This window comes from Salmo trutta, chromosome 11 (genome assembly GCF_901001165.1).
Source record: "Salmo trutta chromosome 11, fSalTru1.1, whole genome shotgun sequence".
Taxonomy (NCBI): Eukaryota; Metazoa; Chordata; class Actinopteri; order Salmoniformes; family Salmonidae; genus Salmo; species Salmo trutta.
Genome location: NC_042967.1, coordinates 11,700,296 through 11,844,474, shown reverse-complemented (window position 1 = coordinate 11,844,474; position 144,179 = coordinate 11,700,296). Strand labels below are relative to the sequence as shown.

At 44.3% G+C, this 144,179-nt stretch overlaps 3 protein-coding genes across 3 annotated transcripts in view; all 3 read right to left on the bottom strand.

Annotated features, from left to right (window-relative positions):
- The window catches only part of LOC115202215 (F-box/WD repeat-containing protein 7), a gene marked incomplete in the record, with an annotated part of 98,143 nt that extends 94,160 nt beyond the window's left edge, over positions 1–3,983 (bottom strand). Inside the window, 1 exon segment of the mRNA XM_029766199.1 lies at positions 3,560–3,983. Coding sequence (XP_029622059.1) covers positions 3,560–3,799 — 240 coding nt within the window.
- A 21,862-nt stretch (positions 3,984–25,845) lies between these two features.
- Positions 25,846–100,841, bottom strand: LOC115202216 (F-box/WD repeat-containing protein 7-like). Its single transcript, XM_029766200.1, has 4 exons — positions 100,440–100,841; positions 58,911–58,989; positions 26,761–27,492; positions 25,846–26,556 (listed from the first exon to the last, which is right to left on the bottom strand). The coding sequence occupies exons 3-4, from the start codon at positions 27,421–27,423 to the stop codon at positions 26,551–26,553; spliced, it is 669 nt and encodes a 222-aa protein (XP_029622060.1). The 5' UTR covers positions 27,424–27,492; positions 58,911–58,989; positions 100,440–100,841; the 3' UTR covers positions 25,846–26,550.
- Positions 100,842–104,973: 4,132 nt separating this feature from the next.
- On the bottom strand, positions 104,974–114,901 carry tmem154 (transmembrane protein 154). Its single transcript, XM_029766198.1, has 9 exons — positions 114,641–114,901; positions 112,829–112,900; positions 112,625–112,690; positions 112,451–112,510; positions 112,049–112,207; positions 111,567–111,624; positions 108,960–109,036; positions 108,382–108,428; positions 104,974–105,945 (listed from the first exon to the last, which is right to left on the bottom strand). Exons 1-8 carry the CDS (start codon positions 114,759–114,761, stop codon positions 108,394–108,396), a joined length of 648 nt encoding a protein of 215 aa, XP_029622058.1. The 5' UTR covers positions 114,762–114,901; the 3' UTR covers positions 104,974–105,945; positions 108,382–108,393.
- Positions 114,902–144,179: the final 29,278 nt, after the last annotated feature.

The following is a 144,179-nucleotide window of genomic DNA, read 5'->3' as shown; positions in this document are numbered from 1 at the left end:
GAGCGAGAGGGGGAGAGAGAGAGAGCGAGAGAGCGAGAGGGGGAGAGCGAGAGAGCGAGAGGGGGAGAGAGAGAGAGCGAGAGGGGGGAGAGAGAGAGAGCGAGAGGGGGAGAGAGAGAGCGAGAGGGGGGAGAGAGAGAGCGAGAGGGGGAGAGAGAGAGCGAGCGAGAGGGGGGAGAGAGAGCGAGCGAGAGGGGGGAGAGAGAGCGAGAGGGGGGAGAGAGAGCGAGAGGGGGGGAGAGAGAGCGAGAGGGGGGAGAGAGAGCGAGAAGGGGGGAGAGAGAGCGAGAGGGGAGAGAGAGAGCGAGAGGGGAGAGAGAGAGGCGAGAGGGGGAGAGAGAGAGAGAGCGAGAGGGGGAGAGAGAGAGAGCGAGAGGGGGGAGAGAGAGAGCGAGAGAGAGGGGGGAGAGAGAGAGAGGGGGCAGGGCGCGAGCGAGCGAGAGGGCAGGGGGGGAGAGCGCGAGCGAGGGGGGAGAGCGCGAGCGAGGGGGGAGAGCGCGAGCGAGAGGGGGAGAGCGCGAGCGAGAGCGCGAGCGAGAGGGGGGGAGAGCGCGAGCGAGAGGGGGGGAGAGCGCGAGCGAGAGGGGGGGAGAGCGCGAGCAAGAGGGGGGGGAGAGAGCGAGCGAGAGGGGGGGAGAGAGCGAGCGAGAGGGGGGGAGAGAGCGAGCGAGAGGGGGGGAGAGAGCGAGCGAGAGGGGGGGAGAGAGCGAGCGAGAGGGGGGGAGAGAGCGAGCGAGAGGGGGGGGAAGAGAGCGAGCGAGAGGGGGGGGAGAGAGCGAGGCGAGAGGGGGGGAGAGAGAGCGAGAGGGGGGGGAGAGAGCGAGCGAGAGGGGGGGAGAGAGCGAGCGAGAGGGGGGGAGAGAGCGAGCGAGAGGGGGAGAGAGAGCGAGCGAGAGGGGGGGAGAGAGCGAGCCAGAGGGGGGGAGAGCGAGCGAGAGGGGGGGGGGAGAGAGCGAGAGGGGGGAGGAGAGCGAGCCAGAGGGGGGAGAGCGAGCCAGAGGGGGGGAGAGAGCGAGGCGAGGAGAGGGGGGGAGAGCGAGCCAGAGGGGGGAGAGCGAGCCAGAGGGGGGGAGAGCGAGCCAGAGGGGGGGAGAGCGAGCCAGAGGGGGGGGGGAGAGAGCGAGCGAGAGGGGGGGGAGAGCGAGCCAGAGGGGGGGGAGGCGAGCCAGAGGGGGGGGAGAGCGAGCCAGAGGGGGGAGAGCGAGCCAGAGGGGGGGAGAGCGAGCCAGAGGGGGGGGAGAGCGAGCCAGAGGGGGGGAGAGCGAGCCAGAGGGGGGGAGAGCGAGCGAGAGGGCTGCAGGCTCCTCAGTCACTGTTTTAGCTGTGTCCTCTCTCCATCCTTCACTCTGTCCCTCAACTCCCTCTGTGAAAGCTGCAGAAGTGGAGGTGTAAAGAGGACAATTTTATTCTCTCAATCTTTCATGTCCTCTCCCATCCTTCCCTCAGCAACCCCTATAAAAAGAGCCCTTCGTCTAAGCTCCAAGGCATTTTACTAGGATGTAGCCAACACCCAAACATTGAGGTGCCAGTCTAATTTGACAAGGAAATACCAATGCTGTTAGCTATAGTCAATTCAATTCCCCGAGTGATGAAGTTTTTTTAAGGGTTCACATCAGTACAATGTCACAAAAGTGCAAATTTCCCATCAAGGGCTGCCAACATTTCCCATGTCACAGACAGGGGTACAAAAGCTGTGGTAGGTCTGATTCCTTACAGGGGAACAACTATAAAAGAGGTAGTGTGGGCCGCAATTCAATTTGGCAGGATATCAGCTCAACATGGCAGTCAAAGCCTTGGTCAGACTTTCACAAGTGTGCACCTTCTCCACTTGTTGCCGCAGTGCGCCACAACACACACACACACACACACACACACACACACACACACACACACACACACACACACACACACACACACACACACACACACACACACACACACACATATATATATATATATAGAAATAAAAAGCAAGTACGTGCAAGGATGCTGGACTGGTACGAGCGTGGCGTAAGCGGTGCATAAAGAGACCGGGTTCCCAAAATGGAAGCCGGTTTAGCGGCAGGATATGCTTGCCTAAACACGGCAAAAGTCATTTTCCTACGCCCATTTTTCCCCCGAAACATTACAACGGCTTAATTTAGGTTGCTAAGCATAAGGAGTAAAGCCGCAGGCCAGTTGTCGAGGTGTAACGTTCCATCGCGTGCCGTATCATTGAACTGTCCTGGCCGTCACTTACTTAACCCCCCTCCCATCTAGCAGCACCTCTCCCATTAATCGGATGACATCACCGAAACACGTCAGCAATAAAAGACTTCTGAAGGGAGAGGACATCCAGAGCCTTTGTCTTTTATGCACTTGTCCCTATAAAACGTTCAACTTTACGTTCTTGAAACATCGACAACCGATATTTCCTTGGACTACAGAAGCTGCCAGGTGTTTATCCCTGCGATCAATACGTTTGGTCGCCGTCTCCTAAACATAATCTATAAATAGAGAGATACCATGCAGCCTTTTTAAGGTCACACGTAGGAGTCCTGAACGGCGCTTTGGGCGAGGCTGCCCGAGCACATGACCGCGTCAACAAGTGCATTGTTGCGCCCAGCAGTCTACCCAGGACACACGGTAGCATAAACCCGGATTTTAGAGAGACACTGAATATTTAAACACAAATAAATTGGTTGAAAGCTATTTTTGCTGAAGTGGGCACATGATTAAGGATTGGGTAGTGTGTATTTGTTAGCATTACACAACATGGTACAATGTAATTGTGACAAAACCCTTAGTAAAAGTCCTCGGGAATAGGGTATTCTACCAAACCGACAAGCTATTGCGCTCATTCACGTGTTGGCAATATAGTTTTCATATTATGAAACGCTTTGACAAGAATAAAACCTGTCACTGCTTTTACAGTCAAGGACAAGCGCCAACAAATACTATCGCTGTTATCTTTCCATCTTGATTCAATGAAACAAGACTAGACACAACAGTACATGGTAACAAATGACTGTTTGTTGACTGAAGTGGGAAGAGATGTAGTAGGTGGGGCGGGTTATTCCTAACCAGATACAGTGTTTATATCCACGTTGAGAAGGCTTGTGCGTCAAGAGGTCAGAACTATTTTTGAGACAGCCTCCACTGTGCTTCACTTTGACAAAATACAACACAGGGAAGAAACAAGACTCTTGTTGAACATTTCAAAAAACAAAAGAAAAGTCACCAGAGCAGAAACAAAAAGACAAAAAACAAACAACTGTCAGAGGGAGACAAAAACTGTCACCTTGATTAACTACAAACACAACAAACTGACAAGGTGCAACTCAACAGAAGAGAGGAAACGGGGAAGAGATCTTGACGCTAATACAGAATCACAGTTGCACTAGTTCGCAGACAGTTTTGCTTTTGTCAGTCCCGTCTCACAGATGAGCCAGCAGGGTGCGGAGTGACCCCTTGACATTTTATGTGGGTGACAGGCGAGATTCCTCGCTCATGTCTGTAAGCATCTGGCCAACCCCAACCCCCCTTAACACACCTTGGGCCCAAGCCTGGCAGCACTCACCCGTCTGCGACAGAAGGGCAGCCCCTGAGTGATGATGTTGATGCTGAAGATCCGGAGCACTTTCTGCGGGGGCAGTGGAGGCTCCTTAGCCACCTTGACCACCACCTTTGGGTCTGCCACTATGTCCAGGGCCTGGCTCTCCGGTGTTGCCAGGGGGGCCTTCTCTTTCCCAGAGGCCTTGGGCATCTTCTTTCGGGATCCGGAAGATGCGAAAAGGGGTATGGGGCAATGCCTCAGCATTGCAAGAACACGGGCTAGTAGGTCATATCCCAGAGGGGGAATCAGGGGCGGGTCGGCTCAGGGAGCAGGTTGTCGTACAAAGTCGCCGGGGGGAATTCCACTCTTCTCTCCGGAGCTCTTGAAAACACTAATACAACCCTCACGGTGCGCTGTTGATGCTGGTCTGTCCACTCCGAGCTCGCTCCCCAGCTCATCGGCCCTCTTTAAAATATCCCAGGGCGTGATGTCACCGCTGCGGTCCCTGCCAGGCAGAGCAGCTGTCTGCCATGCCTCAGGATAGGCCACTCCCCCTCGGAACGACGAGTCACTGTGGAATCCGGCTCCCTGACCCCCTGGGGAGGAATGAGTTCCACCGGTCGTCCAAAACTGCTGTTATAAGGAAGTTCAATGGGGTGACATGTGCAATCCCCCTAGACCAGCCCCCCCCGTCCTGTCTGCTCCTCCCTGATTTACCACTGTAATCAGCTGCTTTCATATGGTCTCTTAACGCAGTGGATCCCAAACTGTGTTTTTTAGGAACTCAGTTGGGCTTTCAACTTGCTCTTGAAAGCTGCGATCGTAGAACGCACAAGGTGACATTTCTAAATGGGGTAGTGCATCAGTAGTTCCTCTTGTCATGTCAGTCACTGCATACCTTAGAGAACTATTTACAATTTGTCAGAAATGTCCAGACAGTCCGTGTCAGGTAACTTTTTTTTGGGGGGGGGCATAATGTTACAGTATCGCAGTGGGACATGACACCTGTCATAAACAGTGCCAGTTCATGCCAACTCAAGTCAAGCAGATCAATACTGTTAGCACATAGCATATTTAGGCTAAGTGGTATGTACATCGAACAGCAGGTCAAGTGATTGTTCCTCACACTCAGAATTACTTAGGCCCATGTTTATGAATGCCTGATGCCGTCGACGACATCAAATCTAAAGTAAGGATTAACAGAAACTCGAACTCTTCAGTGCTGCCGGCCAGGGAGTTACGGCATCATAGTAACCTTGACTATGATGATGAAGCGGATGAAGGATATTTAGGGCTGCCGTTCACACAGCAAATCAAATGTATTTATAAAGCCCTTCTTACATCAGCTGATATCTCAAAGTGCTGTACAGAATCCCAGCCTAGAACCCCAAACAATGCAGGTGTAGAAGCACGGTGGCTCGGGAAGACTCCCTAAAGGCCAGAACCTAGGAAGAAACCTAGAGCAGACAGATGTTGGAATGTGTGTCACTTCATCAAGGCTTTATTTGTCCTGGAGTCAGGGTGGATAGGCTTTAGGCCTACAGTAGATGCTCTGACCAAGGCATAACTGCGGAAACGTTACCCTGTCCGGCAGAAAATAAAAAAGGTGAAATGGGGGGGGGGGGGGGGGGTCTTTTTGTCAAATTTTTTAAATTAACTTTTTGGAGTGCCGCCGTTTCCCAACGTTTCTTGAACTTGGGATTTCATTTGAAGGTCTAAATCTCCCTTAGAAGAGCAGGAGAAGTTCTCCAACTTTTTTAATTGCCTCCACTTCTTCTTCTTCTGGGACGATGTTGTCCACAGAATATGCTGCTGCATGCCGGCTAGGACATTTCTCAATATAGTGTGTCAACCTATTGGGAATAGACTCCATTACCATACCCACATAGGTCACACATCTCAGCACGTGGACCTTCCTCAAATTCTAATCAAAAAGGCTGTAGAAAGAAGGCTGTAGAAATAAATAATTGCTATGGGAAAATTCAACTACAGAAGAAGAAACAGGTCTGGATCAGTGGGGATTACAGTCTTCACAACTTGGCAGAACTGACTGACAACAAAGAATGCTGACTCCCCCCTACGCTGCCCTTCCCTTATCAATAAAGATGTCATGAAAAACAAAGCCCTAGTCCTCTTGAACCGAGAGGCCTCTTCATTTTGTGTTGCTTCTGGTTGTTGGCAGGCAACTGAATAATTCAGAAATACAAAAGAACTCCCCGGTGTATGACTGTGATTCTAGTCTGAATGCGGAGCGGGCAGCATTTGTACCTTGTCCCACTGAGGTTTAGTGTAAACAGTCAAGAGTGCAGACACATGGATACAAGCAAGGCAGGCCCATTGGTGATAAAGGTGACCAGAGAGACACCAGCAAAACTGCTCGTTTCCTAACACATCCTGAATAGGCTACAGCAAATGTATCTCTCATGTCTATATTCCGGCTACGGGAGCTTTTTGGCTAATCTCCAACTACCAAACTATGTGCCATGGGCCCACTGCTGAGGCTTATGTCTGTTAACATGATAGGCCCAAGGTAAATGGTAGGAATGTCAGCCATGAGGGATTTAACCTTGGGTCCTGGGGAATTCAAGCCCAAAGCCTTCGGTTTGAGGGAATCTCTTATCCTGAATGCCATACAGTTTTATATAGCCTCCAGAGGGATGATGACTTCAAGGCCTTGAGGAGATTTAGAGGTCAGGGTTTAAGGTAGAACGGGGGATGGGGGATCACCTGAGTGGTACTATAAAAAGGTTCATGGTTGTGGTTACAGTTAAAGCGGACGCCAATATGCCAACTCCGATGGACTATATTAGCCTATAGGATCAACCTATGGTCTGATCTTCTTAATGACAATATGCTAGGTTTACCTGCATGGTGGTAACTCATCCTCAGGAAACAAAGCAATTGACTTGCTCAAGCAATGAGCGCACACACACACACACACACACACACACACACACACACACACACACACACACACACACACACACACACGAGCACACACTCTCACACACACAGCAGAGCTATTCCAGAACACACTTCACTCCTGTAGTCTATACCGCGACCGTGCAACCGTTTCCCTTCGGGGTCCCTGGGGTTGCATTCTGTGAGGAGAAGGCTCCGAAACGCTGATGTGTCAAAGGTCAAGCCTTTTTGGACCTCGAGTTACTCAGCACACTTTCAAATGTTTCTGACTATGACAGCCAATGCTGCTAGGACTAGTACCTATATTACTGAAACTGAAACTCCAAGAACAAGTCGAAATATGGCTAAAAACTGAGGCAACATATTGGAGGATTTTAACCTATGACTTAAAGATGGAATCCGCAGTAGGGGGAAACGGTGCCACTGGCCGTCCCACCCTCGTTGTCGTTTTTGTCGGCGAGCTGAGAAGCGTGGCGCAGCACGGTCAATTGCAGTACATATTGTATCCTTCTATAGCACATGTAAGGATGTTCAGGGAGGGGGAAAAGAGGGTGCTGTATGCAGTAACTTTTTTTTTAAGCATGCTTGCAAATCCGTTAAAATATGAAACAAATACGGTATATCAGATTATTCAGAAACAGGAAACTGTTTACGCGTAACCGTAGCAACACATTCCCTTATTCACACATCTGTAAGGCTCTGACAGCCAAATCAGACAAAGCATAACAAACAAGGCTCTTCTGGCCTGGGCTTGTATGGTGACTGGGCATGATGGATCGCTGGGAAGGCTTAGCTCACACCGGACCACACAGACCGTTTCCTCGCTGTTTACATTATAACACACTTGCAGTCACACCTCCCTCGCAACAGTGAGTGATTAGCCGTACCAATCTATACAACACATGCTAGAACACAAAGTTGATGAATGAGTAATCACACACACACACACACACACACACACACACACACACAAGCACTTCGCTACACTCGCAATAACATCTGCTTACCATGTGGATGCGACCAATAAAATTAGACTTGATTTGATTTTGAATGAGTAGTCCAGCCCCTTGAACAGCGACAGCCTGCCACTGTGTACAAGTGCGGGTTGAGGTTCCTTCCTGTTTACATTAGCATCTCCGTGGGCATAAACACCAGCCGACAGCCAGCGATTACGGTCGCAGAAGCTGTTACCCTATAACAATAGCATTGAAGATACAGGCAAACATTAAAATGACTTTCACATGGATCGGACGCCGGAGTAAAGAGAAAGGGAGATACCTAGTCATTTGGTATAACTGAACGCATTCAACTAAGAACATTCTACACAGTATTTGAAAAAGAGTTTGTCCTAGAGAAAATAAGAGCCACATAGAATTAAGAAAAACACTTCTGGTTGGTGTTTGATTAGTTCCTAAGAACAGCTGTCATTTAAATTAGACACTGTTGGGACATAGGGCTGTGTTCAGCTCTGCAGAGGCACAGGTCCATTTCCATATCCTAATTGCTAGACATTGTATTGCTTCAAAATCTGAAAACGTCCATGGAGGTAAGTCAAAAAGCCAACAGCTATTTAGCAGAATGAAGACGAGTGGCAGTGCTTCCTGTTGCACTACTGGCCTGGGAGCAGCAGCGTGTCAATTCTGTCAAGAGCGGTTTAAACCTGCCTCCAGTCTTTCCAATAGGAAACCAGACCTTCTCACCCACATTCAGTACACACACACACACACACACACACACTAAAAGCGCAACAGAAAGCTCATTTGAGAGAAGAATAACTAGCTGAAGAACATAAAAATTGCAAGCAGCCATTAATCTTTAATGTCTAGGGCTGCTTGTGTGAGAAATAGTCCTTAAAAACACATTTCTCCAAGGACAAACAAATGACAAATTGGCTTGGTCCGGGCACACATAGGCGTGTGTGTGTGTGTATATATGCACGCTTATCTCATAATCCTGAATGGCCATAATGTACAATGGAAAGTTAGGATGTGTGATCAAAAAATGCGGTGCCCAACGCCCTATGCTCAACGAGGCGGGCGCCCCCAAAATAAGGGCACTGTGGCTTTGCCACTGGGGCCTAATAATTTCCCCAATGCTCACTCCCGACGCAAAGAGGCCTGGGGCCAGACAGTTGTCAGAGACATTCCAACCTAATCCTGGGTGGCGAATGTGGCGCTCGTCAGCCAAGCCGGGTGGCGAGCAACAGAGGCTCTGCAGCTACAGGGGTGAGGCAGGCGACAGGGGAAATGCCAAAGACAATTTGCATAGAGATGGAAATGGGTGAGGGAGGAAGGGACGAGAGGACGTGGGTCCGTGGAGGCAGTGTGTTCATTGAGCCAAATGTTTATCCGTGTTACCCAGTGATCCCAACTGTTTGGCTCCACTCTCTCTCTCTCGACATGTCGTGTCTGGAGTGTGTCTACGAGCTGACACAACTACATAGGGTTGAGAGGTATGGCCCAGAGTACGAGGTGTGTGTGTGTTTTCCGCCAATTTAATGAGTACCTTTGCATTCACCGCACAGTGTTTGAGATGAGGTCGTTTAAAAGCTGGGATTGAGTTCATGCTTCCTCTTTAATGAAGAGGTTGTCAGTGAAATAAACAAATCTACTGCAGGGCTAGACCAGACAGCAGAATTCATCCCAGCGCTCATCAAGTCCTCAGCCGTTGACCCTCATCGTATCCACAGAGCCGACCTCTCCCAGTACCTCCAACCCCCAGCATTGTGCACCAGTGTGGCTCTGTCTCTCAAGAGGCTCTGACGCGACCCCAGAGGAGCAGACAGAGTGGGCCTACACACACACACGGCTGAATGAGGCTGTCCAGTGACAGTGGGTAGCAGATGTGAAATAGCTGTGTTTGAAGCCAGGGATGCTGCTCTGGCAGCACAGCTGCAGCAGACAGTGTGAGCCTATGGAACTCCACAGCCAGAGCACTGCCTCCCTCTGGTGGACATTGTTGAAACTGCACCCGGATTCTGAGCAGTTCTCTCTGCTGTGTTTTATTCAGGCTACATTAAAATCCAAGTTTATTTGTGGCATACACAGATTAGCAGATGTTAAAACAGACGTTCAAGCAGGTGCAGTGAAATGCTTCTGTTCTTTTTCTGAGCTGCCAGTGAGCGTGTAATACCATCTCAGAGAGATTTCAGCACAGGAAGCTTGATCCTCAGTCACTCTTTCCCTGAGACACCCTCTAAAGGGGAGTCTTGTGGGGTTTGGATGAAATAGACTGGCACTAGGGTGGAATCATGAGAGTCGCATAGCAACAGCTACCAGGGTCAGGATTTTTATTAAAACATCCAACCAGTGTGGGAGGGAGGTTGACATGGAGCAGGCTGCCTGTCACCTACAGACCACACAGCCATCAGCAGCCAGGGCCGTTGTCATGGAGACCTGGTGCCATAGCCAATCATCCCTCCCTCCCACACCACAGTAGGGGTCCAGATACAGTGGTGTGCATCACACGAGCCAGGTCCAGTGATTCAAGTCTGGTCCGTGACGTGCTAAAATTCAACCGCCGTTATTATTGGACGTTGTAGCTAGCTCACAATGCCCTCTGACGATGGGTTCAATTAACGTGAAGCGGCAGGAGGTTGTCTGCCATCTCCATGTATCCAGGCAGGCCAGGTTTCCATGAGAACTAGCGTAAGATTGCGTCGGCGAGGGCAGAGGCGCCAGCAGCAAGAGAGTTGGACGGGAGTTCAGCTGCATTTGCCTTGGCGTGGGCGGACGGGTGCACGTGACCTTTTGCGGCTCAGCTCTGCCAGGTCTCTCCCATCTCTGACGGGCAGCCGGTGTGTGGGAAAACACCACCTACACTACGACAGGCTGGCTCTCAGAGTTAATTACACATAACAGGTGGGATAGAGGGAGAGGGAGGACAAAGCGGAACCACCTCCATCGCAGAAGTCAGGCAGACCTGAGTTTACAGAGCTGTTCAGGGGTACACTTACTTATTTCCTGTATCGCCATATGCATATCCCTTGACATTTACCCATATGATTGGATGCAAAAATGTACTTCAGCTCACACGCTCGCAGACGTCTGTTTGCAAGCAGGCAGACCTCTGAGTAAGCGCGTGGGCTGAAGTGTCCAAAATTTGCAAGTACAGACAGGCAGAGTGTTCCTGTGGCCTGGGCCAATAAAGCAGTCAGTGTGGCGGCCGGACAGGCCTTAGCGGTGGCAGGACAGGCCTTAGCGGCGGCAGGACAGGCCTTAGCGGCGGCAGGACAGGCCTTAGCGGCGGCCGGACAGGCCGACAGACTAATGTCTCTCCCAAGGTCAAAGAGGAAAGCTATGGCTGAGCTGCGGCAGAGTGCAGCCCTGTCCTGGAGATGGCAGACCATTTCCAACCGGTCTCCACAGAGCATAACATGGAGCCCACTGAGTCTCCTGTAATGAGGTGGCCCAAAGAGACACATGCCAGGAAAGGAGAGCGGGATGGAAAGAGAGAGAAAAGGGCCTGTTTTGTTCAGACTTCATAAGTCCCCTAGTTTTACAAAAGCACAGTAGCAAAGCACAGATAGATAAGGTAGATAAGAGCATACTGTGGAACTAGTCAATGTCACTACTGCTACACTACCAACACAAAGCTGAGGCTATGGAACCCTGACCTGTTCACCGAACATGCTACCTTGTCCCGGACCTGCTGTTTCCCACTCCCTCTCCAACTCTCTCAAAGTCTGAATGCTCAGCTATGAAAAGCCAACTGACGTTTACTCCTGAGGTACCCGATGACATCAAAAGTTAAAACAGTGATTTTCATACCCTCCCTACCCTGTGAAAGAGAAGCATTTTTATAGGCCCTTTCTTCTTTTTAACCACCCGTCATAGAAATGCTCTGTTTTCACATAATGTAGACACTGGTTTGGTGCTGGAGATAACAAACCTGAGGTTGAAAAGTGGCTAATTAATTGCTCTTTAAGCGATGTAATGTTCTGAGAGTACCTGAACACCCCTGTGGAGGCTGTGTTGGCCCTGTTACCTGGCAACCTGTTGGGGAGAACTAGGAGAGATAAAAGGGAGGAAGAGATGGAGGGTTGGGTGATTGAGAATGACTCGATGCAATGATGCCATCTATCTAGGGCTAGCACTTTTAGCTGGGTATCCAGGCCTCTGTAGCCTGAGGCGAAACACACACGACGACCCAGGAGCCATCTTGTTCCTATCCATAGCTTAGGACTGATGGACAAGGCAATCAGCATTGACATTCTCCTCAGGCCTGGCTAGAGCTGGCCTGCTTTTTTAGATCAAACCAACAGGAAAAGCATTAGTATTTAGCCTAACAAGGTTCCAGTTCACCCCAAAAACGTAATTTACTGGCAAAAATACATCCATAAACGAGCATTTGAACACAGAGCTCCATTGCATACAGAATAAGAGAGATTAAAATGGAGTGAGCATTTAGCTTCCATGAGGCATTGACTGTTCATTAACTCTCCAGAGAGTAGGCTGAATTATGGGTGAACTCCAAAGACCGACAACCAGTGTACATCACACTAGCCGTCGACTAGTAAGCCAAATAATATTGGTCTGGATTTAACTAACTTTCAACTCCAAAGTAGAACTGTCTGAAACGTTTTTCATGCTCTTATTTTCAGACTTAGCCTAAAGCTACAAACAAGGTTTCTATGGACTGCAGTTGAACAGCCCCCTCCATTTAAAACACTTCAGAGTGATTTCTCATTAATGAGACACACAAATTTAATTTTCTAAAGTTTGAAGGTTGAGGTAGAAACTTCTAATGAATTAGACCCATTGAGTTTATTAAACACTGAAAATGGGAGCCCAAAAACAAATCCAAGTTTTTCCTCTGAGCCTCTATTCCTAGCAGGCTTGGATCAACAAGCTGGCATTCCTGAGACAGCTGGGACGGTTCCCTGCTGGGTGTGTGGATGCTTTTGAGTAGGCTACATTACCGTCCGTAGAATCAGTAGAGTAGGCGTGTGGAGGCTATTTTGTTTGAAGGACGCGTGTGCAGAGCTCCAACCAGGCGACGCAGAGCTCCAGCGTGACAGCAAAACAACAACCTTGGCTGCGTAGCCTTGAAGCCAGCAGGGGCCCGGCTCAGGAGAATAGCAGTGCATCGTCTCCAGTAAAAGGGCATAGTTAATTAGGCCGGTATCAAATATTCAAACACCATGTCTGTGATGTGCCTGCTCCGGGCTCGGGACGGCACAGTACAACCAACCGATGGGGCAGCGGGAGGGGGGACAACTCTGCTGGTCTCAGCCCACACTGGCCTCCCCTCACCTGGGGAGCAGACAGGAATATGACCCAGCACCCCTCCAGAGAACCAGGGTGCAACTATAAAGAAAAGCTATGGGGAGTGATTCACTGTCGGATGTTCCGATTGATTGAAGCCACCAGACTTGATTTATATGATCAGTGCAAGTGGGCTTTATTTTGAGTCATGGTTAAGAGGATGGAGGAAGTTTGAGTAGGTTTCTACAGGAAGTCCAAACGGTAGCCTAGCAACACAGTAAACATTGATTGTTTTTTACGCAACGTCTCAATGTTATGAAATGTATAAATTCTCTTCGCAATAACTTTTCATTATCGAGGCTTTTAAGCCACTTAAACGATCAAACGACTCGAATCCATCCGGACTCTTAATTCTTCTGCTAACGCGAGTGTTGCTTATCAGAACTTGTGAGCCCTTCTTTTTCATCCGCAGCAGAACCAACAAAACACTTGAGTAATCCATGAGGAAAGAGAAAGAGACAGATGCCTTTAAGTGTTTGCATAGCAGGTAGCATAGCTACTCACACTGCAGAACAGATGTCAGTCACAGTGTGGTGGAGCAGCAGGGTTACATCAACAGCGTTGCTTCCTCTGCTGCACACAGAGTTCCTCCATTGATTTATAGGGGAAATCTCTCTCCTCTGTCGCACCGGAGACTCACAGAGAGAGACTAGCATAGCAGGGGCCACAACCAGATTTCTGCCACGCGGTAAGGCAACACTCAAGTGTTGTATCATGTCTCGGGTTGTATCATGGGTGGACATGGCTGCCTGTGTTATTGAATGTGCTGTACGACCAGATTTCTGTGCCGAAAGGCAATACTCGCAACCGTTAAGGCCTGTTTGTTGATATTAGCAGAGTAGGCATGGCCGTGTTATTGACCATGATCCAGAAAAGTGCCGTAAAGTAATACTGAATTGTTACAGCCTGTTATGCTTTTCTGTTTTGTGTTATTGGCTGTGTTATATTGGCCTTGATCCAAAATGCCTTTAATCCCATAGAGCCAGGGTCAATGACTCAATGGTCCAGTCACACAGTAGTGGTGCCATGTCACAGACATGAACTCCTGCCTCCCATTTGGTCCTGCTCTAGTCCTCATCTGGGTCCTGCAGCACAGACCATGCTTTAACGGACATCTGCCCTGCTCTGCCCCATGGACTGACTGGCAGAAAAAAAACACTTGTTTTCATTCAAAAACCCATCTAGCAACAACACTAAGAGTAGACTAACAACCCGAGCTGGCAGTGTTGATCATGTCAGGGTTGTGCTTTAATTCAAAGAGGACAAGCTTGCTTTAAGATTCACCAGAGCAGAGCACCACATCAAGAGACACTTGGGTAGTTGTTTGATGATCAAACTCCAATTCACTTTATTCCCCAAACAGTCATCTGGAATTCCTTCAGTTGAATTTTTAAGAGGTTTCTTTTAACTGTCAAGCTGAATTTTTTAAAAAGCAGCAGGTTGGTTATTTACGAGGAAGAAAGGATACACTTCTCTGTTGACAAACTCTGAGGGGTTAGAGTGTTAACTGCTTCTAACAAAAATCCCCTGAACAATAATCAAGCAAGTGAGATCATTTCTTGTTATAAATATATTTGTCTTTAAAAAAACAGCGCTCATTAGTCGGTAATTAAGAACACAGCGTCATGTAAACAAACATTGTTAGACTTAGTAGGTTGATGGAATCCTATGGGCATTCCTTCTTACGCAATCTGTTAATTACTGAAATGGTTTACCCGCTTCAATTTCAATAGGATTCTAACTGTGGGATAATAAATACAGTTAAAGTGTGTATCTAGAAAGCTTAGTGGAAAACTAGTCTCCCATTAAGCCTCTCATTAGGTCTAGCAAGTAAATAACAGGCTTCGGGTTCGAGAGGATAATTCGTACAATGTACCTTTAACAAGTCTAAGTAAATCGTTATATTGAGTCTAGACTGAAAATCACAACTTAATTTGATGAAGATTCACACCATGTGGCTTGCGGTACAGTGAGGTCATACATTTAGTATTAGCATGTGATTCCAGCACCATGCTCTTACAAACTGAGTGACACAGGACCACATATCAGTAGTAAAGGATATAACATTGCTCTCAGACAAGGCCCAAATCCCCGTCATTTGCATGAAGAAAATAAGGAAATATAGGGGGTGGAGATTAGGGTACCTTGTGAGAATTTGACGGTGAGTGGGTAACCCACCTCTAGTATCCGTTCTATTGGCCGCCGTGCAATCCCTGGAGAATAAACTGGATGAGCGCGGTTGAGACTATCCTACCAACAGGATTTTCAAAACTGTAATATCTTGTTTCACCGAGTCGTGGCTGAACGACAACACAGATAATATACAGTTGGCTGGGTTTTCCGTGCATCGGCAGGACAGAACAGCTACGTCCGGTAAGACGAGGGGTGGGGACCTTTGTCTATTTGTCAATAACACCTGGTGTGCAATGTTTAAAATTAAGGTAGTCTCGAGGTATTGCTCGCCTGAGACTGAGTACCTCATGATAAGATGTAGACCACACTAAGAGAGTTCTCACCTATATTTTTTTGTAGCCGTCTATTTACCACCATAAACTGATGCTGGCACTAAGACCGCACTCAACGAGCTGTATAAGGCCATGAGCAAACAAGAAAATGCTCATCCAGAAGCGATCCTAGTGGCCAGGGACTTTAATGCAGGCCAACTTAAATCCGTTTTACCTCCTTTCTTCCAGCATGTCACGTGCAACAAGAGGTAAAAAAATAAAACTCCAGACCACCTTCACTCCACACACAGAGATGGGTACAAAGCTCTCCCTCGTTCTCCATTTGGAAAATCTGACCATAATTCTATCCTCCTGATTCCTGCTTACAAGCAAAAACAAGAAAAAGGAAGAAAAAAAATGACTCGCTCAATAAGGAAGTGGTCAGATGACGCGGATGCTACGCTAAAGGACTGTTTTACTAGCACAGACTGGAATATGTTCCGGGATTCATCCAATGGCATTGAGGAGTATACCACATCAGTCACCGGCTTCATCAATAAGTGCACTGATGACGTCGTCCACAGTGACCGTACGTACATATCCCAACCAGAAGCCATGGATTACAGGCAACATCCGCACCGAGCTAAAGACTAGAGCTGCCGCTTTCAAGGTGCGGGACACTAATCCGGACCCTTATAAGAAGTCCCGCTATGCCCGAACCATCAAACAGGCAAAGCATCAATACAGGACTAAGATCAAATCGTACTACACCGGCTCTGACACTCATCGGATGTGGCGGGGCTTGCAAACTATTACGGACTACAAAGTGAAACCCAGCAGCCCAGTGACGCGAGCCTGCCAGACAGGCTGAATGCCTTTTATAATCGCTACGAGGCAAGCAACACTGAAGCATGCATGAGAGCACCAGCTGTTCTGGAGGAATGTGTGATGATGCTCTTCATAGCCGATGTGAGCAAGACATTTAAACAGGTCAACATTCACAAAGCCGCGGGGCCAGACGGATTAACAGGACGTGTACTCAGAGCATGTGCAGAGCATCTGGCACGTGTCTTCAGTGACATTTTCAACCTCTCCCTGATCGAGTCCGTAATACCTACATGTTTCAAGCAGACCACCATAGTCCCTGTGCCCAAGAAAGCAAAAGTAACCTGCCTAAATGACTACCACCCCGTAGCTTTGAAAGGCTGGTCATGGCTCACATCAACACCATCCCGGAAACCGTAGACCCACTCCAATTCGCATACCACCCCAACAGAACCACAGATGACGCCATCTCAATACTGCCCTTTCCCACCAAAAGGAATACCTATGACACAGCCTATAGGGAGGAGGTCGGAGACCTGGCAGTGTGGTGCAAGGACAACAACCTCTCCCTCAACGTGAGCAAGACAAAGGAGATGATTGTGGACTACAGGAAAAGGAGGGCCGAACATCCCTTGATTCACATCGATGGGAATGTAGTGGAGCGGGTCGAGAGTTTCAAGTTCCTTGGTGTCCACATCAACAACCTATCATGGTCCAAACACACCAAGACAGTCGTGAAGAGGGCACGACAAAACCTTTTCCCCCTCAGGAGACTGAAAAGATTTGGCATGGGTCCTCAGATCATCAAAAAGTTATACAGCTGCACCATTGAGAGCATCCTGACCGGTTGCATCACCACCTGGAATGGCAACTGCTCGTTATCTGACCGTAAGGCGCTACATAGGGTAGTGCCTACAGCCCAGTACATCACTGGGGCAAAGCTTCCTGCCATCCAGGACCTATATACATGGCAGTGTCAGAGGAAGGCCCCAAAAAATTGTCCAAGACTCCAGTTGCCCAAGTCATAGACTGTTCTCTCTGCTACTGCACAGCAAGCAGTACAGGATGGCCAAGTCTAGGTCCAAAGGATCCTTCACAGCTTCTAACACCAATCCATAAATCTGCTGAACAATTCATCAAATGGCCACCCAGACTATTTGCATGGACACCACCATCCCTTCGTTTTTACACTGCTGCTACTTGCTGTTTATTATTTATGCATAGTCACTTTACCTCAACTAATTTGTACCCCCGCACCAGTACCCCCTCATTACTCATTACACCATACCCTCATTATTGTCATTTTATTGTGAAACTTTTGGGGGGGTTTATTTAGTAAATATTGTTGGTTAAGGGCTTGTAAGTAAGCATTCCACGGTAAGGAAAGGTCTATATGTTGTATTCAACGCATGTGACAAATAAAACGTGATTTGAAACATGGACATGTCCTGTTTTATTTTATTATAAATTGAACCTTTATTTAACTAGGCAAGTCAGTTAAGAAACTCTTATTTACAATGACAGCCTACCGGGGAACAGTGGGTTAACTGCCTTGTTCGGGGGCAGAACGACAGATTTTTACCTCGTCAACTCGGAATTAGATCCAGCAACCTTTCTGTTACTGGCCCAACGCTCTAACCACTAGGTTACCTGCCGCCTCTATTCATCAAAGGGGCGCTGTACCTAGTACCTACCCTACTTGCATTAACTCAGTGTCCAGATGCCATCTGGGTTGACCCCTGGCTGTCAGACAGGCGTATAAAAAGGCCTCCCTCCCCCAGAAGGGCCTTGGCCTTGTCTGCACCTGGGGCATTGTCTGGAGAGGATCCAGGTCCAAAAATGGGACTGAACAATGCTAGTGGCATGTGTGGTGAGACACACACACACAGTAGCGGTCTATGTGATGTCTGTACATAAGCCTACACACCTCATCCACATAGAAATGAAGACATTTACAAGCCAGGCAGCAAGGCCGACGCAGCCTGGACCCCTCCGAAGTCCCAGGCTGGCCCCCTCCCTCTCTAGGCCAGAACACAGAGGTGTGTCATTGAGATCACCAACAGTGGGTTCCAATTGTTCACATGTTCAAAAGGCCAGTAGCATCCCCCCTCCAATTGTCCCCTTGATTAGGGCAGTTAAAGGGTACACACACACACTGGCAGGCAGACAGTTACAAGGCAGCTCAGTCACCATGGAAGCCTAATCTCCTGTTCTGTCTAATCCACCACCCCAGATGGTTTATGGGGGATTTATTGTCAGGTCTAATGGGGAATCCCAGAGGAGGGAAGTGCATATGCATATTCCACATAAACCATCTGTGGTGTTGAGACTATAAAGGTTTAGAAAACAAAATACCAAGGAGGATAGTTTTATGATATCATAAGCTATCTACCACAGGCTGACCGATGCTAGATTATGTTAAGGCTATTGCAATGAACTAACCTTGTCCTTTATATATACACACACACATTAGACAAACTGCACGACAGCAGCCAAACAGACAGCAGCCATATCTAAACTCTACACATCCAATACGGCATTCAAGAATCATCACGTTGTAATACTGTTTGAAAGCATGCCTCTTTAATTGCTTGAAATAGAAAGGTATCTGTTGTAGAGAATACAATAGAAGCTGATCAGAGCGCTACAGCAGGTTAGTTACAGGTTTAGTTAGAGGTCATTTGAAGAGGTCGTCAGTGGTGTAGAGATCGTTAATGCACAGCATGTGAGTAGTCATGGATCGGAGGTTAAATCCCAGAGTTCACTGTACCTTGTGGGAAACATGACCCCACTGACTTCCACTGGGAGTGGGAGAGTGCTTTCTGTCTCTGACTGTGTGTGTGTGTGTGTGTGTGTGTGTGTGTGTGTGTGTGTGTGTGTGTGTGTGTGTGTGTGGTGTTCAGCAGCAGAGGAACTTGGCAGGCAGTCAGGTTGAGAGTGATGGAGAGTAAGGGGAGGAAGAGAGGGTCTAATTCAGGAGCCTCTCCTAACCCAGGCTCTGTAGTTCAGAGAGCCACAAGCCCCCCATCTGTCCCCTTCTCAAGACATGCCAGGCAGAACAGCTTACTGACACATTCCTCCACACAGGCAGCAGCCTACTCAGACTTTAACACAGGGCTGTTTCTACATACCAGCCCCGTGTTGGTTCCAGCACTTCCACACCTCTCACGGTGTTTACTATATCACACATACGTCCATCCCACCGTGATTCAAAACACTCGTATTCCAATAGCAACGCCCATAAAGCCTAAAGATGCACTGCAATCAAGGCTGTTTCTACATTCAGGCCTGATGTTGGTAGCAACACTTGAACCTCTCACAGTTTGTCATCTCTGCTCAATCACATACACCATTGACCACCACACCACGATTGGAAACACTGGCTATATTAGTATAGCATATGACATAGCATAGCCTATTTAGTCCACACACCGCTAACACGCACATATGCTTGTTTAAAAGCACTTCTCCTATCCCTTGAATATAGGATATTTGACCCTGTTCAGTTCCTCCTCATTACAAACAGACTGAGTCTCCAGCTGGGAAAACATATCTCAGACACACTCCAAAAGGACTGAATAGACTGCTGGGGGGGGAAGGGGGACTTGATCACCAGAGGCACTAAGAGATATTGCCAGTCTAAAATACCCAGCTGGTTGTCATGAATTCTGAACAAGAGCGCTCGGTCAGAGAACTCCAAAAGCTTATTTTCTATATTAAATATTTAATTTCTCTAGCTGTTTGGCTTCTGGAGATTTAAATTCTGATTGCATATTGTCGATAATGAAAGAGCATTCTTGTTATCCTGCTAAGCCATACTTCAGGATCTGCATGCCAAGGACACCTCAACAAACAGTGAGCCAGAGAAAGACACTCGTTTTAACACTTTACACACCGCTATAAAAACACTGGTAATATCAACTACCGTAGCTTTAGACTCATATCGTAACTCCTGAATACATATTGGAACTAAGAATCTAAGTTTAATCCATGATTAACTCTTTCTTGGTACTAAAACCCAGCGATTCTCAACTGGTGGGAGGTTGAGTGTGTCGCGGGTGTCTGAGTAAAAACATAAATACAGTCTGAACTGAAACGACTTAAACCAGGTATTAGGTGTGTAGAAATTATAATGAACTTTCATTTAATTATTTAATCGTTTAACAATTTTTCTTCAATCATAATATTTTTAATATAGAACTATTAGCAGCGCTATGTTGGTTGATTTTGTGGTCTCAAGCCAGTGAGTTAATTAACGTTCTTCATCAAGAATATGGGCACCATTTAATTACTGACAATGAAAGAGGTGGGAAGGTTGTTCCCTCGTCATATAACTGCTACATTTACTACTAATATAGAATTCAAAATATTATCCAGATTGTATTTTGGTGATTATTTTTCACGATGCTACTATTGGGTCGCGACTGAGACAACCTTGTGCAATTTGGGTTCCGAGGCAAAACCAGTTGAGAACCACTGCTATAAACTGTTGTCTATGATTAGATATAGGACTATGCCTGCGGGGGCAGAGCTAATCTAGATAACCAGGACGTCGTCCGACATCTACTATGTCCATTATCACAGCCTAGGCTCTTGTACAGTAACTTTTTATCTAACCTTTATTTAACTGATTGCTGGTGTTGCTGGCCATTTGGCGCTAACGTGGTGAGAACCAGAGAGGGACGTGACTTTGTTTCTGTCACGGCACGACCCCAGAGGTCAATAGGTCATGGCCGGTCGTGGGTCCGTGGGAATTCTGGGTCTTTGCGTTCAGTCTCCTTGCGTCACTCACCCATGAAGAGATCTCTTTTCTTTCAAAACAATAACTAAGGAGGATGGAGGGAGAGAGCATGTGGTGGGTTGAGCTTAGCCCTGACCAGAGCCTCTGGGCTGGCCACTATGGGGGAATTCAGAGCTTCTGGGCTGGCCACTATGGGGGAATTCAGAGCTTCTGGGCTGGCCACTATGGGGGAATTCAGAGCTTCTGGGCTGGCCACTATGGGGGAATTCAGAGCTTCTGGGCTGGCCACTATGGGGGAATTCAGAGCAGATGTGCTGTTCTCCAGTTATATTTCTCCCAACCTCCCTCTTCATAAAGATGGACTGTCTAAAAATATGTTGGCGTTTACGCGTTCTAAGAAAGTGCTCTCCAACTGTAATGCATAACAACGAGAAATAACAAATACTCTGTAAGAGATGAAACTGAATCAAGGTCAATTACAGAGCAATCTGAATCACCTGCTGGAGGTTGGCTTTCCTCTAGGTCCGACAGCAGTTGAATTTCTACTTGCACATCATCATCTGCACATCCATCACTTCAGTGGTAATTTGCTAAATTGTAATTGCTTCGCTACTATGGCCTATTTATTGCCTTACCTCCTTACTCCATTTGCACACACTGTATATAGATTTTTCTATTGTGTTATCGACTGTACTTTTGTTTATCCTATGTGTTGTTTGTGTTGCACTGCTTTGCTTTATCTTGGCCAGGTCGCAGTTGTAAATGAGAACTTGTTCTCAACTGGCCTACCTGGTTAAATAAAGGTGAAATAAAAAATACTAAATAAATAAACTTGTGTCTTGTCGCAAAGTCAGCAACACCAGACAGTCCGACACACACTAACCAAATTGAAAACGCTTGACACTTACGGAGATAATTGCATGAGAAGAGAACAGAGGATTAAGAGACTGTAGCCGTTAGCGGTCCCATGAGGCCGCCACATTAACAACTCCACACATGCTCACCAGTAGCAGCACCACCTTCATGGTGCGATTCCCCATTGCAGGAGGAAGACAACGGGTCAGGCTGGACTGGAGAATGAGGAGCAGTCAGTCACTGTTACTGAAAAGCTCAAGGAGACAGACGGGCCACTTCCCTGTTGTTGACAAGTGTTACTGTCACAGCTCCCCCGCTTGTGGCGCGCTCGGATGTGAATGGAATCGCATTCACTGCTCCAGTAGCTCTCCCTCCCTCCCTCTCCATCTCTCCAAGGTGTTTGACTGCTACAGCTCGATCACGCTCACAGGAGAGAAGGGGGTGGGTTGGTATGGCAAAAAAACATGTGGCACATTTCATGCCGCCCGGCGGCTGCACAACACGTGTGAAAGGTGAACAGAGCCACATGGCTCGGCACAAAGAGACACATTCCAGAACCGCCTGAAGGGACGCACCACGCGGCCGAGCCCAAGTTACCTCCCATGTTATGTAGAACAAACATGCCTCTCTTAACCTGTTGGGGCTAGGGGGCAGTATTTGCACGGCCGGGACAAAAAACGTACCCGATTTAAACTGGTTACTACTCTTGCCCAGAAACGAGAATATGCATATAATTAGTAGATTTGGATAGAAAACTCTAAAGTTTCTAAAACTGTTTGAATGGTGTCTGGGTATAACAGAACTCATATGGCAGGCCAAAACCTGAGAAGATTCCATACAGGAAGTGCCCTGTCTGACAATTTGTTCTCCTTCATTGGCATCTCTATCAAAAATACAGCATCTCTGCTCTAACGTGACATTTTCTAAGGCTTCCATTGGCTCTCAGAAGGCGCCAGAAAGTGTAGAGATGTCTGCAGTCTCTGGGCTAAGTACAGCAGCTCTGTTTGTTACTGGTCAGGCTGAGAACAGTGACACTGGGGATGCGCGTTCATGTGAATTCTCCATGTTTTTCTTTCTCTCTGAACGAATACAACATCGCCCGGTTGGAATATTATCGCTATTTTACGAGAAAAATCGCATAAAAATGGATTTTAAACAGCGTTTGACATGCTTCGAAGTACGGTAATGGAATATTTTGAATTTTTTTGTCACGAAATGTGCTCGCGCGTCACCCTTCGGATAGTTACCTGAACGCACGAACAAAACGGAGCTATTTCAATTTAACAATGGATTATTTCGAACCAAAACAACATTTGTTGTTGAAGTAGAAGTCCTGGGAGTGCATTCTGACGAAGAACAGCAAAGGTAATCCAATTTTCCTTATAGTACATCTGAGTTTGGTGAGTGCCAAACTTGGTGGGTGTCAAATTAGCTAGCCGTGATGGCCGGGCTATCTACTCAGAATATTGCTAAATGTGCTTTCGCCGAAAAGCTATTTTAAAATCTGACACCGCGATTGCATAAAGGAGTTCTGTATCTATAATTCTTTAAATAATTGTTATGTATTTTGTGAACGTTAATCGTGAGTAATTAAGTAAATTCCCCGGAACATCACATGCTAATGTAAAAAGCTGGTTTTTGATATAAATATGAACTTGATTGAACAAAACAAGCATGTATTGTAAAACAATGTCCTAGGAGTGTCATCTGATGAAGATCATCAAAGGTTAGTGCTGCATTTAGCTGTGGTTTTGGTTTTTGTGACATATAGGCTTGCTTTGAAAATGGCTATGTGATTATTTTTGGCAGGGTACTCTCCTGACATAATCTAATGTTTTGCTTTTGCTGTAAAGCCTTTTTGCAATCGGACAGTGTGGTTAGATTAACGAGAGTCTTGTCTTTAAAATGGTGTAAAATAGTCATATGTTTGAGAAATTGAAGTTATAGCATTTGAGGTATTTGTATTTCACGCCACGCGATTCCACTGGCTGTTGACGCAAGCGTCCCACCTTGCCCAGGGAGGTTAAATGTCTTAACATGTAGAATAAGGAATCACGTCAGCTCTATTCATGATATTAACTTCCATCTGCAGTGTTCCAGACGTTGGCCTACGGAACGGAGGCACAGCGAGCTCCAAACCAAGTTCCAGCCCTAACTGAAGGCCTGTCCTGTAAATCGGTAGCCCCAATGTCATACAAGCCCTAGGATAAACTTGGCACTTGCCCGAGGACAAAACAGGGGTGGGGGTAGATGGCACACATTCGTCCTTCTCTGGAGTGATAAATCTAGTCCAATAAAATGGTCTCCTCGTCTTTCAGGAGAGGCTCTGTCCTTGTAGCGGAGGGCTACCCCGGGTGCAAGGCTATCAGGCAGGCAGAGTTCGTCACTTTACTGTCGTTCATTATTTCTCCGGACTAATTAAAGAGTGATTTCCGAGGGCGGCGGAATAGATTTCCCTTCACGGGTTGGCTGAGTGATATGAGAAGAGCAGCGAGGAATGGATGACCTGTCAGTCCAACACAGCACTGTGTCGATCCTGTTGCCAAGACAGACAGCAAGATGTGGTTAGACGAGGACACACTAGAGTAGGTGGGCGGCCAAGCACTGAGCTGTGTCCTTGGTGAATGCGCTAGTCTATCTCAACTGACTGAGCTTTACTTGAAGTACTATAGGCCTACTTAAATGGATACGTAGGGTCTCATTGCCAATATCCTGATCTACTTCTCCAGAGAACGCTGGTAGCTACCCATAGGCTTCGTCATTACGCTGACGCTATTTAGCATTGGCTCACAAAACTACCTCCAACTTCCCTCATACTGGACAGAGTAGATAAAGGGTCTCATTGCCAAAATCCCGACATATCCCTTTAAGAAATAGTCAACCCTACTGTTTCTACTGTCTCAGTCTTTCAAACAATATTTCTGATTGTGTCAACAACAGTTGATTGACAACCCCACAACCTGATAGCCAATTAGAGTTTAAGTAAAGCTCAGCTGAAGTAAACATAGTGGTGCTCAACAGCGACTTTGAGAAGCGTCGCTGGGAACAATCCTTCAGGACACTCAATCTTCACTTATGGATCCTCAAAATAGAAGGTAAGGCTTCTTGAAGTCAGCACCTTTGCTGCTTCTACCAAGAAGGAATGTGACAGACACGGGTCAGGCATGCAACCCAAGAAAGGTTGCCAGCTACTGCTATATGTCAATCAGCACATAATTCTCCCTGTATGACCTATGCATTGTAGAGTATAGAAATAGAATGTCTAGTAATTCCATTTCTATCTTGAAGACCAGAGGTATTCAACTCCTACCGTACGAGGTTCAGAGCCTGCTGGTTCTCTGTTCTACCTGATAATTCATTGCACACGCCTGATGTCCCCCAGGTCTACAAATCAGTCTGATTCGAGGGGAACAAATGAAGAAAAACGCAGTGGAACTGGCTCCGAGGTCCAGAGTTGAGTTTGAGGGTTGTAGACCTTCTCATAGTACCTATTAAAAGACTACTGGAAACGTTCTCTTAGAAGTTTCTATAGGCCAATATGCTATAATTGTTTGATATGGGATTAACGCATTGCTGTAGCATTGCAATCTGACCAGAGACAGCCTGACAAATGGCTGAGGGGTACAGCTAGTGGAGTGTAGAGGGTATGTGAATAGCATTTCAAGACCAAATCACAGGCCTTTTTATTGGCATTTTCAACAGTCGAGACGTTAACTCCATGAATTTAAAAATGTTGTTTCTTCTTTTGAACACAAGAGGGAGCAATTGGATTAGAAATACAGCAATACTGTACTGCTCTGTTAAGGACTACGAGAGTTGTGGTTCACGTTCAGTATCAACAATTGCTCATGTCATGCCTGGAGGCAAGGGTCGCTAGATTATTATGCACTGTTAGAGGTTTGCACATTTCTGAAAGTGTCTGCTTTGAAACAGAGCTTGACTGCTTACCGTCACCTTCTCAGGGATGTGGAAAAGCAAGAAGCATAACTTACTTTGATCCTATTCACACAATACTGTACCTGTTTCTATGTACATTCAGACCATCACAGTAGGACACACACACACACACACACACACACACACACACACACACACACAACATAAACACTGACCACAGGTTAGTGATGTCACAATACCAGAATTCTGTCTGATACCGACACCAGGTTTAGTATCATAATACTAGATACCATCACGATAGCAAGGGGAAAAAGAAGGCCTATTAGCCAGTCACAAAACGCGACTTGATCCAGACAGATCTTTAGGAGTTCAATATACATATTTTTATTTAACTAGGCAATATCATTACAATTGACATTGATTTAAAACAAATAATTGTATGCATTAATGAATCAATTTCACTTTGTTTTTACCAATCTAACTGCATAACAATAGAAAAGGTAATAATTTATTTGAATGGTAAATCTCTATTGATAAATTGGGGAAATCAAGATGTAGCCTTGGCCTATTCACAATACAGGTGAATGCATATTCAATAGGAGTGTGTGCAAGCATTGAGTTATTGTTTTGGCTGATTTCACAGGGCTACAGATGACAAACAATATGTTACCCTTCCGTTAGGGATTTATTTTATTGTACTGATCAACAACATTTGCATAGAAGTCTAAGAATCATGATGTCATTCACACAGTTTGGGGCTCCAGCAAAGACAATCTTGACTGGAAGAGACGTGAGGCGAGGGCGATTACATGAATGAATACATTTTTTGGAGACAATCAGCAATAGTGTGTGTTATGGTTTGCATATTATCGCCAACAAGGTACATGGGTAGTGAACTGATGTACGCTTCAGCTGTAAGCTAGTAAGGAAACTTAGCTTACAAAGCTGGAAGCTACCAGTATCTTCTTGTTCTAGCCTGTAATGGACACGGGTGTTAACTTCTGTTCAGCATAAGTGGTGATGCAGCCCAGACTCCCAGGGAGTGCAGTGGTTCGTCAGGCCAGGCTAGAGCTAGCAATGAGGAAGTGGAATAGGCACGATAAGGTGACGTTGGCTGCGCTGATACAGACTTGATCCTCTCTCAAATCAGAAGATGGCGTGAGACATTTGACAGAAGAACGAAAGTAACAATTCTAGTAGAGAAGCGTTTTTCAAGGTTCTAGTATCTAGTAAGTTCTGGTATACTGTGAAACACTAACACTGGTCAGGTCTTACCTTCTTCTTGATGGGTGAGCTTTGGTGTTGGCATCCCGAGGACTGGTCCAGGTTGTTGTTGGGGACAGACGCATCACTCCTGAGGGAGGGTGAGTGGAGGCCGTCCTCCTCCTCCTCCTCCTCCTCCCTCCCGCTCTCCTCCGAATGCTCAAAGTCATCACTGTCCTGGTCCATCTCCTCCTCGTCCTCCTCCTCCTCCCTCCCCGTTCTCTCTCCTCCCTCTGTCCTTTCCTCCTCCTCCTCCTCTCCCTGCTGGCTGCCACTGTTGTTCTCCTCTTCCTCCTCCTCCTCGTCATCCCCCCCCTGTTGCCGTCGCTCCGCCTCCCACATCCACCGGCCGCCCTTGGTCCCTCCTCCGTTCACCTCGTTGGGTACTCCTCCATCCTCCTCCTCTCCGTCTCCCCGGGGTCCATTCTCCCTGGAGGTCCACGGCTCTTCCACTCCTTCCCCCCCTGCCGAGGCCGCAGGCTGGACTCTGGACTGCTGGTGTTCTTGGTCCTCCACCACCCGGTTCATGTGCTCCTCCTCGTCGGCCTCCTCTCCAGGCTGCTGGCCCTGGGGCGTCCGGGCCGAGGAGGAGGCGTTACCTCGCTGGGCCCCCGGGCCCCCTCGCCGGCCCCCCAGGCCCCGCCTGCTGCCCCCCGACAGCAGATCCTGGTTCATTTCCAAAAGCCAGCTTGCTACCTCCTGGACCTTCACTAGGCTGTCTGAGGAGGAGAAGGGCTTGGCATTCTGTAGGAGAGAGATACGAAAGGAGCGAGAGCGAGGAACAAAAACAGAGAGGGGGGAGAAAAGAGGAGATATTAGAGTTATCCATCTCATACACACAGACAATTGCAATGCTGACGCTCACCAAAAGAAAGTGGAAATAACCCCTTCATCTTTTATTCATAACGGTAGAAATAAAACAAAGCATTTGTGCTGGGAGATGCACGAAATGGTTGCACACAGCACGGGCTTGGACACAGCACGGGCCTTGGAACTTCTACAATAACTAACTACCAAGCCTCAGCGTGACACACACACACACACACACACACACACACACACACACACACACACACACACACACAGCTCCTGGTATTCTAGCCTCTGACACAGCCAACGAACACAGCCCATCTGTCATGATATGAAAGCAGCGACATTCCTGGCTCCATATGGAAGACTCCAGTCCAACTACTGTTCTTAACCATTGGGGTAATTTGGAATTGGATGGCGGCTGTGGAACATTGTTCAGAATGAGAATCAAAGTCCAGCTCTGTTATGTTTAGAGCTGTTTATCATCCGAGGCTACTGGTCTACTGACAGTGAATCTGGTGGTTCCCAGAAACTTTAGCCTCATCAAAATAAATCTAAATAAACCGCGCTGAGGAATTTAACTCGTCTTGGTAAACATACTGTAGGCTTGTGTCAGACAGCTTGTTCATGCTGTTTGAAGCCTGCCGTTATTCACAAAATTATAGAAGTTAATCACGCAAGCATTATATGATGTAGCCTGTTTGTGCCGTCTTGCCAACTCCTATTGACAGCACAAACAGATCTGGGACCAGGTAAGGGCGTAAGCCGACATCACAATAAAAGGCCATGTTAGCTAGTTAGATGACAGAGACTCTGTACCAGAAACTAATGCAGTCAAGTTACACAACATGGCACCGCCTTCACTCTGAAGCCAAAGGGTCAGAAAGCTCATTATGTACGGCCTGAAGATGAGAATGAATATGACGTTAGTCCATTAGCCGTGACAGCTAGAGTTTGGAAAGACAAGTGAGGGACTGAGTGAGGGAGAGGAGGAGTGCAGGCTAGAGGAGAAGGAGTGAGGGAGAAGGGAGGAGTGCAGGCCAGGGGAACAGTGGGAAAGCTCCATCCCAGTCATGTTGTTTCGTTAGCTTCTTGGGTGATCACAGTGATGGTCTATGTGATAGACTAGAACAGGACACAATCACCTTGCCCAGGTACGCAGACAAAGTTGAACCTGAATGAGCTCACTCAGAGCCATGCATTTAGAGAAATACATGACTGAGTTCAAGGTCGGTGTCCCTCACTCTTACAGGAGATGACAATAGGAAGGTTGTCTGACTGACACCCACCCCCATCAAACCTGTCTATCACCTGGCGGAAAATAGCCTAGCATAACCTACATGCCATCCCCTCCTTTTGAAGTCGGCCACATTCTGTCTCCAGTTCCCCAGGGGAGGTGACAGTTTGAGAGACTGGACCGCCTCCACTGACACCAACAGGAAGTGAGTGCCCTCCGTTATAACAGGAATAGACGCCGGCCTGCCTGTGAATTCCATTCAGAGGACGAGTCAATCTGACAATGACTGTCTTTAGTATGACAGCTCTCTTGATAAACTGGCAGGACACTGACACTACGCCAAAGCAATGAATCAGCCACCGAAAGAAGAGCCAAGAGAACAGGAATCTGTAGCCTAAACATGACAGGTTCTACAAAGGCTGTCAAGAACATGTGAGAGCACAGTTTTTAATCCTAATCTAGCGTCAGAAACATCCGTGATGTTCATTCTGAGAAGAGGTATCCTCCTCCAGTACTTGATTGAAGAACCAGCAGAGGGAGTACTTTGACAGAGTCCTGCTGAAATCCCATTCAAATCAACCAGAGAAGACTTCAACACCGTAGGTCAGCTGTGTAGCGTTAGGGCAGAAACCAAAACGTGCCCCCCTTAGGATCCCGAGGACAGAGTTCGGGAAACACTGCCATAGAGCATTCATCATAACGTCAACACCAGAGATCATTCATCCACTACGATCACCATGACAAAGATGCCTACGATGATACTGGACCAGTATAATGGTCCATAGACAGATAGTAGCCTATGCTTCATTAATACAACCTGTATGGCTGCTAATGAGATCATATAAAGGTCAAAGGTGACGGGTGAGCAGCAGAGGTGTTACATGCATAGAACTGGAATTACATTGTGCTTTTTACCATTCTAGTGTTTATATTTCTATGGTTATAAAGGACAGTGTTAAGACAAGACGGAATAAAACATTTGTCAGTGTTAATCAGACAGCGGAAACAGTGGGAGGTCAATACAAATTCTATAAGCCAGCAAACGGCCCTGGGAGAGCGCGCGCACACACACACACACACACACACAGTTGGAGCTGTGGTGTGTAATGACAGGATGCCATTAGGCTGTGTGTAACAAGGTAAAAGGTGACAAGAATAAAATGGCAGCACTCAGGACAAGGGGGCCAGACTCTCCACAGCATATAATGTGGCACAGAGCTGGCCCTTCTGTGGGAGCGGGGCCCATTCACACATGCCAAACTGTTGCTTTACTGTTATGGTTAGACCTATTCTTTACTGAGCAGGTGCCTCTAGTCTAGCCAATACAACGCAAGTACCTTTCAGCAGCAGTTAAGAAAACACAATAATTATCCAGCTGCACATTTACTACTACAGCAATTACCTGGAAGTACGGAGCCCCAAGGGAACAACAGCTGAGTAGCACCCTGTCCCGTAGAGCACCTGCTCTAGCTAGTTTATTTCCTAACCAATATTTCCTTCTTAAAATGTGCTTTTCATTTCGGGCTTGTTTTAAGATAGAGGCAGCTTCCCGTTTGATGACTTCAACCTTGGACAATCAGCGGGGTTCCTCCAGCAACGTTTAAATCAGCCTCCAATTAACGTAAGAGAATGTTTTCCGACCGCCATACCGACCCAGTGCTTTGCTCGTTAGCGTAACCCCTCTGATTAATGTCGTCTCCAACAGGAGGGGAAATGTTATTGCTAATTAGACCACCCAATCAAGAGAGAGAGAGAGAGAGCCCAGACAGAAGGCTGGCGGAGGTTAGAGTTTGAGACACTGGCTGGTGTCAGTGTCTGCTATATTGCTTAAAAACAGAAGCTCTCTCGCTCTTCCCCTCCCTCCCTCCTCCCCTCCCTCCCCCACCCTCCCCCTGCTCGGTGTAATTGAGGATGGTTAAAGCCTTCTCGTCGTTTCATGTTTGGCTCTGATCTGTGGGGCCCCAAAGCCTGCTGTGAACACATTGCTAGAATCGGCCACAGGGGCAGGAATTACAGTAGAGCGGAGGGATTATCCAGTGCAGGGCAGATCCAGGGGTGAATGGAGGGATGCAGCAGGGCAGCACAGCTGGGGGACTGATGGAGGAAGCTATTAAAATGCTGGTTAGGGGAGGTGGAGGGGGGAGTCAATGCACCTGTTGGGAACCGTGGGAAAATTGACTAAATCCTAAATGGCACCCTAGTCCCTATACAGTGCACTACTTTTGACCAGGGCTCATAGTGTTCTGGTCAAAGTAGTGCACTTTCTACGGGACAGGGTGCTATTTGGGACGCATCCATAATGTGCTTAACTTTTCCTGGAAGGACGCTTGATTGGTAGATGTACCTTGTCTTTATAGGAGTAGCTGGAGGACAATGTCGCTGTCCCAACATGCCTTGCACTGAGGTTATTTCCATGTGACTGAACAGATGTGCTTAGACCTTTTAAGACTGTTTGTGCTATTGAGAATATTAGTAACTCAAATAGTGTTCTCTCTCGCCTACCCTTCCTGCCCGCCTCGCTCTCACACAGTTCTCAATGGAACATGACTAAGCCACTCTCTCCGGCCAGTGACATACTGCATCTGTAAATATGTCCTGAATGGCGCCCCATACTGGCCATCTGCTCTCTGGGGACTCAGGCATCCAGGCATGGCTGTCACCCCCTCAATGCCCCCCAGGGCAGCAGGGCTTCCCAGTACACTAGGGCTTGGGAAATGACCTTTATCTAGGAAGGGTTCCTTCATTTCATTCCATCATCCACTCTTCACTGGTTGTGCTCTAGCTAGACAGACTCCTGGTGGGAAGATGGTCTAATCTTTAACCCCGGACACTCCAGGGAATTGGCTTTTACAGATAGGGCTAAACATAAATGTTTCTTACAGAAGAAATATGGAAAGAGTTCGCATAACCATGGTAGCAATTAGAAATTAACAGATTGAAGATCATGGGAAAATTAGACTAAAAAAGGTGAGAACAGCAGCTCACCTGACAAGACTAAATCCAAACATTATGATTTAGTGTGCCTTTTACATGTATTGTACCTTTCGCGGGATTTGTTGATAATGAAATCGGAAAACACTCTGGATACATTCAGTAACATAAGAACATTCCTGGGAAATGTGGGGTAGGTGCAACAAAACACCCCAAAAAATGACAAGGGTTTGAGTGAGAGGTCTAACTGGTGTTTCCAAGTCACCACACACACACACACACACACACACACACACACCTCTCCAGTGTGCACAGTTGACTCAGAAAAAGAGTCTTCAACTATAAGGGGCTTTTGGAGCTCTCCTAGCTGTGCCGTTGAGGAACTAGAGCAAGCACACTTGCAGTCGTTTCGTTTGGAACACAGCCCTGCATCCCCGCCAAAACACAATTACTGTTGTTTACGCTATCCAAAAACAGTCCATTATAAATCGCAATCTGGGTCAGGCGGACATCTGAAAGCTTGTTCTATTGCCAACATGACTAGCTAAATTACAAAACCCGATTTTACAGCGTTAGGCTTTCACAAAGCAATTCAGAGAAGCAGATCGTCATTCTGGTGCGCGTAGAATGGAGTCGTTTGCATTCAGACATGTGGTCCGTTGCAAATGTTCTTCACAAAACAACATAGGCTTATTCTGTTCAGAACAACCCAGGGTAGAGCGCCAAGTAGTCTTGTAACTGTACATCAAACAGTGATCATAAATGTTGACACTGTTTGACGTGGCATTTTGTGAGGAAATGTAAAGTGCACATTTGGATACAATTGTTTGACATGCTTGAATGACAAAGCGGTATTTATTATAATCCTCATTGTCTCATCATTTAAAAAAAAACAGTCCGCGTAATTTACAGCATTTCCTTCAATCAGACAAAAATGATTTGCAGACGTTGCCCAATTAGCGGGAGGGATGAGGGCAACTTCTTGTCGCTCAAATTCAGAACATCTGTCAGTCAAATCCCAACCAGCGCCGTGAAGCAGAGCCAGAGCTCTGACGTCATGTATAGCATGCTACTGTAGAGCCACTACGTTCCAATTTAGGCGCTTATCCGTGTCCAAATCTGCCATTTTCAACCCGTATTACGGGTACGAGTGTAAAGGGCTACATATGGACTTCATGACTATGTGAAGTGTATGTAGTGTGATCATGCAGTGTGACCACTTCAGCTCCCCGGTCTGAGTTACTATGCAGCCCAGTCCTGGTGTCAGTTCAAAACACAGCCAGTGTTATTACTCTGTGGATGAGAGAGCACAGCCTCTGACTCGGAGGCGTCAGGGCCTGGCACCACGTCAAGAGTTTAAGTGGAAGAGGGAGGAAGAGAGACACGACAAAGCTGCATCTCCCAAGCCAGCCTCCCGGCTTGCACTAAGAAGTGTGAGTACGTGGGTGTGTAGTGTTTCTGCAGGGGGGAGGAGTTCTTATGCACACATCTACATTGCAAACACAACATTGTAATACCCATCCAGCATGTAAAATAGCAGTCTGGTTAGCAAGTCAAGGTCCAGCCACTGCATCAGAGGATTCAACTTTTATTTCTCTGCAGTCTTCACAAGAAGGCTATCGGCCAGTAGTCAGGCTGTCTCTATAATACTAAGCGAGCGGTGTCTGTTCTCTGATGTTAGGGTCTTTGACGGTGGGGGGATAGGGGATTGGGGGGGGTGGGCTGGGTGTCAGGGGAGACTCTCTGGTGGCGTGGGCAGCTGTCACTAGGCAACTCTGGGGATCAGAGAGGTGACCGTCTGACAGTCTCCTCATCACATCACTGACCAAACAACCCCCACACACACCCCCTCCACAGGTCTCACTGAACTGTGCCAATTAGGCCTACTAGAACATAAAAGACAATAGTAAGACATCGTACTTAGTGACCTAAATAATGTTTAGTTCTCAGAAACGCCTGTAGCAAATGCTTGATTAAATAAATATCTAAATATCCTGAGAAAGCGGCAGATGGTGATTTTTCCAAGTGGTGTGTCCACTCTAGCGGTCAGATTTAGCTTAGCTAAAGAGGGTAAAGCCTTGAAGGTCCAGTCAGCCGGGTCAGCTGTTCTGGATTGACGAGTGCCATGGGGGCAGAATTGGCTGTCCGTTTGGATCGCCATTGCGACAAATGATGGACATGCAGTCACACACACACCTATCAGAACCTGGATCCAGCAGTTGGTTTCCACAGGTGACAGTGCTGGAGGAGTTCAAATCAAACTTTGTCACATGTGCCGAATACAACAGGTGTAGACCTTACCGTGAAATGCTTACAAGTCCTTAACCAACAATGCAGTTCAATAACGAGGCTATATACAGGGGGTACTGGTGCCGAGTCAGTGTGCAGGGGTGCAGGTTAGAGGTCATTTGTACATGGTTGTATAAAATGTATTAATAAGGATAAAGCTATTTGGAATACGTTGAGATGCCATGTACTGATGTTAATGTGATAGAATGTATTTCTGTTCAAAAGCTTAGATCAGTCATCGGCACGCCCCCCAGGGACACAGACAAGACCAGGCGTCATGTGACAAGCCTGTTCTACGTTCACGTATAAAACCCCACCTAGAAGTTATTTCTTTAGACCAGCTTACCTCAGAAGAGAGAGCCAACGTTTGACCCCCAATTCCTCTACTGAAAGTTAACTATACCACATGGTTAAACTTTTAGACTATCGAGACCGACAGAATAAGAACAAGTCTTTGATATTAATTATTAGTCTGCAGCTAAGTAAATTATATCATTGAACGCGAAGACCAACGAAACATCCATTCTATAACGATATTAATGAATGTCGCTTTGAAAGATCCATTCTAACCGAGAGAGAGAGAACGCGGACAAAAAAACTCTCCAACAGAATGACTCTCCAACAAGGATCCCGACGACACACTGAGCGTAAATATATATTGATTGCAATTGTTCCCGAATGAGTGAGCGTTCATGTGCAAAGGATTAGCATATCAATTGTTAATATTAATGAACTCTGTGTGCCTCCTCAGCTGCCCTTTTATGACCCTTTGTTTAACAAGACACCAGCCATGCCTGTTTAGCCCACTAGGGCACATTACTCTACCAATTCTTTGTGACGATAATTACTGTTTGTATGCTTTCTGTGAATTACTTAGTTTAGTAAATAAATTATTTTAAGACAATTGATGTATGGATGACTTTAGTAAAGGCTGGATTCATGCACATACAACAATTTACGACGTTTGGAATGAGACTGGACGCGAGGTAAAATACACCATTTAAACCAGAAGATAATCGGCCTATACTATAATAGAATATAATATATAATGTTATAATATAGGAAAGTTATATTAGGAAAATTATAACTTTGTAATGTGAATATTTTCCTTGGTGCCCCGATCTCCTAGTTAATTACAATTGAACGATTAATCAGTTTAATCGCGTGATAATAATTACAGGGAGTTAATTGATAAACATGTCTTCAGTTTAATGGTGACCCAAAGACACGACACAGGGAATACAGGAGGGGACTAAGTACACACCCCTGAGGGGCCCCAGTGTTGAGGATCAATGTGGCAGACGTGTTGTTGCCTACCCTTACCACCTGGGGGCGGCCCGTCAGGAAGTCCAGGATCCAGTTGCAGAGGGATGTGTTTAGTCCCAGGGTCCTTAGCTTAGTGATGAGCTTCGTGGGCACTATGGTGTTGAACGCTGTGCTGTAGTCAATGAACAGCATTCTCACATAGGTGTCCCTTTTGTCCAGGTGGGAAAGGGCAGTGTGGAGCGCAATTGAGATTGCGTCATCTGTGGATCTGTTGGGGCGGTACGTGAATTGGAGTGGGTCTAGGGTATCTGGGAGGATGCTGTTGATGTGAGCCACTTCATGGCTACCGATGTGAGTGCTACGGGCGGTAATAATTTAGGCAGGTTACCTTCGCTTCCTTGGGCACAGGGACTATGGTGGTCTGCTTGAAACATGTAGGTATTACAGAGTCAGTCAGGGAGAGGTTGAAAATGTCAGTGAAGACACTTGCCAGTTGGTCCACGCATGCTCGGAGTACACATCCTGGTAATCCATCTGGCCCCGCGGCTTTGTGAATCTTGACCTGTTTAAAGGTCTTGCTCACATCGGCTACAGAGAGCGTGATCACAGTCATCCAGAACAGCTGGTGCTCTTGTGCATGCTTCAGTGTTGCTTGCCTCGAAGCGAGCATAATAAGGCATTTAGCTCGAGTGGTAGGGGTCCCGTGTGGCTCAGTTGGTAGAGCATGGTGTTTGCAAAGCCAGGGTTGTGGGTTCGATTCCCACGGGGGACCAGTACGGAGAAAAACATTATGAAATGTATGCAGTCACTACTGTAAGTCGCTCTGGATAAGAGCGTCTGCTAAATGAGTAAAATGTAAAAAGGTAGACTCGCATCACTGGGCCGATCGCATCTGGGTTTCCCTTTGTAGTCCGTAATAGTTTTCAAGCCCTGCGACGAGCGTCAGAGCCGGTATAGTAGGATTCAATCTTAATCCTGTATTGATGCTTTGCTTGTTTGATGGTTCGTCTGAGGGCATAGCAGGATTTCTTACAGGTTGTCACATCAATGATTTATTTATCAGGCAGGAGATGAGCAACTTAGCAGAACAGCTAAGAGCTGTGTTACCGAGAAGTGGACTGTGGGTATGTAACAGCTGATATCAGTCTCTTAGTTTGCTCATTGTTAACGCTCCTAAAAGGTACACACCATTGGAAGTGATAACAGCTTGCAGAAACCTTGCAATGATGTGTTTTGCATTTTGACCTTTGATTAGTCATGGACGTGAGCATTTCTTATTGTTACCATGTACCTGATACATATGACAGAATATGATGAGAAAATAAAATAAAATCTCAAACCAGTTCTTACCAGTCCACTGGCAAAATGTGACGAGCATGACACACCAAAGCCATGTTCGATTCAGATGGCCAGACTGAAAAGAGGACAAGGCCAGAAAGACAGGCCGGAATAGCACATCTCATCCAGTTTCCCTGAACACTAATCATTCTGTAATGGATGACTGATATCTACTTTCAAATTCAGCACCGGATGGGACAGAAATCTCCCCAGTTAACATGGTCTCAGACTGTTGGATCAGCGAGAGGGAGACAGCAAGTGAACAGATAAGAGGGGTGCAGTGTGTGTCATTTACCTCTTGCTTTCTCCCTCTTACTGTGGCCGATGCTTCTCTGGCAGGCCATTTGTCTCAGAGGAAGCTGGGCCATGGGAGACGGCAGAGGTTCTGAACTACTCCCACCAAATGGCGTACACACTGCACAGTACCCTGCCCTGAACTCAGTCACTGTTACTAGCCGGCACCACCCGGTACTCTACCCTACCATGAACTCGGTCACTGTTACTAGCCGGCTACCACCCGGTACACTACCCTGCCCTGAAGTCAGTCACTGTTACTAGCTGGCTACCACCCGGTACACTACCCTGCCCTGAAGTCAGTCACTGTTACTAACCGGCTACCACCCGGTACACTACCCTGCACCTTAGACACTGCTTCCCTATGTACATAGTCAATGAACACTGGTCACTTTAATGTTTACATACTGTTTTACTCACTTCATATGTATATGCTGTATTCTAGTCAAGGCTCATCCTATATAATTACTGCTGTACACACCTTTTCTATTCATATACTGTCCATAATGTCTATACACACCATCACATACATATATATTTATATGTATAAATGTACTTGTTTTGATGTGTGCATGTTTTTGTATTTTTGGGTATTACTACACTGTTGGAGCTGGAGAAACAAGCATTTCGCTGCACCTGAGATAAGACGTGTAAAATATGTATGCAACCAATAAAATCGGATGCGTTCCAAAAGGAACAGCGCCGACAAAATTGGAAGAAAACAAGCCGTTCCCGTGGTTACCGGTAAGCTGCTTCCCTCTAAAAAGAAATGTTTCAGAGCAATCATCTGTCCAGCTCGCCTCTAGTGTATGAGCCCCTGGATGGATGGATGATAATGAAACTAAAGGATGAAGTAAAAAGAAAAAAAGGGACGAATGATCATTTCAGATAATTCTTTTGCAGGGTTTTTCTGTAACATTCACAAGATTTGGGACACACTGAGGTCCCCTTGCTTTAGCCCACTGACAAAATGAGACACCAGCCAGGTACATTTCTCTAGCCACACTTCACCTCCTTAGAAACTGCAGAGACACAGTCGTAGGCTACACACACAAAAGGAAATGAATGCGCTTTGTGTTGTGGAGCTGCATGCGCCGGCTGGCATTGACAAAGTGACGAGTGGATAGATGGCCGGCCATTTTGTGTCCGTTTCCCTGAAACGACTTTTCTTTGTGACCTCCAGGAAAAAAACTGGGTTGGCTGAGTGGCTCGGTGTGTGGATGCCTGGCTCTCCAAGTCTCAAGCGCTGTGGTGGAGACTGGAGCATTAGCCTCATCTCAGATTGCAGGGCTCCCCCTGGGACCTGTATTTCAGAACTGTGAGCTCGACAGAGGAAGGCTATGAATAGCTGAACCCAGTATGCCTCCTATAAGGGAATCGCCAAGGTTCTGTAATTAGGTTCTTAAACATCACATGAAATATGTTTTGTTATTGTTGCCGAAAACAATCGCGGTGGAACACACACACATGACAAGAGCGCATATCCGCGAGAGACAGTGACGTATTGAATCACAGGGGAGGGATGAAGGTAATTATTTCTGGTTCATTTACAGCCTCTACAAAGCGTGGACCACCAGCGAGACACCTCCACCAGCTAGCACTATAGCGAGGGATTTTACTCTAGGTTGAGGTCAGAGGGCGAGAGCAGAAAGTATACCTAGGAAGTGGATGATGCAGGTGTGAGCTTGGCTTTCCTGAGTGACACACAGCCCAAATGGGTACTGTATAGAGAGTCTCACCTCATACAGGAAACAGGTAGGATGAGGTCACTAGGACCAAAACAACAACTGCCTGGCAGACTTCCTCTTCAGACTGTGGCAACCTGCCCATAGGTGGTAGAGGGTAAGAAAGCAGCATTTATTTCCTTATTAAATAACAGAAATGGCAGAATGCTTCAGTTGCTGACAGAAAAAGTTACTTTTTTTTACTTAACTCTTAGTCGAGGTAATTGGTGGAGGTGCATATAGAAAGTGTAGAAGTAATTATAATTCTATGGTGGGAACTAAGTTACCTCCGTCAGCAGAAAACTCCTGAGGAGTAATCTCAGCAACATCCCAAATTCCATTACCATGTGCTTTAATGCGATTTAAGAGACAGATCTTACACAAGCGGGAATACCCTGCGGCAAAACAAATGTTTGTCATTCGTAATATCCCATAGGCACATTGCAGTTTGTCTTCATCCACAACTTTGCTGGATAAACAAAAAAAATACAAGCTTGACTTGCTTTCTAATAAGCCTACAGATGGTTCATGTTTTAATACTACAGTTATGGGATTTTAGACTTTAGAATATGGCTATCGTAACAAACGATATTGGCATGCTGGCATCCTGCTAAATGAAAGCTGTGTTGAATTTAGTACGGCAAGGGTTTATAAAAGGCTGAGATCGTACAGGATGATAAAATACTTCTGGCACAATGAACTGGGAAAAGTTACCTGAGTGTTTAAAACAGAAGCCATTATCTCAAAAGGTTGTGCATATCAGAGCATCTTGCAAGATGACCAAGTGAAAGCAGAAACAGAACACCATTAGAACTTAATCATTAAGCTTGGGGTTTTATGCTCTTCTTATCAGACCACAAATGCATGGGAACTTTCACAGTCTCCGTTTAATGGACAATGAGCCAAAAGCAATAATGGGGATGTAACGAGCTTGTATCGTTCGAAAATATGCTTTGATTGCGCTCAAAAAAAACAAATGTAAACGAGCCAGCCATTGGACTCTTTATCGACCGACCAAAAGCTTTTTCCCCATCCACAGGAATAATATAAATGGGTGTGAATGTTTATAATTCAAGGCTGGGTCTTGTTAGTTAGCCTAGCGCACAGAACTGTGGCAGCTGGGCCCAAAACAGTACCCAGTGTAGCTGCTGATAACAGGGGTTGTTGGGCTTCTGTGGCGTGCCGTGCCAAGTCTGGAGCTCCAGAGACAAAGACACAGCTGTGTGTGGCACACCCAGGCACCACTTCAGCTTCTTCAGCCCAGGCACAGTGCCCTCATCTGGGGGCACTTCAGACCGGCAGAATGCCCCTTATGGTGGACTGCTGGGCTGCTTCAGGCCGGGCCAAGTTCTCCACGGGCCATGAGGGGTGGCCAACGGGTAAGCACTTTAACTTGTGAAGGCCCCATTTCGCACAGCAGGCAGTTGGTCAGGCCGCCAGCAAACATCCGAACAGTGGGCATGCTTGGCCTCTCCCCTCAGCAATCTCCCTACTGTGTTTAGCGCATACGTATTAGCCTCTCTATCCAACCGGCTGGCAAACTGCTGAAGGATTATTAGCCCAGTGAAGGGGGTCAGTGAGTAAATGGCTCAAGCTAAACAACAGCCACAGACATTAACCACGCGTGGATGAGCTGTACTCATCACGACCTGCTCTTTATGGAAGATTGTTAGAAACTATTTTCAAACCAATAGTTTTGAAGTGTCATCAGTAACTTTAAGGCCCAATACAGGTGTTTTTATAGAAATATCAAATCATTTCTGGGTAACAATTAAGTAACTCAATGTGATTGTTGTCAATTAAAATTGTCAAAAAGAAACAAACAAAAAAATTGCTTCTTAGTAAATATCTATTTCTCAAGCAAGAATTTAGCTAGGACTGTCGGAGTGGTCTGAGTATGGAGGGGAAAACGTGCTGTTTTTGGCAGAGGTGTGGAACTCTTATTGGTCTATTAACTGCTGGAAACATCATCCCGCCAAAACAGGCTGAAATTTCATGTAGTCGTTTCAAACAGCTCTTACACTTAATAGGCATTATCATTTTCACAGTATTATTCCAACGACAGTGTGGGAATATATATAAAGAAACAGGAAATCACATTTTTGACTGCACTGGGGCTCTAAGACAAGCCCAGATACGCTATCAAAGCTGAAAAAACACCAGTCATTTTCTCTGCTGCTGAGTAAGTGGTATGAAAAGACAAAACACAGGACTATTGAGACAATCTATTCAACCACAGACAACCACATATTGCCTACAATCCTCGCTGCCTGCTCTTTATGGAGCATCGGACATACGGTCGGTCAATCATTACAGACCTTGAAAGTTTATTCTGACGCTTAATCAGTAAGTTAAGACAAGCCGAGATCCGCTGTGAAACATTCATAAAAACACCAGTCATTTTCTCTCCTGCGGAGCATGTCAAGCAAGTAGTTGGAGGGAGTTTGATCCTGCCACAATCAGCCTGTATGGGTCAAATAAATTATTTAGCAAAAGAAGAAGTTATATTCTCACTTGCTGTGCTCAGAAGACGGCAGGCTCGAGGCAACACCACAGCCTACATACTGATCCTGAGTTTGGACAACAGGGAAAAGAAGGCACTGAAATACCCCGCTGTGGTTGCAGGGACTTTCTCTACAGACTTATGCTAATACCTAAAGTGAAGTATGAAAAGACAAAAAGCAGAGTTGCTGAGCGAGTCCATCTATCAAAGGGTGATGAGGGTTACGGTGTTGTGACCAGTGAGACATAGGCACGCCAACGAAAAGCGAATTGGACAGCAGATCCCCTTTGAAACGGCGGCAATAAATCAAACGGATGGGATGTGAACAGAGCAAAAGGAGAGGAGTGGAACATGCAGCTAGATATTCACTATGAACTCAGTCCATAAAAAGAAAGACCACCAGCAACAGATAGCTGGAGGAGCTGCCATCTTATTAGCTAAATAATACAAATGTACATTGATGAAAGCATAGTCACCAATGGACCATCGGGAGGTTAACTCGGTGAAAGGGGGGGAGAAAAAAAAACAGCAATGGAATTAACAGTGTCAGACTTGGGCTGAACAAAACATGTTCCATGCTGAGAGATGAATTGTATTATGCAACATGCCAACCGCCTAATCAGCGGTAAAGGGATGTTAATATTTATAATTATGAATTTCTGCCCAGCGGCCATGGGCTGTTACATACAGGCCTTCTTTAGAAGCAGTAATCCTTTAAATACAGAGCTTAGTGCTCAGTGGGACCTCCTGGGTCTACATTTCATTGCAGAGGCTATTAATCGATCTCTCCATTTAAAGCTGGTGCCGCTTGGTGCCTCAAAAGGGGGGAAACCGTTCAGGCCTGTAAAAAAGGAAGGACGGGAAGAGGGGAATTATTTCTCCTTGGATTTGACACTGAAACACTTAACTCGATAACAGATGGATAAATAGTAAAGAGACGTTTTAATGTTACCTCCCATACCGTTTGCTAAACAACGCAGAGATGTTTTAAAGAGAACTCGCCCTCATTCAATAGTTGGCATGCGGGCAACAGATGAAAACCAACCAGACATCCTCTATTTTACTTTGCGGTACTTTCTCACCTTCCATCAGGACATAAATCTATCCAGAGGAAAACAGGATCAATCTTGTACAAAGTGAAAATGGCCAACTGCCAAACCCAGCCCAGGCCGCTCCCCGTCAAAACGGGAAGAAGCCACTCAGTCAATACCGGCAAACGATCAAAAACAATACGGGTAACAAGTGGGGAAGTATGAAAAGAGGAGCCGACCTCCGTAGGGTAAGGGAGAGATGAGAACAGGGTGGAGGCTAGTGATAAAGGTCAGGGCCCTAACAACTTGTTCAGGTGTACCCTTCGCCTCCTCTCCCTTCTACTCACCTTTCTTCTTCTACCGTCTTGGAGTTTGCTCCATTACTCAAAAAGCTTTTTCTCCAATTGAGGCGGCGCAGCAATCACTCAGTATTAAACCACCAGGATGTCTGAAGTCATCCATTTAGAAAAGCGGACAGTTTCAAAGCAAGCCCTACGGTTGGCAAGGCAACAAAGCTAGACAGCCATTAAATCACCTGGTTCCATTACAAAATCAATTACTGCGGTGCACTTCCAATAGCTCCGCATGCAGCCCGATAATGGGAGAAATAATCTTGGATAACCAAAAGCAAGGTCAGTCTGACCCAAACATACATAATTAATATTATTCTCAGTCCATCCTGTATTACTAGTAGTAATAGCTTAGTATTTTCTATAGTACTAGGACGGAATGCTACTAGCTTACTAGCCTATACAAAGTCCAAGCACAGATTGTGAATGACTAGTACTTCCTCACTCCATTCTAGTATGCACTCTGCATCTTTATACAGGTAAGTCGTAAACAACAGTAAGATGGAGAGATCCAGTCAAATCCATTGAAGCGCCCCGTCTATGCCATGGATGTGGGTGGCAATGTGGGCAGGCATCGCGTCAGGCATCGTTACCTTGGGGGGCGGTGGGCAGCCGGTGGCCAGGCGCTGCAGCTGCTCGGAGGTATGGCTGCAGGAGAGGAGGTCTGAGCAACAGGCTGTGCGGCCCAGCCTCTTCATCAGAGAGGAGATGAAGCTGCAGCCACAGCCACACATTGACTTGCTCATTAGTGGCCTCTCTGGTCCAGAGGAAAATAAGACGACAACAAGGGAAGAACGAGGGATGAGGGAGGGAGAGCTAAAGACTAATGCTGTCCTGTCGGGTGGGTCCTTCTTTAGCTCCTTTCAGTTGCTCCTCACAGCATTCGTTTAGTTCCCAGATCAAATAACTGCCTTGTCCCGAGTCGCTCAACAGAGTCCTCCAGAGACACCCGACGCTTCCGGGTTCTCCTGTGTGTCAAGCCACAGGCTGCAGTTGCAATGTCACTTCTCCAGTCAGTTAAATCTCTGATGGGATGCAGGCGCCGCAGTCATGCCTGGCGGGAAGGCCGGAGGCTGCTCACCTTGCTACACACCGGGGAGGCTGAAGTCTGCCGCTACAATACGGATGCTCCAGTCCATTCCCCTTGTGACTCCCTCCTCCTTCCACTCTCCTCTTCTTCTCTCCACTCTTCGCAGCATCCAGACACACGCCTCTTCTCCGAAGCTCCTCCCTCTGCCCAGCTCACTCTGGATCAGGATGCTGCTGGGGATACTGCCTCTCCTGCTACTGCCGTCTCCTACTCTTTCTCTTTGTTCCTTCCTCCCACCCCCCCGGATGAGGCTGCTAAAGTGATGTGGATGTTGTCCCTGTCAACGCCGCTGACTGCCACCACTGTACCTGCCTACTCCCCCCTCCAGCAGCTCTGGCAATAAGCCGCTCAGAGCCGATCCGCCGAGTCGCCAATCAAAGTATGTTGCCCTTTTATGACATGGGTGCTCCCGGAAGCCCGTCAATCAACCCAGTGCTGCGAGGATAGAGCGGAGTGGAGTTAAGAGAAATCCAAACCGTGGCTCTGCTCCTTCCCTCCACAAGGTTTGACAGCTGGATACAAAGGAGGGGGTTAGAAAGGAGCATCTAAGTAGCTGAGTAGTGGAGCGGCAGAGCACCAGACAGCGTTATTACCCTAATTATATGCCACTCCCGGGTCACAGAAAAGTAATCAGACGAAAGCAAGAGAGAGACAGCCGATCAATGTAAAATTCACCTCCATATTCCGCACAATACATACTGAGCAAAAATATAAAACGCAGCATGTAAAGTGTTGGTCCCATGTCTCATGAGCTGAAATAAAAGATCCTAAAAGAAGCTTATTTCTCCAATGTTGTGCACAAATGTCTTTACATCCATTAATGAGAATTTCTCCTTTGCCAAAACAATCCATCCAATTGACAGGTGTGGCATATCAAGAAGCTGATTAAACAGCATGATCATTACACAGGTGCACCTTGTGCTGCGGACAGTAAAAGGCCACTAAAATGTGCAGTTTTGTCACACATCACAATGCCACAGATGTCTAAAGTTTTGAGGGTGCGTGGAATTGGCATACTAACTGCAGGAACGTCCACCAGAGCTGTTGCCAGAGTTGAATGTTAATTTCTCTACCATAAGCCGCCTCAAACGTCATTTTAGAGAATTTGGCAGTACGTCCAACCAGCCTCACAACCGCAGACCACGTCTAACCACGCCAGCCCAGGACCTCCAGCGGGATCGCCTAAAACCAGCCAACCGGAGAGCTGATAAAACTGTGGGTTTGCACAACCAAAGAATTTCTGCACAAACTGTCAGACATCAGGTTTGCTGATGTGAACATTGTGAACTGAGTGCCCCATTGTGGCGGTGAGGTTAAGGTATGAGAGGTATAAGCTACGGACAATGAAAACAATTGCATTTTATCAATGGCAATTGGAATGTGATGAGATCCTGAGGCCCATTGTCGTGTCATTCATCTGCCGCCATCATCTCATGTTTCAGCATGATAATGCACAACCCCATGTCACAAGGATCTGTGCACAATTCCTGGAAGCTGAAAATGTCCCAGTTCTTCCATGGCCTGCATACTCACTAGACATGTCACCCATTGAGCATGTTTGGGATGCTCTGGATCGACGTGTACGACAGCGTGTTCCAGTTCCCGATAATAACCAGCAACTTCGCACATCCATTGAAGACGAGTGGGACAACATTCCACAGGCCACAATCAACAGCCTGATCAACTTTTCTGATCCACGCCCCTACTTTTCGTTTTAAGGTATCTGTGACCAACACATATATATCTGTATTCGCAGTCAGGTGAAATCCATAGAATAGGGCCTAATGAATTTATTTCAATTGCCTGGTTTCCTTATATGAACTGTAAAATCTTTGACATTGCTGCATTTATATTTTTGTTCAGTGTAAGACTCTCTCTGCTGTGGTGAAGGTTAGACAAGCCATTTGGAAGTGTATACGGGGGGAAACCACATCACATGTGTTTACGTTTAAAGCTCGAGCACCGTGAGAAAATGCACATATAAAATAAATGGAGAGAGCAAAAGAAGCCTAGATAGAAGGGACTTGCTTGCCTGACGTCATCTCTTACTCTGTGGGGGCGCTCGGTACAGCCTCTATCTCCAGGGATAGTCAGGTTAAACGCCCGAGATAAGGTGAGCGAGCAGTGCTGTGGAGGGAGGGAGGGGAGGATGTATGTATGCAAAAGAAAAAAAACATATCTTAGACCGGTACAATTTCCAGCAGCATCTCCTCTTCTACACTCCTCCCTTCACAACACTGCTCACTCACCTTATCAGGCGTTTAACCCGATTAGCCCTGGAGATGGAGACTGCGCCGAGCGCCCCCACAGAGGAGACGACGACGAGCAAATCATTCACCTCATCACTGAATAGTAATCAGAGTTGATGAAGCAAGGAGGCCTTGAGTGAGTGAGTGAGTGAGTGAGTGAGTGAGTGAGTGAGTGAGTGAGTGAGTGAGTGAGTGAGTGAGTGAGAGAGAGAGAGAGAGAGAGACACATGGTGAGGGTGGAGATTTGAGGCAGAATGAGGGAAGGAGAATAGGGATTGTGCTCAAGGCCCCCTGCCAGCTCGATATAAATAGCCCCGGAATAAGCAGATAAAAGATAATCACCTTTAAGAATACAATCACCACCACTAATATGCAGACAGAAGACTAGTACAATCACCACCACCAATATGCAGACAGAAGACTAGTACAATCACCACCACTACCAATATGCAAACAGAAGACTAGTACAATCACCACCACTACCAATATGCAGACAGAAGACTAGTACAATCACCACCACCAATATGCAGACAGAAGACTAGTACAATCACCACCACTACCAATATGCAGACAGAAGACTAGTACAATCACCACCACCAATATGCAGACAGAAGACTAGTACAATCACCACCACCAATATGCAGACAGAAGTCTAGTACAATCACCACCACCACCAATATGCAGACAGAAGACTAGGCCAATCACCACCACCACCAATATGCAGACAGAAGACTAGGCCAATCACCACCACCACCAATATGCAGACAGAAGACTAGTACAATCACCACCACCACCAATATGCAGACAGAAGACTAGTACAATCACCACCACCAATATGCAGACAGAAGACTAGGCCAATCACCACCACCACCACCAATATGCAGACAGAAGACTAGTACAATCACCACCACCACCAATATGCAGACAGAAGACTAGTACAATCACCACCACCAATATGCAGACAGAAGACTAGGCCAATCACCACCACCACCACCAATATGCAGACAGAAGACTAGTACAATCACCACCACCACCAATATGCAGACAGAAGACTAGGCCAATCACCACCACCACCACCACCAATATGCAGACAGAAGACTAGTACAATCACCACCACCAATATGCAGACAGAAGTCTAGTACAATCACCACCACCAATATGCAGACAGAAGTCTAGTACAATCACCACCACCAATATGCAGACAGAAGACTAGTACAATCACCACCACCACCAATATGCAGACAGAAGACTAGGACAAATCGGTAAAGGAGAAATCTGAGTATTTCAGTACCATACAAAACACAGCGAGCGATAACATTTTAATGGTGTCGTATGAAATAGGATGGGGTGGTGAATATCCCAGTATAAGGCTTGGTTACTGTGCTGAGCAGTACGCCTCGACCTTATCAGAACTGTTAGCGCTCCACATATAGCAGAAGCCAAGTAAGAGACGTGGATCCACAGACCACAACAGTCCCTCTCCGCCACAGGCTGGGCCTGCCTGTTCAGTATTCAGCTGGTCGGCTGTGTTCAGTGGGGCGATAACAGGGGACTTTGGCAAGAAATCAACAGCAGTTAGCCTCTCTCCAGGTGAGGACTGTGAAAAAGGACAGCGGCTGCTTGAAGTCATGACTGATCGTTGTATAGGGTGAGAGATATTTCTCTTGCTTTGGCAATGTAAACATGTTTCCCATGTCAAAAAAGCCCATTGAATAGAATTGAGAGAGAGGGTAAGAGAGTATATAAAGACGTATGACATTTGAAATGTCTATTCTTTTGGAACTTCTGTGAGTGTAATGTTTACTGTTCATTTTTATTGTTTGTTTATTTCACTTTATTATCTACTTCACTTGCTTTGGTAAAGTTAACGTATGTTTCCCATGCCAATAAAGCCCTTAAATTGAATTGAAATTAAAATTGAGATCGAGAGGGTGAGATTGATCCCCTATTGCCACCTCACTTGAACAAACAGTGCAAATCAACAAGCCTACTGCCTGAAACAGTCTGCCCAGAGACATCTTGAAATGAAAAGAGGCTGTTCAAATCAAAAAGATCAAGATGTAGCATGAGAAAAACAGTAAGATCACAACCAGCTGTTCAAACACACATGTAAACGTCACAAAAACATTGAGAAACCGCTTTAGTTTGAGTGGAGAGAACAAAGTTATTTTCCTCAACTCTCCAGTCACAATTTCTCTATGCAAAGCAAACATTAAAAAGTCTCTCAGCAGAGTGACTGAAAATCACAATGACAGAGGGAACAAAAAGCCACTTAGGAAACTTCAAAACTTGGCAACAACGATAGAGGCCCTCTCTCTCTCTCTCCCTTGGTTAGTTCTGCATGGCTGATGCAGGCTACCATGCGGAAAAGACAGGACTGCGCACACCTCAGCATACCGTTATTATTCTGAGTTCAATAATCCCCTATTTGAGCATTTTGTTATTGTCCTCTCTAGAGAGAACGAGAGAGGGGGGGGTGAACGAACGTCCAGTTCATTATTTATAAATATTGCTTTTCACCGTGTCAGCTCCCGGCTTCGATATTGATCCCTGGAGCGGAGCGACTCGCTGCACCACAGTACCGGTGGAGGTTTTCAGAGGGAACAGAGGAAGAGACGGACTGAACGGGATGAAAGGAAAAGGGGGAAGAAAAGGAAAATAACTGGATTTGCTTTGCTTACAGTTAGAGTGAAGGAAAGCACATTAGACTGTGCTTTAAAAAGGATCAAGTTTATATTTCTGCAGCCGGGATGTGGAGGCAAGCCTTTTAGTGCAGTCTAGGATCATTTAGCCTAAAGATAAACACTTTCGAGGCGGAAGAGGCAGCCACGCAGTCATTAAATAAAAGGCCACATCTCCGACTCCAACTGTTCTCCTGAATTAGCCTAAAAAAGGTCACCACGTCTTTTGAGAGCGTGCATTTCAAGAAATACAGAAACACACACGGCATAAAAAGGTGGCAGCTTCAGAAAATCCAACCAATGTTTTGACCCGAGGCTAGTTTCCACAACATCCATTGTGTGTGGCGAGGAGCAAAAGGCTGACGGAGTTATCAGTCTCCGGCAATCAGGAATGCGCGGCTAGCCTCCAACAGCCAACACCATACAATTACAGCTCCATTGTGTGGAGCCAGACCAGGCTACAAAAGCCTTCCCCTTCTGCAGATGGTGTACAGGATGGGCTGGGCCTGGAGTTGCAAGGCCTATGTTCAGGTGATGAGCTTTCCCCATTCATTGCATTGGGTGTTTCTTCAACCCTGAAAGTGAATCTTTGAGGGGAGATGACAAGTGTGTCAGGACTAAAACGCAATAAGCAACAGGTAGGTTTGAAACAAAAATAAACGGAATTGAAACAGGGGTGTAAAATAAAAGGGAAGCAGAAAGCCAGTAATCCTCTACACACCATATTAATAAAGTCTCCCTGTGAAATTCCAGACTTTAGCACACGGCAAGATCAGCAAGCAAAGCAAGAATGTCACTGACAAGATGGCACTTGTCATCTCCATCACTTGCCCTAGCTTGAGTACCTATTGTCACCTCAAGCCGGTCTCTGAGCTTACTAGTCAGTTTTGACATGTAAGACGTGAGTCTTGGGAGTACAGTACTGCTGAGCCAAGCTCAACGAGACGCGGACATCTCAGCACACCATTCACAGCGAGGCAGTGCTACTTTAATGCACCTCAGATTCAATTACCTCACAGTTCACACAAACCCTGTTAGCCGACACTCCACGTGACGAAGCATCACCGCTCGTCCCACTCTGGAGACAACGGACAACCAATACACCACAAGGTGACACTGCTAGGCGACGTCTACCTTTCTACCACAAGCTGTGTGTCTTTCCCAGTCCTCTGAAACTCTCTCAACCTTCCAAAACAGTTAGGAGGAGTCTTAGGGAGATGGACCTGTGTCAGACACATTATGACATGATACTGCCTGGTCAAGATCTAAGTCTGGTCTGAAAGGCCTGGCAACCTGGCACACAGTCTAATTCTGCCAGACTGGAGGGTTGAGCGAGGGAGGGTGGAGCGAGGGAGGGTGGAGCGGGGGAGGGTGGAGCGGGGAGGTTGGTGCTGCCAAGTACAGAATGAGAGGCAGTCACTCCTCCATATGGAGCCTGGAGCAGCATGGGTTCATTAGCTGTAGTTTACTACTCAGGGCAAGCCAGCAACACAGTAAGCAACCAACCCGCAGCACACCAACCAACCCACTCCTCCCCCCGCACCAACCAACCAACCCACTCCTCCCCCCGCACCAACCAACCAACCCACTCCTCCCCCCGCACCACCCAACCCACTCCTCCCCCCGCACCAACCAACCAACCCACTCCTCCCCCCGCACCAACCAACCAACCCACTCCTCCCTCCGCACCATCCCCCCCGCACCACCCAACCCACTCCTCCCCCCGCACCAACCAACCAACCCACTCTTCCCCCCGCACCAACCAACCAACCCACTCCTCTCCCCGCACCAACCAACCAACCCACTCCTCCCCCCGCACCATCCCCCCCGCACCACCCAACCCACTCCCCCCCGCACCAACCAATAAACTCCCCCGCACCACCCAACCCCCCCCACCAACCAACCCACTCCCCCGCACCAACAAACCACCCAACCCACCACCCCCCCACCACCCAACCCACTCCCCCCTACTCCCCCCCACCAACCAACCCACTCCCCCGCACCAACCAACCAACCAACCCACCACCCCCCTACTCCCCCCCCAACAACCAACCCACTCCCCCACACCAACCAACCAACCACCCCCCCGCACCACCCAACACACACCCCCCCCGCACCAACCAACCACCCCCCTACTCCCCCCCGCACCACCCAACCCACTCCCCCCCGCACCACCCAACCCAATCCCCCCCACCAACCAACCCACTCCCCCGCACCAACCAACCACCCAACCCACCCCCCCCGCACCACCCAACCCACTTCCCCCCCGCAACACCCAACCCACCACCCCCTACTCCCCCCACCAACCAACCCACTCCGCACCACCCAACCCACTCCCCCCCACCAACCAACCACCCCCCTACTCCCCCCCCGCACCACCCAACCCACTCCCCCGCACCAACCAACCCACTCCCCCCCGCACCAACCAACCCACCCCCCGCACCACCCAACCCACTCCCCTTCCCCGCACCACCCAACCCACTACTCCCCCCCGCACCACCCAACCAACCCACTCCCCCCCGCACCACCCAACCAACCCACTCCCCCCCGCACCACCCAACCAACCCACTCCCCCACCAACCACCCAACCCACTCCCCCACCAACCAAACAACCATCCCACCCGCACCACCCAACCCACTCCCCACCAACCACCCAACCCACTCCCCCCCACCAACCAACCAACCACCCCCCCCCGCACCACCCAACCCACTCCCCCGCACCACCCAACCCACTCCCCCGCACCAACCACAGAGCAGATACTCTCACACACAAACACACAAACACGTTTTGGGACTTAGCTATATTTCTCTAGAGTCCAGCCCTACCCGTATGGTGCCTCTAGTCTCGTTACAGACGAGGCTACATCTTCTCCCAGCACCTGTGAGTCCACTGATGTGTGTGTATAATATGTCTGACTAAGATGCAGAGTAGACAACACGTAACATGATTCAGACAGTCATAACTCAGACAGGAATGAACCCATTAAAATAATCACCTCAACCAGGTGTCTGACCTTCCGGCTTCATATGAAATTCATTTTACCTGCCATGTTAACACTATCAAATGGAAACACCTCTTCCGAAGCCTAGCTCTCTATCAGAACTTTTCATTGAATAAATAAATTTCGAACACTTGAGTGGGTATAATTCACATATAGGGTAAGATCTAGGGCAGGGCTCTCCAACCCTGTTCCTGGAGCGCTACAGTCCTGTAGGTTCACACTCCAACCCTGTTCCTGGAGAGCTACAGTCCTGTAGGTTCACACTCCAACCCTGTTCCTGGAGAGCTACAGTCCTGTAGGTTCACACTCCAACCCTGTTCCTGGAGAGCTACAGTCCTGTAGGTTTCTACTCCAACCCTGTTCCTGGAGAGCTACTGTCCCGTAGGTTCACTCCGACCCTAATCTAGAGCACCTGATTCTAATGATTAGCTGGTTGATGAGCTGAATAAAAGGTCAGTTACAACTGGGGTTGGAGCGAAAACCTACAGGAGGGTAGCTCTCCAGGAACAGGGTTGGAGAGGCCTGCCCTAGGGAATACCTAGAGTCCTTACAAAGCAGCATCTTTTCATCATAACAGAAATCGTTCACTGAAAATGTCTAAATGCTTTTGGACACTTGTGTGAGTGCAATTCCCCTAGGCAGTAGTACCTAGGGAGTCCTTAGATCACGGTGTAGCTGCAGTAGTACCTAGGGAGTCCGTAGAGTCCTTAGATCACGGTGCAGCTGCAGTAGCCGGAGGCTGTGTGATGCTGGCTATCATCCTCCTGTGTGATCAGACTTGTTCAGTCCCTGGAGAGAGGGGGATTGTGGATGACTAGTGCACTGCTGTGGGAACAGGTGTGTCTGCGGGGAGGCTGGCATCGCTCATGACGGCAGCGCTGTAGTATGTCAGGACTACACCTTCACACATTGTACAGAAACAGAGTTTATTAGGAACGACACCTTCTGTAACAACTAACAGGAGGAGACCTCGGGCTAAATCTGAAACCAGGATGTTGAGAAGCCTGTGTTTCTTTCTATAGCACTGAGGTGAAAGATAAAACACACGATACTTGAATCATGACCAATTTCATCAACTCATCAAGTTAAACTGTCGGAAAACTAGGCATAAGCTTTCAACGGCAAAACACATGGTTAGAACCTCAGACCTATTTTCCATTTGAGTTGATTTATTACGTTTATTGAGACAGGGACAATGTACAACATATAGTCTCAGAGCACTGAGAAGTTGCACCAGATTTAGCTAAGCGCTAATTTACAGCTGTAGTCCCCAGACTACATGATGGCAATGATGTTCCACTGCCAATATCATGCTATGGGAAAATGTATTCACTGCCAACATTCAGCCTACAGCGACTTTCTTTGCCACTGAGTCTTACTCTGCTAAGTCAATTAAGGAGCCCAGGCAGAAAGCAGACATTTGTCAAGGACATCTTAACAGTCTTTTGTTTGTTTCTGATGGAGGAAGCCATCTGTAAAGACATGATCCACTCCCAAGTATTAATTGTGATGCGGTTGTAAAGACGGCCAGTAAATCTACAGTCTGTCTTGATGTAGGCCGCAGGCCTAGCCACCGACCAGACAGCCAAACATAGGGCTAGGGTGGGGTGAGTTTAGCCTGGCATCGGAACTGAGGGGAAGTGAAACAAAATACATAGCAAATTCAGTTAGGACACCAGGCTAGGGGTGCGCTGCATTGAGCCATTGGAATTCCCAGATTGGCCTAGGGACTTTAAAATGGAGAAACGTGAGAGTGCATTAAAAACTCCACAAAACCATGGCCAAAAAATCATTATCCACTTGTGTCACTTGGCCTGATGTGATGCAGCGTTTATATAGTGTTTGTCCAGCGTTTTCCCACTTTCTAGGAGTGGTTTGCGGACAGTGGGTCTGGGGAATAAGCATTGATTCCAACCTTTCCATTTACAAAGTAGTGACTTGTTAGCGGATTATTCAATTATCTAATTACCATCGTCGGTCTATATCAAGCAAGGGCTGGGTCCTTCATTAAAATCTCTGCCTTTTTCCTTGATCATTAATCTCTTCCCAACTAATTCATGGGGACCAAAGTATGTATGTTTCAGGATCATTTTGCCCTCATTGTTCCTGCTGTAGGCCTACCTCACAAATCGCTGACACACTGGGAGAAAGGACAATGGCGACTGGCCAGGCAGAGGAGTTCTGGGGAATAATTAGGTATGATTATGTATCAAACTATGCTATATGTGACTTGAGACTGGAGTCCCCTTTTAAGACGAGCCTAAATGTCAACAAGTACCAGCTTCAAAAAACGCCAATAGTGGTAGGCAAATCTTACTACAATCTAGCTATCATGACTCCATAAAATAAAAATATATTTTTTTAAATGACTTTCTGTTAATTAACACCTAACTGTTTTCCTAACATTAACCTTATTCTCCTAACCTGCTGTGTACGTTCACCCAACCTGTAACTAAAAAGTTGTAGCTGTATCGAAGTGGCGTGTTCTCAGGGAATCTCTCTGGCGAACAGTAACCGCTTCAATGACATTTGTACAGAGAGACCCAATAGGATCCAGTGAAGGATGATTCTCTCCCCTCCATCTGACCAGGCTTGCCGTGTCCATTTCCTCTGACTAGACTGTCCTCTAGTGGGGAAAGACGGTACAATGCCTTCCCCTCCACTACAGAATGAGAAACACAGGTACTACTACTTCCTCTATTCTCAACAGAAAAGTGTCCGATTTAGGCCCACTGACTGCATGATATCCTCAGCAACAATAAACCAAAATGCCTAGGCCGAGTAACCCACAGGGCTACAAGTGGCTATCCTCTTCTATTTTCAACAGAGAGGAATGTCACATTTGGGCCAAGTCCACTGACTGCCTGCATGACGCGCTGAACAACAATAACAATGTTCTTGGTGGACAGGGTGGGCCCTCCAAGAGCCAACGAAGCCTGTGAAGCCACAGCTTCCTGCCACCCCAGGAACAGAACAGTGCAGGGTGGCTTCCTGGTTTCCTGTTTTCGTCCGGAGCTTCCGAAGCATGAATGATTGGGTTGAAGTGTGTGACTGACCACCTTTTTTCTCTTACGAGGGAACGTACACACAGCGCCACCTACAAACAGCTCCACCCTACTACCCAGCTCTCACAGTAACAGCAAAGAACACGCCGCAGCAAACAGTGAGTGTTTGAGTCATTTCACCCCTGTTCCCCACAATAGAGAAGCAACATCTAAACGCAGAAACAAAATGGCCAGCAGGTTTGACTCCGGTGCCATGTAAACACATTGCCCTCACGTGGTATTGTGGTCAGGATCCCGGTATAACCTAAGATGTGGGCCTACGGGAAACTGTATGGCATTTATAGTCTGGTGGGCCAATAGATCATCAAGAGAGGAGACGGTTCTCTCAACATGTTATAGTATTTCTTACAGTCCAGTCGACATGTCTTCCCACTGCATGGATCCACTCCCGATAAACTTTTCCAACTTGAAACAAAAAAAGCGCAGCGGATTCAATACCCACCGAGCAGCCCTTTCATTGGCCTAAATCTAAGCTGACAGCGTGACGCGACCATTCCAAGTTGTTTAAAGCCTCGCCACTCTAACAGAGAGTGCATCTGCAGCTAGTTTTACTATCCGACCCGGTTAGCAATTGCTTAAAGCCGTAGAGCGCAAGCGAAATGGCCCTACGGGCCCTGGTCAAACGTGTTGCACTACATAGAGAAAAGGGTGCAATTTCAGATGCAGCCTTACCATATCAGCAGCCATTTCTACTGTCCTCTGCTGTCCTGTGTCATCAATTGTGCGCTGGCCATTTTCTTCCCCTGGCTGCTGGGCTGGCGAAAGGAAAGGGCCTATAAATTATTTACATAGGATGTGTGTGGGTTGTGGGGCGCTGGGGGGCTGATTAAGGAGTGACAAAGGATGACTGGCTGAATCCCAGACCTGTTCTCTTCTGCTGCTCTGCTGTTGTGGAAAGTGCCTTGCTTTCGCCTCAGGATATGACAAAGCCAAGGTCTACTCATCTTCTCCCTGTGCTCCGTCTGTACTTGTGAAGAAATGCTCACCTCTTCCAGGAAATGATCCCACATTTCCCCTAGATCACTGCTTCACACCTCTATTTAAACGTCACGGCCTGAAATTCCAACTACGACCTGTCTCTTCAGGTGAATGAAGACACACCTAGCTCATCCTTTAAAAAGAAAACAAGAATCTTTTCTTCCCCCAGAGGAATGAAGTCCAGTACCTCCCCGTACCTTGAGAAGATGAAAGCGACAGCGCCTGTTGTGACGGGCACAGCAGTACCCGTGAATATTACCTAATTACTATATCAAACATGGGGAAGTAACCAAGCTGGTGCTCTTCCCCCTCTCATACCGTCTACAGACTGTAATTAAGTTACTTCCTTCAGGAGAGAGAGAGAGGCACCAACAGCCCTGCTGCCGGGACTCTGCAGCAAAAGGTTTCTCTTAATAAAAACACAGACAGGCAGTGAGAACCAGAGGGAGTAGAGAGTAGGCGGTGCCACCAAACACACACAGTGTGACAAACACTACAGCAGTTCTTAACTGGGCACACACACACACAGACTATTTTGATCATTGAAATAAGCAAGTGATGACTGATAGCTGACGTGACATCCATTCATTGTAGCCTACACTGTCCTAATATTGATGGCAAGGTGAAAAGCCTTACACGCAAACCTCACCGGCCACGTGGATGTTTGAAAGACAACTAAGAAAAACTAAGTTCCGTTGGAGTAGAAAAACACACAATTTTGTATGACTCGGGCTCAAAAATTCTACAAAGAATACGCTAAAAACAATGATAAAATAAAATAAACAACCCAACATTCATCTCCCAGGACAAACTAGCCAGCAACAGCTAGCTTAGCTAAATGTCCATGAACGTTTCATATGTTTCAACCTGCCCCCAAATTAATATAGTTGGTTTTGATATTTTAACCTGCATGTCATGGTCGCCTCTGGCGTGGATGGACAAAATCAACGACACGTAGCCAGTGTAGTCAGCATGTTATTCAAACAACCCAACTTGCACCCTAACATAGCATACTACTACTGCAAGTGTTCTTTAAAAAAGCGTGCTCCTCTAACTCACCTGCTTCGACTCAGTTTCTCACCAGTGAGCCCAGACATATCAACCTCAGCTTGGGTTGAGGTGACACCAATCTAGCATCCTGAGGAAACTGCATTGGAAGAATGAAGACGGTGCTCCCTCGGGATTCCAATCCAAACCTACCCATTATTAACACCCCCAGCTATGATGCCACATTAGAAAACCGTCAGAGAGCCTCAGAATTGTAGTTTTAGAAGGCAGGTGAGCAGTCAGGACCATCCCTTTAAATATTCAACAGTTAGCAGAGAGAGCACCCCGTATGAGGCTCTCCATAAGCTACCCAATCCCTTTACCTTTCATTTACAAAAGCGTGCCAGCAATGAATTATTCAGAACCTAGGCTGGCTGCACTGTCGTCTGTAAGGAGGAAGAGTTCCCCACAGCACACACACATAAGGTGGAAGGATACACACATACTAAAAGGTGAACCCATTCTGCAAGAATTCACATATTTGCTCTTTCATTAATCTTAAGTGGCTGGGGAGAGGCTGATATGAGAATCCGCCTTCAAACTGGGGAATACACATCGGGAAACAAAGATGGTGAACGCCTACTTCAAATTAATTAAAGTTACTACCAAAACAATTGTGTATGCATGTACACAGGAAAGGCATTGCCTCTATGCGCCTTTGCCCCAACAGTGGGACAGACACACACACACGCTTCAAAGTTAATAAACCTCCTGTTTCTTCATTGGTAGTTGTAAAAACAACTCCCCTGACGCAGAAGTGTGAATGTGAGGCTTCCTGCCTCTATCACTGAGAACAATGAGAAGGGCTGGGAGGGTGGATCTCTCACTCACTCCACTCCTGTTCATCCCCTCCTGCTCTCTCCCTCCCTCCCGCCTGCTCGCTCACTCCCGCCTGCTCGCTCACTCCCGCCTGCCTGCTCGCTGTATCATTTCTCTCCCTCTTTCGACATTGTTCCCTTCCCTTTCATTCCGGAGGAACGACACACGGCTAACGCTTCCTGAGGAGAGATATGGTGCAATAAAGGCCTCTCCAAATGGTTCAGGGGGAGCCTGCCAGAGGATGCTGTTATACAATGAACTGCTTACTCTGGTAGTCAAAGGGATCCTTCGGGATTTTGGTTATGAGGCCCTTTATCTACTTTCTCAGTGTCGGATGAACTCGTAGATAACATTTATGTCTCTGCGAGCGGTTTGAAGGAAGTTGCTAAGTAGCGTAATTGCTAACTAGCATTAGCGCAATGACTGGAAGTCTATTTAATACTTAAGTCTAAGCCTGCCAGCTAGCAGATACCCATAGACTTCCAGTCAGTGCACTGACACTAGTTAGCAACTTCCTTCAAGCTGCTCGCAAAGACAAAAATGGTATCCACGAATTCATCAGAGTCTCCCTGGGGAAGTATTGCCAAAATCTTTAAGTATCACTGTAAAGTCATTGTCAGAGCAGGTCTAAGAGCAGGACCCAACAAATAATGTTCAAACTTGGTAGGCTCATTTTGATGTTACAGGCTAGGCTAGCCTTTCGGTGTTAGCTTTCAGTATAGTGTATAGGTTAACTGTTCCTGGGGATATGTTGCAATGTGAAAAGTAGTCAAATGTTGGAGTGACTCGTCATATTTGGTTAAATATTGTTTGATATCCCTTTATGGAAGTTATGAGAACACAGGTATAGGTTAGTGTTGATTTGATTCTCTCAACTAGAGACTAAGCATAACAGAAGAGGTCCTCAGTAACATAAAGAGGTTGTAATAACGTATCAGGATATCTCTGTACTGGAGGAGATAGGGGCAGGAGGTAAATCACGAGGCGCTGTCGAGTGGGCTCACAGTTGAAAGCCGAATGAAGTCGTGGTAAAATGGCCACACAGTGGGAAAGACGGTCATGAATACTAAGATACTGAAAAGACAGGAGGAGAGAGGGATAAATCACAGCCTAAAAAGGGGGAAAGCTTAATTGAGCATTAAGCCTCCACCGAGAAGTCAATGAAGGAGAAAGAAAGGAGTCTAATTAGCTAGCTATTAAATATCAGTCTGGTTTCCTGTAGCCTCAACCCAAAAGAAACACACACACGCCTCTACAGCCGCCGCCGCCCCCCCCCCCCAATACCCATGGGAGCGTAAGTGAAGCAGTTAAGATTCTCCTTGTCAGCTCCACACAGTGCACACACACACTTAACATCTGTGCATAAAGGTATGCAGCTGGTGATCATGGAAAAATCCACCACACCCACCCTCCCCCCTCCCCCAATTCCCAGGGAGTGGAAGTGAGGCGGTTACTCACGATTCTCTCGGTCAGGCCACACTGGGGGTTGCTCTCCTCTCCCGGCCTGGCCCCTCTCTGTTAGGGCTGTCAGTGGAGCCTGAGGAGAGAGAAGGGGATGTCAGTGCATCATGTGTTAAGCAATCTCAGAGGTCATCACAGAGTCAACATGCCACAGGGCCGTCTGGGGAGGGGGGGGTGAGAGAACATAATGATCTCGCCCCCCCTCTCTCCCTCAGGGCTCTAGGGGTATCTCAGTTCCATGAGTTTTGGTCTCATCCTGGTATCTCACAGTTTATCCCCCTGAAACCCAGACCCCCATAACAGATACAGCACACCTCCACTCTCCCACAGTTAGTCACAACATAGTGTCATCGCCCTGTGTGAGTCTAAGGAAACAAATGCACAAAGCCTTAAGACAGAGATTAAGTCACACTGGGGACTAACATAAAGATACAGACAAAGAGCTATGCAAAGAAACAAAGTTGTATGTAGCAGGAAACGGGCCATCTAGGATCTAGGACGTATAGGTGAACATTCCCATGTGAAGGTGAGGCCTTACAGCTCGACTACATAACATGACCCGACTACACCCTAATAAAATCAATACTTTACATCTACAGCAGCTATACGAAGTAACAGGGCTGCGTCGGAAACGGCACCCTATTCCCAATCAAGGAAGACACCCAGGGTGTTTCTTGATCTTTCTGACACCGAAGGTGTGGGGAACTCCTTCCAGGAGCCAGCTAGAGTATAACAAAAAAAAAAAACAGGTAGACTTGAAGTCAAAAACCCAGGCAGGAACAGACCGGCTGAATACTGACTATACCGGTGACAACATGCAACAATGCGTCACCACTGCACCTGTGAGGCAGATTGATTTACCCGCTGATAGTGGCTCATTAACATTTAGTAATCAGCCATGCATTCACAAGGGGCAGCTGCACACTTAGGGCCTAGGCCCTACAGGCTAGGTAACATTGTGCAGCAGTAAAGCAAAGGAGAGCAGCATTAGGCTATACAGTGTGCAGGTCTTCCCTTGTCTTATCGGCTGTATATGGTTACCCAGCAACCGGGTTTGGTAAGTCTGGGATTTGCATGTCATGTCACTCGTGTATGTTCCCTTTTCATACTGTATTCGGTTGCCATAATCAACTAGGCAAAACCTCCTGAAACCAGTAATGGCGGACGGTTGTTGGGCATAAAAGCCCTTATGCTACGGAGACATTGACGACGGGCTCAACAAGGCAACTCTCTGGGAGAAGAGCTGTCTTCCCGTAGCGTGCGTAGACGAGGGCCTTGCTGTTAACCGTCGGAAGCAGATCGACGGCTGCTGTTGGACAGCCACTGACGCATCCCCTCAGGTTCTGTGAGCCCCTCTAACCCCACTGGTGCCCCTAACCCAGTCCTTATGGTAAAGTGTTTAACTTTCCTCCCAGCTGAAAGAGAAGACAGGAACACGAGCTGGGTCAGCTACTCTAATCTGGTTCTCTGGTGAAGTTAGTTTCTTCATGGACCAATTTGGAGAGCTATTCTTTGGCCTGACGGGGGGGTTTGAGACAGACAAAAAAAAGTGCAGTTTGATATGGGAAGCGGTCGGAGCTCAAGTCGGGCAAAAGTCAACATGTAACTTGAGTAGCCACTGGGGATCTATTGGCAAGGCAGACCAGTTGTACGAGGCACAGTTATCGGCTTCCAACCCCCGTCGGTTTCTACCTCTGAGCGGCTGCCAGTGCCTAGAAAACAACCCCTAGATATGACAGGCTATCCCATCACAACAGCACTAAGAACATGGACAGTGCCAAGGGAACAGGCCAGGGCTTGCTGTTGGCTAACTGGGTGTAAACACCAGACAGAGTCGGACAGGAGTCCTGGGAAAAACATTGAGAATAGCAGAGGCAGACTATTCAGCTGCTTAACAGTGGATCACCCTGAGACAGGAGTGAGTGTGCATGCATGTTTGAGACAGCAGATCACTGTGGCTGCGTTTAGACAGGCAACCCAATTCTGATATTTGTTCCACTAATTGGTCTATTGACCAATCAGATCTTTTTACATCAAGAAAGCAGTTGGTTTAATGACTCGCAGGAGCCTATGGAATTATACGAGACGAGAGAGGGAAGTCAAGGTTAGTTTGTAGCTCCATTATGTAACTTGACAGCACAGCAGCTGGGAGATGTTTACAGATTCTGGTGAGAGGTTCCAGACACACACCGAGACAGTGAGAGACAGAGACAGCACAAGAGATAGAGAGAGCACTACCGAGAGAGAGAGTGCGAGAAAGCGTGAGAGGGCGTGCGCAAGAGCGTCCGAGGGAGCGCGAGAGCCCCCGAGGGAGCGGGAGAGCCCCCGAGGGAGCGGGAGAGCCCCCGAGGGAGCACAAGAGCGAGAGCCCCCGAGGGAGCACAAGAGCGAGAGCCCCCGAGGGAGCACAAGAGCGAGAGCCCCCGAGGGAGCACAAGAGCGAGAGCATCCGAGGGAGCACAAGAGCGGGAGCACCCGAGGGAGCGCGAGAGCGGGAGCACCCGAGAGAGACCACGAGAGAGACCACGAGAGAGACCACGAGAGAGATGGGAGCAAGAGAGAGAGACCACGAGAGAGAGCACAAGAGCGACCAAGAGAGAGAGAGCGCGAGAACAAGACCATCATACCACCCAGCTGTGGAACAGAAACTCTGTTCATCTTATCTCTATGTTGAGCCCAGAGGACAAATAAACTTGCACTTCTGATAGTAAGAGAATGTGCAAATCCATCTTATTTCACAGGTTTCCATAAGTTTGACCTTTCCCAGCATTCCTTTCCTGTTTTCAGATGACTGTTTGTAGTCGTCTGGTAGTCAAACCGGCGACAACTTTCTTTTTATAGAAATAAAATACAGAAAAATAACTTGGGAATGACCACATGAAGTCATTGCTCCAAAGTTCAGAGTCCAACATACCAGGACCACCGTCTACAAGAAGAAAAAAAATGCAATCCATCCAAAGAAAACATTGAATAGAATCGGGGTCAAATATGTATTGTTGGACATGAAGAGAAAAAAAAGATTCCCAGATAGTGCCAAGATCTGAGAACAGAACAAGTTCATCTACAGCCTTCCGTTGACGTCAGATGCTCGCCAGGCCAGACGTTAATATTTATATTACAAAACAGGAGTGTTGGCGGGGGTGACTCTAATCGTGCTGTTAAAGTGAGCACAAAAAGAGTGCTGTCGGAAAAACGCTGAACAATAGGTAAAAAGGTACAATGGTTGCAGGACCATCGGACGAGTCGGCCCTCATTCTTCAATGACAACATGTGGTCTTATAGACAGCCACAGGCATCACAAAATACATCACGAAAGTTTATTGAGAGTCCCTGTATACCGGTTCTATTGAATCCCTATTGATTTGTTCTCTCATTGAATGAAGCTGAAGCTTGTCTCCTCAGCAGGAGGGAACCATGCTGTGTTGAGTCGTTGGGTAATTTCAGAATCTGATTCAAAGCAGAGCGCAGCACGTATCAAATCAAAGTCACTTTGATTTAGGATGGCAACAACAAGTACGTACACACACACACACACACACACACACACACACACACACACACACACACACACACCCCCATTCAGAGTGACCCACTTATAGAGAGGCAGTGGAATCCAAGAGGAGATGCAGGCTTCCACATTGACCAGGGAGGGTTGTTGTGAGTGCAAGCAGTAGACCTCTCCTTGTTATGGTCGCAGTTGGCCAGAGAGAAGCACTGGGACAAAGTGCACTGCGTGAAAGGTTGCACGTTCCAAAATAGAGAAAAGTTCTCTCCTCTTCTCAACAGGCCTGTAACACATGCTGCAAAGCTTGGCGTTCCATAAACCAACAGGCTGGCATCATGACCACAATATCAGGTGGATAACAAGGGGCACTTACAAGGAACAGCTCAGAGGTTACCAGAGACCTGAGAGTGAGTGTGTGTGTGTGTGTGTGTGTGTGTGTGTGTGTGTGTGTGTGTGTCAACACAGTACAGAGGTAGTGGACTCCTGTCCAGGTCAGCTGTAGTGTGTAGAATTGAAAGACTGCCAACAGAAGACTAGCAATGAGTTCTAGAATCTTGGTCCATTGTCAAGACATTCTGTTAAACCCTGGGTGAGAAGCATTAGGGTGTAGAACGACATAACCAGAGATGAACACAACATTCTCTTACCCAATAAGTTTTTCGAAATGTAGGCCTACCTATTACCCGATTTAACAACACTAATTCAACAACGTTCACTTGCCTCGTGATTGTGTGTGTCCGCGAAATGCAGTCCTCAAAACGCAGATGAACAAACAACCTGTGCTTGCCTTAAGTCTTCAAAATGGATGAATTCGCTTATTTCATTAAAGTGATTTAACTTCGCAGTCAAATCAGCCTGGCTACATCATTTTAACCCGCATTGGTTTCCAGTTGAGTACTGTACATCTTTAGAAGAGCATTATTCACATCAGGCCTCAAGAGAAGCCTGGCAGGCTATAATCTAAGGGAGAGGAGACCAGCAGACCACTGCAGCTAAAGCAGTTCTTGATGGCACACTTCGTTCATAGGGACTCCGTCTATGGTCATAATGAGCCTCAACTTCAACCTGGTCGTGTACTGTGACAATTTCACACTACGAAGGTAAACCGAGCCATATTGGGCTGGCCTGGTTACCACATCCACCATAGTTGGACAATGTGAAGAGAAAACAGAGGCAGCATAGTATGAGTCTCCCAATAATGTGAAATCAGCCAAACGCCTAACTAGAGCCCAGGAAGACCTCACTTATTAACTCACTGCCTGTGTAACAGGTGGTTAGTCTGGAGGGCAATGACCCAGCAGTATCCAACCCCAGCCTGGGCTCTGGCTAATCCAGGTTAGACTGTAGAGGAAGTATCCCCAGACACACACACTGTCATCCAGATGGAGGACACCTGGCCTAGGCACATGCTTAGAGCTGCTCAGGCACACACACACACACACACACACACACACACACACACACACACACACACACACACACACACACACACACACACACACACGGAGGTGAAACAGATGGGCTGTATGTATGTATGCATGGACAAAGCCATCGATCACGTGACACCACTCATTCCCATGTGAAGACTCAATAGCGCATTGAAGCCAAGTGAAGTCTTAAGATGGCGTCTCATGGACTGTTAGAATTACTCCAGGAAGTGACATTGCAGGCTAGCTCAGCGCTGCCCCCTCTCATCGAGTAACTCAAGTTGAAGGCCGACCGGAGTACTGCAGGCTGCCATTAGCAACTAAATGATCATTATAACTTCTGTGTGCTATTTTAAAATAATCAGTTCAAGGACATAAATGTGGTTTATTAGAAACAATTATTGGTACCATGATTGTGTAAATACATAATTTTTTTGAAGACAAAGATTTTTGTTCATTCACCCAAATGAGGGATCCTGTTTTCTGCTAACAATGCCTGCAGTACCGTGGTCGGCCTTGAACCTCCGGGGCAGTCGTTTTCCCCTAGCTGGTACAATTACCATGTAACCAACGGTTACGGATGAAATTAAATAACCTTTACCGTTTATTTAAAAAAAAAATGATGTAATACAATATTTTGTTTGTGGAATTAACAGCTGACTGAAGACTGGATAGCCAGGCATTCGTGTGTCAATTTTGACTTGTAAACTCATGGGTACACTCGCAATGGCTGCCTGGTATTGTCTTGCAATAATTTAAGGGAATGTAGCAATGTCCATTCAAATGATGTTAACTGATGTGGCTCATGCAATGGAATGTAATTTTTGTAATGTCAGTTGAGTTGATTCAACAAATCACAGCACATATTGATGGGTACACTTCCTGCTTTACTCCTTGCCAATCCACCCACCCATTATGCCATCATTGACTTGAAGGGGAACACCCGTTCCGTTCATTCTATTTCTATGGCTGGCCAATTATCATCGTTCAAAATTTCATGACAGTCACAGCCCAAGCCAAGATACAGGTAGCCCCTGATTTTGACACCATTACCTTATCCAGTGACCTTGGCCAGCACAACAAACAGGCATTATGGCTGGACTGGACAGAAGGTAGTAGAGGGAATTAACCAAGAGAAAGTTCAAATCCCAGACAGAGTTCATACAAAGTCCTTTGTTGAATGAAGACAGTGTATAAAGGGAAGGAGGATGCATTAAGTGAGACCTGATGGATAAAAACATGACATGGGTTACACTAAGCATCCTTATACCAATCACACCAGTATGCAAACTGGTTTGAAATGAGCGGTTATTGGCAGAGAAGTTTGTAACTCTTTCGTCATGGTCTACGACCATATGTTGACGTCACCAGGAAGGCCAAAAAAGTTTCCACCAAAACAGGCTGTAATTTCAGATGGTCTTTTCAAACAGATCTTACACTAAAAAGGGCTTTATCATTTTCACAGTACTATTCCAACCTCCGTGTGAATGAATGAAGTGTGCACGCGCACGAACACTGTGTGTGTGTATGTGTTTGGACACACATACTCATTCAAGTGTTTATTTGAACTATTTTCTACATTGTAGAATAATAGTGAAGACATCAAAACTCTGAAATAACACATATGGACACATGTAGTAACATATACACATATATATATATATATTTTAAGTGTTAAACAAGTGTTAAACAATTCAAAATAGGTTTTACATTTGAGATTAGTAGCCACTCTTTGCCTTGATGACAGCTTTGCATAGTCTTGGCATTCACTCAAACGGCTTTATGAGGTAGTCACCTGGAATGCATTTCAATTAACATTTAAAAGTTCATTTGTGGAATTTCTTTCCTTCTTAATGCGTTTGAGCCAAATCAGTTGTGTTGTAACAAGGTAGGGGTGGTATTTTACCAAATAGGGCTAAGTCCATATGTCATTTACAGCTCAAATAAGCAAAGAGAAACAACAGTTCATCATTACTTTAAGACATGAAGTTCAGTAATACGGAAAATGTCAAGAACTGTGAAAGTTTCTTCAAGTGAAACTGGCCCTCATGAGGACCGCCACAGGAAAGGAAGACCCAGAGTTACCTCTGCTGCAGAGGACAAGTTCATTAAAGTTACCAGCCTCAGAAATTGCAGCCCAAATAAATGCTTCTGAGTTTAAGTAACAGACATATTTCAACATCAACTGTTCAGAGACTGCGTGAATCTGGCCTTCATGGTCAAATTGCTGCAAAGAACCACTACTAAGGGACACAAATAAGAAGAAGAGACTTGCTTGGGCCAAGAAACATGCGCAATGGACATTAGACAAGTGGAAATCTGTCCTTTGGTCTGATGAGTCCAAATTTGAGATTTTTTATTCCAACCTCAGTGTTATGTGAGACGCAGAGTAGGTGAACGGATGATCTCCGCATGTGTGGTTCTCACTGTGAAGCATGGAGGAGTGATGGTGCTTTGCTGGTGACACTGTGATTTATTTAGAATTCAAGGCACACTTAACCAGCATGGCTACCACAGAATTCTGCAGTGATACGCCATCACATCTGGTTTGGGCTTAGTGGGACTATAATTTGCTTTTCAACAGGACAATGACCCAAAAGGGCTATTTGACCAAGAAGGAGAGTGATGGAGTGCTGCATCAGATGACCTGGCCTCCACAATTAGCTGAACTCAACCCAATTGAGATGGTTTGGGATGAGTTGGACCAAAGAGTGAAGGAAAAGCAGCCAACAAGTGCTATTATTTTATTTAACTAGGCAAGTCAGTTAAGAACAAATTCTTATTTACAATGACGGCCTAAACTGGCCAAACCCGGACGACGCTGGGCCAATTGTGCGCCGCCCTATGGGACTCCTAATCACGAGCGGTTGTGATACCGCCTGGATTCGAACCAGGGTGTCTGTTGTGACGCCTCTAGCACCGAGATGCAGTGCCTTAGACCGCAGCGCCACTCGGGAGCCCCCGAGTAAAAAGCATTCCAGGTGAAGCTGGTTGCGAGAATGCCATGAGTGTGCAAAGCTGTCATCAAGGCAAAGGGTGGCTATTTGAAGAATCTCAAATATATTTTGATTTATTTAACACTTTTTTGGTTACTACATGACTCCATGTGTTATTTCATAGTTTCGATGTCTTCACTATTATTATACATTGTAGAAAATAGTTCAAATAAAGAAAAACCCTTGAATGAGTAGGTGTCCAAAATGACTGCACTGGGCCTTTAACGTTCTCTGTTTGTGTTATTAACAGGAGGTTTGTGACAGGCTTTCTTTGAACACCTGATGTGACAGGCCAATCAGTTACACAGTCCTATGAGCTGCTAGATTGTTCTCCGTGGAGGAAGAGGAAATAAGTTACGACATAAGCCAGAATAATCAGTACACATTATCAACCACACAACGAGGCTAGTTTAGGGATAATCCAAAGAAAATAAGCTACTGGGAACTTCAGTAAATCTGTATGCTGATGCAAGGCACGTAATCTACATCAGAAAACATACACTGAATCTCCGGGAGCTACGGTCTTTCTCAGAGAGTAAAGTAACATCCATCACTATACATGGGTGGAAGATGCCATAGAAACAAACTAACACACTCTCCTTTCAAGAACCATGCTACAGTTTCTCCTCTGCCACCCACACCATGAGGGATCCGATTGCCTCAGCAGGGCCATAAGAGTCGACACACTTCAAATCAACAGCGCCAGGTCTCTCGAGTGGCAAACAGCCGGATCTACACACCTCCGCACACTCCGGACTAAAGAAGAAGATTAAAGTACATTGTGCACACAAACACAGGCCTGTGCAATACGTGAACAAACATCCTACTTCAGAAAAATGCCGCAAGGCTGCCAAGACAGATGTACTGTAATGACTAACGCAGACAACGTCTGTGATTTGATGTGTGTATAATTCCCAGACCGTTTCCAGATGTGCTAGACTGAACCTAGCCAGGGCCTGTATTCACAAAGCGTCTCAGAGTACGAGTGCTGCTGGTCTAGGGCCTAGGTTTTGACTAATGAATAAAACTGAGGGACCTGATCCTAGATCAGATGCTTTGTGAATACGGGCCCAGCCCTTGTGCTGCTCCTTGAATTCGTTTTTTAATGCATGGTAACTGGACTGAGGTCTGTGTTTACGAAACAAGTATAGGCTCCAAGGAGGGCCATGGGACAAGGAGGAATCTCGACTTACAAAACTAACTATTCCTACACGTCTATCAACAGTAAACCACCTTGACCTTTGGGGGAAAGCAGACATCGCAAACAATGTATGGGCATGTACAGGATGGCGTTCGGTTTGGTTCAAAGGGACTGTATTTTTGTTACAAGCCCTTACTGTACCACGATATGTGTAAGACATTTCACGGTAAGGTCTACACCTCTTGTATTCGGCGCATGTCACAAATAAAATGTGATTTATTTACCTAACTTTTATTTGACCCGGTATGGAGGACAATGTCTTCTGAGCTCGGACTCTTCTCCCATAACAGTCTAGGCTTAGTGGCGTAAGATCACTTGTCATGTCCTCATAACAGAGAGTTCCCTGTAAGGGCGTGATCTTTGGGAGGTCTGGTATTTCTCCAGGCAGGGCAGACGTGTTCTCACAGCTGTAGGCTATTTACTGAAAACACACAGCAAGAAAAGGTAAAAGAGCAGGTAGGTGAGAGCCTAACCACTGAATAATAAACAAGGTCTTGTCAGGTCACACCCGACATGACCTAGCTGCCTGCACCAGACCTGGGTTCACATACTATTTGAAATCATTTAAAATACTCTATCCGTGCTTGACTGAGCTTGCCTGTTCCAAAGGAACCAACGGTCGAAGTGCAAACGCCACCCACCTGGCACTCCAGCAAACACTCACAGTATTTTAAAGATTTCAAATAGTATTTGAACCCAGGTCTAACTGTGAGAGGTGACACATTCAGCTGCCGGTCTGTTGTCGTGTTTCTCAGGCTTGGTAGCCATGACATAGCACAAGTCAAGATATTTTCCCTGACTCAAAACCACAGTCTGGAACCTGGGGGTGCCAAGCCAAGGGTGTAAGGGGTTATAAAAGCCTTAATGCAAGGGCATTAAAACCATGTATGTAATGTGTGTGTAAAACCCATTAGTCAACAGTGAACAGAAAGGCCACGTGTGACTTCATTTTGACCTTTCAATTTATTATTATTTTTTTTAAATCAGTGAGGTTAATATACATAATAGTTCAACAGGAACCTCAGTCATTAATTGCCTCTCTTTCAGCTGTATTTTCATAGGGTGAAAATCTTTTTCCCGTTACAATTGGCCCTATGCTTTAGCTGTATACACCACTCAAAGTTGGGCAGCAGTGTCATATGGAAAAGAGACCTGCTTCATGGCAGCCTCTCCTAGTGAATGAACATAGTAACTAGGCCTACTACAGCTAGCCTAGCCTAGCTGCAAACACCAGGCAGTAAGGAGAAGGCAAGGAGGAGACGGTCCTCAAATTACTGCAGGAATGCGGAGGGAATCATTTCCTCTCTACCTCATTCTCATTCTGCAGCTTTTCACACTGAGCTGTGGGTGAAATCCAACGATCCCCGTGATGCTACCTTTCCTCCAGAGGCGAGGGCCACAGCAGCGGAGGGCCACAGCAGCGGAGGTCTCCACCAGCGAAACACAGATCACATTTCATCCACACAGGGTAATGATAATGAACGCCGGGACGGGCTGCCAAAAGCTTCAGTTACGGGGGTGAAGATTGGCGAGAAGAAGTAATAAAGAGAACGAGTGGGGGAGGGGGGAGGGTGGGAATGAAAGAATGGGATAATACATGTTGAAGAGAGGAACAGAAGAGGAGCGACCACAAAGACATTCCAACACAACACGCCTTGCTACTATCTATTTCAAGACGGGTTTGTTACGGTTCTTCTAGTGCAGGTTTTTCAGGCACCGCCTTACTGCACAAGGTTGGGGTCTTTGGCAATGACAAATCTATTTCCTTCCCAGTCAAATGAATAATAGATCTTACTTTGGAATATGGCTTGTGTACATCTTGAGGCAAGGCCCGACACTTATATCTGAATGAAACTTGGTACGGACTACGGACTGTCAAAGAACTAGAACATTTTAAATGAAAACGTCAACTTGCTAAGTGAAATAGCAGGTGTTAAAGATCGACTGAACTTTCTGATTTGGCCTCGTTTTGAAGATTGCTCAGGTTAGGTTAAGAAACGCTAGCGGCCATGACTCAAGACAAACAGGGGTTGATGTTTGATGTGGGTGTGTTATGTTACACATATCGAACCCTGGCAGGTACTGTTTGTCCCCCTGAGTCACCGTAGCAACAACATAGCCACTTCCTCAAAATAGTCACCTCAAAATAGTCCAAAAATAGTCCACGATGAATCAAGAAAAATGTAATTCATTTAGACATTTTTGTAGAGGTTTTAGTCATGCAATTTTACATCTAGCTATGGTGTTTGGTGCAGTATTTCTCAAGTAAAAAAATAAACCAGTCAGTGTACTGCATACAGTCTACCGAATCGGGACGGACTTCTGAGAACAATAACATGTCGACAACTTCATCTGTAAGTTGTCAAACTATTGTAAATAAAGCACAAGCTGCTACAAGCTGTTTATCAGTGCCCAAAATCACTAGCTAGCTAGCCAAGTTACATTTCTGTTTGTCAATTAAGCTAGCTAGTAGTAGCTAGCAGGTACATTTAGCAGCCAGGGCACAATCAGGTTGTCAAGTCCCGTGTGATTTGTTGTCATTCTGTTTAATACAACCTAACTATCTATTATCAGAATGTGAGTATGTCTGGCAGTGTTTCATAGGGATTCATGACGTTACAAAACAGGCCGGACACAAGATGCTCGCAAATGGGGCGGCAGGTAGCCTAGTGGTTAGAGCGTTGGACTAGTAACCGAAAGGTTGCAAGATCGAATCCCCAAACTGACAAGGTAAAAATCTGTCATTCTGCCCCTGAACAAGGCAGTTAACCCACTGTTCCTAGGCCGTCATTGAAACTAAAAATGCGTTCTTAACTGACTTGTCTAGTTAAATAAAGATAAAATAAATGTAAAACAATATACAAAAATGAGTTTTGGAATATTGCCAAGTTGCATTTGGGATTCAAGCGCGCTCTGATCGCCTCAATTCCTATTTTGCCGCCCCCCAAAAAAGTGGCAGACATGAGTGATTATTTATTTAGCCTTTATTTCGACAGTGAGTCATGCTGTGACCAACGTCTCTTTCACAGATGCGCACACATCAACACACACATTAATATGCGACCACTATCAAACACATCAGCAAGAGGCCACTCCATAAAGGGCTTAGGGCCAAGGGTTATTTCAACATAACATTGTTTAGTGTTGTCTTACGTAAACAAGTCCAAGGCGCTGTGTAATGGGACAGGTCTGTCTCACTGTCTGGAGATTTGGGCAGCTCTGATTGGATGGAGCATGCGCAGTTGATAGAGCGCAATCAGCACAGCTGCTTCTCTCGTGGTAGTGGGCACCTGGGCACGATCGTCATCCAACCCAACACTCAGTAAGCTGTGACGAACTCAGAAATCTCACTTTTGGATGAGACTGACTATCACCAAAACGATCCTATTTTTACCTTGTAGTGAATTTTGACACTAGAATAAATGTTTGACTAATATCGATGCCACAGAAGCCATTTAAAACCAAAAGTAGTTGCTCTTTAGCACAGAGTTGATTTACAAACAGAACTGCATCACCAAGAAAGATAGCCCAACGCATCTCAAAGCCCTCTCAGATGAAGTTACTAAACCAGCATCTATGACACACCAGTGCGCTTAAATAACACCCATGTGACATGACATTCGCTGTAAAGACTCATCTCTTCAATTCTTACAAAGAGGAGCATAGACAATGGGCCTATTGATGGGCCAACATTTGCCAGGCATATGGTTCCTCTTTCTATGTTTTTCTAAGGGCCATGCCCCCCCCCCCCCCCCCCCCCCCCCCCCCCCCCCCCCCCCCCCCCCCCCCCCAAGGCAGAAAGGAATGGACAGTGGGAGGAGTTTTGAAACAAACCCATTATGGGTCAGGGGAACTTGTCAGTGGCAGGCTTGACAGTATCTGGATAGATTGGTAGTGTAGGGGGATAAAGGAATGTAGAAAGAAGGGTAAGATTGGGAGAGGCCTGAGTGATAGTGGGAGAAAAAGTTAGAGAAACAAGAGCTAAACATTTGAAATTGAAAAGATATATAATTATGATGAGTGATTACGACTCGTGGTGTAGTGGCAAGTAAACGCAGGTAACAGTTCACCCACCTTTTGCAGAAAAATGCATTGAAAGTATAGGAAGCGTGAGTTTCTCTCTGAGACCGGCGTTCAGAGTTTACCCACCTATTTCTTTAACCACTACGTCACTGATTACGACGATGATTAAGACAGGCTTCTCTTCATATGAGGTAGCCTCCCTAACGAAACAACTGATCTCTCGTGGCCCTATGCCTCTGCTCTGGGGACAACAGCAGAACAGAGCAACAGTCAAGCCTCTTTAGGGAGAAGCAGAGCCCTGGCCTGACTCCAGCCACCCCTCTCTCCCCACATCTCAGCTACCCTACCCAGCTCAGAAAAGGCATGTCTTCATTAGGCCAGACACGATGAATAAAACAGACCCGGGTCGGAAACACTCTGCCAACCGTTCCCTTCTTCCCTGCCATCTCTTAACCTCTCTCCCTCCCTCCCTACCTGCTTCAATTCATAAACACTGAATCCTAATCGACTGTTCCACACAACCGCCGGTCTCTGGCACATCCACCCACCCCAACTTTGAGAGCTCGGCCGTACAGAAGACTGCCCCTCTACTCCCAATCGTTCTCCTTTCATGTGAAGAAGTGGAGACTGCACCAGTTAGTGATCCACTGACAATGTAGGAAAAGGAAGGAAATATCAGATCCATTTTGGCTGAGTGACAACGGTCAGAGCTGGAGACAGCTAACAGGCTACTACTTATACAGCGAAATAGAAGAAAATCGATACCCTACTGCAGCATGCCTTTTAACTTGTCTTGCCAAGGTTTTGTTGAATGTTGAAGTAGCAAGTGAGCCTAAAAAAGACATAGCATGTGGATGGGTCCCAGAGCGCTGACGTGTATAGTCTTATACCTATCAACAGCTATTCATCAATGCAGATTACATTTCCAAAGGCAACAGGAGCCATCATCTCAGTGGCTGAAATCCAACACTGTCAGCCGAATTTAAAGCACACACAGAAAAATACAGACACCCTCTTTCTCAAAAAGGTGATGGAGAGTTGGAGGTAGACCAATGGAGACAAAAAAGGTTCCCACTCTCTTAAAGAAACCGAACAATGCAAACCCACAATCCTATCCATTCCGGTGTAGACCAGGATTGGATCAAGAGGATGGTAAACCATGCTACTGTGGGAACCTGTGTAGTAAGACAGTCACTTTTACATGTACTGCTGCTAGGCTTAGCATCATGGGGGAAGTTAAAATAGGACTTTAATACACAGGCCTTGCCAAAGCCACACTAAGATGTTCTAACCGTAAGAATCACCGATAATGCTCCAATTCATCTGTTAAATCTCTAAAAGCTCCGAATCAGACCGGATAGTAAAAATGCCATGTTGTTATCGTCGCTGTGAAATACGGAGAGGAGTATGAGCCCCAGATGTTGTAGGTCAGGAATGTCTTGAGCCACTAAATCAAATTCATGTTGCTGTTCTACGATCATCAAAGCACTAACAATTGTGCTACCACAAAAAATTCTCAAGCAGCTGCAAAATCAGTCATTTTGCGGAAGGGAATTTTTGGGGGAGTTGGCAGTGTTAAGACACATCTAGGTTGATAAAAGGCCTACACGAGTCATGTTGTTGAGGCATTTGCCACGATCTTCTAGAACCTAGATCACATGTCAAACTCATTCCACAGAGGGCCGAGTGTCTGTGGGTTTTCGCTCCATTGTACTGGACTGACGCAGCCACTACGCCCTCCATGGAATGAGTTTGACAACCCTGTCCTAGACGCACTACATCTCAATGTGATCTAACATGGTATCGTTACAGTGAGTTTCATGCATTCCTTGCCGATTAAAAACCAGCTGTAGCGTGCAGTGACAACCCCTTCTCAAAAACTTCCGGCAGCATTTATAAGCCACAGACCACATCATGGCATTGGTTGTTTCAGTGGCAGGGTACAGTGCAGTGGAGGGAGCTGCCTCGTAATTACAGAGTGGCAGCTGCTAGAGGCTTAGATGGGATTGAACCCATCACCGGACACACCATCCCCTCCCTGTAATGATAACTTCCACACGGATGTACTTTTGCCTGTAGCGAGCGATCAAGCTGGCTCACCCCAAGGCCTCCCCTGGCTTTGGATTACACAGGTGACAGTAATCGTGCTGTCTAAATAAAAAAGGTTGTCGAGGTAAAAAGCCTGTCACCATGGAGCTTTTCACACTACTGAGTCGAACAGAGCGGAGCCCCATCAAGCTGTACTAAGCTGGCCTGGTTACACATCCAATATACTGTGAAAAGTGAACATCTCTGAGAACTTTTCCTCCTGTGGTCCCTCTGAAGTGTCCTTATATCTTCTTCCATAACTCCCAGGTCCACTGGGCATCCTTGCGGAGCGTTCAAGTGTCTGCCTTATCCCACTTGGCTAGAAAGTAGCCAATCACTCAGTCACTGATGGAAACAGAGCGGCTCTTTCACCTGCTCTGGAGGGGGGAAAGTTAAGCTAGGTGAGGGGCTTTTTAAAAAAAAAAGAAGAAAGGAGCCTGACTGGAAGACACACTGGCCCTCATTGTCAGGATTTGCTGTCCTGGCAGCAAGGGAGAACTGTGGGAATGGATGGATGAAGCTGAAGAGGTACAGGAAAGGAGTCCTCTTGTCTCCATGCTCTGTCCATCTTCCCAACTCAAAACTCATACTCACCAAAAACTACTTGGTCTGATTCCATAGCCTCTGAATATCCTAAGTAGGCCCAATGCATGTTTTAGAGGTCAACCACCACTGGTAAACTGGGGCAGGGTATGATAAATATCCATAGAAATAGAATTAATAGAACAGGCTTGGAACCTCTGTACCCACGAGTTAACCAATCGAAATTGCCACGGTTACTCACAATGGCTGCCTGGTGTTGTGATGCAATAATTTCCAGGCTAATGAAGAACGTTCAAGCAAATTATGCTAACTGATTTGGCTCATGCAATGGAATGTATTTTTGTAATGTCACTTGAGTTGCTTCAACAAATCCCAGCACAGATTGATGGGTCCACTTCCTGTGTTGCTCCTATGTGTACACTCAAAATTGCAGCCAGTTCATCCATTACGCCATAATTTACTTGAATGGAGATGCCCATTCTATTAATTATATTTCTATGATTATTTCACCCAATTAAACATCCAAACCTCTGGCCTTTCCCTTGTCAGGCATCACTTAGCAACACTTAACTGCCTCCCAGCATAAGGATATTAAGAGTATCTGGGAGGAAACAGAAACTGTTTGGCCTTCTATCCAAGCTGTTAGTTAAAAACAGGCTACAGACACACAAAGGGCTGGGTTAAACACGTCTGTAAACAGTACCATGCCTCCCTTTGAGGAAACAGAGAAAACAGATTGACTTATGGTCTCTAGATTAGTACAAAACAGTTATTTCAAGGGACAGCGTATCAAAATTGATGACTGTTCTAATGCAACTGTATTTAAACACTAAGACTCATATTTCAACAGAAATGTAATTTGAAGGGAACAGAGTCCAAGGACTACAGGAAACCTGACTATTATTACTGTAGGCCTACCACAAAGCTAACACATACAGTTCCTGTTTAAACACACTACTTGCCCTGTTCATTCTGGTGTAGGGTTACAAAATTCCAGGAACTTTCAATCAATTCCCTGGTTTTCCTGAAATCCCGGGTTTGAGGATCCCAGGATCAGGAGGGAATAAGCAGTACATTTTACAACCCAATTCTGGTGACCTGTCCTCACCATAGGAGACTACTCACTTTGGTATAAAGAGAGTTTCACATATCATTACATATTCCCGCTATGCAGCTCATACTTCCATGGTCCAACGCCAGAAGCTACAATTCCATTCAATTATGTTCAAGGAGGGCCATACACTAGGCCATTTAAGTCTTATGTTTTTCATTTAACTAGGCAAGTCAGTTAAGGAAAATAATTCTTATTCACTATGCCGGACTACCCCGGCCAACGCTGGGCCAATTGCGCGCCACGCTATGGGACTCCCAATCACGGCCGGATGTGATGCAGCCTGGACGTGTCTCACTAAATCATACACACCAACAACTGTGAACGACTACATTTGAGTCATTTAGCAGACGTTCTTATCCAGAGCGACTTACAGGAGCAAATTAGGGTTAAGTGCCTTGCTCAAGGGCACAGACCAGATTTTTCACCTAGTCAGCTCGGGGATTTGAACCAGCGACCTTCCGGTTACTGGCTCAATGCTCTTAACCGTTAGGCTGTGCATAGGTCAATAAAAGACTCAGTGTTTGATGAGATATTTCTTCTGTCCTTCCCATCAAGAATATAGGGTATAGATTCCTGGCTGTTGACATGTGATGCCAGATAGCTGAGAGAGAACCCAACATTCATAATGACCCAAATCAAGCAACAGCAATGGGAGGTGGTTTAAAATTGCTTCCCACTGACATACATCATGTTCCAACACAGACCTTCAGCCGCTTCACTTCCTTACCAATACAAGCCTCTGCACTCTGTGTTCGAGTGCCTCTTGTGAAAGAACGGGGGCTGAATCCCAGACCTACAGCCACCTGCTGGGCCCAGAGGAGAGAAAGGAGCAGGACCTGGGTTCTAATACTATTCAAAATAATTTCAAATACTTTCTTTGTGCTTGATTGAGCTTGCCTGGTTTACTGGATGAATAGCATAGTCCCAAAACTGCAAAACGCCACCCATCTGGCACCCTAGGCAAATGCTCAAAGTTCTTGAAATATTTCGAATAGTATTTGAACCCTGTGTCTGCAGAGGAGTAGTCCAGCTGGGAAGGCTAATAGCATGGGGCTTGGGGATAGCCTCTCTCCCCGCTCTGCCTCTGGTCTGCTGCTAGGGGAGGCAAGCACATCCTGATAAGACGCAATCTGGAGAAGAGGGTCGCACAGCCGGACGTCTGGCAGTGGCAGCATGTAGCCCTAGCTGACTAGCCTCCTGAATTATTCTATTTCTTTTTATAGTTGTGCTGGGCGGTCCTCGTTTGCACAGCAAGGACCATGAAATCACAGATAGTCGCGGTAGAACAATGTGTCAAACAATGTGTTGCTACGACGCCAGGACAGCGGAGTCAATCACCACCTTCTGTAGACACCTGAAACCCCACCACTTTAAGGAATACCTGGGATAGGATAAAGTAATCCTTCTAACCCCCCCCCCAAAAAAGATATAGATGTACAATTGTAAAGTGGTTGTTTCACTGGATATCATAAGGTGAATGCACCAATTTGTAAGTCGCTCTGGATAAGAGCGTCTGCTAAATGACGTAAATGTATACATGGAATACCTCATTCATTTCCCGAGTGGCGCAGCGGTCCAAGGCACTGCATCTCAGTGCAAGAGGTGTCACTACAGACACCCTGGTCGAATCCAGGCTGCATCACATCTGGCCGTGATTGGGAGTCCCATAGACGGCACACAATTGGCTCAGCGTGGTCCGGGTTTGGCCGTCATTGTAAATAAGAATTTGTTCTTAATCGACTTGGCTAGTTAAATAAAAAAAGGTTAAATAAAAAATACAAAATTGAGTGAAGCTTGATCAAGCCACAAGCAAAGGATGGATGGAGCTAATAAGGTAGTAGGCTAATAAAAGCCCAAGCATATAAAGCCCATACTTAGAAACACATCATGAGCTTAAGCTGGAGTGTTTGAGGGCCTTTGGATGTTGAAAAGCCAGATGCCTCCTTATTGCTTTTTTCAGGATCCCCATTAGTTTTTGCGGAAGCAGAAGCTATTCTTCCTGAGGGTCTTGGAGAGAATACTGGACCCTGTTCCAAAACAGTAGATAACGGTACAGCAGCAGAACAGGCTATAGGGGAAAACATCTAACCGTAGGGCTCGAGTCACATTCCCTACTTACTATTCCTCTCCAAGTGGAACGGTCTGACTTTCAACTATCAGAGATTAGCATTTTGCAACCAATGACTGCATAGAAGTGATAATTGAGGCAAATTGGATTAGGCTAATATCAGAGTGCGCGTTATGCTTATCAAATCACGGCAATAAAGAAAAAGTGCCCATATGTTTAGAAGACCCAATACACTCAGAGGGTTTCACACTGTACTGCAGAGGGAGCCCAGACAGCTGCTGTCACTGACAAACTATTGTGCAAAAAAACTATTTCACCGAAACACATTCTTTTAGGGACTGTATGCTGTGCAGCGTAGGACTTTTCCCAGGCAAAGCCATGCGTGCTGCCTTCCTCCAGCTCAGTGAGAGACTTCTGCCCCAGAGGTACCAGGAGGGACTGTCTGTGTATGTGTGTATACGAGTCCCACCTGGTACACACAAATTAGCCCCGGAACTAGGGTTGTCAGTACTTCAAAATCCCCTGGTATACGGTGTATTGTCCAAGCCTACCCAGAACTCTGCGGTCTCCACGGGTGCTTCCCAAATGGGGAATAAGGTGTAGGGAATAGGGTGCCAATAAAATTTGGGTTGTAGCCCATCTATAACCCCCTACATAAAAGGACAGCTGTCTCTACAGTGACAAGAAAATGAGTTATGACACACCGGGCAGCGGCCAGGCATGGGCTCTTCTGAACATACTTTCCCCCACAAATGAGAGCATTAAGGGGTGAGGAATTTGGCTGCAGTGAGCCCCCTTGGTCTCAGTTCACTGGGACTAGTCTAGGACTGCATAATACCCCTTAATGAGCTGGTCTGGGGCAGAGTGGTGCAGAGAAACACTTAAGTGACTTGAGTGGGGTGTTTGCACACACACAAGGCATAGTAACATAGCCTCAAAATACATATTTTCCTGTCCTGATTATAGCATGTCAATGGCTATCGATCCGCTTGGTTGGGAACAATGAAGGGTTGAAAGCAGAAGTCATACCAGTCGGGGTCTGACAAAGCTGCCAGTATGTCTAAGCCAATAATCCTATTGGTTCGTTTAGTCTTCCAATATAAAGAAATGACACTTGTGGCAGTGTAAAAAAATTAAAAAAAGTTAACGATTATGCACTCTTTACACTGCCCATATTCAGCTCTGAAACTTGGTCTTTGCTCCTATGCTGTTGAGGACTATTTGCCGAGTCAGTCAAAATGAGATAAACGGGAGAAGCTTATAGCCAGTTGCCTTATAGCGTGATATTGTTGGGGACCTGGACCCTGTATGGACCCCCAATACAGAGGTGGGCCGTTCCGTTTGGGCCCTAATGATTGTTTCCCTGGGTGGGCTGTGCCACACAAAGTCGGGAGATTATCCAGCCCTGATGCAATTAGCAACGTCGATAACACGAAAGCGCTCAACTCCACATCAATAATAGGATTATGCTAATATGGCTAATCATCTGATCACTCATCTGACGCCTGATGTTAGACATGCCACAGTGCTCCGACAACAGCCACATAGCACAGGTTGACTTTTCAGGATCCGGGAACAAAAATCCCTTCTAACTACCTGTCAAATGATATGCAGAAGTGAATGTGCATTTCTTGGATGAAAAGAATCTCAAATTGACAAATGACACTACTTCAGGAGGCTGGCCGACAGAAACACACACATCCATCAGATTGGGTTTCAGATCATACACCATTCTCTTGCCAGAATGTCAAACACCGGAGAGAAGAAACCAAAATCAGCTGGGTGATGATCTGCTCTACAGCTCATCAGAAATGACCTGATTAGTAGTGCCTCTCTACACTGATGTCTACTACCCAACAGAGATGAAAGGAAAGAGCAGATAAAAGTGGCCATGTAACAAACTGGCGGCTGAGGCTCTGTGATGCTGTGATCTAAGGGAGATCCTGAACAGTGGGTGGCCTGGCATCTCGATATGAAGTCCGAGACTAGCAAGTGCGCTTCAACGTCAATTCACAAGACAACAATCAACAGAGCTAGAGTTCTAGACGTAGGCCTGCTTTTAAATTAGTATACGAGGTGAGGTGTAATACTACTTAAAAAAGACAATGTAGCACCTATTTCTCAATGCCAAAAACACATAAACAGCAGTAAGACCAGATGGGGTGTGGTATATGGTCAATATACCAAGGCTCAGGACTGTTGTTAAGCACGCAATGAGGATTGCCTGGATTCAGCCCTTAGCCTTGTTATATTGGCCATATACCACAATCCCCAGAGATGCCTTATTGCGATTATAAACTGGTTACCAACGTAATTCAAGCAGTAAAAATAAAATGTTATAATATTGTTGAGTTTCTCTCCAAATCAGCTCCAGCTTCGGAAACATTCCCACAACACCCTGCGGTGAGCGTCACACGGTGAATGGAAAACTTTTGTGAGAATGAGGCGGGCGAATTGTGTGTCTACTCGTCAATCTGTAAGGCACATTTCATCCCTGAGAACTTCTACAGCTATCAACAATAGCTGGTATGGGTTAATAAATATCCTAAACCTAGCCAGTTAGTGAAAGCCGCAAGCTAAAAGGGGAAGGAAGGAGAGGAAATAATTCACTTTATTTAATCTGCTGCTTGCTAATAAATTTCCACTCAAATAACATTTTCCACATAATTTCTGAAATTAGATTTTTATTCTAAAAAAGATTGTAATTGTGTCAATATGTTGTGAATATTGTACACAAATCCTCACAGCCATTTTCCAAATAAAAATGTGAAGTGCCACTTACAGTAGGCTACAGGCAATATGTGCCTCCACCGTGTACAGTAGGCTACAGGCAATATGTGCCTCCACCGTGTATAGTAGGCTACAGGCAATATGTGCCTCCACCGTGTACAGTAGGCTACAGGCAATATGTGCCTCCACCGTGTACAGTAGGCTACAGGCAATATGTGCCTCCACCGTGTACAGTAGGCTACAGGCAATATGTGCCTCCACCGTGTACAGTAGGCTACAGGCAATATGTGCCTCCACCGTGTACAGTAGAAATGACAAATTTGCTTTCGGGGCTTTCCTGCAGTCTTAATGGTTTTTATACACAGGGACCATGAATTGTAAAATAATAAATAATTGTTCCAGTGAGAACCAATGTATACTAGTTAATATACAGCACCTACTAAAAAAATAGGTGCATTATCTGCTACCTGGACAAAAAAAAAAGAATAATTGTTATTTTTTTAAGTACAATAGGCAGAAATCACTTCCTGGTTGCAAAAATTGTGTTTGCCTGATTTCAGTTTGAGACCAAACAAGCAATGAAGTGTAGAGAATCAGTGTACCAAAAACAAGGCTTGGGAAGTATACCGTATAATCTGGAAATAGCCACGGGATGGTTTTTCAATAAATGTTAAAGCCACTTAAGTAAATACTTGCAGTCAACATGTGCAATATGTTAGGGGATAAAGAAGATTGCGTTCATTTTACCGGTCACAATATTTGACATTATGAAGCTTACCGTAGTTCCCCAGAACAGTTTAGCTAGTTACCGGTTTGTTTGTAAATGGCACAACAGGAGAAAGCGAGAGCAGGTGAGTCCAGCTCAGGGTCGTGTTTTATATTGAAAGTCAGTGTTTTTTTTGCTTCAATAGGAATTATCAGGGATGTGCCACTATGCTTTTCCTTCACACAAAACACATATTTGGCAGAAAATTGCTTTGTTTTCATCAGATGACAACAGAAGCGCAACGCTATTTGGCTGACACACACACAGGCCTAAATGAGCTTACAATGAAAAACCAAGGTCTTTTTGTAAAACAATGTATGGCCATCATATTTCTAATGTTTATCAGAAAGAATGTAGCCAGCTACATTTCCTAATGTTTTGCTTGAAGTTTTATCTTTCATTTTACCGGAGAAAAGTAGGCTGGCTACACCAAGAAAAGTACCGGAGAGAAGTTGGTAGCTGACTTGGCTAGTTAAATAAAAGGTTAAATAAAAAATAAACCTACACAGTCAGAGCGATGTCTACTGATAGAATGCCCGTTTGTGAATTCTCATCCGAGTGGAGAAGTGACACTGAAGCCCAAAACGTGTCTGATACCGAGCAGAATTTAGAATAAATAACACTTTAGATCTGCGTTTACAAAATGCAGAAAGACATTTCTTATTGGTGTCCAACCCCCCCCAGAGTGAAAAACGGAGAAATCTGCTTTAACGCGACCACTAACTTTAACTTGCTAGTTAACTAAGTAAGTGGCTGAATTGGGTTAACTTTGTCGTGTTTGAGAAGTCAAAGCCCTTCGGATGAGTTCTTTTAATTTCCTTGCATTTTTTCCTCCTCTCTGTCTTGACAGAGCAGCTCGATAGAATCTCTCACTTGTAAAATGTCGAAGACAGGCAATCCAGCTCAAAAGTTCAACATATACTGACCAAAAATATCAACGCAACATGTAAAGTGTTGGTCCCATGTTTCATGAGCTGAAATAAAAGATCCCAGAAATGTTCCATACACGCAAAAAGCGTATTTCTCTCAAAAGTTGTGCACAAATGTGTTACATCCCTGTTAGCAAGCATTTATCCTTTGCCACGATAATCCATCCACCTGACAGGTGTGGCATATGAAGAAGCTGATTAAATAGCATGAATATCACACATGTGCACCTTGTGCTGGGGACAATAAAAGGCCATTCTAAAATGTGCAGTTGTGTCACACAACGTCACAGATATCTCAAGTTGAGGGAGCGTGCAATTGGCATGCTGACTGAAGGAATGTCCACCAGAGCTGTTGCCAGAGAGTTGAATGTTCATTTCTCTACCATAAACCGCCTCAGTTTTATATAATTGGCAGTACTTCCAACCGGCCTCAACTGCAGACCACGTGTAACCACGCCAAGTCACATCTGGCTTCTTCACCTGCGGGATGGTCTGTGACCAGCCACCCGGACAGCTGATGAAGCAGAAGTATTTTTGTCTGTAATAAAAGCCCTTTTGTGGGAAAAAAGTCATTATGATTGGCTGGGCCTGGCTCCCCAGTCATGTGAAAATCCATAGATTAGGACCTAATTAATTTATTTCAATTGACTGATTTCCTTATATGAACTGTATCTCAGTAAAACCGTTGAAATTGTTGCGTTTGAATTTTTGTTCAGTAGATATATAACTTTATGAGCTGGATTGCCTGTCTTTGGAATTAGTTTATTTTTGTTTGCACTCGTTAGCATATTTAGCTAGCAGCCGCCATGGAAATTCACTATTACTTGTGCTAATTACGTTAGTATATGCCAATGGGCATTTTTGGCAACCCCTTGTGTACCAAGCCGGTAATAAAATGACGGAATGACGGTATAAAAATCTGGATACCGCCACAACCTTATATAAAAACCCTGTTTTAAAATGTATGAAATGTATGCATTCACTACTGTAAGTCGCTCTGGATAAGAGCGTCTGCTAAATGACTAAAATGTAAATGTAAATGTAAATATATTTTCACCCCAAATATGGTATTTTCAGCTGGTGTACAAAACCGAAAGTAAAATGAGAAAAATCTGAAGTAAAGAATGGGAAGCATAGACAAAGGTGGCTGTAAAACTAAATTAACAGGAGGAAGTTGATTTATTCAAACGGAAAGTGGACCCAACAAAGGATTCATTGGTCGGCCTTACACTCATAAACAATACAGGTAGGTGTGTGTACACTGGTATCCAACTGTACATGCATGCTTTAGTTGTGCTTATGAAAAAGTCATAAACCATTTAGGCTACACAGCAATATAGTCAATGGCTAAATTCAGTAGCTAAATTCTCTCACACTAGCCAGAATAGTGAGGAAGTCCAATATAGGGAATATGGTGCCATTTGGGACCAATACTTGATGTAGTTAGTTGGGCAAAGCCATGCTAGCCTACACAGATAATGATGTGTTTACAGAGATGCCTGTGGAATACAAAGTGTGTTGAAAAGAATGCAGCCGTGACACAAGGTGCTATACCCCAGAGGAAATTATGGGGGAAATTGAGAGGCAAGAAGAACCTGCTACCATGGCAACAGTGATAAGGCAACTGCCGTCATCTGTTGGAGCTTTGTTTGTCCATCCTTCTGATGCAAATGAATTAAAAGGAAACCAAATAACCAAAACATGGGCTACTTACAACAGGCTCAGATTGATACCTATACCAACTGCGTGTGCCAAATCAAAATGCCACAAAAGTAAGCATATAGGCCTAAGAGGTGAAACGGACCCTTCAGTGGCTGTAGAAGGCAAACGTGTTGGAGTGCTGTGTTGGACAACAGTGTTTAGCCTATGTGTCTGTCAGTGCAAAGGGGTGGCTATATAGACAATGGCATGAAGTAATCTTCACAGAACAGGTTTGCGAGCAGCGCCGAGATAAGACAGACACAGCCAGCATAGCAACCCCCATTATGGGGAAACAGAAAAACACAGCACTACTCCTTCCAATGAGACTAAATGGCTTCTCATCCCCTGGTTCCTCTCTAACAGAGTTAAAACGCTGCATGAGGTGACTGCCAGCCAGCCGAGGGGAACCGTCACTGTAGACAAACGGCTGGGGACACACACGCCTTATTACCTGGGCTGTAGGCAGCTGGAAACAATGGAACACTAATGTTGCCTAAAGGGGGGAGGGAAACCGTAACTAAAGATGGGAAGAGCAGAGTTAGCAAAAGGGGGAAAAGAAGAGGTACGAGTCAGTCTTTCCCACTAGATGACGAAGACATACCCCAGACCTGCCGGGGGGGGGGGGGGGGGGGGGGGGGGGCTCAGTGGTACAGTATGTTATTCTTGAGTGCTGCAGAGCCTCCCTCTTTGAAGTGCTGAAGCCACAGACTGCCAGCCAGAGGAAGTAGGATTGGGAGGGGGTTAAACAATGCAGGGGTGACAAAGGGAGAACATGGGTAGAACTACTAGGAAAACATCAAGGAAATTCTCACATCTATATATAACCCTAGGAGAGTGTCAAACACTAAATGTAATCATGCATCTCATTAACCTGCACGTTTTTATTAATGGGAGCCTCATTAAGACCAGTGTCTGTTTGCAAATGGTGCCATGAGGACAAATATTTCATCAACAAAAATATATTACAAGACAGCTATAAATACATAAGAGGTTATTACAAGTTATAATTGTCAACTGAAACAACTGCACACTTCTTACCAAAACATTGCATTCTAGCTATGCTGGATAGAGGTTCGCATTAACCTCCCCTCTTTGAAGACCTGAATGCTTCCCTAAGATAAGGAGTTCACTGCATGAAGTTGCGTTCTCCCACCACTGCGACATGCCATTGCAAAATGGGATGACAACTATGTTGTTTGCTGTATCGGTCGGAAAAACTTGATGGCGTTGGCTTGCCTTGTCGTTCTGCAGGCTGGCGTTCCTTGTAGTGGAAAGGAGAGTAATCTGGAAAGCAGATGGTTGCCATACATTAGAGGAAGTCTGGCTGCACTGAGGGAAGGCGTGAGCAGGGTCTTTGGGGGGGAGGCGGGGGGGTAAGAGTAATACATTATTGAGAGAGAGAGAGGGGTACATAGTGATGTTTTTAGTGACTTTGTCGTCCTCTCTATCTACTGCTGGACTGGACTCCCTAGAGGATTATCCTCCCTAATAGACCTTAAGGCACTTTGATCTGCCCATCTCTACCTGCATAGCCTGCAACACACACACGGGCTAGGCCAGATATCGGCCAGCAGCCTGTCACTGCTGGTCGACCCGTTCGCAGGTCCTCAATAACATTGCTGCAGGGGGTAGCCACATAACGCTACATTGCAGCACAATACGCCTGCAGCATTGCAGTACCGTATTAACTACGCCGTGTTACTGTGTGTTATATCACCCAGCAGGCTCGTCGGCCGGCTCGCCTTCACTAGGGTATAATTAAGTTAACCCTCCTTGAGACTATTGAAGAGAGAGTGAGTGTGAGTGTCCACGGTCAATGACTGTGAGAAGAGGCCTGCTGTGCCTCACACTGCGAAACATTCTCATCAGGTGAGATCCGACCAAGGCCTTTCCGGTCTCAGCTTAGAATTTTGATAAGCAGTAAATAATTCATGGTCCTCAGGGAGGGGAATGTGGGGCAGAGCAACCATGATTTAAAAAACTTTTTTTAAGTGTTCCAAATGGCACCCTATTCCCGATATAGTGCACTACTTTTGACAAAGGCCCACTGCACTATACGCCCTTTGGAACGCAACAGCCACTTATTACAGGATCTCTGTGACATTTCTGAGGATGTGAAACGGCGTCGGCATTCCTCTCCGTTTACATTTTTCATGGTATGTTTCAAGATCTGTAATGTCGTTGTTTCGATGTTACATCACATCAATATAAGAGCTAGTCTAGACCTGTGTAGTAAGAGTGAGCGTTTTTCTCAAGCCCTCTATCACATTATGTAAGATTTGGCTTTGTACTTTAGTTTGGGGAAATTTGTGCAACTGAGCTTCAACAGTACAAAATAATAATACCGTTCTAACACCCCCAACAGTATTTCATAAGAGCAAAGACCCAAACAAAAAGCCTTCAAGTTTTGGAGTTCAGGAGTTAATCATCAGAGCAAACCATGTTGTGGAGCTCGCTGTGGGGCCCAGGCTTCCTGCAGTAGAGGAGGGTGGGAGGCCTGCTGTCTCTGACCAGGGCTGAGCTTGTCAGGGAGGCCTCTCCATTCACAAAGACAGGCGTTTCTATGTGAACAGGCCCTCTGCTGGGGGGTCTTCCTTTCATGGGGGTATCGTCCTGCTCCCTCCTCAGCCTCAGAAAGAGGGGTGGTGGGGATTGCTTTTAAGGACAGGGGCTGGGGTGAGAAGGGTGAGGAAGGGGGGGAGAGTGTAATTGTGCACCACCAAGACAGTCACAGACACTGATAGCACCATGAGAGACATGAAGGGGCTGCCTGCTTCGCTTAAACAATCAGAGGTGCTCCAAGGTCAAGAGTGCTGGTCGGGAGGGAAGTGCACTCAGGAACAGAGAGACATCCCAGAGATCCACTGACAGGAAAGGAAGAGCAAGGGGGCATAGAAGGCACCACACCAGGATGAGCCTGGTCTGGGCTAGGTCTGTTCCCAATGATAAGAGGGCCAGCTTCCTGTCCGAAAGATCCCAGGAAGGGACATCCATGCATAGAAATAGAGCACCTAGAACAGACATTGTGTGTTCTACCCACGAGTGTTGCAGTCAAAGAAGGATCATGGCATAGAAATAAGAATTAGAACAGGAATCAAGTGTACCCATGTGTTCTATCCCATCACATTGACGCGGTCAGGCGTTTCCTGTTCTTGTAATTCTATTTCTATGGGGATGGGGACAGTGCAGCTCTTTTGAGACAGACTGCAGACTGAAAATGTTCAATGAGAAGCGCAGAGGACAAAAAGAAAAACCTCAGCACCGCCGGCCGGCGAGACAATGCCATGGTTTCCCTTTCACCCCATTTCAGAGGTCCATTGAATTAGACTGCCAACGCTCTTGTGGAGGTAATCCTTTTAGATAACTTTAAGAGAGGCAAAACAACGCTTAGACAGCGAAATGTGGGAATAGGAAAAGAGAAATTTCTTTCTTTATAAACGGGGTTGGTGGAAGGCGGAGGGTTTTTCCATTCAACACATCTCAAGCGTCGATGTCTAGCTAGCTACCACGGCCCTCTTCAAATATGGACCCACATTTTGGCTGAGTAGGATTTTCTACAGCCCAAGTATTGCTTTCTTTCATTAGAAATAGAAGCTGAATGTGTCAACGAAGAACAATGAATAAATTATTTGGATTCACTTTGATGTTAGTGGACCAATTCCAGATGCCTCTGCAATGGGCGGAAAAGAAAATCTTTAAAGAATCAAATAAATATTTCCAGTGAAACGATGGACTAATACTCCTAGAATTTGTTGATTTTATTGCTTTGTTTAAAGTTCTGGCAGGAGGCTCCATTTATACTGGACAAAAATATAACACACAACATGTAAAGTGTTGGTCAAGTTTCATGAGCTGAAATAAAAAGAACCCAGAAATGTTCCATACGCACAAAAAGCTTATTTCTCTCAAATTCTGTGCACAAATTTGTTTACATCCCTGTTCGCGAGCATTTCTCCTTTGCCCAGATAATCCTTCCACCTGACAGGTGTGGCATATCAAGAAGCTGATTAAACAGCATGATCATTCCACACCTTGTGCTGGGGACAATAAAAAGGCCATTCTAAAATGTGAAGTTTTATCACAAAACACAATGCCACAGATGTCTCAAGTTGAGGGAGCGTGCAATTGGCATGCTGACTGCAGGAATGTCCACCAGAGCTGTTGCCAGAGAATTTTATGTTAATTTCTCTACCATAAGCCGCCTCCTACGACGTTTTAGATAATTGTTTTAACCAAGCCAGTCCCTCCACATCCAGCTTCTTTACCTGAGACAAGCCACATGGGCAGCTGAAACTGAGGAGTGAGTATATATACATATATATATATATATATATATATATATATATATACACATATATATATATATATATATATATATATATATATATATACACATATATATATATATATATATATATATATATATATATATATATATATATATATATATATATATATATATATATATATATATATATATATATATATATATATATATATATATATATATATATATATATATATATATATACATATATATACATATATATATATATATATATATATATATATACATATATATACATATATATACATATATATATATATACATATATACATACATATACATACATACATATACATATATACATATATATATATATATATATATATATATATATATATACACGTAATAAAGCCCCTTTGTGGGGAACTCATTCTGATTGGCTGGGCCTGGCTTGCCAACAGGAGCGCTTGGTTCCCAAGTGGGTGGGCCTATTCCCTTCCCAGGCCCACCCATGGCTGTGCCCATGCCCAGCCATGTGAAATCCATAAAATATTTAAATTGACTGATTCCCTTATATGAACTGCAACTCAGTAAAATCATTTAAATTGTTGCATGTTGCGTTTTTTTGTTGTTGTTCCGTATATTTTTTGGCATGTATGGTTCTCTGGGGTGGAGTCATCTTATGAAATTATATTTGCCCTGAAATGAATAACTCTAGAAAGCCACAGGGAAAGATGATAGTGCACAAGCCATTTTAAATTTAAAAATCATACTATATCTACAAGTATGCCATCTCCTTATCAAATGGGGTTCACCAGTGGCCAGAAAGAACCCGGAATACTCTTCATAGAAAATTCCTTTAATAAATAAATGGAGTGTTCTATCAGTTGTAATCATCCTGAGATGTATCTATCAGAATCACCCCCTCCTCCCCCAGTCCCTTGACACACTGTGTCCCATACATAGGCTGGTATTCACACCACAAGCCCACATCAAAGCACAGGCTGCCATGCTAGGAGACTCCTCAGTGATCCCAGCCCCAGAAAGGCATGCATGGCAGGGCTCTGAATTATTTACATGGTCCTTCTCGCTCACCACCGCAGATAGGGAGCTGCATGAAGCAATTCACAATGGGACAGAGAAAAAAGGTCGCCTGGGCCCTACTGTGGAACGGATGATGCTCCTGCTCCAACTTTCATGACGCCACGTTTTAAAAATGGAGAAGAGGTGGAGGGGAGAAAATAACATTCCACCTTGATCCTGTAATGTCTTAGGTCTGAGAGGAAGTCATCGTGGCAGGTAGGGTCGCCTGGCTAAGGTTAAAAGAGGGGGTAGCCTATTCCGTTTGTTGGAGGCGACTTTTCCAAGACACACAGGAGACCGGTCTTCAGTATGAAGGACACGCCGGGGTCGCCTCTGTCAGTTCAATGGTCGGCTTGGAGCAGTCATAAAAGCCAGCTGGTCTTCTTGATTAGCGAGACCCCTCTGACATGCGTTTATCAGAAAGTCGGCTTTCAGAAAGTCTGCCTTCACTCGAAAATTGGAGTGAAGTAGTCAGACGAACGTCCTTTCCACTAGGCAAGGCCCCATGGTCCCAGTCACGCATACATAAAACGACACCTGCACATCAAGAGGACAGAGATACACGGCTACACCCTTTGCCAAGCCCCCTTTCATCTCCCCGGTGTTGTGGCAACATCTACTTCAAAGCCAGGGAGTGACACTGTGCCGTGGATGAGAATGCTTTTAGCAGAGCCCAGGGGTCAGTATCCTACCGCCTGAAACAGCCGTGGGTGACTGAGAGAATGTGGATAAGCCATACCTCACAGTAAGACAAAACCATTAGAGCAAGGTAACATTCTATAGGCCCCTGCTTCCAGCAAATGTTGTCTAGCCCATAGTCCCAGAAGTCAGTCAGCACGAGACAAACCCATTAGACGTAGGAAGCATTCTATAATGCAAAAACAAGACTGCAGTCCAAGGATGGATCTGTTACCTACTGAAACCAACCTGTTCTCCACACAAGCAAGAGAAACTTTAGCTACATCCTCCATTTACAAAGATAAAATAAAAAGGGAGACCCACGAATGTCTATGAAGATTCATGAATGCTCTCTATCAAATGTTTTCACTGACCTTATTCTGGAAAGCTGTGAGTGGAGAAAATCCCTCAGTGTGAGAGGTAGGAAACTGAAAATAGCTATTACAGCTCATAATCCAGTAGGAATATAGTTCTCGAAAGCCATGTCAAGTCCCTAAATCATTTTGACAAAAGACATTAATGCATAAACCCATCAACTCCACCCTTGACCTGAACCAAAGTCCTTTGAGAACCTGAAGAATGTCATTGTGTGGCTAACACACAGGCCTAAATTAAATGTGACACGTCTTGTGACAATGGCCTCTCCCTCACTGAAGCCCCCCTCTAGCATTACCAGAAGAACAGCCCTATAGCTTTGCCCAAGGAGGTTCCACTTCCGTCAAACAGTTACAGTTTAATTGAGAGACCAACTTAAACAGCAAGGCACATTCTTTCCACCTGAATCTGCCCAATACGTCACTCTGCAAACACTGCAGCTACCTCAAACTTAGATTGTATATCATATTTTAACCTGTAGGAGCCAGACTCGTATCATAAAGGATTATAAGAACCGTCAAACCACCACTGTTCTGCCGCCTGGTCCTCAGCCGTCAAAACAGCTTTTCAATCCCTGCAGATTGTAGCGCTGCAGAGACAGCAACGGAGGGTTGAGCTCAGGAAAACAAGAAGGCTCTTTGCTGTGGGCTCCAAAGCAAACACTCTGTTGCAGGGGTCAGGTCGATCTCAAGCTACCGTAGCTCGCAGCCCACCTATGAATAGCTCGCAAATAATTCTGAAAGTAAATTCAAATCTGGACATGTTCCACTGCAAAACTGTCCAAGAAACCTCACAAGTATCAGACACCGCAAGCTCCCAGCTACTATCTAATCATCGCAACATTATCCCAGCCCTGGTTAGTCAAACCTAATACATTTTTGCCAATTCATTTCCAGCAATATTGTCCGTCTGTCTGGTGCGCGTTTGTCTATCACTCCATGTTTAGCCAGTTGATGTGATAACCGTCTTGTGGCTTGACAGAAATACTTTAACCAAAATCTTCAATTAAATGTTAACTGAAAAGTAAGCTTAGCTGGCAGAAGTCTATCAAGAGTGAGTATATAATTTCTATTAGGGATGCATGATATATTGGTGAACATGTCGGAATCGGACGATATTAGCTAAAAATGCCAACATCGATGTCGCCCGATGTCTAGTTTAACGCCGATGTGCAAAACCGATGTCATAGCTGAAGTGCACACCTAGATAACATGACGTAATGACACCACATAAAATTTTGCACAACACGTGCAACACAGCATTCCTAACCTAGCCCACAATGTCTGCTAGTCGAGCAGTCATTTGAAAGAGCAAGAAAATTTCAGCGAGACAACTCAAAAAGGCAAAATCCATTAAAGCCAAGATAACGGAATTAATTTCCCTTGAAAATCAACCGTTCTCTGACGTGGGTGATGTTGGCTTTCCCTAACTGGTCGAGCACCAGTACACACTACCAAGTGCGCTATTTTTCAGATGTTGCCCTATCGGAGTTACACTAATAGCGTCACTGCTATTAGCTTCATGACATACATACTATGGAACGCCGGTTGGGTCTTGCGTGTCAAAAAAGATAGTAGCACTGTCAAAGCTGTAGAAAAGTCTGCAAAAAAGCAAACAACGGCCACGAACGAACGATGTGCTTACAATACCGCTTTGGTAATAAAGCATAATTTGTTCGACCGCAACTTCTGGGGTAGCTAGCTTTAGCTAGGTATCTAGCTAGAACCAATACACCAGCCTGAAAACAATGACCAGTAGAAACTACAGTAATTTTCATTATTCTTAGCAATGATTTAGGAATCCTTGTGAGTAAGTATTAACTAGGTAGCCACTTGCTGTTTGCCTATAGAAATTGAACTTCAGATCATGAAAATAAATAGCTAGGCAGCTACTTAACCCTGTTGCCCAAAGCTAACGTTATAAGCAGCCAGCTAGTTTCACAATAAGGATTAGGCACAAGTGGAATTTGCGGTTTGCCTTCAAATTAAAAGTATGTAATTGACAGTGAAAAATCATAGATTTAGGCCATACTTTTAGTTTGAAGGCTAACCAAAGTCCATTGTTGTGGCTAATCCTTATTGTGGCTAGCTTCAAATAGATGGATCCAACCACCATTAAGCAAATAAGAACAATATTATAAATTAGGGTTATTCTATATGACACCTAGCAATATATAGTTGAAGTCGGAAGTTTACATTCACCTTAGCCAAATACATTTAAACTCAGTTATTCACAATTCCTGACATTTAATCCTAGTAAAAAATCCGTCTTAGGTTAGTTAGGATCACCAATTTTTTAAGAATGTGAAATGTCAGAATAATAGTAGAGAGAATGATTTATTTCAGCTTTTATTTCTTTCATCACATTCCCGGTGGGTCAGAAGTTTACATGCTACAAAATACTAATTAAGTGTATTGCCTTTAAATTGTTTAACCTGGGTCAAACGTTTCGGGTAGCCTTCCACAAGCTTCCCACAATAAATTGGGTGAATTTTGGCCCATTCCTCCTGACAGAGCTGGTGTAACTGAGTCAGGTTTGTAGGCCTCCTTGCTCGCACATGCTTTTTCAGTTCTGCCCAAAAAATGTCTATAGGATTGAGGTCAGGGCTTTGTGATGTCAAGGTATTGGAGTGGCCTTTGTTGTCCTTAAGCCATTTTGCCACAACTTTGGAAGTATGCTTGGGGTCATTGTCCATTTGGAAGACCCATTTGCGACCAAGCTTCAACTTCCTGACTGATGTCTTGAGATGTTGCTTCAATATACCCACAGAATTTTCCGTCCCCATGATGCCATCTATTTTGTGAAGTGCACCAGTCCCTCCTGCAGCAAAGCACCCCCACAACATTATGCTGCCACCCTCGTGCTTCACGGTTGGGATGGTGTTCTTCGGCTTGCAAGCCTCTCCCTTTTTCCTCAAAACATAACAATGGTCATTATGGCCAAACACTTCTATTTTTGTTTTCATCAGACAAGAGGACATTTCTCCAAAAAGTACGATCTTTGTCCCCATGTGCAGTTGAAAACCATAGTCTGGCTTTTTAATGGCGGTTTTGGAGCAGTGGCTTCTTCCTTGCTGAGCGGCCTTTCAGGTTATGTCGATATAGGACTCGTTTTACTGTGGATATAGATACTTTTGTACCCGTTTCCTCCAGCATCTTCACAAGGTCCTTTGCTGTTGTTCTTGAATTGATTTGCACTTTTCGCACCAAAGTACGTTTATCTCTAGGAGACAGAACGAGTCTCCTTCCTGAGCGGTATGACAGCTGCGTGGTCCCATGGGGTTTATACTTGCGTACTATTGTTTGTACAGATGAACATGGTACCTTCAGGCATTTGGAAATTGCTCCCAAGGATGAACCAGACTTGTGGAGGTCTACAATTTTTTTTTCTGAGGTCTTGGCTGATTTCTTTTCGTTTCCCCATGACGTCAAGCAAAGAGGCACTGAGTTTGAAGGTAGGCCTTGAAATACATCCACAGGTACACCTCCAATTGACTCAAATGATGACAATTAGCATATCAGAAGCTTCTAAAGCCATGATATCATTTTCTGGAATTTTCCAGCCTGTTTAAAGGCACAGTCAACCTAGTGTATGTAAACTTCAAACCCACTGGAATTGTGATAGAGAATTATAAGTGAAATAATCTGTTTGGAAACAATTGTTGGAAAAATGACTTGTGTCATGCACAAAGTAGATGTCCTAACCGACTTGCCAAAACAATCGTTTGTGAACAAGAAATTTGTGGAGTCGTTGAAAAACGAGTTTTAATGACTCCAACCAAAGTGAGTGTAAACTTCTGACTTCAACTGTAGCTAGCTAACTATAGCTACTGGAACAGATTGTCGTTTGCTATGTTTTTGGGGAAGAAAATTGTTTACATCCATGAGCTTGCTAGCTTATTTTATTTTTGTTTATGACCAGCACTTTAGGTGTGCAAATCATAGCATGTATCGATGTATTGATGAATCGTTGTGACATGAAATACAAGTGATTGATTACACTATGTGCAAAAAAATTGATGAACGCCTTAAATTATGTGACGTGTAGTCATATTCAGGTCTTGATTGGTCAACAAGCTTAATTGACATGTCAAATAGTGTTAAATAGTATCTTTGACACGCAGACCCAAATGGCGTTCCATAGAAATCCGGGTTGAGAATGAAACGAATGAACAACGTAACAGCACAGCAAGTAAGTGAAAGAAATAGGTTTTGATTATGTTTTACTAGTAATGGGAACATACGTAAATGCCAACAAAATAACTTTCATCAGTGTGGTGTGTTTGTAACCATTACTTAACCAGGCAAGTCAATTAAGAACAATTTCTCATTTACAATGACGGCCTACCCCTGGCGAAACCAGGACGACGCTGGACCAATTGTGCGCCGCCCTATGGGACTTCCAATCATGGCCCCTGAGGTGATACAGCCTGGATTTCAACCAGGGACTGTAGTGACGCCTCTTGCACTGAGATGCAGTGCCTTAGACCATTGGGTCCATGTGTGTGTTAACTACTTAACTGTACTAGAAAGCTTTTAAAAAGGATCAGAAATACAGTGCAGACATTGTTAATGTTGTAAATGACTATTGTAGCTGGAAACGGCTGATTTTATGGAATATCTAGATAGGAGTGATGGTTGCTGATAATGGGCCTGTGTTCCAACGGCACGTTGTGTAAACTAATCCAAGTTTATCATTTAAAAAAAGCTAATTGATCATTAGAAAACCCTTTTGCAATTATGTTAGCACAGCTGAAAACTGTTGTCCTGATTAAAGAAGCAATAAAACTGTCCTTTAGACTAGTTGAGTATCTGAAGCATGAGCATTTGTGGGTTCAATTACAGGCTCAAAATGGCTAGAAACAAAGAACTTTCTTCTGAAACTCGTCAGTCTATTCTTGTTCTGAGAAAGCCTATTCCATGCGAGGATTTGCCAAAAAACTTAAGATCTCGTACAACGCTGTGTACTACTCCTTTCACAGAACAGCGCAATCTGGCCCTAACCAGAATAGAAAGAGGAGTGAGAGGCCCCAGTGCACAACTGAGCAAGAGGACAAGTACATTAGTCTAGTTTGAGAAACAGACGCCTCACGAGTCCTCAACTGGCAGCTTCATTAAATAGTACCTGCAAACACCAGTCTCAACGTCAACAGTGAAGAGGCGACTCCAGGATGCTGTCTTTTTAGGCAGATGTCCTCTGTCCAGTGTCTGTGTTCTTTTGCCCATCTTTAATTTTTATTGGCCAGTCCGAGATATGGCTTTTTCTTTGCAACTCTGCCTAGAAGGCCAACATCCCGGAGTCACTTCTTCACTGTTGACGTTGAGACTGGTGTTTTGCTGGTACTATTTAATTTTTTTTAATGAAAAACTTGGATTAGCTAACACAACGTGACGTTGGAACACAGGAGTGACGGTTGCTGATAATGGGCCTCGATACACCTATGCACTTATTCCATTTAAAATCAGCCGTTTCCAGCTACAATAGTCATTTACAACATTAACAATGTCTACACTGTATTTCTGATCAATTTGATGTTATTTTAATGGACGAAAAATTGCTTTTCTTCCAAAAACAAGGACATTTCTAAGTGACCCCAAACTTTTGAACGGTAGTGTATATTCTTTTACACCTTTATTTAACTAGGCAAGTCAGTTAAGAACACATTCTTATTTTCAATGACGGCCTAGGAACGGTGGGTTAACTGCCTTGTTCAGGGGCAGAACGACAGATTTTTACCTTGTCAGCTCTGAGATTCAATCTTGCAACCTTACGGTTAACTAGTCCAACGCTCTAACCACCTGCTTTACATTGCACTCCACGAGGAGCCTGCCTGTTACGCGAATGCAGCAAGAAGCCAAGGTAAGTTGCTAGCTAGCATTAAACTTATGAAAAACAATCATAATCACTAGTTAACTACACATGGTTGATGATATTACTAGTTTATCTAGCCTGTCCTGCGTTGCACATAATCGCTAACCATAAACATCAATGCCTTTCTTAAAATCAATACACAAGTATATTTTTTTAAACCTGCATATTTAGTTAATATTGCCTGCTAACATGAATTTCTTTTAACTAGGGAAAATGTGTCACTTCTCTTGCAACAGAGTCAGGGTATATGCAGCAGTTTGGGCCGCCTGGCTCGTTGCGAACTAATTTGCCAGAATTTTACGTAATTATGTCATAACATTGAAGGTTGTGCAATGTAACAGGAATATTTAGACTTAGGGATGCCACCCGTTAGATAAAATACGGAACGGTTCCGTATTTCACTGAAAGGAAAAACGTTTTGTTTTCAAGATGATAGTTTCCGGATTCGACCATATTAATGACCTAAGGCTCGTATTTCTGTGTGTTTATTATATTATAATTAAGTCTATGATTTGATAGAGCAGTCTGACTGAGCGGTGGTAGGCAGCAGCAGGCTCGTAAGCATTCATTCAAACAGCACTGTCGTGCGTTTTGCCAGCAGCTCTTCGCTGTGCTTCAAGCATTGCGCTGTTTAAGCCTATCAACTCCCAAGATTAGGCTGGTGTAACCGATGTGAAATAGCTAGCTAGTTAGCGGGGTGCGCGCTAATAGCGTTTCAAAGGTCACTGGCTCTGAGACTTGGAGTAGTTGTTCCCCTTGCTCTGCATGGGTAACGCTGCTTCGAGGGTGGCTGTTGTCGATGTGTTCCTGGTTCGAGCCCAGGTAGGAGCGAGGAGAGGGACGGAAGCTATACTGTTACACTGTCAATAATAAAATGCCTATAAGAACATCCAATAGTCAAAGGTATATGAAATACAAATCGTATAGAGAGAAATAGTCCTATAATAACTACAACCTAAAAGTTCTTACCTGGGAATATTGAAGACTCATGTTAAAAGGAACCACTAGCTTTCATATGTTCTCATGTTTTGAGCAAGGAACTTAAACGTTAGCTTTTTTACATGGCACATATTGCACTTTTACTTTCTTCTCCAACACTGTCTTTGCATTATTTAAACCAAATTGAACATGTTTCATTATTTATTTGAGGCCAAATTGATTTTATTGATGTATTATATTAAGTTAAAATAAGTGTTCATTCAGTATTGTTGTAATTGTCATTATTACAAATAAATTAAATAAAACAAATTGGCCGATTAACGGTATCGGCGTTTTTTGGGGGGGGGGGGGGTCATCCAATAATCGGTATCGGTGTTGAAAAAAATCATAATCGGTCGACCTCTAATTGACACTAAGGACACGAGGAAGGGGACAGGAGAAGAATGTGCCTATTTAAAAATGTGCCTATTTTTTTTGGTGTAGCTCTCATGCTAAAAAAGGTTGGAGACCCCTGGTCTCTATTACAACACCCATAAAAAGGAGGCTTATATAGCCTATATTCATGACCTAATATTAATGGTATTGACTAAAGAAAAGCCACTTGACGAGGTTAACCTCGCAAAGCAATCACACAGGCATTGAAGTGAGTAAGAGTTAGGCTATATATTACATGACTAGTCTATACAATACATGACTAGTGTGTATAAGATGTCGGTTAATCTGTTATTGAGTAGCGACAGGCAGTATCACCTTGGTAATTCCAAGCACAAACTGTACTGACAGAATCGTGTGTGTACATGTTTTTATGCTGTGAGAGAAGCAGCAATGATTTTGTTATCTGTTATTTGCATGGCTGTAAGAGCATGATGCAAACCCTCTTGGATAAAGCACCACTCGACACCAAAGGGTATTAAATGAGTGGACAAGTTAATAACCAGGCCTGTAGGCTTAGAGTTTCAGAGGCCCTCAAAGAAACATCCAGCCAGCCCACATAAACAATTTGGATTAATGAACGTGTTCCATTACTAATCTCTTACCAACATTCTCCATCACCACCACAATCAGTGTGAAAAAAAGCTGTTATTCAGAGGGAAAAAAACCTTCGGTTGTCCCACTTCCTGGCTTTCATTAGAGAAGAGAGTGCTGCATTATTTTATATATCTCTTGGAGTCCTTAAGGGCCTTCTCTCTCCCTCCCGCTTCTCTCTCTTCTTCCATTCTGTTAGTCTGTGGAGGGCCTGAGCTCTGAGGAGTTATTGAGGACTCACTGTGCAGGGAGAGAGCAGAGAGGCTCTAAGCCTTATGAAGACAGAGGGACCGAGGGAGAAAGAGAGCAAGAGGAGAGCACCGAGGGAGTGTTAAAAGAAAGGAATTATTTGAGCAGGAAAAGAAAAAGGTTTCCTTTGTCTTACTTTCCTACTTTTAATTTTACTTTATTTTGTGCAGGGGACAACACAAAAAGGGACCACACTGAACTGTCAAGATTGCATGAGAACCCTCAGCACCAAGTCTTGAGAAGAAAGAAAGTGGCTGGAGAGACTAGCAGTATGTACCTGCCCACAGGACAATGCATTGTTATAGGCATACACCTTTATTTTGAGGAACTATAGGTAGCTATTCATGGGGCCCAGATTTGTTAGGGGAGAAACACAGTTGAAAAGACTATTCAACTGGTGTCTTATTTAACATTCCTAAGTGCTGCATCACATATCCTTACAGTTGTTAGAGAAGAGTCATCAGGTACATTTCGTAAGGGAAATGTCACATACAGGAAGAACAATAATACATTTGACAATAGTGATTACATAAGAAGAAAATACAGGTATTGCTGACATGACACCCTATAGTCTTTCATAAGAGTAGACACCAAGTTTTGAAACGCACCGTTTACTTTACTTGATTCACAGTGGCAACTCAGTCAAGTATGACAGTTAGTGATACTGGGATGGTAACAGTAGTTACCTCAAAACCGCACATCAAACCAAACCCATCTCACTCCCCATCATTTTAAAATGGGACCGTGCACACTTTGGCTAGTTTTTGTAACTGTTCCGGAGTAATATCTAGGCTATGATACGTTTGCAAAGCTACCCATACAGGTTACCGTAAACAGAAAATCGCAAAGTGACAACAATATTATTTACGTCAATTTAAACACATAAATAGCCAATATGAGAAATCACTGTGCTTGGACGTTTTGCCTAGGTGTGCAGATAGTGCTGTATTTTCTAGATGTATAGTTAGCACGTGTTTATTTTTTGATGCATGGTTTATATGAAAATTGCACATTTACAAAAAAAAAAAAAAAAGAGTTGCATTTGTTATCCTCGCTTGATAATCTCGAATTTCTACATTCTCCGACTGATGCCATAGCCAGGAGCATGTGCTCGGCTCACACTGGCGCCGTTCCTCGCGGCTAGTAAATTGCACTCCAAAACGTTTACCTTGCTTCACCAACCTTACGAAAAAACACTAAGCAAAATCAAAATGTAATAAAGTACAATCCAATAAACGTTAGCCTGCGAAGGTATCTTACTCTAAAGTCAGCTCTTACAAACTAAACGTCATTGTGCTTGCATGCTGTGTTGTAGCGAGTAAGTCAGGATGTTATGCTATCAGAAATTGGATGACTAGCATTAGCATAACAAAAGGAGACTGGCTAGCTTGCTTGATTTAGCGTGCAGTGCAATCTAGTTGGATAGCTAACACTCTCCAGCGAATCACTGAAATTATAAGCCAACACTAACATAACGTTAGCATACTCTAGAAACAAAACAAGCAAATTAAAAAAAGTAAGACTTGTTTTTCGTGCAATGAAAGTGTTTTCTTGTCAGCCAGCAAGATAGCTAGCTAGTGTTAGTTAAAGTCCAGCAGATGGTTGGTAGCTAGCTACTAACGTTAGCCGATATGGACTAAATTAACTAGCTAGCCCCTTTAGCTAGGTCAAGGTGGTCATGTTATTCATAACAAATGTATTCGTTTCGTCTGAAAACACAGTTTAACACATTTAATTCGTTCTCAATGTATATGCAAAGCTGATGTTTACAAATAGTTTAGTGAGAAACACTCTTGCAGCTGGCTAGCAGGGAATTGCTAGCTATCTCGCTATAGTTAGATAACCATTCCGCCGCTGACTGTCTGGCCCACCGCTCTATTGTAACGATTTCTACGCCAGGGCCACCCGTTTCCTTGTACTTCTTACCTCGGAAATTATCAGAGTATAACACAGCAAAATGGACTCCGGCTCCTCTTGATGTGTCCAGAAAAACGGAGAGCTCCTCTTCAGGATACAGCTCACGTCGATGGCCCTTTTTGCCGCTGAGGTCTCCCTCCGCTTCGTATTTTCTCAGCAGTAACTACCTAGGCAACCTTCCCAGTTAGCCAAGTGGCTAACCTCGGATACCACTCTCAATAGTTTAGTTTCTGCTTAGATATGACGCCAAATTATAATATTTTTCAATTCGTCCAACAGTTCGGGTCACCCACAGACAAAAAATCCACTCGGGGATGGTGTATGGTCCGTGTCCGACCAGCACTGAAGGGGAATTAGCTGAAAATTAGACAGTTTATCCGCTTGATGCTCTCCGCTACCTCAAGCGATAGTGCTCTCGGTTCTCCGTTCACTGACTAGTAGAGAGTTGGTAGTCGCAGGATGATGACGATACCAAAACATTTTTTTTTTAGAACGACGCAAACATGTTACGTCCGAAATAGTTGCTTGAACCTGTACTGTGTAGGGTAGTTATTATAATGAATATGATTGTTTTCATATAATTGGTCCAGTCTATTAGCTACTGTTTTTTATATTTCATACAAAGTGTGTGTGTGATTGTGCGCTTTATGTTTGTATCTTTTATTATTTTTTATTGTTGTTGCATTTCGTTGGATGGTGCATACCATGTGTATCCAGTACATATGACTAATACAACTTGAAACGTGAAATGCATCTGTATGAAAAACCCAGGAGATTCATACCAACCAATTTGAGCATAACGCTATTTCCTGGGCCAGTGTCTAGCACAGCGCTGAAGCGAAGCGGCTGTGTGCCCGGCATTGTTTTGTTTTGTTTTACGGTCATTTCCATGTCCTGTATCTTAATCTGCCAGGGGAGCTAGTCTGAAGGCCTGAGATATCACTAAGCGCCAAAGAATGTGATTCTGAGGAGCATGGAATTGACACTGGCACTGAGCCAACGAAAGCTGAAAAATATGCCTCAGAGTGAGAATGAGTGAGGGAGAGCTTTTCCAGGCCAGGCAGACACAAATATACTAAGAGCCTCTGTGGATAGCAGAGCAGCCTGGCAGTTGAAACCTCCACACGCAGGGAATCCTTATGTGGAAATTGAAAAGTCCCTCTGACTTGTCTGTCTTTATATTCTAATAGTACATTAGGTTTATTTGAGTATCCAGACAAAGTCAGAGGAATCAGTATGGTCATATTAGTTTTCACAATGAAATACCAAAGGCTTTGTTGGAGTTATATGTTTGGACCACATCGCATCGGGCAACATAGAGTTGCGGAATATGAGGGGAAATTAATAACGCTAACATCCTATATGTCTCGGGACAGACCCAGACTCCATAGAACATTTAGAATACTGCAGAAATCCATCAATGACAGAATGTCAGCTCTGTATGTTAAACCTCTGGACAGGGACACAACAGGACAGCTTATTGCTGTGACGATTCTCAATTTACACAGCGATATTCCTCACATAACTGCACACATTACTCTGATTAACATGGAGCCTAGGCTAGGCTGTCCAGACCACAGCTACAGAGAAAAAAAACACAACAAATGGCTTCCATCTGTTTTTATGACTGCTCCACCACTAGCATCCAGACCAGTGCTGCTGGAGAGTGTTCAGCCACGTCTGGCTGTTAAGACACTCACTGGAATTGGGCCTGGCCTGTGCATTCTCATTGTGCCTTTTTCTTACAAATCATAACTCCGCTCTCAGAAATAGACAAGGCTTCCCATTCTATTTGCATCATATGTTTTTTAAAGACCAATGACAAATCCCAGATGTCTTTCATCTCGCTCACAAAGTCTGAACTGAGTCTCGACTTGCGCCGAGGTATTTCCAGGCCCGCAGAGTTCATAGTTTGACACACACCCAATGTCCATTGATGGGCTGCTGTGTTGTGTTGAGAAATAGAGGGTCACAGTCAGTAATGGAGAACTGCTGTTGTCTGCTGACCGTTAGGTTGGATGGTGGTCATGTGGCTAGTTTGTGTAATGATGGATGGAAAGTGGGTTTCATCATAATAATACAAAGCTTTCCCACATTCAGGAAACTTCTTTGCTCTGTTTTGACTAGATTAAACCATTACTCTGAGGTCAAGCCCTTACAACTGCCAACATGACCATAGGGAAACACAGCTCTTACTCTGTACAATAGGGAAGATGACATCGGTATTGTTTGTATAGGCCTTTCCCTGTGCAGTAGTTAAATGAGCTCACAGAGGAAGAATATAGCTCAGTTGGCTGCATCAGGGTTTCTTGCTGTGAATGAAAGGGTTAACCCAGTATTGCTGGGAAAGGATCATGTGTTGCTCATCGGGCGTGCTGTGCCACACAGCAGCAGCATAGTGCAGTGTGAGACCTCATATCTTTGATGATGAGTGCGGGAAGGAAGGGGGGCTTTTCTCTTCTTGCCGGACACGACTCGTCAAGAGGGCCTAGGCCTGGAGGCAAAGTGTGTCGCTATCATAGAGGATGATACCTCACACACACTTTCTCTGTTTCACACACACACACACACGTCTGTTTCCCCGGTGTGTACTGTGGCTGTGTGTGATTACCCTCTGCCCACTGGTTCAGTGTACTAGGTAGCATAGATAAGCCACACACAAACAGAAAGATGAAGAGATGAGAAAGAGGTCGCCTCAGAACACTGCAGCCTCTCTGGAAAAGGGAAACATGGCTGACTGTGTGGCTGAGAGAGAGAATTGATTGGATGTGACAGTAACAATGGCTCAGGCCAGATAATGATACAGTGCACTACAGTAAGCCATGGATCCAGTACAGGGCAGGACAGACTGAGGATAGTGAACACAGAGAGAGAAACAGAAACTTGGTATGGCATTTGAATTGAATGTACAGAGTTGATATCACAGATTTCAGATAAATATATTTTTATGCTCTGGCAGGGCAGAATGAACACAGACAAAACAGAAGGCTGACTTGATGAATGTATTGATATCTCAGAGGGATGTATCTCCCTCTGTGAATCGTCATTCATCAGTCTGTAGATTCACTTATTCGTTTCCCATGAATAGATACTGTCTCGTTTGTATAAAGAAAAGTTATTTCCAAGTTGACCCAATTCTCAGAAGAACTCTTCTAGCTAATCGTCTTGTCTTCTATTTTTCTCACGCACAATAAGTTGTCTTGTCATCTTGGCTCATCTCCTATCTCTTTGGATTATCTCATCTGTTTATTTTAAGTGGCCTTTGTCTGATATCAGTGAGCGTCAACATTAGACTTAGGTCATGTTTAGGTTGTGTCAGATCACCTTTCTGCTACGTACAAAGACACGACACAAACCAGTGCAACCAGAATCCAGCTCTGACTGTGAGAACAATGCTCACAGCCCTGGAAATGCCCATATGTTCGCATACACTGCTGTCATGAAGGTTACATATGAAGCCGTCTGAGGCCAACTACCATACACTGCTGTCATGAAGGTTACATATGAAGCCGTCTGAAGCCAACTACTATACACTGCAGGCTGTCATGAAGGTTACATATGAAGCAGTCTGAGGTCAACTACCATACACTGCTGTCATGAAGGTTACATATGAAGCAGTCTGAGGTCAACTACCATACACTGCTGTCATGAAGGTTACATATGAAGCAGTCTGAGGTCAACTACCATATACCACTGTCATGAAGGTTACATATGAAGCAGTCTGAGGCCAACTACCATACACTGCAGGCTGTCATGAAGGTTACATATGAAGCAGTCTGAGGCCAACTACCATACACTGCAGGCTGTCATGAAGGTTACATATGAAGCAGTCTGAGGCCAACTACCATACACTGCAGGCTGTCATGAAGGTTACATATGAAGCAGTCTGAGGCCAACTACCATACACTGCTGTCATGAAGGTTACATATGAAGCAGTCTGAGGTCAACTACCATACACAGCAGGCTGTCATGAAGGTTACATATGAAGCAGTCTGAGGTCAACTACCACACACCGCTGTCAGGAAGGTTACAAATGAAGCAGTCTGAGGTCAACTATCATACACTGCTGTCAGGAAGGTTTCATATGAAGCAGTCTGAGGTCAACTACCAGTCCAGTGTAATATGTGGTAGTATAATAGTTATTAGCTCATCTGTGATCAGTTTTGTATTTCAACTGTTAACAATTACAGTAAGTTCAGAATCAGGTAAAGTAATATTAGGTCTGTGTTTAGGGGCACACTTTCCCTGGGGAGTGCAGTAGAGTACCAATACACATAGTGCTATATCAACTAGATGTTTATTTATTTATTTAACTAGGCAAGTCAGTTAAGAACAAATTCTTATTTACAATGACGGACTACCCCAGACGACGCTGGGCCAAGTGTTCACCACCCTATGGGACTCCCAATCACGGCCGGATGTGATAAAGCCTGGACTCGAACCAGGGATTGTAGTGACACCTCTTTCACAGAGATACAGTGCCTTAGACCGCTGTACCACCCGGGAGCCCAAACTATATCAGATATATCTGACAAGACAGTTATTTATTTTTTGATCAAATGTTTATTTAATTTCATTTATATTGACATAGGGGTACAAAGAAAATATGGAGGAGACACATTAACCCTCCACCCTGCCCCCCCAACCTCCTTCACTCAAGACATATTTATAAAGTAGATATATAGACTTCTTACATGACTTTTAAAGGTCTACTCTAGACACTCATCAAAAAACTGCAGATGTTTCAATGATCTAAAGGGATAAAACATGTTTATATGCCAAATACTGGCACTATAACTGTCCAGGTGAATGTGAATGGAATGGCATCAAACGCATGGAAACCAAGTGTCTGATGTATTTGATACCATTCCACTCATTCTGCTCCAGCCATTACCCCGAGCCCATCCTCCTCAATAAAGGTGCCACCAACCTCCTGTGTTTTACTCCTTCCTCTCTCACTGATTCCCTCTCTCACTGCATGACAGCTGAACACAAAAGGCAATAAAACAATCCCATAAAAAGTGAATATGAACTTGAAACAATGACTAAAAGGCACAGTACTGAGTTGATGGCGTTGCAAAAAGCATTCATTATTAGGCCGACCACAATCAGGATGCGTGTAGTGAAAGGACTATTGCCGCACACTGTTTCTCCATAGAGTCTACACCACAGCACATTTGACGGTGGACTGCGCAGATTTTAAGATGTTACGTTCTAAAAACGTTTACCATGTGCATTTATTGTTACTTGTCTTTTGTTTATGCTGAAATGGAAAATAAATTCAGCATTTCCTGTTTTTTGCAGTCACCTTGGTGGAGGGGTTGCTTTCTTGTTGTCAATGTGGTCGGTTGATGACGTTGCTTTGACATTGACATGAATAGAAGAAGTCTACAGTGCTGCTGGGTCACAGAATGTCCTTCCCTGCGCTGGGGAAATGTCCTTTGTCACCGGCAGTACAGCAAGAGGACGGTTGGGAGAGAGAATTGACTGACTCCATGACTCTTTAGAGACTAGCCTAGAGGAGACAGACAGACAGGGAGAGGTCATGTGACTACGTACAGTACAGTACATGTTCATACAATCAATAGAATAACATCCTTCATTGGAAGGAGTGACGTGATGTTTTAACATTCGTTTGGTTGTCACACCAGACCCTCTGACCTACAGTATGTAACTCACAAGCCAAAGGTCCTCGGGAAGGAATGAGAATGATGTAATTTCACAATCAGATACATAAATAGCTGGCATGTTGATCCTCTAGTCTACACCAAACTGTCAATAAATCCCGCATTGGAAACAACAGATATTTACAGTTGATTTTTATGTAGTTAGAGTAGGTCTACAATAGGGCATGCTGTCTACAGCAGTGGAGGCTGGTGGGAGGAGCTATAGGAGGACGGGCTCATTGTAATGGCTAGAATGGAATACATGGAACGGAGTCAAACGTGTGGTTTCCATATGTTTGATGTGTTTTATACCGTTCCATTTAGTACATTCCAGCCATTACAATGAGCCCGTCCTCCTATAGCTCCTCCCACCAGCCTCTACAGTAGGCCTGCCCTACACAGTTAACTGAGAGTAGTCTATGACCCTCCACCCTTATGGCATGTTGCAAACCAACAGAACCCTGGGGGAAAAAAGCTGTGTGTGAATGACGTGAGCTCACAGCTAGTCTAATGGACCTTGACCCGCCCAGCCTTTCTGAGAGAGAGAACAAGGGGCCATCCCTACGCCCTGTTGCGCCACACTTCCATGCATGCCTGTGGTAATCGCTAACAGATGTCAGGACTCTTCCTGCTTCAGAGGGTTACAAGGTTACAATGGGTACAGAGGACTAGGGGACAGAGTTCAGCAGTCACTGTGTGTGTATGTGTGTGTGTGTGTGTGCCCTTATGTCAGTAAGTGAGGTATGTGTTTGTGCAGTCATGTGTATATTTCTGTGAGTGTGTGTGTCAGAGAGATAATAGAAGCATGTGTGGGAGTATGTGAGACTCTGTCTCGCTCTGTATCTGTATTTGTGTGTGTGTGTGTGTGTATATGTGTGTGTGTGTATGTGTGTGTGTGTGTGTGTGTGTGTGTGCGTGCGTGGCCACCACGTATCAAAACAAACTATGCAGGGGGAACAGAAATTACTGTTGTGGTGGGCCGGGCAACTGCAGGCTGACTTTGCCTCTCCCGAGCCTATTATGGAGTTGCAGCGATGAGACAAGATCGTAATTGGATCGCAATTGGATATCATGAAAATGTGGAGAAAAACAGGGTAAAATACAACCCCCCTCAGTCTATTCTTGTTCTGAGAAATGAAGGCTATTCCATGCTAGAAATTGCCAAGAAACTGGAGATCTCGTACCACGCTGTGTACTATTCCCTTCACAGAACAGCGCAAACTGGCTCCAACCAGAATAGAAAGAGGAGTGGGAGGCCCCGGTGCACAACTGAGCAAGAGGACAAGTACATTAGAGTGTCTAGTTTGAGAAACAGACGCCTCACAAGTCCTCAACTGGCAGCTTAATTAATAGTACCTGCAGGTTGGTGGCACCTTAATTGGGGAGGACGGGCTCTTGGTAATGGCTAGAGCGGCATAAGTGGAATGGTATCAAATACATCAAACAAGGGGCAAAACTTTCAATGGGGACAGAGGGGACATGTCCCCCCCACATTCTGAAATTGCATTTTTGTTCCCCCGAGTTTTATCATTGGAATGTGATACAAAACGGACGCCTCCGAGCGGTCAGGCAGGCTGTTTGGAGTGTTTATCCGACTGGATATTATTATTTATTTTTTTAAATGTCCCTCCCACTTCTAAAACAAAAGTTGCACCACTGCATCAAACATGTTGTTTTCAAGTGTTTGATGCCATTCCATTTGCTCCCTTCGAGACATTATTATAAGCCGTCCTCCCCTCAGCAGCCTCCACTGACCAAGGCCTGTATTTATAAAGTGTCACAGAGTACGTGTGCTGATCTAGGATCAGGTCTCTCCATCCATGTCCATCTTATTAATTATGATCTAAAAGGCTAAACTGACCGTACAGTAACCCACGTCAACAGCAGCAGGTCATGTTATTATGTCACCAGGACAACACATTATGTCATCACCAGGCTGTCTGTCCTCCTTCCCTGTTCCTGAGTTGCATTGATGGATGTGACTGACGCATTCACCTGTCACCACCTTGGACTCTATTCAATCCGTATTACAGATATTCAGCGTTAAAGAGTGATTGAAATGTAAATGCAATATTCCGCGTTAGCGGAGACTACGTTCACGGTAAACGCTGCCTATCTCGGCTCCATCAGGAATTACCTTTACATTTATATCGCGCAATATGTAACGTTTCAGTGATGCAGATTGAATAGAGCCCATTATCTTATCCTGCAGCGTTGCTACATAAACAGCAAAGTACAGTAGAGTTGACTACTATAGTGTTAGTAAGTAACAGGTGTATGTTTACCATGATCTCATGTTAGATCCCTTGTCCAGAGTCCATTCGAACTCCACCTTAAAAAACAAATTGACAACTCATGTGACGAATACATTATCCCTATCCCTGTATAAATCACAAACAATATGGACATTTACAGTCTACGAATAGCTTTCCTATCAGTATGTACTTAGATATTTAAAGTGCACATATAAAAGGAATTGACTCCATTCTAGCCCATGTATGAACGCTATTGTCGCACGTTCATTGGCTCAGTAATAAAGTATACAATGGCGCCCTCTATTGGAGAAAAGTTATACTCAACCAACCTGTTTTCACAGTAGCATTTATCAGGGAAAGGCATGTGATTACATATGTCCACATTTCAATTACAAAACAGGAGTGAGTAGTCAACAGAGTTTACAACAGACAGATCTTCTTATTGTGGACCAAGAGTAGTCTAACGCTTGGAGAACAAGGACGGCCATTGCCGACTAACAGACAAGATATACAGCCTCAGCTCAGATTGTTCCACTTATACATTATTTTCAAAGATAATTATTAGTGGGCTGCTATACATTTTCTTTTGGGGTTTTTAGATGACTCACCATCTTTATTCATCCACTGTTCCAGGTCTTCCATCTCCAGCTCCAACACAGAGGGGACATCATCCTCAAACATGGGCCTGGAAAACAGCCAACATAGTCAGCCCATCATATTAGTGTTTTGACATTCGAAAATGACAAAATAAAGGGACTAAAATGAAGGGAGTGTAGAGGGGAAAAAATACAAACATCCACTGTTGAGGTATAAAGACAATCCAAAACAGTTTTGAGGGGTTTCTCACACGATGTACTGGTCTCAAATGAAACTCCTTAGGAATATGCTGTTTTTCACTGATTTCCACCCAAAACTGTTCGTATTTGAATAAGCACTGTCCTTCCCTCCCATAGTTTGACATGATTTCCTACTCAAAGCCATTTGAGTGGTAGTGTTGCTGATTCTCACAGGAGGGCGCTCACGTCACTGATTCCAGTTTCCTGTCAATGCGCTGAAGTCATCATGGACACATGATTGGCTTAGAGAGAGATAGCATTCATGTGCAGTGTAAAGTTTTGACTGGAGATCGTTTTTTTGATGATTATTTCCTTTATGTTAGTCTGTCTCTTCCACTAAAGATACCTTAGTCATACCGTACATTCTCACATGGAGGCTGGTTACCAGGGACAGGGTGTCATATCATAGCAGGAAGAACTGGAGCTTATGCTCGTTCATAAGTTCTCAGGCTAATGCGTAAACACTTAGATTCACACATGATACTTCTTGACTATGTACTTTATGTCAGATATGATTGACTGGTGCGTGTGTGTTTGTGTGAAACAAATTGTTGAGGAATAGAGCATGCGCGCGTGCGCACACACACACACACACACACACACACACACACACACACACACACACACACACACACACACACACACACACACACACACACACACACAGAGAGAGAGACACACGCACACGGCGCACACACACACAGGGCACACACACACTCACACACGCCTGTTTCAAACTCCTCAACGTCTTTCTTTCTAAACAGGAAATAACAAACAGAGGCGAGAAAGGGTGAGGTCAAAATCATACCAAGGGAAACAGATTTACTGCCATATACGAATTTAAGTGACTTCAACTTGAAATGTATGGAGAGCACAGTCAAGACAGCAGTAGCCTAGACACAGTGCATTCGGAAAGCATTCAGACCCCTTGACTTTTCCACATTTTGTTATGTTACAGCCTTATTCTAAAATGGATTCAATTGTTTTGTCCCTTCATCAATCTACACACAATACCCCATAATGACAAACCAAAAACAGTTTTTTAGACATCTTTGCAAATTTATAAAAAAATATCACATTTACATAAATATTCAGACCCTTTACTCAGTACTTTGTTGAAACACCTTTGGCAGTGATTACAGCCTTGCGTCTTCTTGGGTATGACGCTACAAGCTTGGCACACCTGTATTTTTTTTTTTTTAGGTCTCTTCAGAGATATTCGATCGGGTTCAAGCCCGGGCTCTGGCTGGGCCACTCAAGGACATTCAGACTTGTCCCGAAGCCACTCCTGCGTTGTCTTGGTTGTGTGCTTAGGGTCATTGTCCTGTTGGAAGGTGAACCTTCGCCCCAGTCTGAGGTCCTGAGCACTCTGGAGCAGGTTTTCGTCAAGGATCTCTCTGTACTTTGCTCCGTTCATCTATCCCTCAAGCCTGACTAGTCTCCCAGTCCCTGCCGCTTAAAAACATCCCCACAGCATGATGCTGCCACCACCATACTTCACCGTAGGGATGGTGCCAGGTTTCCTCCAGACGTGACACTTGGCACTCAGGCCAAAGAGTTCAATCTTGGTTTCATCAGACCAGAGAATCCTTTTTATTATGGTCTGAAAATCCTATAGGTACTGTTTGGCAAACTCCAAATGGGCTGTCATGTTCCTTTTACTGAGGAGTGACTTCTGTCTGGCCACTCTACCATAAAGGACTGGTTGGTGGAGTGCTGCAGAGACGGATGTTCTTCTGGAAACTTCTCCCATCTCCACAGAGGAACTATGGAGCGCTGTCAGAGTGGCTATCGGGTTCTTGGTCACCTCCCTGACATTGGCCCTTCTCCCCTGATCGCTCAGTTTGGCCGGGCGGCCAGCTCTAGGAAGAGTCTTGGTGGATCCAAACCTCTTCCATTTAAGAATTTATTTAGTGTTTTTTTAGGTTTAAGGTTTTGGACCCTTGTGTACTAGGCAGTAAGTGAAACTCACTACACATTAGCACAGTTTACATGATTTATTTCTGCTGTGTTCTTGTGGACCTTTTAATACCTTTCCAAATCATGTCCAATCAATTGAATTTACTACAGGTGGACTCCAATGAAGTTGTAGAAACATCTCAAGGATGATCAATGGAAACAGGATGCACCTGAGCTCGATTTCGAGTCTCATAGCAAAGGGTCTATATACTTATGTAAATAAGGTATTTCTGTGTTTTGCAAAAATATCTAAAAACCTGTTTTCACCTTGTCAATATGTGATATTGATTGTAGATTAATGAGGGAAATACTATATATTTTAGAATAAGGCTGTAATGTAACAAAATGTGGAAAAAGTCAAGGGGTCTGAATACTTTCCGAATGCACTATATAACTCATAGTGCAGTGTTCAATACTTACATTGGAACTTTTTCTGTGTCATCGCTACCATGCAAATATTTATCCTCTTCTACATTATCTGGAATAGGAAACCATCATTATAGCCAACATCGTGCACCATCTAATAAAGTAATGTCAAAGTACATTAACAATATCCACTCATACATTGTTTCCTGTATTGTGGTTGAGTATACAACTGTGGGCCTACATACTATTCTAGATCAGTGTGCACAAAGCTAAACATACCCCTACTCAGACCAGTTTTTCACATGTCATAGTGCTGTAACGTACCCATGCAATGAAAAGGACGACTGAATTGTACAGTACATCTAGTCATAAGAATTTGTTCTTAACTGACTTGCCTACTTAAATAAAGGTACAATTTTAAATAAAATAAAATAAATAAGCAGATCTGTCATGGTGTATGAGAATGGGGTCATGTCGCCTGTTGCTTCTCATCATGTGGACATATTTCCAGCTATAGCACAGTTCTCACGACTTACCAGAATTGCTCTTTTCTGTCCCATTCCATCTGCGGTTGATTATGACTACACCCACTACCATGGCGATGATCACGGCCACCAGCACAACAGGAACCAGGATGAAGGTGGGACTCAGACTTTCCTCCAACGGTGCTTCAGAGGATTTGAGATGATCCTCCCCTGGAAGAGGAACCATCATGGTGGGAAACTGATCATGTTGCTACAGATGTAACACCAGCTTGTCTGCAATGTTTCTGCAGTTATTTTCACCATCTCAATAATCGCTTCTAACACACTGTTTTCTTAAACACTACATCAATTTTGTTGTTTGTGTTCAATCAATCAAATCAATCAAGTTTATTTTGTAAAGCCCCTTTTACATCAGCAGTTGTCACAAAGTGCTGATGTACTGATGTAATATACCTTCTAAATTGACACCTGGACTGTATCCAGAACCAGATTCAGCTTCAGTCTCATATCCCTCTGAAATGACATAAAATGAAATGAAAAACCAGAGGGCCTTTTTGTTGTTGTCATGCAAGGCTCTGATGGAAATCAGGTAATGGAATTGTGTTATGGAGACAGGTGTAAGCTCACCTGAAGGACTCTTCGATGATAGGTATGAGTCTGGTGTAGGGGTAGCATCACTTACAGTTGGGATCACTGGGAACATTGAGAAAAGTATCAACACAAGCACATCTAATGCCAAACCCGTTGGAAATGGACAGTTATGAGCTATTGCCACCAGTTTGTTTTGGAGGAGTATGCACATGGGGGAAGCAGATAACAGCTAAAGCTCACCTGAGAACCCAGCATCATTTTCTGTTTGTGTTTCTTCAACAGTATTTGTGTCCTCATCACTCTGGCAGAGCACTGCAATGAATGAAAGAGTCAATGGTTAAGCAACATAGGGCCAGGAGTTTTTCATTATAACACGACCTGACCTCAAGCCTACTGTATAATGACAGCCAAGAGTTTTCCCGGGACACTTGGCCAGGAAAAAAATCATCACCCTAGTTTTACGCAATTTAGAATATTCGGGATTCATAAAAAACCCACGAAAGACTCCACTATGTGCAAACTACACTGAGTCAGATAGTATGATAGTGTTTCCCAGAAAAAGGAGCTTAAACAGTCATCAGATCTTTGGATGTGAATGAGTTTGGGCCTGTCAGTAGTGTACTTGGTTGAGAGCTGTGACCTTAATCATGTTTATCATCAAAATGAGCCTATGTATCATACACTCCAAAAGCGTTCTTCAGCTGTCCCCATAGGCTAACCCTTTTTGGTTACAGGTAGTACCCCTTTGGGGTCCATGTAGAACCCTCTGTAGCTGGAACCAAAAGCGTTCTACTTGGAACCAAAAAGGGTTCTTCAAAGGGTTCTCCTATGGGGACAGCCTAATAACCCTTTTAGGTTCTAGATAGCACCTTTCTTTGTGTAGGTTAACCCCGGACATTCCAAGAACCATCACAGACACATCTCACTGTAAATGTTTGGGCGTGTACAGTGTAATTCAAAATGAATGTGTTGAGGAGACATGGACATGGCATTAAAAACCCTTCCAAATAAACATATCCCTTGGTTACCAGCCAGTGGTTACAGTGAAAAAGGCAAGGCACATATACTGGCAGTAGACACAGATGGAGATAACACACACCACAGAGGGAACAAACTGTGCCATTAGGCACATATACTGGCAGTAGACACAGATGGAGATAACACACACCACAGAGGGAACAAACCGTGCCATTAGGCACATATACTGGCAGTAGACACAGATGGAGATAACACACACCACAGAGGGAACAAACCGTGCCATTAGGCACATATACTGGCAGTAGACACAGATGGAGATAACACACACCACAGAGGAAACAAACCGTGCCATTAGGCACATATACTGGCAGTAGACACAGATGGAGATAACACACACCACAGAGAGAACAAACCGTGCCATTAGGCCTAGGTAATGCCATTGCGAAAATGTTTGTTAATGGTTTTCCTACTAACAAAAAACAATGTTCTCGTTCTTTTGGTGAAGATGCGTCTTTTGAAATAAAACAGGAACATCAACGTTTCACTGTGTTTATAGCTGATTCTTATCATTCGTAACTAACAACCTGTTGCAAGAAGGGATGTGAACTCAGCCTCTTTCACAACTGAAATGTAACAGAGATGTACAAAGACAACAACATCCGTTTGAATAGAAGTGAAAAAGCTCTAGGAGAGCGATTCAAATATTCAACTTCAGAAAGCATTGTGAAGCAACTCAAAGACACATGTAACCATACAGCAGCGATTACTCAGGTACAGTGTGTAAGACCTACTGGATAGAATACCATGTAGTCAAAAGGCCTAGAACTTTCACTATCTCTTCATAATATGTGTCCACACATATTTCAGCAGCCACCACCCGCCAATATAAACCCCATTTCAGCAGACTATTACATTCTCAGGCAAACTGAAAAAAAGAAAAGAACACAGACACCAAGAGAAAACGGACAGGTAATGAAAGAGAGTGAATGTAGGAGAGTAGAGAAAGCCATGAAAGCTCTGTTTCCAATGAGCAGTGAGGGCAAATGATCTTTCCAATCCACAGTCCACACCTACCAGTCCCAGCCAGGCAGGCTGTCAGAGCCAGCAGCAACATGATCGACGATGGGGTCATTTCCCTGTGGCCTCTCCTCCCTCTCGTCCTTGTGTTACCACGGACAGGAGCAGCAGCAGACATGGTGACATTGTGTGGTGGTGGTGCCCATTTCCTTCTGCCTACTAATGTCTGTCACGGCATCCTACTTCCTGATTCAGGGCTGCTTTTGACTCACCTAGAGACTCACAGAGAGGAGGAGGAGAGAGAGAATGAGAGAGAGGGCGAGGGGGGAGAGAGACAGAGATAGGGAGGGAGGGAGGGAGGGAGGGAGAAAAAAAGAGAGGAAGAGAGAGAAACCTAAAGAGTACACAACCACATAGCTACACACACCCAGCTAGATCACTCTTGCGGATGTGATGTAATTAACTGTGTGCTTGTAGCCACAAGCCTGGCAGCTCCTCTGCTCTCTGCTGAAGCAAATTCCTCCCAGTTAAGGTATTCAAGCAATTGGGGCATACCAAAGAGAAGACAAGAGCAGAGCAAACTTACTAAATGGGGGAAAGGAAAATGTTTTGCTTAGTTACATTCAGTAAGGAGCAGCTCGTAGTTGTTCTCTGTTACACTGGTCTCCTGAAGGACCAGGTAAGCTTCTGTTTGGATTTGAATTCAAACCGCTTACAGGGTCAGAATTGAGCTCTGAAAGTTGTATACTGTACTATCTATGGATATGTCGTTATACCTCATTAACCGTCCCCCATACCCTTAACCACCTATCCCATAAAGCATAGCCCCGGCCATAACAAGTTTAGACATGATGTCACAGGTGAATGATTTTTCTGAGTTTAAACATTTTTTTTATTTCACCTTTATTTAACCAGGTAGGCTAGTTGAGAACAAGTTCTCATTTGCAACTTCGACCTGGCCAAGATAAAGCAAAGCAAACACATACAACAACACAGAGTTACACATGGAATAAACAAAACATTAATACAGTAGAACAAAATAAAACAAAAAGTCTATATACAGTGAGTGCAAATGAGGTAAGTTAAGGCAATAAATAGGCCATGGTGGCGAAGTAATTACAATATAGCAATTAAACACTGGAATGGTAGATGTGCAGAAGATGAATGTGCAAGTAGAGATACTGGGGTGCAAAGGAGCAACAAAAATAAATAAATACAGTATGGGGATGAGGTAGGTAGATAGATGGGCTGTTTACAGATGGGCTATGTACAGGTGCAGTGATCTGTGAGCTGCTCTGACAGTTGGTGCTTAAAGCTAGTGAGGGAGATATGAGTCTCCAGCTTGAGAGATTTGTGCAGTTCGTTCCAGTCATTGGCAGCAGAGAACTGGAAGGAAAGATGACCAAAGGAGGAATTGGCTTTGGGGGTGACCAGTGAGATATACCTGCTGGAGCGCGTGCTACGAGTGGGTGCTGCTATGGTGACCAGCGAGCTGAGATAAGGCGGGGCTTTACCTAGCAGAGACTTGTAGATAACCTGTAGCCAGTGGGTTTGGCGACGAGTATGAAGCGAGGGCCAACCAACGAGAGTGTACAGGTCCCAATGGTGGGTAGTGTATGGGGCTTTGGTGACAAAACGGATGGCACTGTGATAGACTGCATCCAGTTTGTTGAGTAGAGTGTTGGAGGCTATTTTATAGATGACATCACCGAAGTCGAAGATCGGTAGGATGGTCAGTTTTACGAGGGTATGTTTGGCAGCATGAGTGAAGGATGCTTTGTTGCGATATAGGAAGCCGATTCTAGATTTAATTTTGGATTGGAGATGCTTAATGTGAGTCTGGAAGGAGAGTTTACAGTCTAACCAGACAACCAGGTATTTGTAGCTGTCCACGTATTCTAATTCAGAGCCGTCCAGAGTAGTGATGCTGGATGGGCGAGCAGGTGCGGGCAGTGATCAATTGAATAGCATGCATTTAGTTTTACTTGCGTTTAAGAGCAGTTGGAGGCCACGGAAGGAGAGTTGTATGGCATTGAAGCTCGTCTGGAGGGTTGTTAACACAGTGTCCAAAGAGGGGCCAGAAGTATACAGAATGGTGTCGTCTGCGTAGAGGTGGATCAGAGAATCACCAGCAGCAAGAGCAACATCATTGATGTATACAGAGAAGAGAGTCGGCCCGAGAATTGAACCCTGTGGCACACCCATAGAGACTGCCAGAGGTCCGGACAACAGGCCCTCCGATTTGACACACTGAACTCTATCAGAGAAGTAGTTGGTAAACCAGGCCAGGCAATCATTTGAGAAACCAAGGCTGTCGAGTCTGCCAATAAGAATGTGTTGATTGACAGAGTCGAAAGCCTTGGCCAGGTCGATGAATACGGCTGCACAGTAATGTCTCTTATCGATGGCGGTTATGATGTCATTTAGGACCTTGAGCGTGGCTGAGGTGCACCCATGACCAGCTCTGAAACCAGATTAAATAGCGGAGAAGGTACGGTGGGATTCGAAATGGTCAGTAATCTTTTTCTTAACTTGGCTTTCGAAGACCTAACAAAGACAGGGTAGGATAGATATAGGTCTGTAGCAGTTTGGGTCTAGAGTGTCACCCCCTTTGAAGAGGGGGATGACCGCGGCAGCTTTCCAATCTTTGGAAATATCAGACGATACAAAAGAGAGGTTGAACAGGCTAGTAATAGGGGTTGCAACAATTTCGGCAGATCATTTTAGAAAGAGAGAGTCCAGATTGTCTAGCCCGGCTGATTTGTATGGGTCCAGATTTTGCAGCTCTTTCAGAACATCAGCTATCTGGATTTGGGTGAAGGAGAAATGGTGGGGGCATTGGCGGGTTGCTGTGGAGGGTGCCGGGCAGTTGACCGGGGTAGGGGTGGCCAGGTGGAAAGCATGGCCAGCCGTAGAGAAATGCTTATTGAAATTCTCAATTATAGTGGATTTATTGGTGGTAACAGTGTTTCCTAGCCTCAGAGCAGTGGGCAGCTGGGAGGAGGTGCTCTTATTCTCGATGGACTTCACAGTGTCCCAGAACTTTTCTGAGTTAGTACTACAGGATGCAAATTTCTGTTTGAAAAAGCTAGCCTTAGCTTTTCTAACTGCCTGTGTATATTTGTTCCTAACTTCCATGAAAAGTTGCATATCATGGGGGCTATTCGATGCTAATACAGAACGCCACAGGATGTTTTTGTGCTGGTCAAGGGCAGACAGGTCTGGAGTGAACCAAGGACTATATCTATTCCTAGTTCTACATTTTTTGAGTGGGGCATGCTTATTTAAGATGGTGAGGAAGGCACTTTTAAAGAATATCCAGGCATCATCTTCTGACGGGATGAGGTCAATATCATTCCAGGATACCCCGGCCAGGTCGATTAGAAAGGCCTGCTCGCAGAAGTGTTTTAGGGAGCATTTGACAGTGATGAGGGGTGGTCGTTTGGTCGCAGACTTGGATAGTAATACAGAACTCTGCAGGCTATCTTCGCAGTAGATTGCAACACCGCCCCCTTTGGCAGTTCTATCTTGCCGGAAAATGTTATAGTTAGCGATGGAGATAGCAGGGTTTTTGGTGGTTTTCCTAAGCCAGGATTCAGACACGGCTAAGACATCCGGGTTGGCAGAGTGTGCTAAAGCAGTGAGTAAAACAAACTTAGGGAGTAGGCTTCTAATGTTAACATGCATGAAACCAAGGCTTTTACGGTTACAGAAGTCAACAAATGAGAGCACCTGGGGAGTGGGAGTGGAGCTAGGCACTGCAGGACCTCCACATCACCAGAGGAACAGAGGAGAAGTAGGATAAGGGTACGGCTAAAGGCTATACGAACTGGCCGTCTAGCACATGTTCAGATTTGAGACTATAAACACAGACGCTTCCAACTGATACGAACTTTTAAAGAAATGTTGGCCGGCAAATAAAAAGTAACAGTACACACCAATGCAAATGAGGGTTTGGCGATACATAGTTAGGGTTGGGGTTATCCACTGTACTTAAATTGTTTTTAAAATGATTATTTTACACATGTGTATTGATGATGCAATGTATTATAGACATGTATCATGTTTGACCATGATTGTTTTTAGTGTCTTAAAACTCAGTTGGAGTGTTCCACAATGTGTTTCAGTATTGTGTATTATTGTATCATTGTGGAGTGACACTAATACATTTTTCTAACTCCAAGTCTAGTTGTGATTCATTGATGATGTAATTCAGGAAAATCACAGAGACATAATCTACCAGTCAATATAGGCTTTGGTAGATTAATATATTTCCTCTTTCTATCAATACTGAAGGCTTTTAAACATATTTATGTATTCACCAGCTGTGTCTAGTCTGGCAAGAGAACTAACTAGGAGGCCAGCATGCCAGAAGATTTAATACAACGTCTAACTTCTATGGTCCATTAGCGCCCCCATGTGGTAAAGTGTAATATGAGTTCATGAGAATACAAAAGACGGCACTGTGCTCCCATTCGACCTCAAATAGAGTAATCTACCTCTAACTCTAGTGGAGTTGCAAGTCTGTGACCACTCAATTATATTATTTCCACAATAATGAACTAGACCGTTGGTGATCCCAGTTGGCCCGTTTAGAGATAACCTTGAAGGAACTTTAATTAGCATACATTGACTGTATAAGATTATGACCGCAGTTAGAGTTCAGAGCGCTGAGGAGATTAATATTGAACGTTTCCATGGTTTTAATTAATTAGGCTAAACAGAAAATGCTTTCACTCTAAAAGGCAGTGAGTGTGGAGATGAAATGCTTGTTCACATCAAGCGTTACACAGAGACATAGGGGAGTCAGCCTTAACCTCTATGGGATTGGTGTGTCGTCCCCCCCCCCCCACCCCCACCCCGTGGGACGGTTGAGTTAACGTAGGCTAATGTGATTAGCATGAGGTTGTAAGTAACAAAAACATTTCCCAAGACATAGACATATCTGATATGGGCAGAAAGCTTAAATTCTTGCTAATCTAACTGCACTGTCCAATTTACAGTAGCTATTACAGTGAAATAATACCATGCTACTGTTTGAGGAGAGTGCACAATTATGAACTTGAACATGTATTAATAAACCAATTAGGCACATTTGGGCAATCTTGATACAACATCTTGAACATATAGGCAATGGTTCATTGGATCAGTCTAAAACACATACACTGCTGCCATTTAGTGGCCAAAATCTAAATTGCGCCTGGGCTGGAATAATACATTATGGCCTTTCTCTTGCATTTCAAAGATGATGGTACAAAAGAAATACAAAAAAACTCATGTTTTTTCATTGTATTATCTTTTACCAGATCTAATGTGTTATATTCTTCTACATTAATTTCACATTTCCACAAAATTCAATGTGTTTCCTTTTAAATGGTATCAAGAATGTGCATGTCTTTGCTTCAGGTCCTGAGCTACAGGCAGTTAGATTTGGGTATGTCATTTTAGGCGAAAATTGAAAAAAAGGGTCAGATCCTTACTCAGCCTTAAAGGGATGTGCTATGATTTAGTGAATTGTATTGTGTCAACATTTTTGAGGAATATCAACCGTTACTACTAGGCGGGCGTCAAGTAGCTTAGTGGTTAGCAGGTTTTGAGAGGCGAGCTAGAGATTTGACAGTTCGAATCCCGGGTCTGACGTGAAAAATCTGTCAGGAAGTGAGCTAGCGTACCGGAAGATTGCTGGTATCAAATCCTAGATGCCATTGTCTTCCGTTGTGCTATTGAGAAATCCACAACAACCGCTCCATGGGTGCACAGTGTGGCAGCCCGCTGCTCCAACCTCTTCAACCTGCAGGCCTATACGTGTCTTTCGGTGGGGTTGGGATAAAGCGGAAGTCACATTTTAGAGTGAATCAAGCAGATTCAGGGTCTCTAGTCACTTTGTTTTCATGTATTTATTGATGTTTAATGACCACCCCTCTGTGTTAAAATAGATGTGGTCAGAGGCTGCCAAAGTGGATGACGTTATTCCTTTCCGTTTCCATGGAGACGTCAATATCTACAGCTCTGCAAATTAATCGTAGCAGCAGCGAATGGGAGGATTTTATAACCATGGCTACCTAGTCAACAAGCAAATTGTTTTCATGCAAAACTTCAACCTTTAATATGCCTCCCTCCCTCCCTCCCTCATAAAATATATGATACATTGATGCATAAGCACCAAGCATAATAAGTGAATTCAACGAAGGGAGGAAGAAGGCAAATTTAAGTATTCAAACAGGACCTACATTCCATTGGTTGCAGTGGGATAGATTGTCCACCAGAGGGCAGTCCAGCCCACCGTCCTGTTGGTCGTACATAGAGCGCTGCCGCCTCTATCAGTCAATTAAACCACTAACCTTTCCTCTCTCTCAACAGAGAGGGAACAACACACTGGAGAAATAAAAGTGACCAATAAATCTAAGACTTAATAATGCATTCAGCACAACTTTTTACCCCTTTTACCTCAGCACATCTCTCACTGCAATACAATATCGATCCTTACAGAAACAATCGCTGCTCCTTCCTACTAAAGGGCCAGAAAATAAGGCAAAAGAGTAGAACAATATCTCACTTCTAAAGAGGGAAAGCTAATTTACTCCCCAGACTCAGCATAATAGCCTATGCAGGGCACAGTGGATGTAATGGTTGGTCCTGACAGGGGGATCGTAGAGGGTCATAGGTTACGTCCAAAATGGCACTCCATTCCCTATAGTGCACTACTTTGACCAGAGCCCTGTTCAAAGTAATGCACTACATAGGGAATAGGGTGCCATTTCAGATGCAACCATAGAATTCTATTGACTGTGGATGTTAGTGTGAGGATAATTGGCTAGCTGATATATGGCATTGACAGACATTGTGACGTACTGGAGGACTTTGTCGAGTCAGAGAGACAGACTGTCTGATGCCCAAGTGTATCTCTTTATAGTTGTTTTCTGTTTCTCTTTCCTCCGTCATCCCTCCATCATCCCTCCGTCATCCCTCCGTCACTATCAGAGCAGGCTGGTGGAAGGAGCTGTAGGAGGACGGGTTCATTGTATGGCTGGAATGGAATAAATGGCACGGAGTCAAACATGGTTTCCATACGTTTGATACCGTTCCTTTAATTCCATTCCTGCTGGTACAATGAGACTGTCCTCCTATAGCTCCTCCCGCCAATCTTCTCTGTTCAGTGAACCTCACCACTCCTTCCTTCCATGGTTGGGTTCCCTTAGTCACTCTGTAAAGCTCACATGACCACATGCCATATTAATGCAGGAGTTATTGTACTGAGTCTCATACCTTCATATCATGATATTAAACATGTATTCACAGGGGACTCCACTGAGATTGCTATAAAGGCAACCATTCCTTAATCATTGTTATATGTGAATATCTCCAGGAAGAATTGGGGAATAGGCAGTTGGCATTATGAATTCCTCAATGGATTATTGGGTTGCAGACAGTTGCACACCGACTGGGTGTTTTTTGCTGACTTCCATTTCACCCAAACACATCCATTATTAGTGACTACAGAGCGTAGTTATCCTTTTAATAGCCCCATGCTGTGTGAGGCTGTTGATAATGAGGGAGGAAGGAGAGGTTTGCTTTGACAGAGAGGGCCGCTGCTTTGTTGCTGCTGGTTGTGATGAGGCGGCATGGGCGGGACAGACAGGGAGTCAGAGAGAAAGAGGCCCACAGAGAGAGAGAGTAGGGGAAGAGAGAGTGAGAAAGAGATAGAGACAGAGAGAGAGAGAGAGAAAAAAAATAAAGAGTGAGGGGGAGAGAGAGAGAGACAAACCAATATCTGTCGTTTGTCAGCCAGAGATAGTGTGATCTCTGTCTCTCTCTCTCTCTTTAATCTTCTATTTTCTTCTCTCTCTTTCTCTCTTCTATTCTCTTCTCTCTCTCTCTCGTTACTTTACTGACATAGCCTCTTTCTCCTTGTAGACTCCAGAGGTTAGAGAATATAGCCTGGTAATGTGTTACGTGTCTCCTCATTATCACAAACCGTTGCATGCAGGTAATGAGAGACATTTTGAATGGCTTCATTAGGATCAATAATGTATGACATGTTATACATTGTTATGGACTTTCCATCAGCTATAATAGATTAGTGGATTTCCACTGCTCTCTTTTGCATTGGAATTCCCCATTAGTCTTCAGGGAGCTTCTCATCTGTACGGTCACTTCCTCCATCAGAGATTTCTTATGCATTTATTCCTAGGACGTGGATCAGCAGGGGCGTATTCATTAGTGGACACCGTAGCAAACCCTTTTTTTTCTCCAACAAAAACAAGAGTTTCTATTGAACAAATTCAGGTAGATCCCTCCCTATGTTGTCCCGTTTGGTTCCTAGTGAATACATCCCAGGCTTCTCCAGTCCTCCGAGGGTTATTAGGACTAGAAGAGGTTAGTAGTGAATTACTAGGAATGGGAACATTACTTTAGCAGGAGAGAGTGTTCACAAATGTCCTTGCCTGCTGACATCTGAATAAACCAACATTAGCCCAAGTAGCATAATGATCATTCTTCCTGGATACGGCCTGAATATAGTATATGAATTGGATGGAGCGGCTAATAGCAATGTCGTGACATTACAAGGGCTCTTGGACGCTTTAATGCAGTGTGATAAGGAGGGTATATCAAATGCTCTCAGGCTAACATTGGTTGGGGAAATGCTTTCCATGAAACCAGGGGGGAAAGCCAAGGCAGGGAGAAAGTTACTTCATGTAATAGAAGGGGACGTCTCTCTATGGTTTATAAAGCAGCTGATGTCACAAAGTGCTATACAGAAACCCAGCCTAAAACCCCAAATAGCAAACAATCCACTGTCTCACTACGGTTCCCTTTGTTGGGAGAACTTCCTGAACATGTGAGATTTGGCTTCTACTTATATAATGGCAAATAAAAGAATTGACTATGAGTGAATTGAACTGAGTAGTTATTGGTGAAGGACGAAGGGGTATATTTTAGTAGATTTCGATTTCAGTTGTAATTTTTATGTACATGTGCATGCACAGTATTTTATACAATTGTATCTAATTTTCTTGAGTGTTCAATTTAGCTCAGTATTTGTATTATTTCTTTTATAGTATTTTTTTCTCATCTTTATCAAGGGTGCCAATGATTTTGGAGGTGACTACATTTAAGACCTGTAGTTCTTTGCCGATGAATAATATTATGCTTCTGTCGGTCAGAGCTTAAGTTGAACAATTGAGGAAAGTCATATAATATAACACTGATGTCATGACGCTACATTGTATGACTGTTTAAAACCATAAAACTACAGAAGCTCAAATACTCATCAATATAGATAGCAAATATGTTATCGAAAGACTGTTGTTGATAGAAGTTGGGGTATCTGAAGATAAAATTCAAACTCATCCCTTCATTGACTCAGCAACACAACAGAAGGTCACACATATTGTCAAATGGGACAAGTCAGGCTATCGATTTCACATTAGGCCTCTAACCTTTCTGGTCCTACCTGGCACAAAACAACACTTTCATACACTTCACTACAGAGTTATGAATCAAGACAAATAAGAAACCTCCGAAAACGTCAACAAAACTTCAAATTGATGTTGGTGTTGTCTTTTTTTACGATATAAAACTCTTATAAAAGGCACAGATCTGGGGAAGGTACCAAAAAATCTCTTCAGCATTCAAGGTGCCCAAGAACACAGTGGCCTCAACCATTCTTAAATGGAAGAGGTTTGGAACCAAGACTCTTTGAAACTTGAACCCGATCGAACTTTGGAGAGATCTGAAAATACCTGTATAGCGACGCTCCCCGTCCAACCTGACAGAGCTTGAGAGGATCTGCAGAGAAGAATGGGAGAAACTCCACAAATACAGGTGTGCCAAGCTTGTAGCGTCATACCCAAGAAGACTCGAGGCTGTAATCGCTGCCAAATGTGCTTCAACAAAGTACTGAGTAAAGGGTCTGAATATTTATGTAAATGTGATATTTCAGATTATTTTGCAATACAACGGTTATTGCTTTGTCATTATGGGGTATTGTGTGTAGATTAAACAATTTAATCCATTTACAATGAGGCTGTAATGTAACAAAATGTGGAAAAAGTCACAGGGTCTGAATACTTTCCGAATGCACCTTATACAAAATCTCTATATGAATTTACCGTTTGACAACGTCCATCCGGCTTTGAGGTTGCTGTTCGTGATGCTCTGTAAAGCCAGCTTGAACACAGAGCTTGTCAATTGATTTACGATCCGCCCCAGGTTCAAGGTTGAGGTGAAAGGTACCCTGACATTCCTTCTTAATCAAATTCAGAAGCAATTCAATCACATGCAGTTGCTCTAAAAGGTATTAATCTGATCTCCAACGATTTGTAAAGGCTCTGGCCCGTGCACTGCATGTTTAAAGAAGAGTACAGAGGTGTCACACAGCACAGTCATGTCTTTTCACAACTATATTGGAATTTCACATCCGAAATGCACGTCATAGATAAATATATTTGAAACGTGTGAAATATATGTGAAATACGTGTGAAATAAATATGAACTACTGTATGTGATTGAAAGGTTGAAAAGCATTATCGGAGGCTAATGTAAGTCGACTACTAAGCGATACGCCTCCGTGATGTCATCACAGACGGCCTCAGAGCTTTTCTAGCTGCTCTCTTCGATCTCAGTCAGTCCCCATGCCCAGGGAATATTTCCCTAAGCTATTCCCCCTCCTACACGTCCACTCTCTTTGAGCGTGTGACGTTTGAAAGTAAGATCTGTAGAGGCAGATTGTCTTCAAGCCTGTTTAGGTGTTGTATCCCCAGATGACCTCTTCATACAGGCCAGCGAGCGGTGTCAGAGACTCAGGAGAGAAGCACCATCACATTTAGAACAGACAACTTTGGGAAAGGAAGGGGAGGAAGGGGAAGAAGGATCAAAGTCTTTGGAAGTTAACTCTAGTTTTATAAGAAGATTAAGCTGTTTGTCAAAGGAAGGCGTGGGACAATGATTACATCTTTTTCATCCACTCTCCACTTTCTCTCTCTTTCTCAGCGGGGAGTTTTTGGGGATGAGAAAGAATGTCAAAAGACACTTAAAAAAACTTTTTAGATGAAATGGAACTCTTTACATACACTGCACAAAACATTAAGAGCACCTGATCTTTCCATGACATAGACTGACCAGGTGAATCCAGGTGAAAGCTATGATCCCTTATTGACGTCACTTGTTAAATCCACTTCAATCAGTGTAGATGAAGGGGAGGAGACATGTTAAAGAAGGATTTTAAGCCTTGAGACAATTGAGACACGGATTGTGTATCTGTGCCTTTCAGAGGGTGAATGGGCAAGACAAAAAGATTTAAGTGTCTTTGAACAGGGTACAGTAGTAGGTGCCATGCTGGGTTTATCACGCTCAATAGTTTCCCATGTGTATCAAGAATGGTTCACCACCCACAGGACAGTCAGACAACTTGACACAATTGTGGCAAGCGTTGAAGTCAACATGGGCCAGCATCCCTGTGGAGCACTTTCGACACCTTGTAGTGTCCATGCCCAACAAATTGAAGGCTGTTCTCAGGGCAAAAGGGGATGCAACTCAATATTTGAAAGGTATTCCTAATGTTTTGTATACTCAGTGTATATTCTACTGCATGCTACTACAGTAGGTCACAGAGAGGGTGCTTTGCACCCCAATCATCTACCGCAATAACTCTGCTGTGTCACAGCAGTATACATGTAGTAATTACAACTAATTGTGTGACAGCAATTATTGCTGCACAATTTGTCTGTCTGCTGATTCAGTCTTCCAAACAGATGCTAATGATGTGTAATTATGACATCATATCGAGCACATTGTTGACACATGGTTGAATACAATAGGGGCACAGAACCACAATGGGGCAACTATTAAGTCCATATCAAGGCTGTTCTATGATAATGAAATGTTTGCATGTGGTTAATACTTGTGTGCGGACAGTTATTGTTTGTTTCTCACAAAACTCTAAACTCAAAATTCTAAAGAAAAACCTCTCTCTATGTCAGGGGTCCTCAATGGCATTAATCTGTGGGCCGATTGTTTCTTGAGCGGATGGTCTGGGAGCAGGAACATAATTATAAATCATTTTAACACTGCAAATTGTCCGCAAGTGTCACGTCCTCACCAGTAAAGGGGTCATTTGTAATTGTAGTATGGTCAGGGCGTGGCAGGGGGTGTTTGTTTTGTGTGTTTTGGGGTTTTTTGGTTCTAGGGGATTTTGGTTCTAGTTTTCTATTTCTATGTTTGTTTTTCCATGTTTGGCGGAGTATGGTTTCCAATCAGAGGCAGGTGTTTTTCGTTGTCTCTGATTGGAAGCCATACTTAGGCAGCCTGTTTTTTCCTTTGTGTTTGTGGGTGGTTGCTTTCTGTATAGTCTGTGTACCTTGCAGAACTGTTGATTATCGGTTTGTTGTTTTCGTTGAAGTGTTCACTCTCTTTAATAAATTACGAAGATGAGCACTATACCCGCTGCATTTTGGTCACCTTTCATCGACGCATATGACAGCAAGAAGCCCAAACAGATAATATTTGACAAAAACATAATGATTTCAAATCTTGATTACACTGGAATATGATCACATATGCCTCTCTATTTATGCATGGGAATACTTGGGAACAGACTTCCTGAATTAAAATCAGTTTGAGATGATTTCCTGGTGATTTTACAGTCTTTTATGTCCAACAGTGAAAATTATAATTTATTGGCCTGTGGGTCGCCTATTGGGCATAGAGAACCCACTGGGCAAAAACTGGTTGAATCGACGTTGTTTCGACGTCATAAAATAAATAAATAAATGTGATGACGTTGAATCAACTTTGAAAATGGATTTGCAAAAAGTCAACATTAGGGAATTGTTTTTTTTTTCTCCACCTAACTAAATCCAGTGACATGGTGATTTTTGTTATTGTTGATTTCACGTTAGTTGACAACTCAATCAAATGTAAATCAAAACTAGATGTTGAAATGCCTTCCAGTTGGAAGGAGCTTCAATATGGCCATGAATATAGCATAGGGGAGGTTATAATCATCATTCACATAACAACTGATATCACAAACTGTCAGAAAAGAGTTTGTGTCCTGACGAGCTAGTTGACATGCGTAAGCCTTCGAGATAAACGGAAAAGCTTCAATATCAAAACTTTGAATTACTTTGAATTATTAAAAAAACGGGTGACAGTAACTGTATTCCTTAATCAGTCACTGATTTAATGGCAGCACTCAATTCAAATCAAATCAATCAAATCAACTCAAATTTGTATTCAATACAAATCCCCAATTGAAGCGTGACCACTGATGAGCAACCAGAAATTGTCAAAATATCCATTCTAATTGGCCACTGGAGAGTTCTGTCTTAATCTCTCCGTGACTGCCACACTGTTCCGTTTTAGTGTCACAATCGATGACCGATACGTGTCACAGAGCCTCCAATCGATACAAAACACATATACTCTCTTGGAAGACATGGTGGCGGCATCTTGTTAGAATTGAGTTGTACAGGGACCTACTCAGGGAGGTGACCAACTCTCGCTACAGACCTGCAGAGCCAACAGGGTTTAATAAAGGAATGTTAGGGGTTTAGTTAATTTGATGTGTGATTAGAAGAGCACCTCCTGTTATTGGTGGATTCGGGAGGAGGGCGGGCTGTCTGGCAGTGACATTGGTTATGTCATGTAATGAGATTTGTAGGCAGGCCCACAGGCCAAAGTGAAGGACAATGACAGAAGATTGAATTGAAAGTGGCTGTCTTGAGGAATAGACTGGGGTGGTAAAGGTACTAGTCTATGCAATGCACATTTTGACTATATACAGTATACTAGTATGGGTACAAAAATACCAGGCTAAGTCTGCTGCACACATTTGTGACAGTTCAGGTGCCTACTGTTGACAAATGAAAAAAAATGATACTGAGAACACCACATTCAAGTACTAGATAGTCAGTGTGCTGTGGGTGGAGGCATTATGTTGCTACCAATCATATAAGTAGCAACAATTGTTTTAAAAACAATTCTAATAAATGCAACAGTTGGACAATGGATGAAGATGCTCCAAACTCATAACTTTTTTTTATAATCCATTAGATATTGACTGAATTATACATACCATTAAATATTTTATAGGCAAGGACAAATAATAAATGGAGTTCAGGTATTTCATTTATTGTCAAATGTATTTATTTCTTAGAATGCACTTGTCATGGGCGTGCGTACTGGTGTTGAAGTCAGGTGCAGGAGAGCAGAGAGCTGTGAACAGGCGCACACTTTATTAGGGAAGAAGCACAACAAACGGACGCAACAGCGTCAAACCTCCAGCCAAAATGCAAAAAGAGAAATGCGCAAAATCCAGTCACAAAAACAAACATAATAATCCAACCTCCTATGGGTTACACAAGAATACCCAGGGGGGAAATAACCAGCCTGGCGAGTCACACTGAACATGTAACAAAACAATTCCACACAAAGACATGGGGGGAACAGAGGAATATATATATACATACAATGTGATTAGGGAATGTAAACCAGGTGTGCGGGGAACAAGACAAAACAAATGGAACAATGAAAAATGGAGCGGCGATGGCTAGAAGGCCGGTGAGGTCGACAGCCGAATGCTGCCCAAACAAGGAGAGGAGCGGACTTCGGTGGAAGTCGTAACAGCACTCATAGACATTTTCTTATTGTATCAGGTATTTTTTATATATGTTGTGTTAAAATAAATTAAATTATATGTGGCTAATTTGCGTGAATACACCAGGTGTATTTGCATATATGAAACATTAACATAAATGGGTGGAACAGGGCTCTGTCTAACCTATCTGCACTCACCTGTGCTGTCTGGACTGACTCATTAATCACTGTTGTTTTCACATTCCCTTGCATAATTCAACCATTGTGTCAATAGCAGGATACCCTCAGATTAAAAATCAACATGCTTGGCTCTAGATTACACCTATCTAATCTACTTTACATTGTTTGCTAGATTAGACAGAATATCACTGTAATCCAAGTGTTCATTTTCAGAAGTTCCTTTCATTTCAGCACATCTAATTTGTAAACATTTAGACTGTACTAAACGATTACTTTGTTCAGTCGCACATAAAAGGAAAGTTATCTTTCTTCTCTTTCTTGTGATGTAAGTGTCGAGACGGGGCGTTATATCCCCGACAACACTTTAGCGCTCTTATAGATACAACAGAAAGATAATGTATTCAATTGTGCCCATTTCAGCCATTACCAGGGTATGTTTGACAGGTCATTACAAACAGGTCATTACAAGAGTATGAAAGAGTCACAGGAGCAAAATGAAATCAATCAGTCCTGTGAGATTTAAGCTACAAGTGGATTTTGCACTTGTAAGACAGATCCTCACATGGGCGCGGCATATTTTTATTTATTTTTTTAGTTCACCTTTATTTAACCAGGTAGGCCGGTTGAGAACAAGTTCTCATTTACAACTGTGACCTGGCCAAGATAAAGCAAAGCAGTGCGACACAAACAACAACACAGAGTTACACATGGAATAAACAAACGTACAGTCAATAACACAATAAAAAAAGTCTATATATATGTTGCTAATGCAAGACATTCAAATTCCAAATTCCATACACAGTTATTCTTGTGTATAATTGAGGAGAGATTAACATGCTATACAAAGGGGAACTGTGATTTACAGAGGATTTACATAAGCATTTTCATTACCTACTGCACTGTTGACATTGTAGCAATTATCATGACATTACCCACAAACCCCCATCCTGAGGTACTGCCTCTTATGACTAACAAGCAACCTAAGTCAGGGTTCATGGAGTTATTTAACAAGGTCTAAATGTCCAACTCCCTGTGGTGTGTGTGTGTGTGTGTGTGTGTGTGTGTGTGTGTGTGTGTGTGTGTGTGTGTGCGCCAGGTTGAATCTTAGTTCAGCAGGTCACAGCACACTAGGGAAAGACTCATGTAATATTCAAAAAAGCCTCATTAATGCTTTATTTGCCAGAGAAAATGTGCATGCATCTGTGAAAATGCAGAGTGTGCATTAGCATATATATGCATGATTACCCAAGTTCTAAGGCTGTGTTTACACAGGCAACCCAATTCTGTTATTTTTTTCCACTGATTGGTCTTTTGACCATTCACATCAAATCTTTTCACATCAGACTTTTTTTCAGAGCTGATTGGTCAAAGACCAATTAGTGAAAAAAAGATCTGTATTGGGCTGCCTGTGTAAACGCAGCGTATTTGTGTTAGATGTGTAATGTGAATTGATCAGCCATATCATCATAGGGACTACTGAGTATGACTGTATGACATTTATGTATTGTAATTAGACTTCCCTGTCCAAAAAGATTCAAGGACATTAGCACAGAAATTCCGATAAGAATATCTCATTGCATTAACACTCATGTCACAATGACTTCTTCAGTGTCCCTACTACTGTACCTAGACACAACTCCTCTTCACCAGTGTCCTCATATTCCTTCATCTGCTACAGTTCACTAGAGTGAGGTCTCACCTTTAATTAGAGGACTTTGCTGCCAAAAAATATTCTCCGCTCTCCTAAAATTGAGTGTGAAGTCAAACACCACTCGGTAATGTGTACTCATTAACTGTATTTGTGATATTCATGAGCCTCCATGGTCTAAGAGAAATCGCTCATCACAGACTGAGAGTACGTCCCAAATGGCACCCTTTCCACCTATATAGTAGATTAATTATGACCTGGGCCCGTAGGGTGCCATTCGGGATGCGGCCCACCTTGCTCATGAGGATGAGGAGCCATTTTTAATATACACTCATTTGCCATCCATCCCCTTCTGTTCCATCAATGCTCTCCTCCTGCTCCAAAACAATGACAAAAAGCACTCAGCAGCAACACAACACCATGAATCACTACTCCACAGTACTCTATGATCGCTTACTCGAGATGCGGACAATTTAGCAGAAAATAGCTGTGAATTGAAACCTACAATCTTAAAAGTTTGCAGTATGCACAAGTAGATAAATTACAAAGTATCTTTGTGATACAGGTTGTCTATCATATTACGCTACAGATTCTGTGGAGGGTCGAAGAAGTGACGTTGTATGTACTGTACTGTGTACACAGCCGAAGGTGCTGAGAGTGCCTCGTTAAATTGTTCCACATAGTTCATGCATCATAAAAACCACAAAGGATGACAACCCAGAGATCAATAATAAGCCACGGTACACTTGAATCAAAATGTAATCCTATCTCTTCCCTTGTGCCCTCCTAAAGACCAAACCAGAGCTACAGTGAATCCAGCCATCATTAACCACATACACTTTGGTTAGAAACAAAACAACACCGTGGTCACAATGAATAACCCATATGGTAATGAGGCTTGTAGAGATCCTGCTGACAAGTACAATCTAATTGAGTCTCTGAGGAGTATATTGCCATTGCACTTTCTGAGTGAACTGCACCACAAAGGGAAAAATAAGTACTGGGTAGATTCAGAATGACATCATCTCTAAAAGTTGGAAAGAGAGTAGACATTTTTGTGAGATTTGATGGTTTGCAGTAGTCTACAGTTCACGTGTCACATACACACACACACACACACACACACACACACACATACACACACACACACACACACAGTCTACGGTCTACAGTAGATGGAGCTGTTGTCCTGGTCTACTGAAGCAGATGAAGACTTTACACAATCTAACAGCTGTTTCTGTCAACCTCCCTCAATGTACAATAAAACAGAACTCCTTCAGCAACATATCAGCTGGTTGTTACAGATGTAGGATCTTCATTTGGGTCAGTTTTCTACTGCAGGATAATAACACAAAAATGTCATCTGGTTGTTAGAAACAAGTCAGTATCTTTCTTTGTAGGGTTTATCAAATCATTACGATTTTTAAGGATGATAAATCAAACAATCAATCAAATGTATTTATAAAGCCCTTTTTACATCAGCTGATGTCACAAAGTGCTGTACAGATACCCAGCCTAAAACACCAAAGAGCAAGCACATCTGCATTGTGTCTGCAAACGTATCGTAATCACTTTTTTTAAAGATATAAATTGCTGAAATAGTTTCACTTGACAATACCACTACCGTTTATTACTGTATGATTACTATATGATTGGGTACAGTCATATAAGTGGACTAGACTCTGTAGATAGAGAAACTGCTACTAGCTAATAATCATAGCAACACTGTTTTCCCTTTGGCAAGACATCTGTGTTGAATGAACAGTGTTGGGGAGTAGTGAACTACATGTAGTCATTAAATTACATTATGCTGTAGCTTGGTGGTAGTTGAACTAAATTCCAATCTTGGTAGTGTTTTCAGTTCTTAATGACTTTTTTCCCATGTAGCGGTGTTGCTAACTACTGGAACTACACACTACTTTGTTTTTTAGCAAAAAATCGAATAAAAGATGGGTAGTAGACAATAATTTCCTTTCTTTTTCGACATCAGACCTGCCTAATTCTCACCTGAAATATCGTTTTTGTGTTTAAAACCCCCATGAGTTGATTGACGCACCGGTGTGTCAATCTAAGTAACATAATATAGAAGTCCCATCAAAATCTGTCAGTTTAAGTTAGAGATATCAGTTTGGGCTACAAACTAATATGATACCACTGTGGAAAGGGGAGATTTTGCTCCATTTTGCTCTTAGACCCCCACAAGTGTCACGGGAGTCGTCTGAAGGTAACCGGCAACGGTTTAAAAATGTATGAAGGTAGTTTTGTGCCTACTCAAAAAAGGGCTTAAATATGTGTAAAAAATAACCGTAAATATTTCCTAAGCTTTCTTATATCTCCTAGATATATTGAATTGAATTTATTTTGGGCAACATACATATACAACAAAATGCACAATGTGAACCCAGAGGATATCACTTGAAAGTATTAATTCAAACGCTTGTTTCCAAAGTGGTCCTCGATGGTAAAAACAATAACACATATAATGATTAAAAGACAAGACAAAATTACACACAACCATAAATACATTCGTTTATATTGACATCCTAAAAAGTGGCACTATTCACTGCACTTATCCCTAACCTTAAAAATCAACCATATTCATTTCACATTAAAACAATCTATTAATTGCACGATCATTTAAGATGTCAAACATATGATTAAGTTTAAGTTAGTCCACTCTGAACTCCACAGGCAACAAGCCCACCTCCCGGAACTCCTGTACCCCTATGTGGGACCTAGGGGGGACATTCAGCATATAGCTGATAACATTATTTTTCATGACCTGCATTCTCCTTTTCTGCTTTTTTGATAGCCTACTATACCAAACAGAGCAGGCATAATCAAAATGACACTGAATCAAGGTTGAGACAAGCAGTTTCTTAACTTTAATGTAGAAATATCTAGTGTTACGATATATACATTTCAATTTCTTTTCGCAGCAATCAGGTTTCCAGAAAAGGATTGATCTAGAGACACACCAAGATAAGATACACTTGTTTTAGATTCAATCCCCTTGCTTGCACAGTTTACCATTATCTTGTCAGACCTAAGCAATCTACATTTTGTTCCAAACAAAATCGATTCAGTTTTTCCCAAATGTAGTGACAATTTGTTGTCAGACAACCAATCTCTTACAAAATGCAATTCCTGACTCAGGGTCTCCTCTATGTAAACTGTATCCTTCCTGATACCATGATACCAGTATGGCTGAATCATCAGCATAAAGCAAGAGTTTGCACTTTACTGTAATTGGCATATCATTAACGTATATTAGCAATAAGAGAGGCCCTAAAATTGATCCCTGCGGTACTCCACAGGATGTTTCTTTGGCCTCTTACAGAACATCACCAACATTACATACTTGTGTTCTGTTGGTCAGATCAGACCTAAACCAATTCACTGATACATAACTTAGAACCATGGATTTCAGTTTCATCAGGAGAACATCATGGTCCACAATGTCGAAAGCTTTCTGCAAGTCTAACATGACCATACCTGTATGGTTCCCCTTCTCACTTTCCTGCTTAATGTGGTCAAAAAGGTGGATAAGGCAAGTATCTGTCACGCCCTGACCGTAGAGATCCTTATTATTCTCTATGTTTGGTTAGGTCAGGGTGTTACTCGGGTGGGAAATTCTATGTTTTCTGTTTCTATGTTTTTGGGCCGAGTGTGGTTCCCAATCAGAGGCAGCTGTTTATCGTTGTCTCTGATTGGGAATCATACTTAGTCAGCCTGTTTTCTTCCTGTGTGTGTGGGAGGTTGTTTTCTGTTTAGCATCTGTTGCCTGACAGAACTGTGCATTTTAGTTTTTTTGCCTTTTCTTATTTTGTTTGAGTGTGTTGTGATAATAAAGAATCATGAACACTTACCACGCTGCGCTTTGGTCCACTTCTACTTCTAACAAAGAGAGCCGTTACAGTATCAGAGGAATGAGCTGTTCTAAAGCCAGATTGTAGTTCATAAAGAAGTTTGTGCTCAAGAAGGTATCCCTCAAGTTGATTAAAAACGAATCTCTCAACAACTTTGGATGAGGTGCTGAGGATTGACAGAAGCCTGTAGTTTCCTACATTTGTTTTACTGCTCTTCTTGTGGAGTGGAAACACCCGGGCTGTTTTGAGATCCTTGGGAAATGTACCACTACTAATAGAAAGGTCAACAATATGAGTTGTCATTTTAGCAGTGACACAAGCACTATCCTTCATGAATCTTGCAGGAAGGTTATTCAGCCCAGTTGATTTGTTTGTGCTCATTAAGCATAGTAGATTGGAAACGTTGTCCTCTGCTACCATGCACAGCTCAAACAAATAATTTGCGATACCTTTGCTATGGTAAAAGTTGTTAAAGAAAGACTGGCCATAGTGTCCAGAGAAGGTGGGTAACTTCTTAACCAGAAATGAGGCTGTAGTGGTAAAAAATGTGTTAAAATTGTTTGCAACCTTTGCCTGGTCATTGCATAAAACATCATCAATATCCAGGCCAATACTACAGGATTTTTCCTTACGGGATTTTTTAGCAAATGTCCTTTAAAATTTGCCACAGTTTACGAGGCTGATGTAAGTTGTCATTAATGGTGTCTACATAATGTTGGGATTTAGCCTTATCCATTTTGTATCTTGCCTGGTTTCTACAGTTAATATAACCATCATAATCTTGTTGTAGATTTGTTCTTCTGAATCTGGCCAGGTAGCAATCCTTTTTCCTTATGAGGTCAAAGATCACAGAAGTGATCCATTTCCCTGACCGCTATTTGATTCAAATTTGTTTTATCGGAGCCAGAGAGTCGAGTGCAGACAGAAACAGATCTTTAAAAAGATACAAAGCTTGATCAACATCATCACCGTTTTGTACATGAGACCGATCCAAAATTCCAAGTACTTCTATAAAACGTTATTTTGAGTATTGTTTCATAGACCGTACATTCATGTATTTATTACCTGGCTCTAGAAGCCTTTTAGGTTTCTTACGGGAACAGTAGGTTACCATATGATCACTAAAACTAATATTTAAGACTCCTGACTGACAGACATTCTCTTGATCTGATACAGTAATCAAATCCAAAGTTGATTTACTGTCAATACACACCTGGGTTGGCTCAACAATCTGTTAGCACACACCTTCAAAACCTTGTTCTTTATGATGTATTTTTTGACTGTCTTTATAGCCATTTAGGAATGTGTTATTCAATGCGTTTCTCTGGACTATAGTAGTAAAGGCCAAACTCATTATTTTATCAAATAATTGTAAAATATTTTTTTGTATACCTAAAGGGGTCCTAAAATTCTAAATCAAATAGTTCAATTATCCATAGTATGACTTTAGTATGATCTGAAAACAATTCCATGTCAGCTTACATACAGTTTACATACTGTACATGTGATGACGTTGAATCAACAAGGAAAATTCATTGGATTTGCAAAAAGTCATGAACTTAGTGGCATTGTCTTTTTCTCACCCAACCTTTAACCTAAGTCCAATGATATTGGGATTTTTTGTTGTTTATTTCACCTTGAATTCCCGTTAGTTGACCACTCAACCAAATGTAAATCAAAACTAGACGTTGAACTGACTGTTCAGTTCTCTGTCTGTTCCCAGTCAGAGCCTATAACATTTCTGATTAGGAAGTGATAGCTTTATAGATATGAAAACTTTTGCAAAGTAACTTTAGTAAGTAAGCTATATTTTTCTGAAGGGTAGCTTTAGTGTAGCTTGGTAAACTATATTTTCAGAGTAGCTGTGAAACAAGCAAACATTGTGAATGAATGATACGACTGATCTAATTTCACCAATCCATATCATCATCATATCATCCTCATGGGGCCACCCATAAGTAAAATGGATGCATGCATGACTGTATGTCACTTTGGATAAAAGCGTCTGCTAAATGACATATTTCAATGAAATTACATTGAGCCAATGTGAAATAGATGTTGAATTGATGTCTGTGCCCAATGGGATATAACTGAAGTATCCATAGTGCTTCTTCTAAAAAGCACAGCAATATCATCTTCCATTTTCCTTCAGGGACTCATATACTGTAGCCTACCTTGCTGATGTGTGATATTAGTCTTTCGAAAAGCGAGCAGATCTCCTTTGATGGTAAGTCTCCGAGCCCGATATCTTTCCTATATTGACCGAGGTGAAGAGGTGATGTTTTCCTTTCATTTATTAATGTTGAACTTTACCTGCAATGTTATGTTCTGTCTCTAGGGATTCCACCTTGCCTGGGCGGATTATTCGTTACATCAATTGCGTTTCCATGGTTCCTGTACTCGAAGTGCGATTTGAAGGCTTAAGGATAATATGGGAAATACAGTTGCAAAGGTACTATAAGTGTTTTATATGACATTTTGCTTGAGTAGGAAGGAATTCAGAATGGGGTAATTGTGTTCAGCATCTTCATTGGGATGTTACGCATCTAACCGTTCAAACTGTTCAGTTTGATTGTCAAGAGCAACAATAACATAACATTGACTTGCATGTACATTTTAAGGGTGATCCTTACAATCAAATATTTCCTTTAATTATTATGTGACCATATTTTCATTAATCATGTGTAAAGGAAAGACTAATTAGTTCATGATTTTTAGAAGAATAGCATATGCAGTTCTTTAAGTGGAGGTTGTCGGTGCTGTATGAAAACTTTAGTTTTTGTTCTTCAAATATATTTCATTGGAGAGTGTACACACAGGGCCGGCTCAAGCTTTTGGGGGCCCTAAGCGAGATTTCCTCTTGACGGAGGAGAGAAAAAGTTAATTTTAAAGTTAATTTCCTGCAATTCTACACATTTATCCATGGGGCGGAGAAAGAAAATATTGCAATTTTATAACAAATTTTATGCAATTTTACAAATTTTGCCATGGGGGAGAGATACAGTTGCCCTGTGTGGCCATGATTACTACACGTTTAGAAAGCTGACTAGACTAACTACCTATCAAAAAATGTACATGGCTAATTGTCAGCTAATTGAGAGACTGACATAACAAGAGACAAACAGCTGATGCGCCAGTAGCTGGAACGGAGCGAATGGAATGGCATCAAACACATGGTTTCCATGTATTTGATACCATTCCATCTATTCTGCTCCAGCCATTACCACAAGCCCGTTCTCCTCAATTAAGATGCCACCAACCTCCTGTGTGATGCACAACCAAATTTTCGAAATTGCACCTGGTGTTCTACTATTCTTACTCTCAATAGTAAGTTGAGACCCGACTGAGTTCCTATTATTTCTTTTCAAACAAAATTGTGCTTTTTTTATATTACATTTTTTGGGGTCAGGGGCCTGTCATGGCAAATAATGTCCCCCTCTACGTCACAATGGGTCTCGATAAACTATTAGTGTCCGTTGCTATATCAACAGGGTGAGGAACAGGGTTAGAAGGATTACTTAATCCTATCCCAGGTATTCCTTAAAGAGGTGGGGTTTCCAGGTGTCTCCGGAAGGTGGTGATTGACTCCGCTGTCCTGGCGTCGTGAGGGAGCTTGTTCCACCATTGGGGTGCCAGAGCCGCGAACAGTTTTGACTGGGCTGAGCGGGAACTGTGCTTCCGCAGAGGTAGGGAGGCGAGCAGGCCAGAGGTGGATGAACGCAGTGCCCTTCTTTGGGTGTAGGGACTGATCAAGGTACGGAGGTGCCATTCCCCTCACAGCTCCGTAGGCAAGCAACATGGTCTTGTAGCAGATGCGAGCTTCAACTGGAAGCCAGTGGAGTGTGCGGAGGAGCGGGGTGACGTGAGAGAACTTGGGAAGGTTGAACACCAGACGGGCTGCGGCGTTCTGGATGAGTTGTAGGGGTTTGATGGCACAGGCAGGGAGCCCCGCCAACAGCGAGTTGCAGTAATCCAGACGGGAGATAACAAGTGCCTGGATTAGGACCTGCGCCGCTTCCTGTGTGAGGCAGGGTTGTACTCTGCGAATGTTGTAGAGCATGAACCTACAGGATCGGGTCACCGCCTTGATGTTAGCGGAGAACGACAGGGTGTTGTCCAGGGTCACGCCAAGGCTCTTAGCACTCTGGGAGGAGGACACAATGGAGTTGTCAACCGTGATGGCGAGATCATGGAACGGGCAGTCCTTCCCTGGGAGGAAGAGCAGCTCCGTCTTGCCGAGGTTCAGCTTGAGGTGATGATCCGTCATCCACACTGATATGTCTGCCAGACATGCAGAGATGCGATTCGCCAAAACTACTTTTGGGTACCTTGATAACATTACAACATGACATCCATGTTTTAAATACTGCTACGTTTCGGAAATGGCAAAGAAAACGTGTAATCTGCTTGACACATTAAAGTTACTTAACTTACAGATCAGTAAGTCAGCTCATTTCCACTCCATTCATATGGAAATCTGTGTGATTCATACACTGGCTTGTCTGGCTGTCATGTTTTTATTTGAACCTGTCCTTCCCTTATCTACACTGAAATAATTTTAGCAGTCCTCTATTATGATAATTTGTTTTCTATCTCGCATAGCTCATTAGTACTGTATTGAATATACACTACCGTTCAAAAGTTAGGGGTCACTTAGAAATGTCCTTGTTTTTGAAAGAAAAGCATTTTTTTGTAATAACATCAAAATAACATCAAATTTATCATAAATACAGTGTAGACATTGTTAATGTTGTAAATGACTATTGTAGCTGGAAACTGCAGATTTTTATGGAATGTCTGCATAGGCGTACAGAGGCCCATTATCAGCAACCATCACTCCTGTGTTCCAATGGCACGCTGTATTAGCTAATCCAAGTTTATAATTTTAAAAGGCTAATTGCTCATTAGAAAACCCTTTTGCAATTATGTTAGCACAGCTGAAAACTGCTGTTCTGATTAAAGAAGCAATACAACTGGCCTTCTTTAGACTAGTTGATTATCTGGAGCATCAGCATTTGTGGGTTTGATTACAGGCTCAAAATGACCAGAAACAAAGAACTTTCTTCTGAAACTCGTCAGTCTATTCTTGTTCTGAGAAATGAAGGCTATTCAATGCGAGAAATTTCCAAGAAACTGAAGATCTCATACAACGCTGTGTACTACTCCTTTCACAGAACAGCGCAAACGGGCTCTAACCAGAATAGAAAGAGGAGTGCACAACTGAGCAAGAGGACAAGTATATTAGATTGTCTAGTTTGAGAAACGGACGCCTCACAAGTCCTCAACTGGTAGCTTCATTAAATAGTACCCGCAAAACACCAGTCTCAACGTCAACATTGAAGAGGCGACTCCGGGATGCTGGCCTTCTAGGCAGAGTTGCAAAGAAAAAGCCATATCTCAGACTGGCCAATAAAAAGACAAGATTAAGATGGGCAAAATAACACAGACACTGGACAGAGGAAGATTGGAAAAATGTGTTATGGACAGACTAATCTAAGTTTGAGGTGTTCGGATCACAAAGAAGAACATTCGTGAGATCCAAAAAAAATGAAAAGATGCTGGAGGAGTGCTTGATGCCATCTGTCAAGCATGGTGGAGGCAATGTGATGGTCTGGGTTGCTTTGGTGGTGATAAAGTGGGAGATTTGTACTGGGTAAAAGGGATCTTGAAGAAGGAAGGCTATCACTCCATTTTGCAACGCCATGCCATACCCTGTGGACGGTGCTTAATTGGAGCCAATTTCCTCCTACAACAGGACAATGACCCAAAGCACAGCTCCAAACTATGCAATAACTATTTAGGGAAGAAGCAGTCAACTGGTATTCTGTCTATAATGGAGTGGCCACCACAGTCACCGGATCTCAACCCTATTGAGCTGTTGTGGGAGCAGCTTGACCGTATGATACATAAGAAGTGCCCATCAAGCCAATCCAATTTGTGGGAGGTGCTTCAGGAAGCATGGGGTGAAATCTCTTCAGATTACCTCAACAAATTGACAACTAGAATGCCAAAGGTTTGCAAGGCTGTAATTGCTGCAAATGGAGGATTCTTTGACGAAAGCAAAGTTTGAAGGACACAGTTATTATTTAAATTAAAAATCATTATTTATAACCTTGTCAACATCTTGACTATATTTCCTATTCATTTTGCTACTAATTTCATGTATGTTTTCATGGAAAACAAGGACATTTCTAAGTAACCCCAGACTTTGGAACAGTAGTATATATGTATCTATTGTAGGTCCTTGGATACAACAATGAATAATGTGGAACAAATAAATACCATCAAAGGATACCTTACAACTTACAATAATGAACACCTTGTGAAACAGCTGTGCAAACCAACCTGGTAATATTTAAGATTTTAATACATAAACTTTGATCGTTTTTGGTACAGTTGTGTCATTAATTTATTTTCACAGATTTTTTTGTGCACTCACATGGCAATCAGAATAAAATACTGAATTCTGGTGTGTGGAATATAGAGGAAGGGGTTGCTGTGTGGGTGGGAGGTTCTGCCTGTCACTTGTTCTCAACAGGCAGCCAGTCACATAAGGAGGACTTGAAGAGGCAGACTGCAAAGTCCAGGCACTGCTGCTCTCTTTGTTCTGAGTGTTTGCAGTGCTCATGTTTTTAGTTAATCTGTGTATCTCACAGGTTACACTTTACTGTAAGAACATTTGTTGAATTAGTGCAGTGTTATAAATGGGAGATATGTACTTTTCAACACTTTTGGAAGGTATAGCCCACCTCAAGCTGGTCCCCCTCCGACTCAGAGCACAGAGAATCAGAATGATCCGAACTCACTGGTTTTGGTGGACGGGATACCTCCTGGGGGACTCGAACAGTTGATGGTCCTAAAGTAATTTGGAGAGGTAAATGGAAGAGGTACATTTTTAGAAGCTTAGCATAACTACCATTTTCTTGCTTTCTCAAATGTCAACCAAAGCTTAACATACATTGTTTACTGGCCTTCACTGAAGTGTAGGGCGTCAGTGCTTTCAGTGGTCGACCGTCCAACTGCTCCAACTGTAGAAGATTGTTGGCTTCCACTGAGGTAACCATAGGAAGACAAAGACAAAAATATTAGTGTTAGGGAAACTAAAACTAGTTTCAGGTTATTTTGTGTGCAAATGCAAATAGTTATTATCTGAGATTTTTTATATTCACTTTAACAGATGGTGACCATAGCTAGGAGCGAAAGAGCAGCGAGGTTTCCCAGGACTCGCCTTCCTTTCGTCCTTCTTCCAAACCAAGTAATTCACCCGGATGTTGTAGCACTTGGTCCCCTTCTTGATTCTGCTTCGGTAGCTCTCCTGTTTGTCCTGCGCCTTGTCCATGTTTAGTTTCACCTTGATTGATGACAGGAATACATGCAGTTATAGTTCATATTGCAAATACATTTCTTACATATCTCTTGGAGGACCAGAAAATAAATTAACAGCAGATCATTTTTACCTGGTCAAAAACCTCCACATCCTTCTCAGTCCGTGCCCTAGGTAGTACTCAAAAGCGTTCTGATCTGGTTCGACAACTTCCACCACATCAGGAGGGGTTTCAGTGATCTGAAAATACGTTATACCAGCGTTGGTTGTACATATCTAAGTCCAAGTCACCTAGAATTACCATAATTGCTTACCCCTATCCATTTGATTCATCAGGTTTAACTTACAGCTAAACACTTCAATATGACAGACATATAACTATATCAGTGGAGGTTGGCTCATAATTGACTGATTACCCACAATTACCCTGAATGTGAATTTCTCTGAATGTTGCTCCTCTTGTCGAGATCAGTGGTGTCTTCATAGTACTTCGCCTGGTTGGAAAGATAAAAGGAAACCTTCTCCAGAAATGCCATTGAAGTGCAAGCTACATACAAACAGAAAGCTGCAATAACAGTCACAGTAGCTTGCTTGCTAACTAGTTAGCTAACGTTAGCTAAATGAAACTGTCTAGCTGTCTAGCTACTGTAGCTGCTAGCTGACTAGGCAGGCTGAGGTATATAAGTAAAGTAGCTACTGTAGCAACGTCAATCTAAAAACGGCTTAAATTATTTATTCCTATTTAAAAATATGTACACATATAAAGACAAATACATGGTATAGAAAATGTTCTCTTTACAGTCTTTTCGGTCCTCTGAAGCAGCAGGTAGTCAGCAGGTTGTCGCCGTCAAAAACATCGTCCTCGGAGAGCAATAATAATTTTGCTCAGACTGACGAGCGTTTATGCAGTGAAACTGAACTGCCAGCATCCTCCTTCCTTCGTGACTGCTACGAGGTCAAATAGAGCCAAGCAACCAGCATAGCAGCGGACGCTTTTACTCATTACGTAGTCCGGTCAGAATGTTGCAAGTTCAAGCAACAGCCCTAGCAACAGAAGCTAGAACTCATCGAATCCCATTGTGATGTAGTGGGGGACACTATTTGGCCAGGGGACACTATTTGGCATGACAGGCCCCCTAATGTCCGGGGGCCCTAAGCGACCGCTTATGTCGCTTATGCCTGGAGCCGGCCCTGCGTACATATACAGGATAGTCTGCATAGGCCTTGGTTTTTCACTAACATTTGCGAATATACCAATAGAAAACAAAAGCTACTTAAATCAAGGCAACTATGTTTTACATTATGAGCAGGGTAGCCTAGTGGTTAGAGCGTTGGACTAGTAGCCGCAAGGTTGCAAGTTCAAATCCCCGAGCTGACAAGGCACAAATCTGTTGATCTGCCCCTGAACAGGCACTGTTCCTAGGCCTTCATTGAAAATAAGAATTTGTTCTTAACTGTCTTGCCTAGTTAAATAAAGGTATAAACAATCAATCAATTATACCTGACTAAACATTCCACTCATTTGTTTCTTCCCTGCAGTGACCTTAGGAAAATGACTGAACATTTCATTCTTCAGAAGCGTACGAGATACAGATTATTTAAATATTGCTTTCCTAATCAAAAGGCTTTATGATTGGTTCTTGTCCAATGTGTGATGCAAGGAGGCATTCATCATTGCTTGACTGAGAACAAGGCACGTTTCACAAGCAATGCCTTCCCCATGGTTCATCAGACATTACATATTAATAAAAGCAAGGACAAACATGAGAATTTAAAAGCTTGTGTTTAGCTCTTCAGTAAATGGCGGATAAAAGAATGATGTAATGCAATTAAAAATTCAATATTCAAACTGAATTGGTTGAGTAATTGGTTTGCTACACACTATTGACAGGTAGGCATACAGCAGAATGCTAATTTATTTGTATAGAATGCTACAACATGCAGTGCCACTTCTAAAGGAAGAACTGTAGAATAAGG

Excerpts from the sequence above, each read along its gene's own strand:
- LOC115202216 (XM_029766200.1), bottom strand. The coding sequence starts at position 27,423 with ATGAACCAGGATCTGCTGTCGGGGGGCAGCAGGCGGGGCCTGGGGGGC.
- tmem154 (XM_029766198.1), bottom strand. The coding sequence starts at position 114,761 with ATGTCTGCTGCTGCTCCTGTCCGTGGTAACACAAGGACGAGAGGGAGG. Across the intron at positions 112,901-114,640 it reads AGCCTGCCTGGCTGGGACTG|TGCTCTGCCAGAGTGATGAG; the intron begins GTAGGTGTGGAC and ends CATTCATTGCAG. Across the intron at positions 112,208-112,450 it reads TCCAGGTGTCAATTTAGAAG|GGGAGGATCATCTCAAATCC; the intron begins GTATATTACATC and ends TTCCTCTTCCAG.